The following is a 144,179-nucleotide window of genomic DNA, read 5'->3' on the forward strand; positions in this document are numbered from 1 at the left end:
TGAAAGTACAGGTGTTACAGATTGTGAAACCTTGCGAGCTTACATTAGATACATTTGGCACAGTGAACTTTTTGAGGATATGCCGAGCTGCTTGACATTATCGACCAACATGACTGGCGCACAGATCTTTGAAGCGTTGAATAGTTACATGGTTGGAAAGTGCGGGCTCGACTAGGTTAATTGCAGAGGAACCGCAAGCGATGGGGCAGACAATATGACTGGGAAAAACAGCAGAGTTCTCATAAGGTTTAAGAAGGAAGCTGGTCAGGATATTATCTGGAATCACTGCTTCATTCATCGCGAGACATTGGCATCGAAAATAATTCCATCTGATCCTGAAATGGTGTTGAAAGGATCTGTGAAAGTGGTGGATCTTATTAAATGTCGAGCACTCAACACTAGGCTTTTCAAGTCTCTGTGTTCCAAAATGGGAGTCATGATGTGGAGATGCCGGCGTTGGACTGGGGTAAACACAGTAAGAAGTTTAACAACACCAGGTTAAAGTCCAACATACCAAATAAACCTGTTGGACTTTAACCTGGTGTTGTTAAACTTCTTACTGTATTCCAAAATGGGGGCAGAGAACACACATTTATTGTTCCACACACAGATACATTGGCTGTCAAGGAGTCGGATACTTGGCAGAGTTTACGAACTGTGGTATAAAATCCACACTTCCCTCCTTGGGAGCTCGTCCCCTCTGGCTGATTTGTTTGCTGATGAAAGTAAATTAAAGTAAAGTTTATTTATTGGTCACAAGTGAGGCTTACATTAACACTACAATGGAGTTACTGTGAAATTCCTCTCGTCGCCACAGTCCGACACCTGTTTGGGTCAGTGTGCCTAACCAGCATGTCCTTCATGTTAGAATGTAACCAGTGACAAATTTGTATTGGATGTAATGTGACCAATGGGAACCAGATGTAAGGGTCAGCTGACCCAGTAAAACATGGAACCAATCGCAGAGTGATGTATCAGTCAGCTGACCAACTGATTCACTATAAATAAGGAACTATGTAGAATTATGGGTAGCTTGGAGTGGCCCAGGGCGAGGCCCCAAGTTTGAAGTCATGATGTCTCTTTATTAAACCCTTTCTTTCATTTATAAGTTGGAGTAAGTTTTGCTGTTGTTTCATTAGCTGCATTTTGAAGAGTTCCTACTGAACAAACACTTTCAGAATGTGGGAGGAAACTGGAGCACACGGACGAAACCCATGCAGACACGGGGAGAACATGCAGATCCGCACAGACAGTGACCCAAGCCAGGAATTGGACCTGGGATCCTAGCACTGTGAGGCTGCAGTGCTAACCTCTGTGCCACCGTGAAAATTGGATGCTAGCTCTGTCTTGCCTTGTAGACATCTTTTCAATTCTACATCTGTCAATTCCACTTAATAGAGAGATGACTTAATTTCATTTTCGGCCAACTTGCCTGCTCGCTTCTTTGCTCGTCACCTCAGCATCAAGTGTGCCACTCTCCAGAGTTATTAGTAACTTAATGTCTCTCGCCTAATTGCCGTTCACTTATTGATTATCATCGGGCCTACAGGCTGCAAATGCAGCTCTGCTGTCAGAGAGTCGAGGGAGAGAAGCTGCACATCACCTCCACAGAGCAGAGACCAGAGTCTCCCATGCCCAATACATTACTTTTGATGTGTGTTCACTGTTGTTCTACAGACAAGCACAGTAGACAACTTGCACACAGCAAGATCCCACAAGGAGCAAACGGGACTGATAACGGATCGTGCAACTTCAGTGGGATGTGAAATCGTGCGAGATGTGACAGAGATCCTCTCGGCTTGTCCACTCAGGGCTTGTGGTTATGGAAGGAGAAGTATGTGAGTTGCTTGCCAGCATTATAAATCTAGTTGTTGCTCATTTGACAATGGCTCATCAGAAACCCTGAGAACATAAAAAGTTCAGAGTGTAAGCATTGCGATGTTTGCTTTGCCACCCACAACTGAGATGCAATCAGCAACAAAGTCAATAGGATTTGACTTTCACACCCTTTAAAATGCTGTTGCAGAAGGAGTGACCCGGCCTCTGCTCCTCTTATCTCTGATTTTATACAACCAATGGTTAGTGACAGTTCTCTCCAAACTCTGCTCTCCATGTGAACCCATCGCAGAGTCAGACACTCTCTGTTCCCATTTGGTTTTAGGCTCAATGATTTCAGCCAAGCTCTCCAAGTCCTGTGGCCATTCTGAGCACATTCTGGGGATTAATTTAGAAAGAGTTAATACCTCGGGGGCAATGTTTCCCCGAAGCTGCGGGAGAGTGCTGCTGATTGTTTCCTGCACAGTGTATTCCTGACAGCTTCCCTGGAAAAAGGTGAAATTATTTCCACCAGTCAGATTGCTGTCAACATACAAGGTGGGACTGGTGTATGAGGAGAGATTGACTGGTTAGGGTTGTTTTCGCTGGAGTTCAGACAAATGAGCAGGGATCTCATTGAGACTTATAAAATTCTAACAGGACTAGACAGGGTAGATGCAGGGAGGATATTCCCGATGGCGAATCAGGGGTCACTGCCTGAGGATACAGGGTAGACCATTTAGGATGGAGGTGAGGAGCCATTTCTTCACCCAAAGAGTGGTGAGCCTGTGGAATTCATTACCACAGGAAGTAGTTGATGCCAAAACATTGAATGTATTCAAGAGGCGGCTGGATATAGCACTTGGGGTGAATGGGATCAAAGGTTATGGGGAAAAAGGAGGATTAGGCTATTGAGTTGGATGATCAACCATGATCGTAATGAATGGCGGAGCAGGTTCGAAGGGCCAAATGCCCACCTCCTGCTCCTACCTTCTATGTTTCTATGTTTCTATTAAGAACATAAGAACTAGGAGCAGGAGTAGGCCATCTGGCCCCTCGAGCCTGCTCTGCCATTTAATAAGATCATGGCTGACCTTTTCGTGGACTCAGTTCCACTTAACCCCCACGCTCACCATAACCCTTAATTCCTTTACTGTCCAAAAATTTATCTATCCCTGCCTTAAAAACATTCAATGAGGTAGCCTCAACTGCTTCACTGGGCAGGGAATTCCACAGATTGACAACCCTTTGTGTGAAGAAGTTCCTCCTCAACTCAGTCCTAAATCTGCTCCCCCTTATTTTGAGGCCATGCTCCCTAGTTCTAGTTTCACCTAGCAGTGGAAACAACTTCCCTGCTTCTATCTTATCCATTCCCTTCATAATCTTATATGTTTCTATAAGATCTCCCCTCATTCTTCTGAATTCCAATGAGTATAGCCCCAGTCTACTCAGTGTCTCCTCATAAGCCAACCCTCTCAACTCCAGAATCAACCTAGCAACATGGTTAATAGGCGGAGTTTCCCATCCCACTTGCCACGGAAATCGGAGCAGGCGGGACACGGACCATGCAAAGGTCCATTAACATCGGGCAGGATTTTCCAGTCTTGGGGCGAGTGCTGCCGGAAAATCCCGCCTAACATCTACAGCTTAAAGAATTAAAAGAAAGACTGGCAGTTATGTAGCGTTTTTCACAACCAGCAGATCTCTCACCAGCCAACAAAGTGCATTTTAAAGTGTAGCTACTGTTGTAATGTCAGCAACACAGCAGCCAATTTATGCACAGCATGCTCCTACAAATAAACAATACGGTTTTGACCTGATTATCTTTTTTTTTGTGATGTTGCTTGAGGAATAGATATTGGCCAGGCACCAGGGATAACTCCTCTGCTCTTCTTCGAACCCATGCCACCTGAGCAGGCAGCTGGGGTCCCGGTTTAGATTCTAATCCAAAAGACAGCACCACTGACAGTGCAGCACTCCCTCAGTGGATTCATAGAATCCCTACAGTGCAGAAAGGAGGCCATTCGGCCCATCGAACCTGCACCACAGCAATCCCACCCAGCCCCTATTCCCTTAACCCCACGTATTTACCCTGCTAGTCCCCCTGACACTGAGGGGCAATTTAGCATGACCAATCCACCTAACCTGCACACCTTTGGACTGTGGGAGGAAACCGGAGCACCCGGAGGAAACCCGCGCAGACACGGGGAAAACATGCAAACTCTGCACAGGCAGTCACCCGAGGCCGAAATTGAACCCCGGGTCCTTGACGCTGTGAGGCAGCAGTGCTAACCACTGTGCCACCGTGCCACCTTTGATTTTAGTGCTCAAACACTGGGGTCACTAGAAGAATTTAATTCACATTGAAAAGTGTCCTAAGGTGGTGGAAACAGAATCCATAATTAGATAGACATTTGACAAAGAAAAAAAAAGGAAGGAACAGGAAGTGGATTTTCAAGGAGTTAAATGGATAAGCCTTTGGAGCTCGCTCGCATGAGGGTGAGGAGCTGAGGTGGGGGGTTGGGGGGGCAGGGTGGGGGGAGTCCCTTGTTTTGCAAAAGATTCTAAGAAAAGGAGGGACAGAATTGAAGGGAAAATAATTAGACCAGCAAATATTGACATACATTTGTAATCAGGTTTCAGCATGCGATGCTGTGGATTTGGGACACCAGGAACTCCAGTGGGGGAAGCAGACAATTTGCTTTTTAAAACACCCAAGCCCTTCCTTGGTGGTGTTTCTGAGCTGTGGTAGCTGGTACAGATACTGAACACTTCCTGCTGCACGCTTAACTTTCATTAGCTGTCAGCTTGTGGCTGTCAAAATAAAATGTAACTTCAAACAGCTTTAGCACATTGCCTGTGGCAGTGGCTTAGAGATATTAAAAGGAAATGTGTTGAGGGCTGGGTGGCTCAGAAGGCTCAGTGGTTAGAAGATTCACTTCATGTCCTGTGGTTGCCTGGCCGGGTGCAATCGTCTGATATATCAATTGTCCCTAGCAACTCCCACGCTGATTTTCACAAGCCTACGGGGCTGGATTAGGAGGGGAAACACTTCATTCCCCGCAGATATATTCAGGGATGCAGTTAAGTAGGGCATTATTTACTGGGTTGGCAGAGTTGGAGTGCGAGAGTGCTGAGCTTTGAATGACTGAAGCGTTCTTGCGCGTTTCTCGGCTTCCCTTATCTCAACTTCAATCAATGACAATATGAAGGAGGCTAAAAAAAAATCATGCAACTTTGTTCTAGATTAGTGAAGACAGAGCTCAGCTTGCTTGATTCTGTGGCAATAGGTCTCCATTTGTAGAATTAATTGCACACAAGCTTGACATCCCAAAACTGCGGCTATGTTTTACCTCCTGCCCGCCGTCAGCAGCAGAACAATGGGCAGCCTTGTGCTGTCAAAACAACATTCACTAATGATTCGAGTGGCCTCCAGAATGTGAGCCCCACCCTCAGCCCTGCCTACAGGCCCTCGAGGGTTAGGTAGCAACAACAGAGGCCAAAATAGAACCAACAACAGCAACAACATTCACTACAACAACAACATTTACAACAACATTAACTATTACAACAACATTAAGAGCTACAGTATTTAAAACAACATTAACAGCAGCAACAACATTAACAACAACAATATTAACAACAGTTTTAATGGCAACAGCCTCAACAACAACAGAAGCAACAACAGCAGTGGCAACAGCAATAGCAGCAGGAACAACTGTAGAGGGAGCTTTATCCTAGATTTCATCTGTACTAACCCTGGGAGTGTTTCATGGATCAGTGCTCACAGAATTTTACCCTGTATCTAACTCATTCTGTACCTACCCTCGGAGTGTTTGAGGGGGCAGTGCAGAGGGAACTTTACCCTTTATTTAATTCATACTGTACCTACTCTCGGAGTGTTTGAGGGGGCAGTGTAGAGGGAACTTTACCTTGTATCTAACTCACACTGTACCTACCCTCGGAGTGTTTGAGGGGGAGTGTAGAGGGAACCTTACCCTGTTTCTAACGCATTCTGTACCTAATATAGAATCATAGAATCATTACAGCACAGAAGGCAGTCATTCAACGCATTGTTTTCATTTCTCCGAAGGATCAATCCATGTACTTTCACTATCCCGCTCTCTTCCCCCAACATGCCTTTATGGATAGAACCATAGAAAATTACAGCTCAGAAACAGGCCTTTTGGCCCTTCTTGTCTGTGCCGAACCATTTTTTGCCTAGTCCCACTGACCTGCACTTGGACCATATCCCTCCACACCCCTTTACTTAGGAAATTTAGAAAAATGGATGGCACATGAGGCCACTCTGCCCATCCTATCTCGGCTGACTGAAAAATGAGCCACCCAGCCTATTTCCAATTTTCCATCATATGGTCTGTAGCCCTGGAGGTTATGGGACTTCAGATACATATCCAGACTTCTTTTAAATGAGTTGAGGGTTTCTGCCTCTACGACCCTTTCAGGCAGTGAGTTCCAGACCCCGACCACCATCTGTGTGGAAAAACATTTCCTCATTTCCCCTCTAATCCGTCTATCAATCTATGCGCTCCCTCCCCCCGTCACTATAGGGTCAGAATCCCCTCCAACTGGATTTCATGAGATATGAAAAACCCAAAAACTGATGGACAAAAACACTGTAAAAATAAGATAAATCTCAGCAAGAAAACACACAGAGTCAGGCTATACTGTAAGGGGTTCATTTCAAACACTCCAACATCAAAGCAGAACTGATTCTATGAAAGTATATTGGGACATTATCACAACCCAGCCTATCAAACCTTTCCTCATAGCTGCAATTTTCCAGTCCTGGCAACATCCTCGTAAATCTCCTCTGAACCCTCCCTAATGTAACCACATCCTTTCTGTAATGAAGTGACCAGAACTGCGCACAGTACTCAAGTTGTGCCCTAATTATCCTGGAACTGTATCACTCCTGGAATTTATATTATAACATTTAGCTCTAACATTTAGCAAAAAACCCTACCCCCTCCGATACGATCTCAGTGAAAGTGATATTTTGACCCATCCTGTTTATTTATTAGTGTCACAAGTAGGCTTACATTAACACTGCAATGAAGTGTTCGTGGTGGGAGATATAGGAAGGATATCAGAGGTAGGTTCTTTACGCAGAGAGTGGTTGGGGTGTGGAATGGACTGCCTGCAGTGATAGTGGAGTCAGACACTTTAGGAACATTTAAGCGGTTATTGGATAGGCACATGGAGCACACCAGGATGATAGGGAGTGGGATAGCTTGATCTCGGTTTCAGATAAAGCTCGGCACAACATCGTGGGCCGAAGGGCCTGTTCTGTGCTGTACTGTTCTATCTTCTATGTTCTATGTTCTATGTTCTATGAAGCTACTGTGAAAATTCCCTCATGCCACGGGTGGGATTTTACGGCCTCACTCATCCCGAAACCGGAAAATCCCGCCCGAGGTCAACGGATCTTTCCATGGTCAGCCCCTTGCCCGCTCCAATCCCCGTGGCGGGCGGGATGGTAAAATTCAGGCCTATTTCGTGACTTAAAGTGATCAATAAAATGGTTTATCTACTTTGAATGCCCAAGCCTTTACTTCAATACTCAATGGGAATATTGAATATGAGATATATTTGCCAGGATTCGGGGCTGGAACCTGCAGACTCAGCAATTCAATCTATTTTTGGCTTAACCCATGACATGGCTTTGATGTCACCAGAATCAGTCAGTTCCTGTTATTGACAGACAGCGGAGGAAGAGAAACAGGGAATCAGCATTGTAAAACACAACAAGCAAATACTTAATGCACAGCTCTGCAACACAAAGCCACATTAGGCAGAGGTTCCTAGTGAATGGAGGTAGCCTTATACACAATTTAAAATGCAACTCGAACAAAGATACAGACAAACTGCACAGAGATTGAGATAGAGACAGGGGCTGGGATAGAGACAGGGACTGGGATAGAGACAGGAACAGGGAATGGGATAGGGACAGGGATCAGTGATAGAGGCCGGGATCAGGGTTAGAGACAGGAACCGGGATTGAGACAGGGACTGGGAATGAGCCTGGGAATGGGATTGAGACAGGGACTGGGACAGAGACAGAGATAGGGATAGCGATATAAACAGGTAAAGGGATAGAGAAGGGGACAAGGTTAAAGAGTGGGACTGGGATAGAGACAGGGACCTGGACTGGGGTAGAGACAAGGATAGAGAGAGGGTGAGAGGAACAGCGATAGGATCTGGATTAGAGATAGGAACAGTGATAGAACAGGGATTGTGTTAGAGACAGCGATAGTGTTAGAGACAGGGACTGAGTCTGAGATATGTGCAGGGATCGATACAGGGACTGTGATAGAGACAGGGACCGGGACTGGGGTAGAGACAGGGATAGGGATAGAAACAGGATCTGGATTAGAAACAGAGTCAGGGATAGAACACAGACTGTGTTAGAGATAGGGATAGTGATAGGGACAGGGACCGGGACTGGGGTAGAGACAGGGATAGGGCTAGAGACAGGATCTGGATTAAAATAGAGTCAGGGATAGAACAGGGACTGCGTCAGAGACGGGCACAGTAATAAAGACATGGACAGGGATAGAGACAGAGTTGGGGTTTGGGGAATTTTCTCAACTAAGTAGAGGCCGGTTTCTGAATGTGTGAGTCATTAATGTCCCTGAAATTGACATTACACTGGAATCCTGACAGATCCCTTCGAGATAAAATCCATGAATACACCAACAGTCAAAACTCGATATTACAAAGATAGCAAAAAGACAAAATTTAAGGCTTTGTATTTGAATGTACATAGCATTTGTAACAAAAATGAATAGATAGCACACATTGAAATAAATAAATATGATCCAATAGCCATTAAGGAGATATTTCTGCAGGATGACAAGGATTGGCTGCTGAATACTGAGGGATTTATTACATTCAAGGTGAAGGGACGACATTTTAAAAAATTCATTCATGGGACATGGGCATCACTGGCTGGCCAGTATTTATTGCCCACCCCTAGTTGCCCTTGAGAAGGTGGTAGAAATCATAGAAACCCTACAGTACAGAAAGAGGCCATTCGGCCCATCAAGTCTGCACCGACCACAAGCCCACCCAGGCCCTACCCCCATATCCCTACATATTTTACCCACTAATTCCTCTAACCTATGCATCTCAGGACACTTAAGGGGCAATTTTAGCATGGCCAATTAACCTAACCCGCACATCTTTGGACTGTGGGAGGAATCCGGAGCACCCGGAGGAAACCCATGCAAACACGAGGAGAATGTGCAAACTCCACACAGACAGTGACCCAAGCCGGGAATCGAACCCAGGTCCCTGGAGCTGTGAAGCAACAGTGCTGATTCAACTATCTTCTCAACAAACTGTGACCAAGTATCTTTTAATTTTTTTTAAAGTTTTAATTTCTCTTTCTGGGTTGTTTCTTTTGTGCTACCGTGCCACCCATGGTGGTGAGCTGCCTTCTTGAATCGCTGCAGTCCATGTTCTGTGGGTTGATCCACAATGCCGTTAGGGAGGGAATTCCAGGATTTTGACCCAGCGACTGCGAAGGAACGGTGATATATTTCCAAGTCAGGATGGTGAGTGGCTTGGAGGGGAACTTGCAGGTGATGGTGTTCCCATGTATCAGCTGCCCTTGTCCTTCTAGATGGAAGTGGTTGTGTGTTTAAAAGCTGCTATCTAGGGATCTTTGATGATTTACTGCAGTGCATCTTGTAGATAGTACACACTTCTGCTACTGAGTGTCGGTGGTGGAGGGATTGAATGTTTGTAGATGTGGTGCCAATCAAGCAGGCTGCTTTCCCCTGGATAGTGTCAAGCTTATTAGAATCATAGAATCATAGAAACCCTACAGTGCAGAAGGAGGCCATTCGGCCCATCGAGTCTGCACCGACCACAATCCCACCCCACATATTTACCCGCTAATCCCTCTAACCTACGCATCCCAGGACTCTAAGGGGCAATTTTTAACCTGGCCAATCAACCTAACCCGCACATCTTTGGACTGTGGGAGGAAACCGGAGCACCCGGAGGAAACCCACGCAGACACGAGAAGAATGTGCAAACTCCACACAGACAGTGACCCGAGCCGGGAATCGAACCCGGGACCCTGGAGCTGTGAAGCAGCAGTGCTAACCACTGTGCTACCGTGCCGCCCTGTGTTGTTGGAGCTGCACCCATCCAGGCAAGTGGGGAGTATTCCATCACACTTCTGACTTGCGCCTTGTAGATGATGGATAGGCTTTGGGGAATCAGGAGGTGAGTTACTCGCCGCAGTATTCCCAGCTCTGACCAGTTTTTGTAGCTACTGTGTTTATGTGGTGAGTCCAGTTCAGGTTCTGGTCAATGGTAACCCCAAGGATGTTGACAGTGGGGGATTCAGTGATGGCTACACCATTGAATGTCAAAGGATGATGGTTAGAGTGTTTCTTATTGGTGATGGTCATTGCCTAGTATTTGTGTGGCACGAATGTTATTTGCCACTTGTCAGTCCAAGCCTGGATATTGTCCAGATCTTGTTGCATTTGAACACGGACTGCTTCAGTATCTGACGAGTCGCGAATGGTGGTGAACATTGTGCAATCATCGGCGAACATCCCTACTTCTGACCTTATGACCGAGGTCAGTTAATCAAGAAAGGCAATTGTGCAATAGATAGAGATGACTTTGGTTTAGGAAATCAGGATTTATAGTTGGGTTTGGGTGGTGATGAGGAATAGTTTGGGAAGAAGTCACCATTGGAAATGGTCTACAAATCCCCTAACAGTAACCACGATATAAGACAAAATATACAAGAAGAAATATTGGATGCTTGTAATATAGAAATATGGCAATAATCATGAGTGATTTTAATCTACACAAAAACTGGAAAAATCAGATTGGCAGTGGAAGAGGAACTCATAATGTTTTTGAGATAGTTTCTTAGAGCAGCATATTGTACAGCCAACCAAAGTGCAGATTATATTAGAATTGGTATTGTGTATTGTGATAGGATTAATGCATGATCTCAAATTAAAGGCATTCCTAGGTAACAGCAGCAACAATATGATTGAATTTTACGCCCAGTTTGAAAGGGAAAAGAGTGGGTCTAAGACTAGTGTTTTAAACTTAAATAAGGGTAACCATGTGGGCATAAAGCTGGGATAGCTTAAGTGAACTGGGACACGAGGCTAGAAGAGTGATCTTTAGAGGAACAGTAGCAGATATTTAAGGGACTATTTACAGAATATACAAGATAAGTATATTCTAAGGGCTGGACCCACCATCTGTGGTTAACTAAGGAAGTTAAGGAAAGTGCCAAACTTAAGGAAAAGATATTTGACTGTGCAATGATGAGTGACAGGTCAGATATTTGGTCAGAATATGAAGAACATTAGAAAATGGCTAAAAGATTAATCAGTAGAAAGAAATTAGAGTATGAGAGGAAGAATGCTAAAAACGTAAAATTGAATAGCAAGAGTTTCTACAGGTATTTAAAAAGGAAGACAGTAAGTAAAGTGAGTGTTGGTCCTCTAGAGAGTGACAATGGAAAGTTAATAGGAGATAATAAGGAAATGGCAAATTAAATGAACAAATATTTTGTTTCTGTATTCATTAGAGAAAACACATTCCAGAGATTCAAGAGGTGGAGAGTGACTTGGTGAGATTACAATCAATAGGGAAGTGGTACTGAGTAAAGTGATGGAGCTGCAGGCTGACACATCTCCAGGTCCAGATGGACTTCATCCAAGGAACTAAAAAACTAATGGGGTAATAGATGCATTGGTGTTAATTTTCCAAAATTTGCTAGGTTCAGGAAAGATCTAAACAGACTGAAAATTAGCAAATGTGTCCCCGCTATTCAAGAAGGGAGGGAGGCCGGAAACAGGAAACAATGGGACCATTAGCTTGACATCTGTCGTGGGGGTGAGCGGCGGGGGGAGGGGAGGGGCGACAGGATTGATCTTTAAGGAGGCTAAAGCTGGACACATAAAATCTCCAAGTAATTGGGAAGAGTCAGCATGGTTTTGTGAAAGGAAAATCATGTTTATCCAATTTCTTTGAGTTCTTTGATGGAGTAACATGCACTGTAGATAAAGGGGAACCTGTAGATGGATTTCCAGAAGGCATTTGATAATGTGCCACGTCAAAGGTTACTGCGGAAAATAAAATCTCATGGTGTATGGGGTAACATGTTAGCCTGGATAGAAGATTGGCTACCTGGCAGAAAATGAAGAGTATGCATAAATGGTTTTTTTTCTGATTGGCAAGATGTGTTGAGTGGAGTCCCGCAGACGTCTGTGCTGGGCCTCAACCTTTTACAATTTATATCAATGACTTAGATGAAGGAAGTGAAGGCCTGGCAGCTAAATTCCCAGGTGACACAAAGATAGGTAAGAAAGTATGTTGCAACGAGAAAATAAGGAGGTTGCATATGGATACAGATAGATTGAGTGCATTGACAAAAATCTGGCAGATGGAGTATAATGTGGGAAAATCGAACATGAAGGTAAAGACGTTATGCTTCAGTTATATAGGGCATTGGTAAGACCAGAGCTGGAATTCTCCGGTTGTTCACACCGGCGAGGTTCTCCGATCTCGTCGGCAGCACAACCCCACCCGTGGGGTACCCGCTGGCCGGCGGTGAGATCAGTGGGAATCCCCATTGACAGCAATGAGACTAGAGAATCCTGCCACTAGCAAACAATGTGCCACCTCCCGCCAGCAGGAATCACGCGGCTGGGAGCAAAGAACAAGAACAAAGAACAAAGAACAATACAGCACAGTAACAGGCCCTTCGGCCCTCCAAGCCCGTGCCGCTCCCCGGTCCAGGATTGAATCCTGAATCCAGGATCCCCACCCAATTTTCCAGCCTATCTACATACCAATATCCTATCCACCGAGCTGTCCCTCACAGCTACGATGCTTTGTTCATTACAACCTATTAACTTACCCCCACCCCCCCATTCCAGACCATGTGATCTCCAGGAAGAGGCGAAAACCCAGAGTGAAAAACCCCAGGGCCAATATGGGGAAAAAAAATCTGGGAAATTCCTCTCCGACCCCCTGAGGCGATCGAAACGAGTCCAGGAGATCACAATGGCCCCGATCGGAAAATGCTTCCCAACCCTAGTCATTTCCACTTCCACGAACACCATATGAATTCCCTGCCCCCGAGACAGGTTCCCAACTATCCGCAGTCTCACTCTGTACTGGCACCAGCAAGATGATCATAGAATGAAGCCTTGAAATGAGAAACCAGGAACAATTAGCCCGCGCCGCTCCCTGGTCCAAACTAGACCACTCTTTTGTATCCCTCCATTCCCACTCCGTTCATATAGCTGTCTAGATAAGTCTTAAACGTTCCCAGTGTGTCCGCCTCCACCACCTTGCCCGGCAACACATTCCAGGTCCCCACGACCCTCTGTGTAAAATATGTCCTTCTGATATCTGTGTTAAACCTCCCCCCCCTTCACCTTGAACCTATGACCCCTCGTGAACGTCACCACCGACCCGGGGAAAAGCTTCCCACCGTTCACCCTATCTATGCCTTTCATCATTTTATACACCTCTATTAAGTCTCCCCTCATCCTCCGTCTTTCCAAGGAGAACAACCCCAGTTTCCCCAATCTCTCCTCATAACCAAGCCCCTCCATACCAGGCAACATCCTGGTAAACCTCCTCTGTACTCTCTCCAAAGCCTCCACGTCCTTCTGGTAGTGTGGCGACCAGAACTGGACGCAGTATTCCAAATGCGGCCGAACCAACGTTCTATACATCTGCAACATCAGACCCCAACTTTTATACTCTATGCCCCGTCCTATAAAGGCAAGCATGCCATATGCCTTCTTCACCACCTTCTCCACCTGTGACGTCACCTTCAAAGATCTGTGGACTTGCACACCCAGGTCCCTCTGCGTCTCTACACCCTTTATGGTTCTTCCATTTATCGTGTAGCTCCTCCCTACATTATTCCCACCAAAATGCATCACTTCGCATTTATCAGGATTGAACTCCATCTGCCATTTCCTTGCCCAAATTTCCAGCCTATCTATATCCTTCTGTAGCCTCTGACAATGTTCCTCACTATCTGCAAGTCCTGCCAGTTTTGTGTCGTCCGCAAACTTACTGATCACCCCAGTTACTCCTTCTTCCAGATCATTTATATAAATCACAAACAGCAGAGGTCCCAATACAGAGCCCTGCGGTACACCACTAGTCACAGGCCTCCAGCCGGAAAAAGACCCTTCCACTACCACCCTCTGTCTTCTATGACCAAGCCAGTTCTCCACCCATCTAGCCACCTCCCCCTTTATCCCGTGGGATCCAACCTTTTTCACTAGCCTACCATGAGGGACTTTGTCAAACGCTTTACTAAAGTCCATATAGACAACATCCACGGCCCTTCCTTCGTCAACCATTTTGGTCACTTCTTCAAAAAACACCACCAGGTTCGTGAGGCATGACCTCCCTCTCACAAAACCATGTTGACTATCGTTAATGAGTTTATTCCTTTCTAAATGCGCATACATCCTATCTTTAAGAATCTTCTCCAACAACTTCCCCACCACGGACGTCAAGCTCACCGGCCTATAATTACCCGGGTTATCCTTCCTACCCTTCTTAAATAACGGGACCACATTGGCTATCCTCCAATCCTCTGGGACCTCACCTGTGTCCAGTGACGAGACAAAGATTTGCGTCAGAGGCCCAACGATTTCACCTCTCGTCTCCCTGAGCAGCCTTGGATAGATTCCATCAGGCCCTGGGGATTTGTCAGTCTTTATATTCTCTAACAAACCTAACACTTCGTCCTTTGTAATGGAGATTTTCTCCAACGGTTCAACACTCCCCTCCGAGACACTCCCAGTCAACACATCCCTCTCCTTGGTGAATACCGACGCAAAGTATTCATTTAGGATCTCCCCTACCTCTTTGGGCTCCAAGCATAAGTCCCCACTTTTGTCCCTGAGAGGTCCGATTTTTTCCCTAACAACCCTTTTGTTCCTAACGTATGAATAAAATGCCTTGGGATTCTCCTTAATCCTGTCTGCCAAGAACATTTCGTGACCCCTTTTTGCTCTTCTAATTCCCCGTTTGAGTATTTTCCTACTTTCATTATACTCCTCCAGAGCTCCCTCCGTTTTTAGCTGCTTGGACCTAACATACGCCTCTCTTTTCCTTTTGACCAGTCCCTCAATTTCCCTGGTTATCCACGGTTCTCTAATCCTACCCTTCCTATCCTTCTTTTTTACAGGCACATGCTTGTCCTGTAGCCCTAACAACCGTTCCTTAAAAGACTGCCACATACCAATTTTGCCCCTCATCTCGAATATTGTGCACAGTTTTGGTCTCCTTACTTAGGAAGAATGTAAATGCATTGGTAGTGGCTGTCCATAGGAAGTTCACCAGATTTATACCTGGAATGAGCGGGTTGTCTTATGAAGAAAGGTTGAGGTTGTTTCCACTGGAATTTAGAAGAGTGAGGGGTGACTTGATAGAACAATACAATATCCTGAGCAGTCTTGACAAAATGGACATGGAAAAGATGTTTCCTCCTGTGGATGAGTCCAAAACTAGGGGGCGCTGCTTTAAAATTAGGGATTGCTCTTTTAGGACAGAGATGAGGAAAAAAATTATCTTAGAGGATTGTATGACTTTGAAACTCTCTGGGTGGGGTTTTCCGGCTGTGCTCACCCCAAGACCGGAAAATCCCGCCTGAGGTCAACGGACCTTTTCATGGTCCACCCCGCTGTCCACTACGGGCGGGATGGGAAAATTCCGCCCTCTGCCTCAGAAGGCAGGGGAGGCAGGGTCATTTAAACAGTTTAAGGAAGAGGTCGATAGAGTCTTGTTAGGCAAGGAAATTAAAGGTTATCGGGGGTAGATGGGAATGTGGAACTTGAAACGCAAACAGATCAGCCATGATCTCACTGAATGGTAGAGCAAGCTCGAGGGGCCGTATGGCCTACTTCTGCTCATATTCCATACGTTCCCGCTTTCCCAGAGTGGTTTCTGAGGCCAGCTGGAAACCCCCTGGGGTCTGATGGGAAGCCAACTAAGGCAATTAAACAGACAATTGAGCCCTTTTTAGGTCAGCCAGAGAAGGTGGGCAGAGATAATGTTTTCACCCCTGTTGATTGTCTGTAAATAAATCACAAAATCCAATGGAAGGATTGTAACAAAACCTGGTACACAGATTCTGTATGACCAAGGAAGAACTGATTAGTTTTTGGTGAAGGAAGGTATGGAACAGGATCCTGGAAATATTTCCAAAGTATCTGTTAACATTGAGAGATCAGATGAATTAACATGTTTAATGAATGTTATGGATTAGTTTAGAATATTGTGGATTAATTTAGAATGCTGTGGATTGCTTTAGAATGTTGTGTATTGCTTTAGAATGTTGTGGATTGCTTTAGAATGTTGTGGATTAGTTTAGAATGCTGTGGATTACTTTAGAATGTTGTGGATTTGTTTAGAATGCTGTGGATTACTTTAGAATGTTGCGGATTACTTTAGAATGTTGTGGGTTGCTTTAGAATGTTGTGTATTGCTTTAGAATGTTGTGGATTTGTTTAGAATGCTGTGGATTACTTTAGAATGTTGTGGATTTGTTTAGAATGCTGTGGATTACTTTAGAATGTTGTGGATTACTTTAGAATGCTGTGGATTTGTTTAGAATGCTGTGGATTACTTTAGAATGTTGTGGATTGCTTTAGAATGCTGTGGATTGCTTTAGAATGTTGTGGATTTGTTTAGAATGCTGTGGATTACTTTAGAATGTTGCGGATTACTTTAGAATGTTGTGGATTGCTTTAGAATGTTGTGTATTGCTTTAGAATGTTGTGGATTTGTTTAGAATGCTGTGGATTACTTTAGAATGTTGTGGATTGCTTTAGAATGCTTTGGATTACTTTAGAATGTTGTGGATTGCTTTAGAATGTTGTGGATTTGTTTAGAATGCTGTGGATGACTTTAGAATGTTGCGGATTACTTTAGAATGTTGTGGATTGCTTTAGAATGTTGTGTATTGCTTTAGAATGTTGTGTATTTGTTTAGAATGCTGTGGATTACTTTAGAATGTTGTGGATTACTTTAGAATGTTGTGGATTTGTTTAGAATGCTGTGGATTACTTTAGAATGTTGCGGATTACTTTAGAATGTTGTGGATTGCTTTAGAATGTTGTGTATTGCTTTAGAATGTTGTGGATTTGTTTAGAATGCTGTGGATTACTTTAGAATGTTGTGGATTACTTTAGAATGTTGTGGATTTGTTTAGAATGCTGTGGATTACTTTAGAATGTTGTGGATTTGTTTAGAATGCTGTGGATTACTTTAGAATGTTGTGGATTACTTTAGAATGCTGTGGATTTGTTTAGAATGCTGTGGATTACTTTAGAATGTTGTGGATTACTTTAGAATGTTGTGGATTGCTTTAGAATGTTGTGGATTGCTTTAGAATGTTGTGGATTTGTTTAGAATGCTGTGGATTACTTTAGAATGTTGTGGATTACTTTAGAATGTTGTGGATTTGTTTAGAATGCTGTGGATTACTTTAGAATGTTGTGGATTGCTTTAGAATGTTGTGGATTTGTTTAGAATGCTGTGGATTACTTTAGAATGTTGTGGATTACTTTAGAATGTTGTGGATTGCTTTAGAGTGTTGTGGATTGCTTTAGAATGTTGTGGAATGTCTCAGCTGATGTGGTGCAATTTGCACAGCTCTCAAAATGCAAGCAGAGTTTTCAGAGCAGGTTGTTTGATGTTGATTAACCTGAAACCTCCTGAGTAAAATGGGAACTCTGAATAATTTTTTTTTCAGCTTTGTACTTCTTGAGCACCGGCTTTGCAGGGAAAAGCCTCAAGGGAGGCTTTGTAATCTTAATAGCATTGAGCTAACACAGTGTGGCTGAGATATTGCTGTACTAAGTGCCTTCTTCACTTGGTAATCCTGAATTCATTATTTCCCAGCCTGAATACAGATTCCACACTATGTCTACATCTCACCAGGTTGGAGAAAGTAAATGCACAGCAGGCATTCATTGCAAAATGAAACTGACCCCTGACATCAACACAATAAAGGTTGGAATTAACAAGTCAATGGTCAGCCATGGTGAAAGCCTTGTCCTGACAGGAGTCCCACTTTCCACCTGACTTCACTGATTTCTTTGTAATCAGCAGCTTTGTCCAGTCACTATCAAGTGTCTTGGACTCCACTGAGGGTCATCCCACTGTGTTGTCTGTGAGACTTCCCTGTAACATGAGGTCTACTGATTCTGCAGTTGATTGGATCTCTAAGGCAATGGGGCAGATTCCTCCAACCCAGCAGCCTTCACCAGTGCCACCTGCAGCTATAAGACTCACAGGCGATGTAGACAAGGCTGCACCTCGAAAGAGGCAATATCCCCAGCACCAGGTCTGGGGTCATGGGGCAGCTTCCTCACCCTCTCTGAATTAAAGTGTCTCAGACAGCTAAGGCTCCCTCAGCAAGTAGTTGCAGACATCTGCAGCCTTTGAGAAGCATACCTCTGCCCAAGTGGAGCACGGTGGCACAGTGCGTAGCACTGCTGCCTCACAGCGCCAGGGATCGGGGTTCAATTCCAGCTTTGGGTCACTGTGTGTTTGTGGAGTTTTCATGATCCCCCCATGTCTGCATGGGTTTCCTCTGGATGCTCCGGTTTCCTCCCACACTCCAAAGATATGTGGGCTATGTTGATTGGTCATGATAAATTGTCCCTTAGTGTTAGAGTGTAGCAGGGTAAATACGTGGGGTTATGGGGGATAGGGCATGGGTGGGATTGTTGTCAGTGCAGGCTTGATGGGCTGAATGGCCTCCTTCTGCACTGTAGGGATTCTATCATTCTCGGAGCAGGTGGCCCATAGATGTTAAGGTCACAGCAGCCCTCAATTTATTCACATCCCATTCTTCCCAAGAATCTACTGGCAACATAAGTAGGATCGCGCAATCCCCGTCCAGAGATTTGAACCCACGATCCAAGTTAATGTTCCCACTTGCAGTATTGAGGATGTGCTGCATTGCTAATCGGGACCCTGTGTGAGCTCTCAGGTGGATATTACAGATCCCATGGCATTATTTGAAGAGCAGTGATACTTTCCCCAGTGTCATTGCCAACATTTATCCTTCTATCGATCAAAAAGTGAATTGGGTTGATGAAGGTGACAATGGAATCAGGACCCTGAGGGAAGAGGGAAGCATGGATAAAGGAAAAAAACTTCACTTCATAAACAAGTTTAATTTAAGTCACAGCTACATATGAGTTGTCAGAGAAATTGAACATAAATAAAGTGTAAACCACGTGTAAACATAATTTTGCAAAAAGTCTTTCTGTACAAAACACTTCAATTGATACACAAAATATAATGGAGATGCAAAAAAAAACTACCTAGTAACTTTGGTGCAAATGTATGTATGTCAATCTATCCCTGTAGCATTTTCCACCTGCTGCTTGGCTTAGTTTAAAGGATGCTGAACATCACAGCTGAGAACAGCCTGATTTCAATCAGTTGACCCCAAACACTTAGCCAACAGCATTCGGTTTTCACGAGAGGAAGAGATAGAGGCGCAGTGACTCAGTGCAAGCTTCCTCAGTATCATTGGGCAGGAGGTACTTTTTATTTTGATCAATGGGCTTCAGCTGTGACAATTGCTTCTTTCCACGGAGGAATTTCTGATCTCCTCCAGTCGAGAATGAACTCACCACTAGTATTGTTCATGCTGCTACAAGGTCGGTTGTTTCCCCGTAACTGCAAGGAATATTTGTTGGACACACAGATCACAGAGTAGAATTTACCACTGGCGTCACTGTCATCAAATACTAAACATACCCGATTAAGTTTGCATTATTCACCACAAATTTGAATTCAAAATCTGGAATTAAATGTCTAATGATGGCCACGAAGCCATTGTCGATTGTCGTAAAAAGCCATCTGGTATGTCGTTTAGGGAAGGAAATCTGCCGTCCTTACCTGGTCTGGCCTACATTTGACTCCAGGCCCACAGCAATGTGTGTGGTTGACTCTCAAATGCTCTGGAATGGAGGGCAGTTGGGGACGAGCAATAAATGCCGGTCCAACCAGCGGGGCCCACACCCCCTGAATGAATAAAAAAGGAATTCACTGCTAATCCAAATAGCACTGCAATATAAGTTCTATGTTTGACACAAGCCCAATCTTTTTAAGAAAGAAGGAACATCCTATTGGCTTGTTGCTTCCAGTCATGAGATCTTTTTAACTCATTTAGGACGTCAACGCTATGAAGATTAGATCTGTTTGTCGAGTAGTGGGATACACTATTGATTGCCCACCCTGGTTTAATTCTCTGCTTTCTGACCCTGCTTTCTGTAGATCCCCATGAGAATTTGCTGCCTTTCCACCTTTGTCATGATCCTGGCACTTGGTTCTCTGCTTCCCTGGCTAGTATGGAGGATATTATCTTCACTCACTTTAAGCCAATGATTCAACGCACAATCCAAAGAGAGTTTAAGACAGTTTTTGCTTGTAAAATTTGACTTGCAACTGAATCTATCAAAAATGCTTGAAAAAATAACTGTTACCCATAATATTAAACTGCAGGAGAGAACCCACTTGGTTAGAAAACAGTCACGGGAACTGTTCGACAAAGCAAAGAACAGTTTGAGAATTGTATAGTTATCAGATCAACCTGGTCTCTCCTAAGCTCCTGTCCTCATGGTACGTGTGACTGAACGGTGTCTACTCTTCCTGAACCACTCCCCAAGCTGTTGTATAGCATCTATCAGGAGACTCAGAGAGGAGCAGGCTTGGGCCTACATACACCACATGGGATCATCTCGTTCCTGTTGTTGGTGTCATTTTAAAGATAACATTAATGATGTAGATTGGCACTGAACTGTGTGAACTTCTAACCCTGAGCGGTTTCCAAGAGAAAAAAATGGAAGAAATGGAGATTTCTAGAGGTAGATTCTAAACAACCTGATTAATCAGGGTTTTTCCTGAAAATTAATGCTGAACCGTGCTAGCTGACTGTACGGAAAATGCTGGAGATCATTAATAGCTATTAATTGTATGCATTCGTGTGGGTATGCGTGTGTGTGTGGGGGGGTGGGGGGAGGGGAGCATGCATGTCTGTGTGTGAGAAAGTTCAAATCAAATGAGTAACGCTTCACAAACTGGCCTTTCTCAGTTTACGACACCCCTTATTTTAAATGAGAAGGTTGCTCATTGCTGTCAGTTTTGGAGCGATTAGTACCATTGAGATCCTTTAAGATTCCACCCTGATCTTAGCTCATTGAACCCACCGCCAACTGATTTGGAACCCCAAACTGCAAAGAGCCAGTGATGCATTGTGAAAACACATCAGGTCGAGCGGAAGCCCATGTGGTAGTACATTTCACAATGTGATGGTTACTGACCAAGAGTTGAGGAAGGTTGGGAAATATTTAAGTGAACCCACTGCACCTCTAGTAAACAAACACATCAAAAAGCAGGAATGTTTCAAGTGGACCCAGTTCAAGAAATGTACTGCTTTGGTTTGCATATCGCCAGGGTTCTCATTTTACCGTGGAAACCACCATCAGAGGCATGGATACCACCCATTGAATCCTCTGAAACCACAGGATTGATGGGAGTCATGGGCATTACCACGGCAGCCATGAATATCGCCTACTGACACCTCGTAAATTACAGGAGATCTCTTTTAATCAGAGTCGGCCACTAGTAACCATGGAAACTATGGATAACATGGAAAACCGTGCAAGGAAAGGCTGAAGATTTACATTAGTTCTCAACCTTCGAGAATCAAAGGTGAATTCAGACACAACTATTCAGTCATCAATAGCCATTGGATTTGATTGTTTCCTCTGGGCCAATAGGTGTCCATGTCGGTGAATTGGTGGTTTCCATGGCAATGTCACTCAAAAACATTTAAATCCAAATCCAGTGTAAAAGACAAAAGATAAATTTGTGTTCTCAAAGAAAACAATACAACAGAGGAACAGAATTGCTCCGTTAGGCTACCACAGTCAGGGTTAGGGCCCCAGTGTATGACTATTTTCTATCAAGAGGTCCAAAATGTTTCTAGGTTTTACATTTTTTTTTACAAAAACTAACTTCTTTCTATCAAAAGTAGCAATTTCTTATACTGTTTTTCATTATCAAAAAGAGTTTTTTTCACCTGAGCAATCTTTACACCTACTCGCTATAACATGTTCAAAAACATATTCTACTTAAACGCTCTAGGAATTGCTTAAATCACATCTTCACCAGGTCTAATCCTTGAGCAATTTTGTTTTTGGTATTCTTCTAACTCAGCCAACAGGTAATATATATTCTTTGTTCTGTTGCTTTTGAATCTATTTCAATTTCACCTCATTCAGTCAACTATAAAGTACTCCAGCAAGATAAATGAAATCTTTGTTGAAGTGCTTGTCATACCATTAAATGGCTTCAGCGGGTTATGGCTTCAGCACAGCCACCAATGCAAACCTCACTGCACCCTGAGTAAAAACGCAGGTTGTACCCCATTGTATGTCCTGCATTGTCAGCGGTTGTTATAAGTATGTGGAACGAGATCAATTTTACTGCTCCAGTTTTAGCAGTGACTGGCAGACATACGGGCATAATGAGAAGAAACTGTGTCACATTCTCAGCTCCGGGAAAGTGGGGAAGTGCAAAATACAATGGTGGAGACAGAACAGTGGAACCAGGCCATCTATCCCTGTAAACCCCATACATTTACCATGGCTAATCCTCCTAACCTGCACATCTTTGGACACTAAGGGGAAATTTTAGCATGACCAATCTACTTAACCTGCACATCTTTGGAATGTGGGAGGAAACTGGAACACACCCACACAGACACTAGGAGAATGTGCAAACTCCACACAGGCAGTGACCCAAGCCGGGAATCGAACCCGGGTCCCTGGTGCTGTGAGGCAGCAGTGCTAACCACTGTGCCACCGTGCCGGCCCTCACAAGTTTACTCTCACAACCAGACAGCAAGATTTCAACTTTTAAGGTTGCATGAAGGTGATTTATTGGTTGGATTCAGAAGGATCCTATCCTCCTCCTTTTAAAGAATGACTGGTAGTCTCAGCTCAGCTAAGCCTGGCCAATAACACTGCATTACACCCGATTGTCTCTAAGTGATCTCCCACAAACAGCATTCAGACTGAGAGTGAATGGGACCGTCAGTTAAACTCAAACATCACAGACACAGATATCAAGAACTGAAGGGCAATTTGTCCTGACGATGCCTGTTTGACAAGCTGGGCTTTTGAAATAATTCAATTATTTCCCATCGCCAGTACCACAGATATCAATCAATCCCACATTTTAGTCACTGTGAACTTTATTTAAAATAAAGGAATGTTTTGTCTCTTAATAAATAAGATATAGCCCTTAGAAGAATAAACTCATATCTGATTGTCTCTTAACTGATAAAAATATATACCATTTTCTGTTGCATAAATATATTGAACATACCCTGAGAAAGCTATGAAAGCACAACTGGTTATTACCGCAGAGGTCGGGTCTGCACGTGGTCTACACCCAGTAATGGCCATGTGTTTGGGAATTATTTTTTTGGTCTGAGTGAATTAATATGAACTCACAAGGATAACAAGAGTGGATTGACAACTTGTCAGATCCTATAACGTAAGCTACAAGAAGAGTAAACCAAAACACACACACACATACACATAGACAAATATAAAACACAGCAGATAACTACTCCAGTGATTGGAAGTACTTTGAATCCACATTTTTGTTATGGGATTCGTTCCCTCAATGCCATGAATTTTCCTTCTAGTTTGTCCATTAAAGTCAGCTGCCTGCTCTGAGCCCCAGTGATAAACCATGTTTGGTGAAGAGCTCATCAAATTAGTCCCAGCACACGAGGACCTATGTGCAATTACAATCTGGCTTCTTGCTTAACCCTGACAGGCAGAAGAGGCGGTGGACTCTGGTGGAATATCATTAGATTGGAATTCTTGGTCCTCTCATGAAAGCCAATGGTTGGAAGATGGTCTCCAGTGTTCTTGTGGCCCTCTGCACCGAACTGTTCCTCTTTGTAGCCCTTCCCAAGGGCAGTAGCTATAAGCTGGTCAGTTACTACCTCTATCTCAGCTGCCGTGGCACCCTCTTCCAGTCTTTCTGCATGCTCGCTCATGTCAAACTTATCAATGGTGTCATCAATCCTGAGGAGCTCCTCCTTGGACAGTCTGGTCATGGAGGCCATGGGGCAGTTGCTTTTCTGGTGGATTTTCAGGCTGCACTGGTGGATGTAGCTCCTGGGACAGAAGTGACACTTGTGCTGTCGCTCCTTGTTGTGCAGGCGCCTGTGCAGCTTGAGGTGGACAAACTGGGTGAACTTTGCTGAACACTGCTTGCACTGATAGGGCTTCTCTCCGGAGTGCAGGCGGAGGTGAGTCTTCAGGTTACTGGTGCTGCTGAAACGTTTGTGACACACCTGTGGCAAAGAAAGTTGGAGACGTCAATCAGGACAACTGGGTAAGAGCAGGAGAGACAGAGAAAACACAGAGGAGACTGATAACAGGTATATTAGGCTGGCGCATTTCATGATTATTCCTGGATCTATGGAAACAATAAAGTGGAGCTTTTTTTGTGTGATTCGGAGATGAGGCCCAGCACCGAACCCGGTCAGACAATAGAGATGTGTCCAAAAACAGGTTGGCCATTTGTCCCAAACTGATTCCACTCTGTGTTAAGTTAATATGGGGGCTAAGATTTTAATGGTGAGCATTTTGCATTCTGCTCCCTGTTTGGAAGTGAAGCAATGGGGGTGGCCTGCATTTTATGGCTATTTATTTTCTTTCCTTTCCTTTCAACCGCCCCCCCCCCCTCCCCCTTTCTCTTGCCACAGGTCTGTGTTTGAGTTACAGATTCACCAGGCACCTGCTGTGTTCTTACACCTCCCTCAAGTCCCTTCAACTGTCAGGGATAGCAACTGGTGCTTGCTCAGATGTAGAGGTGGCCCAAGACAGGCATAACACTGACAGTTTAGCGAAGCCTGTGCCCAGCATAGATGGGCGTTTGGGGCCACTGCCATCTTTGTCAAGCTCATTTTGTATAGGTCTTCCAGGCACCCATTTAACACACGCGCAGATTACACCTGACCTCCTGCCACCACCTCCAGAGTTAATGAATGATGTTTGGCCAGGCCATGTATCACCATGTAGCACCGTCACTTTGCATTGAACAGTCAGATTCACAGTCCCACTCATTCCAATGATTGAAAGCACTTTAATGACCTTGGGCAAGTTCTTTGTTTTCGTACCTGGCATTGGTGAGGTTTCTCGCCGGTGTGTACCAGATAATGCTTTTGGAGATGGGCCAGTTGCGTAAATGTCTTGCTGCAGGTGCTGCATGAGAAAGGCCTCTCTCCGCTGTGGACCCTCAGGTGAACCTGCAAGAAACGGAACGCAGTTATACTACAGGCTGCTGCTGGTGGCAGGGTTCCATGGTCCATCAAAAGTGCAGTGGGAGCTTCTTTCCCAGAACCGAGGCAGTCGCTGTCTTTATGGGACGGTGACTCATTATCATTATGGTTTCCGGAATTTCGCAGGTTAAAGTCTTTATGCTAAACGGCTCCTTATCAAAGGGTATGTGGTGTGTGTCATATAAAGGAAAGAAAGAACTTGCACTGATGGAAGACTTCCAAATCTCAGGACATTCTAAAGTGCTTTACAGCCAATGAAGTATTTTTGAAGTGTAATCATGTTGTAAATGTAGGGAATGCATCAGCCAATTTAGCACACTATAAGCACCTATTTTCAGTGATGTTGATTCAGAGATAAATATTGTCCAGAGTACTTGGGAAAACTCCCCACCCTTTTTCAGCGTAATGCCTCGGAATATTTTACACCCCCACGGGCAGCAGACAGGGCCACTCCTCCAACAGAGCAGCACTCCCTCAGTACTACCTAGCTTGCTCATTTTTTTCGCCGTTGTTTTAATCATTCCACGACTAAATGATTTAATCAATAAAACCTCTGCCCCAGCAGCAGAGTTAACGTGAGTCACTAAGTTACACTGAGATTTGCTTGTAATGAACTGATGGGTCAGCTTGTTTGGTGCAGCTTTTAATTGAGAGACAGCGAATGTGCCTCATGAACACGGCTTAGACACAAATTACTCAAAGACTTCCTGTGTCAAATCCTCCACCAAACAATTATTTCTCATCTTAAAGATACAGCAACATTTTTCAAACTCATTCTCAGGATGTGGGCATTGTTACCAAGGCCAGCAGTTACTGCCCATCTCTATTCACCATGAGATTGTGGGTGTGTCCGCCCCTCCTCGTGAGCCGCTATCCTTTGTAGTGGGTTCATACAACCAAATGCCTGACTAGGCCACTCCAAAGGGTGCTTAAGGATCATTCTCTGGATTATTGGTCCGGTGACGGAATCCCCGAACTACCTTACCCAAGTGAAGTGCTGTTGCAAGTGTTGTTCTACATTGAACCCAACTGCCTTGGGGGCATTTTAATGTTAAATTGTGGCATTTCAGAGAATCGTATAGCACAGAACTAGGCTGTTTGGCCTTAAAAGATCTATAAATTAGTCATATTCCCCTTGGCCCTGCAATTATTTTCCCCTCCGATTTTATTTGGGTCAATAAACCACATACGTATGAGTTTACATAGAAATTGAATTCTGTATTGCGACAAAGCACAGGCCCAGACAGACTGAGAGGCAGCCTCAGGTGGACAACAATGTCATTCACAGGTTAATGAACTACATTAGCTAAGAGTTAAGACACTGTGAACCTCCCCAATACCCCCAGCTCCGTATAACCCCTCTGTTCCCCATTACCCCCAGCTCCCCATTACCCCAGCTCCCCATTACCCCAGCTCCCCATTACCCCCAGCTCCCCATTACCCCCAGCTCCCCATTACCCCAGTTCCCCATTACCCCAATTCCCCATTACCCCAGTTCCCCATTACCCCAGTTCCCCATTACCCCCAGCTCCCCATTACCCCCAGCTCCCCATTACCCCATTACCCCAATTCCCCATTACCCCAGTTCCCCATTACCCCAGTTCCCCATTACCTCTGTTCCCCATTATCCCCCAGCTCCCCAATATCCCTGGTCCCCATTACCCTATTACCCCAGCTCCCCATTACCCCCGTTCCCCATTATCCCCCCAGCTCCCCATTACCCCCGTTCCCCATTATCCCCCCAGCTCCCTATTACCCCAGCTCCCCATTACCCCCGTTCCCCATTATCCCCCAGCTCCCCCATACCCCAGTTCCCCATTACACCAGCTCCCCAATAGTCCTGTTCGCCATTACCCCATTACCCCCAGCTCCCCATTTACCCCAGTTCTGCATTATGTGATTAAATGCTAAGTGAAAGAAGAGACACTAACATTCTGATCATAATTATTGGAATGATGAAACCTAATTTTCTTTACTCTTGAGACTATTTTGGAAAAACTTTTAAGGATCTTTCTGCATGGTGGATTCTTTTCTTGGGAGCGTGGAGGAATAAGTAATACACTTCGTGGAAAGAGTTACAGAGTCCGAGCTATCCCCCAACACTAGCACTGAAGAAACAAACTGTAATTTCAGCACAGTTGACTCCCAAGCAGAGTCAGATGAGTCTCTTTTACAAATAAATTATAAATAATACATACCTTTAAGTTGGATAGCTGGCCGAAGGTCTTTGAACACACGTTGCATTCATATTTGATCTTCCCATTCTGTTTCTTCAGTGGGTATGGAAGTGACTTATAACCAGGGGAATCTGCCAGAGAAATCTTTGGTTTGCTCAGATTCATCGCTTCCTCACTTCCTGGAACCCAGGAAGTAGCTTTCAGCTGCACCAACAACTCAGAGGTTATTGAGGTACCTGACGGTGGTGAGCGGTTGAGAGCAGTTTCCTTTAGGCCCATTGCTGGGCCGGTGGGTGAAAAAGCGCTGGTGGGGGCAGAGATAAGGACACCCCTTGGTTGCTCGGGAACATGAAGCCTTTGGCTTTCTTCATTGGACAGCGCGACGGGCAGAACAGTTCGGCTCATCATGGGATGAGAGGGGCAGTCGCCGCCCACAAACCCGCCGCAGACTGGGGCCACCCTGCCAAACAGATTGAGGTTGTTCACATTGTTCAAAGTCGCTGGGCTGTTCAGGGGGTGAATATTGTTAAAACTGGGTGAATAGGGAGGCAATATAAATCTGGGGTAGTGAGGAGAGAGGGAGCTGTAAGGATACATATACTGATGTTGGACATGGCTTGGAGGCGAGTACATTGGGTAGGAGACAAGGCCCTCGGTGTGGGTGTGACGTCCATTCAAATGCAGAGGGAGTTCTTTGTGAAGAGAGGTAGTTGAGTTGGGAGACAGAACCTGAGGGCTTTGTTGAACAATGGGACTTTTTGATCTTTGGTTTGGACTGGTTCTGTGTAGAGGTCTTGTTCGGTCCAATGGCCTTTCATTGTCATTAACACCATTTATCTTTGAGCTATTGTCTTCTGGTGGAGGTCTGGTCACTACACCTGGATAAAGCTTTTTGCTGCAGTCCATTATTTGGTCATCTGGAGTGATGGGTGGTGTATCTCTCTCAATTATTTCCACATCCACTTTTTCTTCCTCATTCTTTGTGTTGTTAGCATATTGTTTTTGGCCTTCTTGAGTATCTTCTCTGCTCTGAGGTAGCTGGCAAGTGTATTCAGACACTAGATCCTTATATCCCTTGCCATTATGTTCTGGAACGAAAAAAAAAATCAGATTGTTATCTTATGCAATAATCGGCAGAATTCTTACTAACTGGTGAAGGAGATGAAAAGAAAGACCAGGACTCACGATGCAAGATACTGTTAAAATTGAATCAGGACACTGAGGAGAGTATCTCCTTGAAAAGTCATAGTTGAGTAAAGCCACACTAAAAATCTAAAAGGCTACCATGGTTCAGTGGTAACACTCTCGCCTCTGTGTCAGAAGGTCACGGGTTCAAGACCCGCTCCAAAGACATGAGCAAATAATTCAGGCTATTCTAGCCTGAATATTCTAGCCTCAGGCTGTGGGCAGCACGCTTGCACAGTGCCAGGGACCCGAGTTCGATTCCCGGCTTGGGTCACTGTCTGTGTGGAGTTTGCACATTCTCCCCGTGTCTACATGGGTTTCCTCCAGGTGCTCCGGTATCCTCTCACAGTCCAAATATGTGTGGGTTGGATGGATTGGCCATGCTAAATTGCCCCTTAGTGTCAGGGGGACTAGCTAGGGTAAATGCACGGAGTTATGGGGATAGGGCCTGGGTGGGACCGTGGTCAGTGCAGACCCGATGGGCCGAATGGCCTCCTTCTTGCACTTATGATTCTATTGCTTCATCACAGTACTGTGGGAACCCTATGCTATCAAAGGTGTCAGCTGTCGGATGAGATGTTAAACCTCAGGCCCTCTCAGATGGGCTTCAAGGATTCTACAACACTATCCAAAGAAAAGCAGGGAAATTTTCCCTGGAGTCTTGGCCAAAATTTATCCTTCGACCAACATGAATAAAAACAACCTTATCTGGCCATTATCACGTGGCTACTTGTGGGATTCTGCTGTGTGCATGTTGACTATCACATCTCCTACCAGAAAGCAGCGACGACACTTCCAAAGTCATTTTTGGCTGCAAAGCACTTTTAAGATGTTTGCATAGCAAAGTTGAAAAATGTAACAACTTGTGGTTACTTTCAAACGTGATGTTATCCTGCACAGCGGGATTTACACTCCCAGAAAGCAATGAGAGCAAGATCAGTGGCTAACAATCAGAGGTGGTTTTAATGCAAAAAAACATAAGGGGAATTGGGTTGAAAAAATATTTATACTGAGTCACTAAAATCTTTACCCCACGAGTGAGCTTGATGGGTACAACATTTCCTCCGTTTGATATATTTTGTCACCCCAGTTCACTTGGTAGCACTCTTGCATCTGAGTCTTTAGGATCAAACCCCACTCTGCAACTACATTGTCACCTAGGCTGACATAGCAATGCCAGGGTGGGTTGAAATATCACTCCAAAACTTGATGCTTGGAGTCACAAATGAACGAGATAGCAGGAGGGGGCAGAACGAGTGGAGCTGTGCTGGAGTCGGTGTCTTCAGGGAGGCAGTGAAGTTGGGGAGGTGAAGGGGCCTAGGTATTTAAACATTTTCAGTCACTTCACCCAGGAGCTAGAACTCGATAAGACTCTGAGTAAAAGTGTTTCTGCTTGTTTGCGCTGCTTTGCATCAAAGAAAGATTAACCGCGCTTTGATCTGTGACCAAAGATGAGCCTCCAGATAGGAGGCAAGTTGAGGCAAGGCACTCTGAACCAGAGCTTCCTCTTTCGCTGGCCCAATCATTTCTGAAGAGCTTCAGGTGGGTGGGGTCTTGGTGCAAGGGGCTGACTAACTGTGGAGAGATCACAGTCATTCTGAATTGTGCTGAATCATTTAATGCAACTCTGTGGAATTCAGTGACTGAAGGCAGCAAGGGTAGCGGCTAAAAAAAACACTGACGCAGGTAGTTTTAAACCTGAAACAAGAGAGGAATGAGAAAGAAACCAATTGTACTGAGTCATTAAATCTCAATCCTCCGCGCTCTCAACTGACAGGGGTGCGATCGAGAGAATTTTTAATTCAGTCTCAAATATTTTGCTTAGGTGGGTTGAGCAAGATGATTTTGACATGTTCATCTACCTCAGATCATTGTCGGACGAGTTAGAGACAGCCTTTCCCACTCCCTGGATTAGTCTGTGCGGCCATGTACCAATACATTGTTTACAGACCCATGACACAGGATCAGGGACAAACATTTATTTCTTACACAAAGGACTGGTTCCTGATTCTAGATCCTTTTATATTGCTAATCTGGGCCAGGGTTCATGCCCACGGGAGTTAATCTGGGGATGGTGGGAACATAGTGTATTGGGTGCTTGTCACCCTTTAAATAGAGCGGCCTTATTGACAGGATCAGTCTGGCAAAGCATGGCTCACATTGAATGATAAAATCATACGTTGCAAAAGAGGCCATTCAGTCGTTTGGGCCTGTACCAGTCCTTTGGTAAAGGTATCCAATTAATCCCACACCCCCTGCCCTTTTTCTATAACCCTGATATTTTCTCCCCGTTCGGTATTAATCCAAATCTCTATGTTTAAAGTTCCTAGGTATGCTTTCACTACTCCATCAGCCAGTACATTGTAGATCGCTATAACTCACTACAGGAGCCAACACATCTCCCCTCATTCTTTTGCCAATTATCTGAAACCCGTGCCCTCTGGTTCCCGAGGCTTCTGTCCCTGGGAACTATTTCTCCCTTTTTACACAAACAAAAACCCTCACTAATTTCAAATTGTAATTATCAGAAAGTGTGGCAGGGTAGACTGCAGCTGAGTAATGGGGCAGGGCTTATATCTGTTTGAGCAGACTTTCCATTACTTCAATGTTTTTGTCATGTACGACTCAATATTTCCCGAAAGCTTCTTGATTAGGGGAAAACAACTCTCGGTACTGCTCCCACTGATCCTGGCATCAGCCCCATAACAAAGCCTCGGAATAACAATGGAACGGAATGTCTGCTGCATCAACTCCATGTGCTGTGCCCGGCACAGGATTCAATCTTTCCAAAGCTTGTCAAAGCAGGAGTGACGCAAGCAGATCAGTCATTGTGACTCAAAGAAACCTGGGCTGATATTCGGTTTTGAGATTGGAGTGGTGCAAGAGCACAGGTGCAGTCCTAGAAACATACCTTCAGCACTCGAGAGACTGAAGTGACTTTAGAGAGGCAATCACACCCTGTTATAGGCTACACCTTGATACAACTGCCTATCCTAACTGTAGAGGAGTCCCATTCATCCGTCACCCCTGCGCTTGCTAAACTTGCTAAACCATCCGGGATCGATTTTAAAATTCTCCTTCTAATCTGCAAATCGCTTTGTGACCTTACTCCCTCCCTAGCTCTGTAACCTTCCTGTAAAACTTCTGCACTTGTTCAATGCTGGACTCACGCGAATACCCAATTTCTCTCACTTCATCACGAGCAACCATGCCTTCAGCTGTCTTGGCCTCAGGCCCTGGAGTTCCCTTCCTAAACATTGCTGCCTCTCCCTCCTCATGTAAGATGTTCCTTAAAACCTACCTCCTTGAACAAGCTTTTGGTCATCTGTCCTAATGGCTCAATGTCACATTTCTGCCTCCCTAAGAAGTGGCTCCAGATGTTTTGCATTAGAAATGCAGTACAAATGGATTGTTGCTCTGTCAGTCAGTGTGTGGGTTTATTTTCGACTTGTCATGTTTAAATGTGATTCATTGTTTTCTCAAATTGAAAGTCAATATTGTACAAAAGAACAAAGTACAGCACTGGAACAGGCCCTCCGGCCCTCCGAACCTGTGCCGATCATTATGGCCTAACTAAACAAACACCTTCTGCTTTTACTCAGTCCGTATCCCTCTATTTCCTCCCTATTCATGTACCCATCCGGATGCCTCTTAAATGTTGCTAATGTGCCTGCTTCCATCACCCCCTCTGCCGCGTTCCAGGCACCCATCACTCTCTGTGTGAAACATTTCCCCCGTACATCTCCCTTAAACTTTCCCCCTCTCACTTTGAACCTGTGCCCCCTTGTAATTGACACTTCCATCCTTGGAAAAAGCCTCTGACTGTCCACCCTGTTTATGCCTCTGATAATTTTGTAGACCTCTATCAGGTCTCCCCTCAGCCTCTGTCTTTCCAGTGAAAATAATCTTAGTTTATCCAACCTCTCCTCATAGCCAATGCCCTCGAGACCAGGCAACATCCTGGTGAACCTTCGCACTGCTGCTTACGGACTCTCCATGAGCACTGGCCATTTATGAATCAACTCATTTAGATTTGGTTTTTCAAAAGATACATTCCTCTTCAGTTAGAATGTAAACTGCAGACGGGTAGCGAAATGCTTTATTCTAGCAAGTCCCCTCAAATCAAACTCAGATGGGCTGCATTCTTCCCTGGTTGTAAAGATTCTTAAAAATAAATTCTTGATGCTCTCCCAGATGGACGTGAAAGATTCCCTGGCACAGTTTTAAAGAGGAGTAGGCAACTTCTTCCTAGAGTACTAGCCAATATTCATCCCTCAACCAACATCATGAAAAACAGATCTCACTGCTGTTGGCAGCACCTTACTGTGCAATACTAGTTGCTGCATCTCCGAGAAGAGATGGCAGCATGGTGGCACAGTGGTTAGCACTGCTGCCTCACAGCACCAGGGACCCAGGTTCAATTGCAACCTCGGGTCACTGTCTGTGTGGAGTTTGCACATTCTCTCCACGTCACTGTGGGTTTCCTCCGGGTGCTCCAGTTTCCACCCACAGTCCAAAGATGTGCAGGTTAGGTTGTTTGGCCATGCTAAATTGACCCTAGTGTCGGGGGATTAGCAGGCTAAATATGTGGGTTACGGGAATAGGGTCTGGGTGGGATTGTGGGCGGTGCAGACTTGATGGGCCGAATGACCTCCCTCTGCACTGTAGGGATTCTATGAAGAGGTGCCTATGCTTCAGAAGGATTTCATTGGCCGTAAAGTGCTTTGAGATTACTCAAGGTGGGGAAAGGTGGTTTAGAAATGCAAGTCTTGGCACACACCATAAAACTGACCATTTAGTGGTAAACCATTCTAGAGTTTACTTAGATAGCTTGTGTGGGATCTGGAGAAAATTCACACTGATGTAGCTGGAGACATTACTCTATCATGCAGATTGTGGGAGGAATTTAAAATACGGCCTTTTTTTAAAAAAAGATTAGTTTACTTTGTCACGCCTCTGCCCTGCATTAATATCTGAACAACACTAGCCACGGAGAGCTTAACTAACTGACACCAACTCTAGAAACACAAGCTTGCATGCACAAAGTTCATCCGGGGTTCAGCCCTTTCGAGCCAACCTTAGCACTGATTTCCCTCGCCGAGATATTCTGCCGTTGAATAACTGAAGGCAATATTTGAGTCAAATAAAACCTCAGAATTGTTTTTGGATTTTGCAGTAATGTGGAACTGACTGACTGACATTCAACCCTACTTTCTGTTTCATTTTGAATGGCCTGAAACTGCCGGGAGGGACAGGGACCACGTTACTGGAAGGGGCTAACACAGCAAATATTGTATATTTTTTTCCTAGCTGAAAAGACAGCACTTTGAGATGCGTCTTCTCAGTCTCTGAACTGAGCATCCTTTTTATCACCCCCCCCCCGGCTAGTTTTTCATTTGTTGTTTATTTATCCAAGTTGCTCTCCCTCTTCCTCGCTGACAGGGATTCAATCTCGCTGAGACACATATATCAGTCCAGGTGTTCAGAGGTATTGGAATTTAGGTGCACTCAACATCTCACTCAATTGGCTATCATTTTCAAGAGAGTTTGGACACCAAATTCATGGAATCATAGAATCCCTACAATGCAGATGGAGGCCATTCGGCCCATCAAGTCAATACTGACAGCAATCCCACTCAGGCCCTATCCCCATAACCCTACGTATTTACCCTGCTGGTCCCCTGATGCTAAGGGGCAATTTAGCATGGCCAATCAACCTAACTCACACATTTTTGGATTGTGGGAGGAAACCGGAGCACCCGGAGGAAGCCCACGCAGACACTGGGAGAACGTGCAGACTCCGCACAGACAGTGACCCAAGGCCGGAACTGAATCCGGGTGCCCAGCAGTGTGAGGCAGCAGTGCTAACCATTGTGCCACCGTGACATATATAACATCTTTAGCATAATAAAACATCCCAAAGTGCTTCAATTATTCAACAACACTGAGCCACATAAAGAAACATTAGAATCGGGTGCCAATACTTGGTCAGAGGTACATTATAAGGTGTGTCTTAAGGGAGGAGGGAGAGGTAAAGATGCAGAAAGGGTTGGAGAGGAAACTTCAGAGCTAAAGGGTTCAGCAACTGAAGGCACAGCTGTTAATAGTGGAGCGAATGGATGCACACGAGACCAGAATTGGAGCAAAGTGGCTTTTTTAAGAGGGTTATCAGATAGGAGGAGGTCACAGACATAGGCAGGGGGCAAGGACCATGCGGGAATTTGAAAACAAGCATGGGAACATTTAAACTTGTGCAACAGGAATCAATGTAGTTCGTCAGACACATGGTAATGGTGAGAGCTAGGAGATGGGCTGCAGCGCAGAAATGGATATTGTCATGGTTTTGAGCTTTGGTTGGTAGGGTGTTGCAATTGAGTGCGATTCCCCCACCACCCTCAGCCATTTATGCATTGTTCAGTGGGGGCACTGTTCTGAAACAGGCACTTTACTGGATTTCCCCCTCTCTAATCAGCCACAAGCTGCAGTGATACAGCCAAACTGTCCATCATTAAAAGGAAGCGAGTTAGTTTGTGCTGAGCAATAACAGAGTAAGTTACTGAGAGAAAGCGAGCCGGGCCTTACTAACACCCCAGGGTAGGGAGAGGGGGGGAGTGTGAGGACAAATTAATTTTTCAATTTGTGGCTGTGACACGTAATAGAAACCTGTTTAGCAGGACAAACACTTGTCAAACCACATTTCAAGACAAAAGAGAATTGTTGCTTGTTACTCAACCAGCAACAGCAAGGCGCCAGCTCCTAAACTGATATCATACAAGAGAAAGCTGGGGTGGGATGAAGTCCGTGCTTTCAGAGGTGTGATCAATGACCACAGGGTAAGGTGGAACTAGGCAGATTAAATGACTATAGAAAGCCAAGCAATATATTAGTCATGAAGCATTTCAGATATAACTTGCGTATGTAAGATTGACACACACAAACAAACACACACACAGACATGCACACACACGCACATACACACAGACACACATGCACACAAACACGTACGCACAGGCACAGACACACAAACACACATGCACACAAACATCTACACACACACACAAATACGTACACATGCACACACATATGCACAAACACACAAACAGACATGCACACACACGCACATACATGCAGACACACATGCACATACACACATGCACACACACATACACACATGCACACAAACACGTACACATGCATACACACACAGGCACAGACGGACACACATTCTCCCTTACTCTTGCCCCTTTCCTCAATACTGTCTCATTCGCACTTTGCCTGTTTGAATTTGAATGCTTTGGAATCAAGATCTCTGCCCACAAGTTTTAGAAGCATTATTTTTGAAGCAAAACACAGAAGGGGTAGAGGGCGGCGTGAGGACAGGCACAGCATCTAACAGTTTCAAAAAGAGATTCTGTTGAAAGGTTATGTGAGCTGTTTGAGGGTGAATTCAGTTCAATATGCCCTCACCCCTCCGGCACACCAAATAGAGATGGAAATATTACAATCACAAGACAGAGCTCTGACTGCAGACTGATCTGTGGAATGAAAATAAAAGGGATTCTTTTTCAAAAGGTGCAACAAACAGGAGGGATCAAAGGGAAAAGGAGTCAGGGAGGGATACAAACTGCTCCTGTTAAGATGTGAAGGTGTGAGAAAGGATGCAATAAAGATTCACAAGAAAGGTTCCAGGGATGAGAGAGGTGGATAGATTGGAGAGGTTAGGATTGTTGTTCTTGGAGAAGAGAAGGTTGAAAGGAGATTTGACAGAAATGTTCAAAATCATGAGAGGTCTGGACAGAGTAAATAGAGAGAAACTGGTGGAAGGATTGAGAACCAGAGGGCACAGGTTTCGGGAGATTGGCAAAACACTGGCAAAATGAGGAGAAACTTTTTCACAAAGCGTGTGGTTAAGGCACGGGCAGCACACAGTGGCGCAGTGGTTAGCACTGCTGCCTCACAGCAGCAGGGACCCGGGTTCAATTCACAGCTTGGGCACATTTTCCCCGTGTCTGTGTGAGTTTCCTCCGGGTACTCCGGCTTCCTCCCACAGTCCAAAAGACTGGCCATGCTAAATTCCCCCTCAGTGTATCCGAACAGGCGCCAGAGTGTGGCGACTAGGGGATTGTCACAGTAATTTGCGATGGAGACAGTTTCAGTCGAGACATTCAAGAGGGAATGAGGCTATTCGCTGGAGAGGAACAATGTGCAGGGCCACAGGGGAAATGGCACTGGCTAAATTCCTCCTTTGGTGAGTCCGCACTGGCACGATGGGCTGAATGGCCTCTTTCTGCTTTGTGATTCTGTTTTGGAATTTTTGGGAACCTGCCCGCTTGGTGAAGAGTGGGTGCCTTCTGATCAGCAATGCAAGAGAAGCGCACATCCCTCCCAAAATATTTAAAGTGTTTCCTCCGGGGGAAAGTACAAAGGGGCTGGGGGCGGGGGGTGGGGGGCGGAGGTGGATTGTTTGAAATTGTAAGTAACTTTTTTATAAAGGAAGAGTTTATCTCACCTATCGCACCTCGAGTTAAAAGGGAAAAAAATTATCAGGTAATCAAATCTCCCGGCGTCCCGCACTGACTGAACGCCAACAATAAACTCCCTGCCAAATCTGCTTCTCACTTTCCCCTCGCTTGATCGGAGGCGGAACACAAAGCAAAGAGGTCCCTGACTGAGGCTACAATGAATGGAATTTCTCTTTACACCGAATTCAAACCAGGTTTGATGGTGGGGTGCTGCTTATTGATGCTTATCCCCTCCAGAACTTCTGTCCGGGTGCCGCTGTTGGACACACAGGGGTGACATTCCCTTCTCCCATCCCGCTTTCAAATGCCTAAATACCTGGTGCCAAGCGCGGCTCCAGTGCCCAGGACTGAGGCAGTGGTAGCCACCAGCATGCGTTAACTTTCTGAATGATATCAATAATGACAGCTCGTCACCCTGAACCCATTCCAATCGGAACCTCCCTACACTGCCAGGGTTCAGGAAAGTCCCTCAGGTACTGAGGTGTGAGGATCATCTCTGTCCTCGTCAGTAACCCGCTGCTTATTGTAAACAGCACATCCGATCAGCTCCCCCAACACTCTCACTCCCTCTCCCCCAGCACTCTCCCCCCCCCAGCACTCTCTCACTCCCTCTCCCCCAGCACTCTCTCACTCCCTCGCCCCCAGCACTCTCACTCCCTCTCCCCCAGCATTCTCTCCCCCAATACTCTCTCACTCCCTCTCCCCCAGCACTCTCTCCCCCAATACTCTCTCATTCCCTCTCCCCCAGCACTCTCTCACTCCCTCTCCCCAGCAATCTCTCACTCCCTCTCCCCCAGCACTCTCTCCCCCAGCACTCTCACTCCCTCTCCCCCAGCACTCTCACTCCCTCTCCCCCAGCACTCTCCCCCCCAGCACTCTCACTCCCTCTCCCCCAGCACTCTCACTCCCTCTCCCCCAGCACTCTCTCCCCCAACACTCTCATTCCCACTCCCCCAGCACTCTCTCACTCCCTCTCCCCCAGCACTCACTCCCCCAGCACTCTCACTCCCTCTCCCCCAACACTCTCACTCCATCTCCCTCAGCACTCTCTCCCCCAGCACTCTCTCACTCCCTCTCCCCACACATCTCCGGGCTGTTACACACTCAAACCCCCTCCCCCGCGGGGGTGGCGGGGGGCGGGGGGGGAGGGGGCGGCGGAGTTGGTTCTATTTCTCCAGTTGACGGATCATTGTAAATACAGCACTGAATAGAGGATTACTGTCAGTGTGGGGGGCAGGGTAAAAATATTTACAAAGTCCTGACCAGGTGGGTGAGAAAGGGACAGCAGCAAACTCTAGAATTGGAGAGAGTGTAGAAAGCATTCCCTCTGTGACTTACCTGGGGTTCCTGCCTGTTCCTGGGACTGAGAGGACTGCATTAACTGGGGAGGGCTGGGGGGGGGGGGGGGGGGGGGTCTCAGAAATTGGGAAGGTGGTTCCACTTAACAACCGTCATCGTAAACCATAATTATGTGTCTGTTGCACCTCCAGCAATCTAACGGTGTGTGGGCAAATTATTCAAATTATTCAACTATTCTAACTTTCAATGTGAAGGGACGGATCAGGACAGGGTCCGCCTGGCTGCAGTAAAGAGGCAAGGGAATCATTTTCAAATGACACACACACCCGAACCACTTAATACAAACAGGACCAAATTCTTTCAACAATATCCCCCTCACACCCCTCTCCCCTCACACCTTTTTCCCCACACAACCCCCTCTCCCCACACAGCCCCCTCTCCCCACACAGCCCCCTCTCCCCACACAACCCCTCTCCCCACACAACCCCCTCTCCCCACACAGCCCCCTCTCCCCACACAGCCCCCTCTCCCCACACAGCCCCCTCTCCCCACACAGCCCCCTCTCCCCACACAACCCCCTCTCCCCACTCACCCCCTCTCCCCACACAACCCCCTCTCCCCACACAACCCCCTCTCCCCACACAACCCCCTCTCCCCACTCACCCCCTCTCCCCACACATGCCCCCTCTCCCCACACAACCCCCTCTCCCCACTCACCCCCTCTCCCCACACAACCCCCTCTCCCCACACAACCCCCTCTCCCCACACAACCCCCTCTCCCCACTCACCCCCTCTCCCCACATATCTCTCCCCACTAACCCCCTTTCTCTCCACATCTCTCCCCACACCCCTCCCTCATACATCCCCTCTCCACCCACAGATCCCCCCTCTCCACCACACCACATCCCCCTCCCATACACCCCCTCTCCACCCATAGACCCAAACAAGACACGAGAAATCAGGTAGCGTTTGCTGAGACTCACTGAGATTTAACATCAGCAGGTCAGCGGTCGGAGGATAGTTCAGTCTCTGGGCGAACTCGCGGCTGTACCAGACCAGCAGCTCATTGTTGGGAGGGATGGGCTTCACTGTGTAGAAGTAAATATCGGTGCCGTTCTGACAGGCCACCAGATTCTGCTCCTCGGGCGAGTGTGCGGGGTTCACGTACCGCATCCAGTTACTCTGACACACGTTGTAGCCGTCCAGAAAGTGATGGAGTTTCCCGGAGGAATAGACCTGGTGGCGACATTAAACGGAATAGAGTTTAAGAGAAAAGGAATTTGTCGACGAAGAAAAATCAAAAAAAAAGAAAAAAAGGTGAACTCGAATGTCACCTGTAATTCGGATTGACTTTTAAATGTTTTAAGCTGGAGGAAAGTAATCAAAAACAAACGGGTTTAGCAACCTGCTCCATGTAAATCACAAGCCCTACTTTTGCAAGGCGCTTGTTATTGGGAGTGTGGCAGAGAATCGGGAGCACAATCCTTCACACCTTCCTGCTTGTCAGATTGTAATGAACTCTCGCAATGTCATGATAACTGAGCTATTTATCAGAGTTATCACATGGTAGCAGTGAGCTCATTTGGTGACATCATGTTTCTGAGGGTTGGATCTTCCTCTGTGTGTGTGTCTGTTTCGCTGTCTCTCTCTCTCTTCCACCCTTGAGTTTTTGCAACCTCAGTTACCCACCCTCTCCCCTCCCCCCCCCCCCCCCCCCCGCAGGCATTTCTATTCTGAACTCAACACAACACAATTCCTGTGTGTGTGTGTATTTTGCCAGAGAAAGTACAACAGGAAGGAAAGTCACATCACAAACGCTGCGGTGATTCAATTCTTCTGAATACGGGAATGGCGTTCAGCCAGGGGATTTTGATCAAGGCACAGGAATCGACATGCAAATATTGATTGTATCTGTGGCAGCTTTTTAACCTTTTTTGGCCAGATTTGTGCAGCCATCTCTAACGCGGCAGGAAGGAAAGTGATATCAGGTTATGCAACCCCACTATTTCTTGCTGTTTTGTTTTTAAGCATTCCAAGCTGGCGTGGACAGCTCAGAGTCGGGAGGTAGCTCCGATGTTGAACGGGGTCGATTCCATACCTGCCTTCGCAACTTCCGAATGCAGCAGAGATCTATGCAACAACCCGACACAGTTCAGACTAATGTTGCTGCGATTCTAAACTCCAAACAGGTGTCACTTTGTTTCAAAGATTCTCTTTCCCACTTTATCGCGCCCGCACACACTGACTCTCACTGGGATACAATACAGTTCCACACACACTGACTCTCACTGGGTACAGTTCCACACACACACTGACTCACACTGGGGTACAGCTCCACACACACTGACTGTCACTGGGATACAGTTCCACACACACTGACTCTCACTGGGTACAGTTCCACACACACACTGACTCACACAGGGGTACAGCTCCACACACACTGACTCTCACTCGGATACAGTTCCACACACACTGACTCTCACTGGGTACAGTTCCACACACACACTGACTCACTGGGGTACAGCTCCACACACACTGACTCTCACTGGGATACAGTTCCACACACACTGACTCTCACTGGGTACAGTTCCACACACACACTGACTCACACTGGGGTACAGCTCCACACACACTGACTGTCACTGGGATACAGTTCCACACACACTGACTCTTACTGGGCTACAGTTCCATACACACACAGATTGGTTCTCACTGGGGTTCACTGGCTCTCAATACAATAACTAGCAATAAAGCAAAACATCCCCAAGGCATTTATGAAAGCAAATAGCAAACACATTGAACAGGTGACCAGAGGCTGTGTTTTAGGGGTGTCTTATCGGTGAAAGATGTGAAGTGACAAAGGTGCTTAATGAGGGAACTCCAGGGCTAGGGGTCTAGACAGCTGAACTCACTGTCAGCAATAATGGAATGATGAGAATTGGTGATGTGGCAGATCCCAGTTTGGGAGAAGTGAGGGGTCACTGGGGTTCAGTTCCACTTTCTATTCCACAGGTCCTGCAAACCTAGATGCTCAATGCTGGCAAATTATTGAGCCGTGTGGCTGTCCATTCTAACCTCAGACATATGCAGGCACAAACACCTCTCATGTGGGGTTGGGGCTTGGTGGGTGATCAGAAGGAAGAAGCATGGCTGATTTCCCATCCACCTCTTCCTCTCAGCCCCAGACTGGGAATACTGAGGCCTATTGCAAGCTCGATGGGCCGAATGGCTTCCTTCTGCACTGTAGGGATTGCATGATTCTATTGGGACATTGACAGCACTGCAGGTAATGAACTAGAATCTTCATCCTCCAGCTGCCCAGGTGTTACCCAAGGCAGGGCCTTTATTCAGGAAATATTTGGCAGAATTGTGAAGGGGCGGCACGGCAGCACAGTGGTTAGCACTGCTGCCTCACAGTGCCAGGGACCCGGGTTCAATCCTCGGTTTGGGTCATTGTGTGCAGAGTCTGCACGTTCTCTCCGCGTCTGCGTGGGTTTCCTCCGGGTACTCCAGTTTCCTCCCAGTCTGAAAGATGTGCTGGTTAGGTGCACTGGCCATGCTAAATTCTCCCTCAGTGTACCCGAACAGGCACTGGAATGTGGCGACAAGGGGATTTTCACAATAACTTCATTGCAGTGTTAACGTCAGCCTACTTGTGACTAATAAATAATAAATAAAGATTTAACTATCAGTGTTTCGGGAAAGGCTGATGCTCTCTCTGGCCAATATTTGGGTTTACCAAGGGAATTTGCTTTACAGAGCCCTGTCATTGCAAGGTTGTACATCTGATACCGTGACCCACATTCTCAAGGGGCGTGATATTGAGAAATTACCCTGACCTTTTTAAAACGAGGAACGTTAACTGTTGCAAAGAACAGAGAGAGAGAATGGAAAGCACAGAGGGTAATGGGCTGCCACACTTTGACTTAACAATCTCAGTGCCCTGCTCCCCAATGGCAGAGTGAGTCAGCACTTACACAGCTCAGAGTATCCCAATGACAGCGTCCCAATTGCCCCCAGTCACCATCAGTAAAGCCCAACCTGACTTTTATTCCTGTGTTTCAAGTTTCGTATTGTCAAAGCAGAAACACAATTTGCTCTCAGGTAGCAATTTCACCCTTATTCCTCACCCAGACGTCACTAGAAATTCTGTGGCTTTAAAGTGCTCCCTGTCAACTTTCCCCTTAAGCCATGTGTGCACATTTGCACAGCCCACCTCATCCAGTCTCCTGGGTTATTTCGAAATCTGGGAAAGGGGCCGGAGAATCACGGCAGCAAAGCACGAGCGGATATTCCCTCAACTGGGATTATTTACAGTGTTTGCTTAATTCTTGCAGAATATTCCGGGACTTTGTTAGCCGTTTATTGTTCCTCCAACCCCGCCCCCAAAGGAGCCTGAAACTTGGTTTATAATAGAGTAGAGGAAGAATTGGGTGCTGGGGGGGGGGGGAATGCCACTTGCTAGAGCAAATTTTCGGATGTGATGCCCCACGCAGTCAAATTGCAGGGTTCGCCACTTGCCAGAGCAAACTTTGAGATGTGATGCCCCATGCAGTCAAATAGCGGGGAGCGGGGTGGGGGCACTTGGCAGAGCAAACTTTGCGATGTGATGCCCCACGCAGTCAAATAGCGGGGTGTTCCACTTGTCAGAGCAAACCTTGTGTTGTGATGCCCCACGCAGCCAAATAGCGGGGTGTGTCACTTGCCAGAGCAAATTTTGGGATGTGATGCCCCATGCAGTCAAATAGCGGGGTGTGTCACTTGCCAGAGCAAACTTTGGGATGTGATGCCCCACGCAGTCAAATAGCCGCTCACTATCCAGGCTCGCCCACTCGAAAGAACGGCCAGTTGGACATCACAAGATTTGCACTCAAACCGAAGGGCCCGGAGAGAGGGTGAACGGGGGGGTGGGGGGGGGGGGGGGAGGGTGGGGAGCTGGTGAGATAAAAGAAAGATGATGAGGAAGAGAAACTGCAAACAATAATAATTCTGAAATATATATTTATATCCACCAAAATTTCTGAGGGATTAAACTCGAGTACTCGAAACTGGAAGCGACTGTCTGTGACGTTGTTGCATAAATGCTTAACGGGTCATATCGAATTGCTTAGTGACGCTTTTATTAATAGAGAATAATTGCATTCACACCTCCCTTAAGGTTGAGAGCAATTCGATACGAGGGCTTTAAACCATAACCAAACCCAGTCCTGCTGCTGATCTACAGAGGGTGGGACAGACTAGTTCCAATATGAGGAATTTAGGGCTGATGCTTCTCTCTTCGTTGCCCCTACGCCCCCCTCCCCGCAGCTTCCCTGAATTAGATCCTGAAGTCCAGTGCGGTGAAAGGTAAAATTGATACAGCAAATTAAGAGTCAAACAGCCGGAGCGAGAATCCGGTTTAATCCCCAAACCAACTGCAAACATGGGAAAGACAAAGGAAGATAGTTAAATAGTTTAATAAGAGGTAAGGAATGCAATTTCTAAAAAAAAGTCGTTGAAAAGCAGACCCAAAAATGGGTCCAAAAGGGGTCGGTGTGACGACAGGGTGGATAGATGGGGATAAAGTCCCATCAGAATCACAGGGACTTGCGTTTTTTCTGAATGAAATAAGGCGAAATGAGACAGGCAGAACTTTCTTGGCGATAATCCCCAGGCGGCCAGCAGAGGGCAACCAGACCGAAATGTAAGTGAGTTGGATCATGGTCTCACAATCATAGAATCCCGACAGTGCACAAAGAGGCCATTCGGCCCATCGATTCTGCATCCACACTCCCACTGGGTATCTTACCCAGGCCCTTTCCCCCTACCCCCACATATTTACCCCGCTAATCACCCGAACCTACACATCTTGGGACACCAAGGAGCGATTTAGCATGGCCAATCCACATCTTTGAAGTGTAGGAGGAAACCGGAGGAAACCCATGCAGAGACGGGGAGAGTGTGCAGACTCCACACAGTCACCCAAGCCAGGAACTGAACCCAGGTCCCTGGCACTATGAGGCAGCAGTGCTAACCACTGTGCCACCCTGCCATCACTGAATCGCACAGCATAGGAAGAGGCCATAATAGTGCCTGAACTAGCTCTTTGAATGGGTTACCCAATGAATCATAGATATCCTACAGTGCAGAAGGAGGCCATTCGGCCAATCGAAAAGCACATATAATTTTGAATAAAATTTAACCTTCTCTACTCCAAAGAGAACAATTTCAGCTTTCCCACTCTGTTATATTTGTTCATGGAGTGTGAAAGTCACTGGCACAATCAGTAGTTATTGCCTGCCCCTAATTGCCCTCAGGAAGGGCAGCAGGCCTTGCAATAAAGAGGAACTGACACTGAAATTGAAAACAAAACTTCCATTGAGTCAGACTTGAAAAGCAGCCGCTGCGCGTCTGTGTCTGTTTATCTTCCTATCCTACAGGATGCCGGAGGTGTAAAAGGTGCGAGTTGTACAGTTCTTACTCTTTCAAGGTTAATGTGATGAAACTTGAGAAAGTCCCTCCCCCCGCCAATCTTGGTTTTAGTTTGTTGATCTCATCGAGCCACCACCTTGCAAACCAAACGGAGAGGGTGGGCTGGTCATTCTGTACTAATCACTGCTCTTTGGAAAACTGACAGCATTTTTCCCAAGTGACTGAGCCTGCCTTCTGTCGCTGCGTTGCACTCTTGGCCAATAATGTTGTCACACATTCGTTACGCGATGAATTTCTACGAGCTGCAGAAATGTCAGGAGGCTCAGATTAATCCCACCCTCCCCATCCCACCCCTGGGTCCCTCCTCCCCTCCCATCTTCGCCATAAAAGCTTTTAAGGGGACGGCTGGAAGTTACCACCAAAAAGACACATTTCAGAGAAGACAGTTGGCTGAATGTGGAGCGCGGTGGCACAGTGGTTAGCGCTGCTGCCTCACAGCGCCAGGGATCCGGGTTCAATTCCGGCCTTGGATCACTGTCTGTGCGGAGTCTGAACGTTCTCCCCGTATCTGCGTGAGTTTCTTTCTGGTCCTCCGGTTTCCTCCTGCACTCCAAAGATTTGCAGATTTGGTGGATTGACCATGCTAAATTGGCCATTAGTGTCAGGGGGATTAGCGGGGTACATACATGAGGTTGCAGGATAGGGTCTGGGTGGGATTGTTGTTGGTGCAGACTCAGTGGGCTGAATGGCTTCCTTCTGCACTGTAGAGAGTCTATGAGTGGGCCTCCTCTTGGCTCCACAGCAGTGGTGAAGACCATTGTTAGGTCCCTCCCGCCCAATCACTTTCCCCTTCTACTGGCTGACCCCACCTTCCAATTACTTGCCCCCATTTCCAGGGCTGACCTACAAGTGACACAATAACCTGGAACTAAAATCCTCTTCTAGGGAATTCATGTAAATGGGGCCTAATATTTGTTGTCCCTCATTTGTTTCCTGTTCGTACTGGCAAACCAGCTTTCTGGGCCTTATTTATCTATATGCTGCTGTTACTCCCAGAGAACTATTGAATGATGCAAGGTCGGAATGTTGTTGCCCATCCGTTTGGGTGCCTGTTGCAGTGGATAAAACAGTGGTCAGCTGGCTTTCTGAAGCCGAGTGTCACACAGCAGCACTGATGCTGCCAGACCTGCTGAGTTTTCCCCAACACGTTCTGTTTTTAATGTCACAGGGCAGAAATGGGTGCATGTCACCAGGTTCCTTGTCTCTTGGTCCGAGCAGCGATGCCTAGAGAGACGCCTCACACAGCCTGAAACACCTTCCAACCAAATGGGAAGCTTATCATCGCAGTCATGTCAGGGTGATACCTGCCAGATCCCAGTTATGTGGAGTGTTGGAGCTTCTGCTTCATAATCGTAGTTAGTGCCCAGCTGGAGTGTGCCAGCCTGAGCTTTGCCAACTGGTTGTTGAATTTAGCATCTCCGAGATGACAATCTCAGGCCCACTCCATCCATCTTCTTGCCAAATCCCCCAACCTCCTTCTCTCGTTAGGGACGGATCCAACTGTCTCTCCACCCCCGTTGGCACTTGATGTCCCTCTCCGATAGTTCACTCCACAACTCACAAAGTGAAAAATTTCCCCCGACTTTCCTTCTTACTCACTTCCTGATTTTTAATCTGTCAGACCAGGATTTGAACTTTCACCACACTGTGCACAGATCAGCCATTCAGAACCACAAAAACCTCAAGTAGCTCATCTCAAAATCACCTCTGTGCCAAAGAGAGTCACGCCAATTTCCTTGAACATTCTTCATGACTAAAAATTATTGAAAAATTCCAGGGATCATTTTCGCTGCTTCTCACTGGACCCCTTCAAAGCCCATAACCTTTGCCTAGTGATCAGGAAGTCAAAATTGATCACAGTCCTCCAGGTGATCTCTGAGCAGTAACAATATATCATGTGCTCTACCCCTCTGCCACTTTCTAATTTGCCCGGGGAGTGTGCAATCGATCTCATAGACCTTTCTATAATAGTGTCAGCCACGGCTCAGTCCATAGCTGCATCAGAAGATTTGGGGCGGCGCGGTGGCACAGTGATTAGCATTGCTGCCTCACAGCACCAGGGACCTGGGTTCAATTCCCGGTTTGGGTCACTGACTGTGTGGAGTTTGCACATTCTCCCTGTGTCTGTGTGGGTTCCCTCTGGGTGCTCTGGTTTCTTCCCATAGTCCAAAGATGTTTGGGTTAGGTGAATTGGCCATACTAAATTGCTCCTTAGTGTCAAGGGGACTGGCTAGGATAAATGCATGGGGTTATGGAGATAAGGCCTGGGTGGGATTGTGCAGTCTCGATCGGCTGAATGGCCTCCTTCTGCATTGTAGGAATTCTATGATTATGGGCTTCAAGTCTTGCTCCAGGAACTGGAGCACCTACTCAAGGCTGACGCCCCCAGTGCATTACCGAGGATATGTTGCACTGTCGGAGGTGCTGTGTTTTGGAGATGTCTGTTGGCCCTGTCTGTTCCCTCAAGTGAATGTAAAGATTTTTCAGCACTATTTAGAGGAGCAGGAGTGTTCTCCGTGGAATGCTGGCCAATATTTATACACTATCTAAGCCAACATCACCAAAATAGACCATAATATTTTAACAAAATACTGTGGATGCTGGAATCTGAAACAACAGAAAATGTTGCAAAATCTCAGCAGGTCTGACAGCATCTGTGGAGAGTGAATGGAGCCAACATTTCGATTCTGGATGATCCATTGTCAGAGCTGACTATTACCACCTTGCTGCTTGTGGGAGCTTGCTGTGTGCTAATTGGCTAGTGCACTTCCTGCTTTACAACAGCAGGTACATTTCAAAAGCAATTAATTGGCTGTACAGGACTGTCTGTCCTGAGGATGGGAAAGGTGTTATCTGAATGCAAATCCTTTCCAACCTTTCATAATGGGGAGGTGGAGATACAAGTATCTGATCAGCAACTGCCATTGGCCTTGACTAACTTACCCTCCAGAAATACTTCCGGTTTATGTTCTTTGGGACATTGTCTTTGGTGTAGATATCCCCAACCAGTGGCCCAAAACGTGTCCCTTGGGGGATGTATTCCTTGCTGATTACTCCAATCACCTGTGGGTAAAAAGAGAGAGGCATTGGTCAGAGGTTACGCACTTGTCCAAACCCCTTCAGCCCCCTGATTTGCTCACCGTGCCGATCACACAATCAAAGGAGCAAAGAAAGAAAACATCTGGAAGAAAACAGTAAAGAGAGTTAACAGCGATCAGTCAGTGCTAGCTTTGGCTTAGTGGCTAGCTTTCTCATATCTGAGTCCTATTTGAGCACACTGCAGGCTGATATCACTGCAGTACTGAGGGATTACTGCATTGTCAGAGGTGCTCTCTCTTCTGAAGGAGGTATGAAGCCAAGGTACCACATTTCCTATATTACTACAGTCCCTAAACTTCAATGTATTTCACCATCTGAAACGCACTTTGGGATGTATTGAGATCATGAAAGGTAATAACCATAAGATATAGGAGCAGAATTAGGCCATTCAGTCCATCAAATCCGCTCCGCCATTCAATCATGGCTCATAAGTTTCTCAACCCCATTCTTCCACCTTTTCACCTTAACCTTTGATCCCCTTACCAAGCAAGAACCTATCTTTCTCTGACTTAAATACACTCAATGACCTGGCCTCCGCAGCCTTCTGTGACAATGAATTCCAGATTCATCACCCTCTCGCTGAAGAACTTCCTCCTCATCTAAGTTCTAAAGGATTGTCCCTTTATTCTGAGGCTGTATCCTGGGATCCTAGTCTCGCCTAATAATGGAAACATCTTCCCCCCGTCCACTCTATCCGTCCACTCTATCCAGGCCTTTCAGTATTCTGTAAGTTTCAATGAGATTCCCCTCATCCTTCTAAACTTCATCGAGTACAGACCCAGAGTCTTCAAATGCACCTCATACGTCAATAGAAATGCAAGTATTTTCTGTAAATGAAAGCCACAAGTTTACATTAACTGCTTTTCAGATCCCGAGATGTGAGCTCAATGTGTAATTGAATGATAGAGGGCAGGGAGCTAGGGCTGAAATCTGATTTCAGGGGTGGGGGTGGGGTGGGGGAGGGGGGGGGGGGCGGAGTAGATCATAAGAAGACTTTGACCCAACTGTGCTAAAGCGGAAAGGGGTCAATGAATGGTGGACAAAGTCATCTTCTTACTGCATAGAATCATAGAGTGCAGCAGGAGGCCATTCAGCCCATCGAGTCTGCACCGACCACAATCCCACCCATGCCCTATCCCCATAACCCCATACATTTACCCTAGCTAGCCCCCCTGACACCAAGGGGCAATTTAGCATGGCCAGTGCGCCTAACCCGCACATCTTTGGACTGTGGGAGGAAACCGGAGCACCCAGTGGAAACCCGTGCAGACACGGGGAGAATGTGCAAACTCCACACAGGCAGTGACCCAAGCCAGGAATCGAATTCGGGTCCCTGGCCCAGTGGTTAGCACTGCTGCCTCACAGCGCTAGGGACCCAGGTTCAATTCCAGCTTCAGGTTACTGTCTGTGTGGAGTTTGCACATTCTCCCCATGTCTGCGTGGGTTTTCTCTGGCTGCTCCAGTTTCCTCCCACAGTCCAAAGATGTGCAGGTTAGGTGGATTGGCCGTGCTAAATTGTCCCTTAGTGTCCCAAAATATGTAGGGCCACTGTGCTGCCCCTTGGATCTTGTTGTGCACAATCTGGCCACAGAACGTTTCAAAAGTAACTGATTGGTTTTGAAGTGCTTTGAGCTGTTCGGAGGATGTGTGAAGTCGCAATAGAATGCAAGTTCATTCTGGTTTTAGATCCCTCCGAAAAGCACCATCAGGAAAGTTTCCCTTTGATATTGAAAAGCATAAGATGAATAAATCAATCCTCATTCTTCCCCCTGACTACAGGGATCAACCTGTCATTTGGACAATTGCCAAACAAAGAACAAAGAACAAAGAACAGTACAGCACAGGAAACAGGCCCTTCGGCCCTCCAAGCCTGTGCCGCTCCTTGGTCCAACTAGACCAATCGTTTGTATCCCTCCATTCCCAGGCTGCTCATGTGACTATCCAGGTAAGTCTTAAACGATGTCAGCGTGCCTGCCTCCACCACCCTACTTGGCAGCGCATTCCAGGCCCCCACCACCCTCTGTGTAAAAAACGTCCCTCTGATATCTGAGTTATACTTCGCCCGTCTCACCTTGAGCCCGTGACCTCTCGTGATCGTCACCTCTGACCTGGGAAAAAGCTTCCCACTGTTCACCCTATCTTCGGCTTATGTTCGGATGAGACGTGAGCACTCGGGTAGTGCACTAGAAAGCTTTAGATTGGCTAAGAGGGAGTTGAAGAGCGAGCTTAGAAGGGCTAAAAGGGGACATGAGAAGACTTTGGCGGATAGGGTTAAAGAGAATCCTAAGGCGTTCTATAGGTATGTCAAGAACAGAAGGTTGGTTAGGGCAAGTTTAGGGCCAGTTATAGATGGCAGAGGGAAGTTATGTGTGGAACCGGAGGAGATTGGTGAAGCATTGAACCAATATTTCTCTTCGGTGTTCACGCAAGGGGACATGAATATAGCTGAGGAGGACACTGGGTTGCAAGGGAGTAGAATAGACAGTATTACAGTTGATAAGGAGGATGTGCAGGATATTCTGGAGGGTCTGAAAATAGATAAATCCCCTGGTCCGGATGGGATTTATCCAAGGATTCTCTGGGAGGCAAGAGAAGTGATTGCAGAGCCTCTGGCTCTGATCTTCAGGTCGTCGTTGGCCTCTGGTATAGTACCAGAAGATTGGAGGTTAGCGAATGTTGTCCCATTGTTTAAGAAGGGGAACAGAGACTTCCCCGGGAATTATAGACCGGTGAGTCTCACTTCTGTTGTCGGCAAGATGTTGGAAAAAATTATAAGGGATAGGATTTATAGTTATTTGGAGAGTAATGAATTGATAGGTGATAGTCAGCATGGTTTTGTGGCAGGTAGGTCGTGCCTTACTAACCTTATTGAGTTTTTTGAGAAAGTGACCAAGGAGGTGGATGGGGGCTAGGCAGTGGACGTGGTATATATGGATTTTAGTAAGGCGTTTGATAAGGTTCACCATGGTAGGCTTCTGCAGAAAATGCAGATGTATGGGATTGGGGGTGATCTAGGAAATTGGATCAGGAATTGGCTAGCGGATAGGAAACAGAGGGTGGTGGTTGATAGTAAATATTCATCATGGAGTGCGGTTACAAGTGGTGTACCTCAGGGATCTGTTTTGGGGCCACTGCTGTTTGTAATATTTATTAATGATCTGGATGAGGGTATAGTTGGGTGGATTAGCAAATTTGCTGATGACACCAAAGTCGGTGGTGTGGTAGACAGTGAGGAAGGGTGTCGTAGTTTGCAGGAAGACTTAGACAGGTTGCAAAGTTGGGCCGAGAGGTGGCGGATGGAGTTTAATGCGGAGAAGTGTGAGGTAATTCACTTTGGTAGGAATAACAGATGTGTTGAGTATAGGGCTAACGGGAGGACTTTGAATAGTGTGGAGGAGCAGAGGGATCTAGGTGTATGTGTGCATAGATCCCTGAAAGTTGGGAATCAAGTAGATAAGGTTGTTAAGAAGGCATATGGTGTCTTGGCGTTTATTGGTAGGGGGATTGAATTTAGGAGTCGTAGCGTTATGTTGCAACTGTACTCAACTCTGGTGCGGCCGCACTTGGAGTACTGTGTGCAGTTCTGGTCCCCACATTACAGGAAGGATGTGGAGGCTTTGGAGAGGGTGCAGAGGAGGTTTACCAGGATGTTGCCTGGTATGGAGGGGAGATCCTATGAGGAGAGGCTGAGGGATTTGGGATTGTTTTCGCTGGAAAGGCGGCGGCTAAGAGGGGATCTTATTGAAACATATAAGATGATTAGAGGTTTAGATAGGGTGGATAGTGATAGCCTTTTTCCTCTGATGGAGAAATCCAGCACGAGGGGGCATGGCTTTAAATTGAGGGGGGGTAGTTATAGAACCGATGTCAGGGGTAGGTTCTTTACCCAGAGGGTGGTGAGGGATTGGAATGCCCTGCCAGCATCAGTAGTAAATGCGCCTAGTTTGGGGGCGTTTAAGAGATCCGTAGATAGGTTCATGGACGAAAAGAAATTGGTTTAGGTTGGAGGGTCACAGTTTTTTTTTAACTGGTCGGTGCAACATCGTGGGCCGAAGGGCCTGTTCTGCGCTGTAATGTTCTATGTTCTATGTTCTATGTTCTATCTCTCCCCTTCTGCACTGTAGGGATTCCATGAAAAATAAACTCCCTGTTTTATGAAATCGGAGAACAATTTTATTTGTCTCCTTTCATTTTCTGGAATTAAGCGGAACAACTGCTTTCTCACATTTCTGATTCTGATTTCTGTTCCCTCTTTGATAGCCAGCAGGTGTGTGCCTCTGCCGAGCTGTCATTGTGTCAGGACTTAGAGGCTAATACTCACACTGCCTCAGGGTTAAGAATGTTCAGAGCAGAAGGAGACCATTCAGCCCTTTGGGTCAGCTTGGGCATTCAATTAGATCATCCATGTCTTCAATCCATTCGCTCACCTTTGCTCACTTCCTCTTGATCCTCTCGCCTAACAGAATTCTACCAATCTCAGTCTCGAAATCTCCAAGTGATTCCCCAGCATCCACAGCATTTTGAAGAAGACATAGTTCTAGATTTCCCCTACCTTTTGCGTGAGGATGTAACACCTGAATGGTCCAACTCTCATGTTAAGATAATGCTCCTCTTGTTCTTAATTCTTCCACCAGAAGAAACAGTCTCCACATATATCCTACCAAATCCTGGTTCAGCTCAGTTGGCTGGACAGTTGGCTTGTGATGCAGACTGATGCCAACAGCATGGATTCAATTCCTGTACTGGCTGAGGTTATTCCTGAAGGCCTTGCCTTCCCAACCTTGCCTGATGTGTGGTGATCCTCAGGTTAAATCACCGCCACCAGCCTATGGTCATCCGCGACTACGGTGACTTCACCCTTCACCAAATCCTTTTAAGATGTTAAGCATCTCAATTAAGCATCCCTCAACCTTCTCAATTCAATGTAATAGAGGCCTAGTTTATGGATGCGAGTTTGGTCCAATATATTCAATAGCTTGTATCACATCCTGGACAAACTCACCAGCCCTGGGTTTCCTCGGCTGTGAGAAAAGCTGAGGAGATTTCTGGCCAGCTGCCCCTCCCTTCCCACAGTCCCTTCACCCATGAAGGCTGGCAGGAAAATCCAGAAGATTCAATCCCATACAGAAGCTTGGGGGTCACCTCGGAATGACCTGGGTGAAGTCGTGGCTGATACCGAGGTCCCTGAGGTCTGAGGGGAGTGGGAGGACCAGGACATGGATGAAGATGAACAGGGAAAAAAAACAGGCTGAATGCCAATCAGATACTCAAGCTAGCCTGCAAAGACTGCCCCCTCTGTCTGATCATCTGCGGCTGAGAGGCAGCACTCATTTGGGCTATCGGCATTCGAATGTGAGTAAGCCTCCCCAAACAATCACATTTATATCGCTGCCAAGGAACAATTCTAATTACAGAGACACTGCCAGCACAAGAGAATAAAGAAAGTACATTTCACCTTGACCAGAAGTGAAAGGATTATATCGCTTTTTTCATCTAACCACTATTAGGATGATGAGTACACTATTTGATTTGATTTATTATTGTCACATGTATTGTGATGCAGTGAAAAGTATTGTTTCTTGTTCACTATACAGACAAAGCATACTGTTCATAGAGTACATAGGGGAAAGAAAAGGAGGGGGTGCAGAATATAGTGTTACAGTCATAGCTAGGGTGTAGAGAAAGATCAACTTAATATAAGGTAGGTCCATTCAAAAGTCTGATAGCAGCAGGGAAGAAGCTGTTTTTGAGTCGGTTGGTACGTGACCTCAGATTTTTGTATCTTTTTCTCAACCTTAGAAGATGGAAGAGAGAATGTGCGGGGTGTGTGGGGTCCTTGATTATGCTGGCTGTTTTTCCGAGGCAGCGGGTACTGTAGACAGAGTCAATGGATGGGAGGCTGGTCTGCTGATGGACTGGGCTACATTCACAACCCTTTATAGTTTCTTGTGGTCTTGGTCAAAGCAGGAGCCATACTAAGCCATGATACATCCAGCTACATCCCCAGCTTTCAATGGTGCATCTGTAAAAATTGGTGAGAGTTGCAGAATTTGCAGACATGCAGAATTTCCTCAGCTTCCTGAGAAAGTAGAGGTGTTAGGGAGGTGTCCAGCGATTGTTTCTCCAATTGTTTTGGAATATAGATAGGCTGTTTAAGAAAGCCCACAGTTTCAGCTTTTTATGTCTAGAAATGTGGAGTACAGAAACATAGAAGCTAAACTTTAATAAATCATTGTTTATGCCTTACCTCGGATAGTGTATTCAATTCTGGGCAACACACTTTAGGAAAGGGGTCCATTGAAGATTTACCAAATAGTACCAGGAATATGGCAATTGGAGTATGTGGAGTAACAAGAGACGTTGGAATTGCCCACCGTGGAGGAGAGATTAAAGGAAGATTTAATAGGGGTGCTGACAATTAAGAGAGCTTTTGATAATCTAAATAGGGACAAATGGTTTTCACTGGCAGAAGGGCCAGTAACCAAAGGACACAAATTTAAAATAACTGTGGGGGGTGATGGAGGAGACATTTTCTAAACCGAATGAGTTGTGATCTGGAATACATTGCCCAAAAGAATACTGGAAGCAGATTCAATAATAACTTCCAAAGGGGAACTGGATAATTACTTGAAAAAAAAGGGCCACAGTGGAAAGAGTATGAGAGGCGAAATTGATTGTTAAAAGAGCTAGTACTATCATGATGGACCGAATGGCCTCCTCCAATACTGTATCATTCTACAATTTGGTTGGACTCAAAGGGCAACTTTTTGACTAATTTAAAACCCATGCATACTCACCCAAGGTGTCTGCAATTAGCAGTATTCAGAGAATAAATATGTTTCAACAAAGCAACAGAGAATACTGTTTGTATTTTTCTGTCTTTTTTTCAGCCTTTCTGTTCATTGTTTCTCTCACCCCATTTTCCCTATTCACCATCCATTCTTCTCCCCCAGAAGATCAGGACCTTGAAACTCATTGATTCTGTGCCCATTCGACAGGATCACAATGCCTGCTAAAGCATCCAATGTGGTGGCTGGCATTCATGTGTACATTCCCCACTGGCGGAGTGCCGCCCACTACATTGGTAAAGGCTGAAGTAAAGGTGGCCAGAGCCCATGCTTGAAACAAGCATCAAGTAAACAGGAGTTTGGGAGCTTTGATCAATATCTCCAATCCCTTAGTGCCCCGAGGTTACCATTACTTGTCCTTTAGGGAAGGAAATCTGCCATCCTTACCCGGTCTGGCCTATATGTGACTCCAAAGCCACAGTAATGTGGTTGACTCTCAACTGCCCTTCAAGGGCAAGTAGGCATGGGCAATAAATGCTGGCCAGCCAGCAACGCCCATGTCCCATGAATGGATAAAAAAAATTACTCCAACTGCAGCTGAGATCTTTCACAAAACTTTACATCAACTTGGGTGTAGAAACTGGGATTTTTATCTGCATCATTCTTTACCAAACCTTGTGTTGCCAATTACCCTCCAGAATAGCCCTGGAATCATAGAATCCCTACAGTGCAGAAGGAAACCATTCGGCCCATCGAGCCTGCACCAACAACAATCCCACCCAGGCCCAATCCCGTAACCCCACGTATTTACCCCTCTAATCCCCCTGACACCACGGGGCAATTTAGCATGGCTGATTCACCTAATCCGCACATCATTGGACTGCATGAGGAAACTGGAGCACCAGAGGAAACCCACGCAGACATGGGGAAACATGCAAACTCCACACAGACAGTGACCCGAGGCTGGAGTCGAACCCGGGGAGTCTCCAAGAATGGAAGATAAAGTTCCAGAATTCTGCTGGGAACAAACTGGGAGAAGAATTCATAACGACATGAAAAGAAAATGTTTCTCGCAACAAATGTTTTGACCGGCAGTCAAGAATCGTCCAAGCTGGTGTTTGCTACCCAATTAGCCAGGCATAGGTGAGGATGGACACCTTAGGCAACAAAGATGCACCATAGAAAGCATTCCTTCTGGTTGTATCACAGCTTGGTATGGCTCCTGCTCTGTACAAGGCCGCAAGAAACAACAAAAGGTTGTGAATGCAGTCCAATCCATCATGCAAACCAGCCTTCCATCCATTGACTCTGTCTACACTTCCCACTGCCTCGGCAAAGCAGCCAGCATAATTAAGGACCTCATGCACCCCGGACATTCTCTCTTCCGCCTTCTTCCATCGGGAAAAAAGATATAAAAGTCTGAGGTCACGTACCAACCGACTCAAGAACAGCTTCTTCCCTGCTGACATCAGACTTTTGAATGGACTGACCTTGCATTAAGTTGATCTTTGTCTACACCCTATCAATGACTGTAACACTACATTCTGCACTCTCTCGTTTCCTTCTCTATGAACAGTATGCTTTGTCTGTGTAGCGTGCAAGAAACAATTTTCACTGCATACTAATACACGTGACAATAATAAATCAAATCAAATCAAAATCAAATCAAATCAATGTGGGATCGGGACAGTTTGAGGGAGGGAGGTTATGTGATAAAGCCTCCAGGAAGGCATGCAACCAGAGTTGGCAACCCAAAGTGCACACCAGACAGCGAAATCATCATTTCCAAAACCCTCTCTCGGTGAACTGAAAAGTGGTGAACTATTCACAAAAAACAAGTGGACACTTAAGTAGTGGAGTAGACGCAAAAGAGCTGAGTCACAATCTCGGTGCGGTTGCATAACAAAGAGTCCGTGAATAAGTCAACCTTTTCCCTTTAATCGGTGACTCATTAATCAGGAACTCAGAATAGAATACCATTGGCACATTCCAGACTTCCGTTTCATTTTTAACCACAGCCGTCAGCATTGTGGTGTCAGGTTTTCAGTATGAAGTATTTATTTGATAGTTGGACCAAACCGAAAAAAAATGTTGGGGCTTTCTGATAAGGATCAAAGGAGGAGAGGGAGGAAAGAATGAGTGAATGAGAACTATTTACATTTCTATAGTACCTCAGACATTCTCTACACTGCTTTATAACCGATGAAACACCTTTAAACAGGAGGTCTTGTGGCACTTTGATATTATCTCTATTGCTGGGCCAGAAGCTCTGACTTCAAGTCCCACTCTGGGACTTGATGGCCACGGGAGGTGTGTTCATAAATAGATCGATTATCAGCCTGCAAATCCTCCCAATATACTTGATGATATTGACCTGAACAGGCGCCGGACTGTGAGGACTAGGTGAATTTCACAGTGACTTCATTGCAATGTTAATATAAGCCTTACTTGTGACTAATAAATAAACTTTACTTTACATTGGCCAATACCTCAGAAGACAGTGGCAAATCACTGCAGTACTTGGCCAGGCATAATCACGGACCAATCCAATGCAGGCCCAGGCTTCCAAGGCCCCATTTCATAGAATCCCTACAACAGGAGGCTATTCGGCCCATCAAGTCTGCACTGACCACAATCCCACCCAGGCCCTATTCCCGTAACCCCATGTATTTACCCTGCTAATCCCCCTGACACTAGGGTCAATTTAGCATGGCCAATCAACCTAACTCGCACATCTTTGGACTGTGGGAGGAAACTGGAGCACCCAGTGGAAACATATGCAGACACAGAGAGAATGTGCAAACTCCACACAGATTGTGACCCGAGGCCGGAATTAAAGCCAGATGACGCTGTGAGGCAGCAGTACTAACCACTGTGCCGCCCTCTTAGGGCTTGTTACCTGCAGGAGGAAGTACTTTTGAAGCAGCCATTCTGTAATGTAGAAAACGTGACTGCAAACTTGCACACAGCAAGGTCCAACAAGCAACAATGGTCGTCATATAGTCTGCTTTAATTATGTTAGTTGAGATAAATATTATCCAGGACACCAGGAGAACACCCAAGCCTTTCTTCCAATACTGCAGAATGTATTTTTCTTACATCTCCTCTTTTTCCATGACTCACTTCTCCTTTTATTCATTTCTCTCTTTCTCTACACAGCTAATCTCGCTGTGGGATTTGCAGGCATTCCCTCTTACACCCCACTTAGACACAGCTTTAGAAGTTATTTGCTACCACATTGGGGCAGCACGGTAGCACAGTGGTTAGCACTGCTGCTTCACAGCGCCAGGGACCCAGGTTCAATTCCTGGCTTGGGTCACTGTCTGTGTGGAGTTTGCACTTTCTCCCCATGTCTGCATGGGCTTCCTCCAGTGCTCTGGTTTCCTCCCACATTCTGAAAGATATGCTGGTTAGGTGTATTGACCTGAACAGGCGCCGGACTGTGAGGACTAGGGGAATTTCACAGTAACTTCATTGCAATGTTAATATAAGCCTTACTTGTGACTAATAAATAAACTTTACTTTACATTGGCCAACCCAGTATGTGTCCCAGCTGATGTTCAGATCAATTGGGTCAGTGAGATTCAGTATTCTGCAGAGAGCATCATGAGCTGTCAATACAGTATCACTAACTATACATTTCTGCCTAAGATTTACTTCTATTCCAACACTGGGGTAAGGACCATAATCATTGGGTTTTGCAACATTCGTAGTGTCTGCCGTGTGGTGTTGACAAAAGGAAGGTTTCACTGATCAAGGGTGTGCGGGGAGAATTAGATGACTGATGACAAGGGGTAGGAGACAGAAATCAAAAGGGGTATTCAAGATCTCTTCAATTGAAGGGTTGGCATGCTTTATAAACAGTGAGTTTGTTAAATCTCTCTGATTGCAAATTCTTGGCCTAGATATCTATGGCACTGCACACATTTTTGTTTCAAATGGGCTTTCAAGTATCCAATGTAATACACAAGATGTACTTGGATACCTGCTGGATGAGTATTGTCCATCATATGGCTAAAGGTAGAAAAAGAGGTGAGCAGAAATTCAAAGATCTGACACTCCTTGTTGGCTTTCTTCATTGGCTTCTCATCTTCCACTCCGTCAACTCCAAGTAACTCTACTGCCTGTGTCCTAACTCGCACCACGTTCCCACCCACATCAGCACAGTGCTCACTGGTATCCATTGGCCCCCATTCTGCCAATTCTTCATATTTAAAATTCTCACCCCTGTTTCGAAATCCCTCCATCTCCTCGACCCTTTCTCTCTCCAAAATCTCCTGCAGCCGCCTCCACCTCCAAAGTGGATCTCCAACTTTAATTGCACCACTTTTGGCGGCTATGCCTTTGGCTACAAGGTCCCTGAGCTCTGCAGGGGAGGCGATGGCCTAGTGGTATTATTGCTCGACTATTAATCCAGAAACACAGCCAATGTTCTGGCAACTAGGGTTTGAATCCCGCCACGGCAGACAGTGGAATTTGAATTCAATAAAAAAAATCTGGAATTAAGAATCTACTGAAACCAGTGTCGATTGTTGTAAAATCCATCTGGTTCACTAATGTCCTTTAGGGAAGGAAATCTGCCATCCTTGCCTGATCTGGCTTACATGTGACTCCAGAAGCCACAGCAATGTGGATGACTCTCAACTGCCCTCCAAGGGCTACTAGGGATGGGCAATAAATGCTGGCCAGCCAGCGACGCCCATGTCCCACGAGTGAGTTAAAAACAAACTTCCCCTCCAGAAACCTTTCCACATCTCCATCGCTCTTTCCTCCTTTAAGACGCTCCGAAAAACCAACCTCTTTGACCAACATGTCTGAATGCCTCCTTCTTTAGCTTGGTGCCAGTCCTCTGAAATGCCCTGTGATGTTTTACAATGTTAAAGACATTATATGCACAAGATAGTGTAAAGGAATTGAATAACAATCCAAACCCCACTGGCGAGAGAAGGGATTTAGACATGGGGTCAACTGACACTATATAGGGTAGTAAAGCATTCTGGAGTTTAGATGTTTGCCTCTGCATACTTCACACATTGTTTAGCAGAGTACCAGAAGCTGCAGGTGATCCCAGGCTACACAAAGCTACAGCTCAAAATGGAAAACGTGCAGTTTTGCAGGAAAACTTACTGGGAAACCATAAACGTATGGAAACTACTTTCATATTCCACCCAGTTCACAGCTGGCAATTTTTTCCTAGGAGCAATTGAAAGCTGAACATTGATGTGCCAATGTTATTTTTCCAACGTCATACCTATTTCCTAACCAGATAACCCTTTGTTCTAAGAAAAGCCAAGAAAGAGCGACGTTAAATTCCTGCCAAGAACTTCTCCAGAATTCCGTCAGTGAAAGCTTGTCTCATGCAATGATTTTTTATTCAGCTTCCCGTCTGCATTTTTAGTGGTTAGCATTGCTGCCTCACAGCACCAGGGACTCGGGTTTGATTCACAGCTTGGGTCACTGTCTGTGCGGAGTCTTCACGTGCTCCCCACAAGGTTAGACCACATGGGATTGGGGATAATGTATTAGCTTGGATAGATGACTGGCTGATGGACAGAAGATAAAAGAGCCGGGATAAAAAAAAAATCTGAATTGCAAGAAGTAACTAGCTGGGTGCCACAGGGTTCAGTCCTTGGGCCCCAGCTATTTACAATCTATATTAATGACTTGGGTACAGGGATAGAAGGCTCTAAAGCCAAATTTGCAGATGACACAAAAATAGGCAGGACAGTAAGTTTCAATGAAGAAATAAGAACCTTACAAATAGAAAGGTTAGGAGAGTGGGCCAAAATGTGGCAGATGGAATTTAACATGGATAAGCACGAGGTCATGCATTTTGGTCAGAAAAATGGGAAGGTGACTTATTATCTAAATGGGGAGAGACTTTGGGCTGCTCTGGTGCAGAGGGATCTGGGTGTTCTCAATCATGTGTAGCAGAAAACTAGCATGCAGGTACAGCAGATAATAAAGAAAGCAAATGGAATGTTGGCATTTATAGCTGAAGGAATAGAATATAAAGGTGGGAAGTATTGTTGCAACTATACAAGGCTGGTGAGGCTGCACCTGGAGTATTGCACAGTTTTGGTCCCCTTATTTGAGGAAAGATGTAGTGGCATTGGAGGCAGTTCAGAGGAGATACACTGGATTGATTCCAGAGATGAGGGGTTTGTCGTATGAAGACAGATTGAACCGTTTAGGCCTATCCTCGCTGGAATTTAAAAGAATGAGGGGAGATCAAATTGAGGCATGCAAGATGATAAAAGTATGGATAAAGTAGACGTGGAGCGGATGCTTCCTCTTGTGGCACATTTTCTAGGATGAGAGGTCACGCTCTTAGGATAAGGGGTCGCAAATTTAAAACAGAATTGAGGAGAAACTTCTCCCAAAGGGTTGTGAATCTGTGGAATTCGCTACCCCAAAGTGGGGTGGATACTGGGACAGTGAGTAAATTTAAGGAGAAGTTAGACAGATTTTTAATTGGTAATGGGTTGAGGGGTTCTGGGGAGAAGGCAGGGAAATGGGGATGAGGACATATCAGCCATGCTCGAACTTAATGGGCTGAATGGCCTGATTCTGCTCCTATATCTTATGAACTTATGAACATATCTGCGTGGGTTGCCTCTGGGTGCTCCGGTTTCCTCCCATAGTCCGAAAGGCGTGCTGGTTAGGTGCATTGGCCATGCTAAATTCTCCCTCAGTGTAACCAAACAGGCACCAAAGCGTGGCGATTCGGGGATTTTCACAGTAACTTCATTGCAGTGTTAATGTAAGCCTACATGTGACACTAATAAATAAACTTTAAACTTTAACTGGTGCCTTGCATGGGAAATATTGTCAAATTAAGCATCCGGAAAGTTACTGAGTGACATTCTCTCCCCCATTTTCCTTGTATGGGCTTAATTGTTGTTAGTACATTATTTTAATGCCTTTCTATTGCTAGATGTACAGACTATTTGAAATTGCTCATTTGAAGTTTAACAGTGAGGTAGAATGAAATTTGATTATATCAACTTCAATTGCCCCATAAAAAAGGTGTGGCTTTGCACCTACCCTTTCATCAACACACCGGGCTCTGCATACAGTTTGGACTTTTTTTTGAAATGATATTGAATATTTTTTATAAGGGAGGGTAACCTAGTGGTTGAGTCACATGACTAACATCACATAAGCTATCAATTCACAATCTCATAAGTGAAAATTATGAAAGGAAGTTCAAATAGATCTGTCATGTATCATCTAAAAATGGAACAAAAAAAAAACCTTGCAAGCCATCATTTGATTCACTAATATTATTCAGGGAAGGGAATTTGCCATCCTTAACTAGTCAGATTTACAGTCCCCCAACACACAGTTTACTCTGATTTAGGTCAACAATGGATGGCTAATAAAAATGCCCCTGCCAGTTTAGTCCACATCTCAACAACAAATAGAAACAAAGGTGAGGATCCTCAGTGAATGGAATCGTTTTCTATTTTAGAGCACTCACTATCTCTCAAACTCTCCCAGGGAAGGTGCTGCACAGATTAGATACAGGGTAAAGCTCCCTCTAAACTGCCCTCATCAAACTCTCCCAGGACAGATACAGCATGGGGTTAGATACAGAGTAAAGCTCCATCTACACTGTTCTCATCAAACTCTCCCAGGACAGATACAGCATGGGGTTAGAAACAGAGTAAAGCTCCCTCTACACTGTCCTCATCAAACTCTCCCAGGACAGATACAGCATGGGGTTAGAAACAGAGTAAAGCTCCCTCTACACTGTCCTCATCAAACTCTCCCACGACAGATACAGCATGGGGTTAGAAACAGAGTAAAGCTCCCTCTACACTGTCCTCATCAAACTCTCCCAGGACAGATACAGCATGGGGTTAGAAACAGAGTAAAGCTCCCTCTACACTGTCCTCATCAAACTCTCCCACGACAGATACAGCATGGGGTTAGAAACAGAGTAAAGCTCCCTCTACACTGTCCTCATCAAACTCTCCCAGGACAGATACAGCATGGGGTTAGAAACAGAGTAAAGCTCCCTCTACACTGTCCCCATCAAACACTCCCCGGACAAGTACAGCACAGGGTTGGATACAGAGTGAAACTCCCTCTACACTGTCCCCCATCAAACACTCCCCGGACAGGTACAGCACAGGGTTGGATACAGAGTAAAACTCCCTCTACACTGTCCCCCATCAAACACTCCCCAGACAGGTACAGCACAGTGTTGGAAACAGAGTAAAGCTCCCTCTACACTGTCCCCCATCAAACTCTCCCTGAACAGGTACAGCACAGGGTTGGATACAGAGTAAAGCTCCCTCTACACTGTCCCCATCAAACACTCCCCGGACAGGTACAGCACAGGGTTGGATACAGAGTAAAACTCCCTCTACACTGTCCCCATCAAACACTCCCCGGACAGGTACAGCACAGGGTTGGATACAGAGTAAAACTCCCTCGACACTGTCCCCCATCAACCACTCCCCGGACAGGTGCAGCACAGGGTTGGATACAGAGTAAAGCTCCCTCTACACTGTCCCCATCAAACACTCCCCGGACAGGTACAGCACAGGGTTGGATACAGAGTAAAACTCCCTCTACACTGTCCCCATCAAACACTCCCCGGACAGGTACAGCACAGGGTTGGATACAGAGTAAAGCTCCCTCTACACTGTCCCCCATCAAACTCTCCCTGGACAGGTACAGCACAGGGTTGGATACAGAGTAAAGCTCCCTCTACACTGTCCCCATCAAACACTCCCCGGACAGGTACAGCACAGGGTTGGATACAGAGTAAAACTCCCTCTACACTGTCCCCATCAAACACTTCCCGGACAGGTACAGCACAGGGTTGGATACAGAGTAAAGCTCCCTCTACACTGTCCCCCATCAAACTCTCCCTGGACAGGTACAGCACAGGGTTGGATACAGAGTAAAGCTCCCTCTACACTGTCCCCATCAAACACTCCCCGGACAGGTACAGCACAGGGTTGGATACAGAGTAAAACTCCCTCTACACTGTCCCCATCAAACACTCACAGACAGGTACAGCACAGGGTTGGATACAGAGTAAAACTCCCTCTACACTGTCCCCCATCAAACACTCCCCGGACAGGTACAGCACAGGGTTGGATACAGAGTAAAACTCCCTCTACACTGTCCCCCATCAAACACTCCCAGGACAGGTACAGCACAGGGTTAAGCAAAGCTCCCTCTGCACTGTCCCCATCAAACACTCACAGACAGGTACAGCACAGGGTTGGATACAGAGTAAAACTCCCTCGACACTGTCCCCCATCAAACACTCCCAGGACAGGTACAGCATAGGGTTAAGCAAAGCTCCCTCTGCACTGTCCCCATCAAACACTCGCAGGACAGGTACAGCACAGGGTTGGATACAGAGTAAAACTCCCTCTACACTGTCCCATCGCAGAGTAGGTTCATTAGGTACGTTTCTCTGTACACTTCATCTTTAATGTTGACAAATGCCCCGAGGTGCTTCACAGAGGCACACTTGGACAAAAACAGATAGCTTGACCAAAGAAGAAGAGTCAGAAAGATGCAGATGCATCTCAAAGAGAGTCTTAAAAGGAGAAGAGGCAAGTGGAGAGGGGATTGGAGAAGTTGTGTTGCTTACATAAAATTAAATACTTTTTACATAAAAAGTAATTTTCCAATGTATGGACTTCATCCAATGCAATAGATAAATGAATTATATAGTATGTGATAAGCACTCTTCTAGAAGATTGTGAAACAGATGATAATCACAAAAATATATAGGAATGCATTAGTTACAAGACAGAAACTGGTCATTCACCCAAAGCTGCCTGTGACAGTGTTTACCCTCCACACGAGCAAATAGATTCGAACTATTAAAACTAATAAAGATTAGAGCTATTTACCTAACCCTGAATGGTGGCATAGCTTCTGCCTCAATTACTAATCCTAGAAAAGAATTCCACGGACTCCCAATTCTCTGGATAAAGACATTTCGCCCACCCATGGGGGCGACACAGTGGCACGGTGGTTAGCACTGCTCCCTCACAGAGCCAGGGACCCGGGTTCAATTCCGGCCTCAGGTCACTGTCTGTGTGGAGTTTACACATTCTTCCCGTGAGTGCGTGGGTTTCCTCCGGGTGCTCCGGTTTCCTTCCACAGTCTGAAAGACGTGCTGGTTAGGTGCATTGGCCATGATAAATTCTGCCTCATGTACCCGAACAGGTGCCAGAGTATGGCGACTAGGGGATTTTCACAGTAACGTCATTGAAGTGTTAATGTAAGCCTACTTGTGACACTAATAAATTAACTTTTTAAAAAAAACTTTAAATCTCTTACATTTAATCTTCTCCTGACGGGTTCTTGCTCTGACCCCTGAACTGAAAACAATCTGCTTCTTTCTCTTCTGCCCCATCCTTCCAAAATTTTAAACACCTTTCATCATATTGTCTCAATCTGTGTTGACCCAACAGAAAAGGCTCAATTTTTCAAGTCTTTCTTTGTATTTTTCCCCTCTCACATCAGGCAGCATTCTGGTAAAACGGAACTGCAGCTTCTGAAAAGCCTCAATAGTTTCCTATAAGAGTCCAGAACTGCGCACAATAATCTAACAAAAGTATTGTTAGTTTACATAGATTTAAAAAATCAAAAACAGAACGGCTAGAATGTGAGACTGTCAATCACAAAATATTGTTTAGCCCATAAATTCTCTTAAACATGAATTCAATAATTGCTTGAAAAAGAAGGACATTAAAAAAGATCAGGGGAACAAGTAGGAGATGACATTCAACCAAATGTCTTGTGTGGGGCAAAGCTCTGGCACAGACTGGATAGGAAGCGAGCGATCAACAGGATTTCAGTTTTGGTGTGGTCATCACTGGCCAGCCCGGCATTTATTGCCCATTGTCCTTGAGAAGATGATGGTGAGTGCCTTCTTGAACCGCTGCAGTCCCTGTGGTGTAGGTACACTCACGGTGAGAGGGAGGAAGTTCTAGGATTTTGACCCAGTGATAGTGCAGGAACAGCGATATATTTCCAAGTCAGGGTGGTGTGTGGCCTGGAGGGGAACTTGCAGGTGGTGGTGTTCCCATGCATCTGCTGCCCTTGTCCTTCTAGATTGCAAAGGTCATGGGTTTAGAAGGTGAAGTAGTCTTGGTGAGTTGTTGCAGGATATCCTGTACATGGTACAGACTGTGCACCAGTGGTGGAGGGAGTGAATGTTTGTTGGTTGAAGAAGTGCCAATCAAGCAGGCTGCTTTATCCTAGATGGCATTGAGCTGCTTGACTGTTATTGCAGCTGCACTCATTCCAGGCAATTGGAAAGTATTCCATCACATTCCTGATTTAGGTGTTTAGCATCACTTCACCAAAGATCCTTAGACAGCACCTTCCAAACCCACGACCACTTACATCTAGGAGAACAAGGGCAACAGATCAATGGGAACACCACCACCTGCAAGTTCCCCTCCAAGCCTCCCTCTCTAACGGCATTGTGGGTCAACCCACAGAACATGGACTGCAGCGATTCAAGAAGGCAGCTCACCACCACCTTCTCAAAGGGATGGGCAATAAATGCTGGCCAGCCAGCGACGCCCATGGCCCACGAATGAATTAAAAAGAAGATGCTGAACAGGCTTTGGGGAGGCAGGATGTGAGTTTCTTGTCGTAGAATTCTCAGCCTCTGACCTGCTCTTGTAGCCGCCCTATTTATCTGGCTGGTCCAGTCAGAATCTGGTCAATGGTAACACCGAGGAAGTTGACAGTGGGGCATTCAGTGAAGGTAATGTCATTGAATGTCAAAGGGTGATTGTTAGGTTACCTCTGGTTGGAGATGGGCATTGCCTGGCACTTGTGTGGCATGAACGTTACTTGCCACGTATCAGCCCAAGCCTGGATATGGTCAAGGTGTTGCTACATATGGATGCAGACTGTTCATTATCTGTAGCACCATGAATGGTGCTAAACGTTGCGAATATTCCCCCTTCTGGGAAGGGATGGTCATTGAAGAAGCAGCTGAAGATGGTTGGGCCTAGGACACTACCCCAGGGAACTACTGCAGTGATGTTCCAGGATTGAGACATATGACCTCCAAGCACAACCATCTTCCTTTGTAACAGGTATGACTCCAACCAGTTGTCACTTCTGAAGTCACGAGTAATTTACTATGTTTGAGCTAAGGTTAGCAACTCTGTTTGTGTGTAATCCTCAAGCTTTCATTACATGATTTCCAGCCCTTAGCCCCAAAGTCCAAACTTTTTATAGCCAACAAATGAATGTTCAAAGAAAATGAATAAAACTCAACTTTTTAAAAAAATGCTTCTATGATCTTTCTCCAGGGTTGATTGCAGCAATGGCTTCGAGATTAGGTTTTAATTCCTGGGGACCACAGGAAGATCCTGGAAAGTTGGTAAGCTTAGCCTGAGGCTGCATGTTTATTAAACGTGATGGATTCATTGCACAGTGGACTGCACTGACACTTAAATGATAGACGAGAGCTCTGTCGTGTTGTCAGTTGTGTCTCAATAGGGCGCACTCTCATCTCTGTGTCAGAAGACCCATGTGTTCAAGAATCATTCCAGGAACTTCAGCAAATGATCCAGGCCGACACTTGCAGGGAAGGGCAGAGAGAGTGCCACTCAGTCTGGGATGCCACCTTTCAGTTGAAGCCTGAAGTTCAGGCTCTGTGCCCTCTCAAGTGGTTGCAAAAGATCCCACGGCACAATTTTGAGGCTAAGCAAGGGAGACTCCCCAGTTTCCTGGCCGATAACTATTGCTTAACCTAAATCATTATGAGCAGATTGCCGTATGCTGTTTGTGGGATCTTGCCTGGTTTCCCTAAGCTATAGCAGTGACTGCCCTTTGAGCAGAATTGATTGGGTGTGAAGTGTTTCGGAAGGTCCCGAGATTGTGATGCAAATACAAAGTTGTTTCTTCCTTTCTGTTTGTGTTTGGTTAACCAGCCCAATGTCAAGCACGCATTGGGCCTACATGGATTGGCAAATAGGAAACACAGCGAGATTATTAGTGCTTCAGTGCCAGTAACTGAAGAGCAGCAACTGCTGAAGTGAGTGGAGGAAATCCCCACGCTCGCACAGCACCAAACAGAAAAACTGACGGGCCATATTAGCGAGATTAGTCGAGTGAATTCAAAGTAAAGAACAGCTTCCTGTTTACACTCCAACTGACTGGGGCTCTCTTTTCATGATACAAATCAAACTTCTGAGAACTTCAAGCCCATCGCAATCTCTCAACATTGGTCACAACCTCTTCTGACTCTTCCTGGCACTCAAGAGCTTTCAATGTGGACTAGGGTTCAACCTCAAAAGGTTTTAGTGCATGTTTTGTATATGTTATATTTTCTACATCCAATATCAGGGGAGGCGATGGCCTAGTGGTATTATCGTTAGACTATTAATCCAAAAACTCAGTGAATGTTCTGGGGACCCGAGTTCGAATCCCACCACGGCATTTGAATTCAATAAAAAAATTTGGAATTAAGAATCGACTGATGACCATGAAACCATTGTCAATTGTTGGGAAAAACCCGTCTGGTTCACTAATGTCCTTTAGGGAAGGAAATCTGCTGCCCTTACCTGGTCTGGTCGACATGTGACTCCAGAGCCACGGCAACGTGGTTAACTCTCAACTGCCCTCTGAAATAGCCTCCACCATTGCCTTCAATTGGCGATGCCCTAGAATCTGGAATTGCTTTCCTAAATCTCTTTGCATTCCAGCTCTGCTCCTCATTTAAGACACTTCTTAAAACTAACCTCCCTGACCAAGCTTTCGCTCGCCTGCATTAGTATCTATTTAAGGGGTTTAGCCTCAAATTTTGTCTGGTAATGCTCCTGTAAAGCATCTTGGAACTTAATTATATTGAGGATGCTATACAAATGCAAGATGTTCACTCTGTATCTAACCTGTGCTGTACTTCATAGAATCCCTACAGTGCAGAAGGAGACTGTTCGGTCCTTCAAGCCTGCACCAACAACAATCTCACCCAAACCCTACCCTGCTACTCCCCCTGAAACTAAGGGGCAATTTAGCATGGTCAATCAACCTAACCTGCACATCTTTGGACTGTGGGAGCAAACCGGAGCACCCGGAGGAAACCCACGCAGTCACGGGGAGAATGTACAAACTCCACACAGACAGTGACCCAAGCCGGGAATCGAACCCGGGTCCCTGACGCTATGAGGCAGCAGTGCTAACCACTGTGCCCTGGGAGTGTTTGAAGGAACCTGAACTGTCTCTACATGCTTTGAGAATGTTTTAAACCTGTTGGACTTTAACCTGGTGTTGTGAAACTTCTTACTGTGTTTACCCCAGTCCAACACCGGCATCTCCACATCTTGAGAATGTTTGACAGGACAGTATAGAGAAATGGTTCACGTCCTTCTCACACAGCATGAGGAAAATCTTGTCTGAAATGTAGTAATAAATCTCTTATTCCTTTTTATAATGTCGGCTCCACCCAGGCTCTGAGAAAGCTCAGAGTGAAAGTTAACCAATAGGCTGCGCTAGGGTGGCTCATAACCATGGAGAGTCATTGTGAAATACACTGTTAAAAGGATGGCGTGACTTTGTCTTGTTTGGATGGTCCATCACTGCGATTGGTCCAGCCTGCCTGGAAGATTGGGCTCACTACTCACCACAGGCAGGTTGAGAGAGGTTGGTTGGTGCTGTACTTTCCACAAAGAATTTCTCCTTTGCTGATTGTTCATTTTTCTATGAATGGCCATCACATGATTCTCAGTGCACACCCATGATGCTTGAGCAAGTGTTGCTACGGTGCAATATTAGCTGCACTTTAAAGTATTTTCATTAGCTGGAAAGCACATTATGACATCCTGAGGCTGTGAACGGCACCATAGAAGTTCTTTATTTCTTTGTCCATTAAACGGTTTCCCACTTGGCTGACCTATTCACTGATGGACGGAATTTCTCCCTCAGGCTTTCAATGGAGATCAAGCAGGAACAGCCAATAGCGACCGGGCGAATCAATTAGCTAAACTGGGGTCCTGGATGCAATCAAATACCTTAAGGCACATCCTGCGGTGAACAATTGAATCAGATTCAACTGTTTCTGTTGTGTTTCACAGAGCTTTCTTTGCTGTACTGATGTGATAAATGACCAGACATTTACTTGGTTGAGGGATGAATATTGGCCAGGACACCAGGACGAGGTTTACTAAAAAGGGGTGGCACGATGGCACAGTGGTTAGCACCGCTGCCTCACAGCGCCAGGGAGCCAAGTTCAATTCCAGCCTCGGGTCACTGTCTGTGTGGAGTTTGCACATTCTCCTTGTGTCTGCGTGGGTTTCCTCCGGGTGCTCCGGTTTCCTCCCACAGTCCAAAGATGTGCGGGTTAGGTGTATTGGCTATGGTAAATTGACCCTAGTGTCAGGGGGATTAGCAGGGTAAACGTGTGGGATTACGGGAATAGGGCCTGGGTGGGATTGTGGTCGGTGCAAACTCAATGGGCTGAATGGCCTCCTTCTGCACTGTAGGGATTCAATGAAGACCTCTCCTGTTCTTTGAATAGGATCTATTACATTTACCAGAAAGAGAGCAGACAAGGCCTTGGTTTGATTATTCTTTTAACATAAAGCTCAAGGGCAGAATACACCATGCATTATTTTGACAAGGACGTCATCCTAGATGACTCACTAGGCATTTACCCATCCTGGCATGGAATTTCCACACCCAGACGAGTACCCGCTTCAGTGAGTATTATTTCCATTTCCCTTTCCTTCCTGACTAATTGGGAACTCAATGAATATTCATTTTCAGGCTGACACAGACAGACTTGTAAGGACAAAGTCCCTATATCAAGAATCACCACTCTCTCAAATTCACTTATTGCCATAGCCCAACACCCCTCCCCACGGAATTGATACTTGCATTTGAAACTGTTGCAAATACAGATCCAGGAATCTGTATTTACCCAAATACCCCAAGCTCGGGTATAGCATGGGTTTGACGCAGTATAAAGTTCCATTTATACTGTCCTATCATAAATTCCCAGGGTAGATACATCACAGCTTGGATACAGAATAAAACTCCCTCTACACTGCCTCACTAACATGCCTCAGGCCCAATCTCTCATTCTGCACCATTTTGAAACTATTCCATTTCCAACATCAATCCTGCGTGAGATTGTCGATTTAGAGCTAGTTTTGTATGAGAAACATTCAAAACTGGAGGAGGCCATTCAGCTCCTCCAGCATTCTCTACCATTCAGTAGGATCATAACTGATCTGTTTGTGCACTTCCTCAACTCTGGAACATAATGGGATAGTGGCATAATGGTATTGTTACTGGACTTAGCAATCCAGAGGCCCAGCCTAATCCTCTGGGCCACTGAGTTCAAGTTCCACCATGTTAGCTAGTGGAATTTGAATTCGCTTCATTTGTTAAATTAGTCAATATAAAATTCAATTAATTAAAACAAATGTCTAGAATTTCAAGCACACCGCCCGCAGACTTTTCCCACAAACTCTTTGGACTTTCTGCCAAAGTGCCAGCAGCAGGGTGGCACAGTGGTTAGCACCGCTGCCTCACGGCGCCAGACACCGGGTTCGATTCCCGGCTTGGGTCACTGTCTGTGCGGAGTCTGCACGTTCTACCCGCGACTGCACGTTCTCCCTGTGTCTGCGTGGGTTTCCTCCGGGTGCTCCGGTTTCCTCCCACAGTCCGAAAGACGTGTTGGTTAGGTGCATTGGCCATGCTAAATTCTCCCTCATTGTACCCAGAGTGTGGCAATTAGGGATTTTCACAGCAACTTCATTGCAGTGTTAATGTAAATCTACTTGTGACACTAATAAATAAACTTAAACTCAGTATGGAAACTCAGAGTGATTGTAGAATCATACAGCACAGGAGGAAGCCCTTTGGCCCATCATGCCTGTGCCAGCTCTTTGAAGGAGTTACCCAATCAATCCCACTCTCATCCTCTTTATCCATAAGCCTGATTTTGCTTCATTTTCAACTATTTATCTAATTCCCTTTGTAAAGATATTATTCAACCTACGTCCACCGCTTTTACAGACAATGGATTACTGATCGCAACAACTCGCTGCAGAAAAATTGTTCCCATCTTGCCTCTGGTTGGGTCATCTCTCTCGACAATACTTGTTGCTCATATTTTGGATATCATACCATAGCCAATGAAAATGTTCATAGAATCATAGAATTCTACAGTGCAGAAGGAGGCCATTTGGCCCATCGTGTCTGCACTGACCACAATCCCACTCATAACCCCGTAACCCCATACATTTACCCTAGCTAGTCCCCCTGACACTAAGGGGCAATTTAGCATAGCCAATCCACCTAACCCACACATCTTTGGGCTGTGGGAGGAAACCAGAGCACCCGGAGGAAACCCATGCAGACATGGGGAGAACGTGCAAACTCCACACAGACAGTGACTCAAGCTGGGAATGGAACCCAGGTCCCTGGCGCTGTGAGGCAGCGGTGGTAACCACTGTGCCACCGTGTTGCCATCACATCAAGGGTGAATTTCCACCTGGGATCTCTTGCTGTTTGACTGCAGCTTTTAACCTCAGGGCATCAGAGGAGGGGCAATGGATATTGATTTGCCATTGGCCGATCCCAAGGATAAAAGAGGAATGAGTTTTATCAAGTGGAAATAAACATCTTGCGGAATGTTTTACCTGGAATTTGAGTTTATTTTTGTGTGAGGTTACCGTGTGACACTCTGAGAAATTCGGCCTGTAAGGCTCAGCCAAACTCACCTCGTCGGTGACTGTGTGTTTGAAGGTAAGGTTTCGGGGTATGGAGGCCCTGGCCAGAGGGATCTCAGCACATTTCACTGGGTCCGCTGGTTGGTCGTTTACAATGTAGGTGCACTTCTCTTCCAAATCCACCTCTCTCCACTGGCTCATGTCCGACACCTCAGCCTTCATCTTCCTACTTTCTCAGTGCCTCACTCGCTCCAAGGTGACAGGGCCAAGAACGTCGGAGAACCTGCAGAGTCAAAAAGATTAATGGGGGCGGAAGGAAAAATGAAAGAAGAGAAAGAACTTGCGGTTCTTACAACCCCTCTTGTTGTGACACCCCAAAATTCTTCACAGCCAAGGAAGTATTTTCTGAAGTATAGACGCAGCTGTGCTACAGGGAACATGGCAACCAAATGGCACCAAATGCAATGAGGTAAATTACCAGATAATTGGCCTGAATGACGGTGGCTGAGGGATAAATATTGGCCCAAGCACCAGGGATAACTCCCTTGCTCTTCTTGGTGTCAAGCAACCTTTCATGTCCACTTATAGAATCATAGAATCCTACAGTGCGGAAGGAGGCCATTCGGCCTATCAAGTCTGCACCAACCACAATCCCACCCAGGCCTTATCCCCACAACCCCATGCATCTACCCTAGCCAGTCCCCCTGACATTCAGGGGCAATTTAGCATGGCCAATCCACTTAACACACACATCTTTGGACATGCAAGACTCAGTTTAATGACTCATCCCAAAAGACAATATTGTTGACTGTGCGGCATCCCTTCAATTTTGTGCTCAAATATCTGGACCTTCTGACACAGAGGCAAGGGAATGATGCCCAGGGCTAACACCTAATTATTATTATTGTTTGAGGTGTGGCACAACTTAGTCAGCCCTGACGGTTGTGTAAAATTGAAAATTTTGTGTCAAAGAGAAATGAACAATGGTCTGAGGTGTTGCGAAAGGGAATGTTGACCGAGAGCCAGCAACCTCGCCAACACTGCACACGCCCCTCCCGACCTGCCCTAAAGACAGTAGCTTTTTGGGGATCTCTGATTCAATCCTACCTCCAAATCCTGATGCAACTCCATAACTATAAAACTGAACAATAGAGTTGGAAGGATGGGTGTGAGTGAGATCAGGGGACGGGGCAAGGGTGGAGGCTCAGAACTAAAGATTTGATATCTAAAGAAACTTAACTGAAAACCTGAATCACCAGCAATGGCCCACATTACAGTACAAAGGAGTGAAGTAAATATCCATTTTACATAACACTACACCCCATTTTTGAGGAGAGCTTCTTGCCCATACGTAGGTGGGTGTCTGCCCTTGAGGTAGAGACAAAATGGTTTGGGGGGATCTATTTATTAAAATAATGGGCAGCACAGTGGTTAGCACTGCTGCCTCACAGTGCCAGGGACCCGGGTACGATTCCCGGCTTGGGTAACTGGACGGCATGGTGGCACTGCTGCCTCACAGGGACCTGGGTTCGATTCCCAGCTTGGGTCACTGTCCGTATGGAGTCTTCACGTTCTCCCCGTGTCTGTGTGGTTTTCCTCTGGGTGCTCCGGCTTCCTCCCACAGTCCAAAGACATGCTGGTTAGGTGCATTGGCCATGCTAAATTCTCCCTCAGTGTACCTGAACAGACGCCGGAGTGTGGCGACTAGGGGATTTTCACAGTAACTTCATTGCAGTGTTAATGTAAGCCTACTTATGACACTAATAAATAAACTTTAAATAAAATTAACTTAATGAGCTTCAACTCCCACACTAAATTGTTTTCTAATTTTGAAACAATGACAGGCCAATGTTAGCCAATAGAATATAATATTGGCTTCTATTTGTTTTCACTGGTGAATGAATATCACAGATCACCATCACAATTTAGAATTGCTGCCAGGATGATTTCCAATAAACTAATTATTTATCACAGATAAATATGGGAGAGGCACAGATACAGGTGGTGTAACCCATTGTCCTAGCCCAGGTTCCCTTCTGAAATCTCTCACCTATCTCGATTCTACCAATATGCCCATTAATTAGGAACTGGAGGGGGATATTCAGTCCTTTGAGTCTCTTCCACCATTCAGTTAGATTATAGCTGATCTATGTTTAAACTCCATCTGCCCATATTTGCTCCATGTCTCTTGATTTCCGTTGAGTAAGGATGGCAAGCAATCCCAGTCTTGGAAATTGCTATTTACCCCCAGCCTTCACAGCCTTTTGAGGAGGAGTACTCCACATTGCCACCACCCTCTGTGGGACAATGCTTCTCGAATTCACTTCTCAACAGACTAGTTCTAATGTTAGGATCAAGTCCCATTGGTTGATAGCTTCCACTTCACTCTGGATATACCCTATTGAATCTTGAGTACAGGAGCAGGGATGTCTTGTTGTAATTATACAGGGCCTTGGTGAGACCACGCCTGGAATATTGTGTACCATTTTGGCCTCTTTTTCTGAGGAAAGATGTTCTTGCTGTAGGGGACGTGCAGAGAAGGTTTACCAGACAATTCCTGGGATGGCGGGACTGATGTATGAAGAGAGATTGAGTTGGTGAGGATTATATTCGCTGGAGTTCAAAAGAATGAGGGTATCTCATAGAAACCTATAAAATTCTAACAGGACTAGGCAAGGTAGATGCAAGGAGAATGTTCTCAATGGTGGGGGAATCCAGAACCAAGGACCACAATGTAAGGATATGGGGTAAACCATTTAGGACTGAGATGAGGAGAAATTTCTTCACCCAGAGAGTGGTGAGCCTGTAGAATTTGCTACCACAGAGAGCAACTGCGGCCAAAACATTGTATGTTTTCAAGGAGGAGTTAGATATAGCTCTTGAGGCTAGAGGAATCAAAGAATATGGGGAAAACAGGAACTGGTTACTGAGTTGGATGATCAGCCTACTCCTGCTCCTATTTTTTCTACATTTATCATTTTAAACACCTCGATCGTATTACCATTACACATGCTGCTTACCTCCACATAACAACAACCTGTCTTTATGTAACACCCTTAATGTATTAAACCTTCCCAGAGTGCTTCACAGGTGCATTATCAAAAAAAATTTGATACCAAGTCACAAAAGAAGACATGACCTCAAGTGACCTAAAAGCTGACCAGACAGGTTTTATAGATTGTCTTAAAGGAGGAGAGGGAGACTTAGGAAGGGAATTCTATAACTAAATGCTTAGGCAGCTAAAGTCCCCATCAATGATGGGGGTCATTAAAATCCACAACGTGCAAGAGGCCAGGATTAGAGGACAAAGATTTTGGAGGACTTTAGGACTGGAGGTGTTTAGCAATGGAGGGATTTGAAGAGAAAAGTTAAAGTGAAAGTTTATTTATTAGTCACAAGTAAGGCTTACATTAACACTGCAATGAAGTTACTGTGAAATTCCCCTCGTCGCCACAGGTCAATGCACCTAATGCACCTGTTCAGGTCAATGCACCTAAAGAGCACATCTTTCAGAATGTGGGAGGAAACCGGAGGAAACCCACGCAGACAATGTGCAAACCCCACACAGACAGTGACCCAAGCCAGGAATCAAACCCAAGTCCCTGGCACTGTGAAGCAGCAGTGCTAACCACTGTGCTATCGTGCTACCCCAAGAAGGATGAGAATTTTAAATTTGAGGTGTTCCTTAACCACAAGCCAAAGGTGAACACCAGAGCAATGGGTCAACAGAGGTGGTGTGAATTAGGATGTCTGCAAGAGAATTTTGAATGATTTCAAGCCACACGAACCAGAAATCCTTGGAGGCCCCTCCATTGTCTTGTGCTCCAGCCAGAGCTGTATCAACAAGGAATGTTCTGATATAGGGGGCCCCAGCCAAAGTATACCCATCTCAGTTCTCTCCACAGAAGCAGCCTGGTCTGCTCAGTGTCTACACTCGAGGGCAATGGATGCTGGGCGACGATTGGGCGAGATTTTCTGTAAGATGCTTTAATGTTCTATCTAAGAGTTAAGTGCAATGACTGAGCTGGAATTAATGAGGATTGGATACTTGATCCGACTTCAGCTTTCCACTCCAAGCCTTTATGGGATTTCTCAACGGGGATCAATATTTTTTTTAAACAGTGCACACCTCCAATAACTTTCTAAACAAATCAAATCCCGGTTACTGAAACCGAGGAGGGGGTCTCGTTTTAACCTGCCCTGCCCAGTGGGTTACTGATCAGATCAGAAAATGCTGGAAAGTCTCAGCAAACCTGACAGTATCTGTGGAGAGAGAATAGAGCTGAGGTTTCGAGTCTGGATGACCCCAGAGCTCTGACGAAGGGTCATCCAGACTCAGAACGTTGGCTCTATTCTCTCTGCATAGATGCTGTCAGGCCTGCTGAGATTCTCCAGCATTTTCTGTTTTTTGGTTCAGATTCCAGCACCCGCAGTATTTTGCTTTTAGCTAACTAGACCAGATTGCCCTCCCGCTTTACACCCATCTAAAATTACTTTCCATTAAGAACAGCTTGCAATTACCATGTACATTTAACAACATCCCCCAATGGTCCACAGCAGCTCCCAACTCTGGGTGCACATATTCCTGGAGGTTTCATCACTTGACTTCCAGCCGCCAACCACCCCGGCCTCACACCGCAACCATTGGTTGTCAATCTTCATGGTGCCCCACCTCCCCCTCGTCAATTAGAAGCCAGACACACTCTGATTGGTTGAGTCGTTGAGCATTAATTCCCCCCCCCCCCTCCGCCCCCATCGCCAATAGTATGAATTTTTTTTTTAAAAGCATTCAGGTCCCGATGCAGAGAATTCTTCATTCTATTTTGAAACTCATTTTAATAAATTCCTTCCCCACCAACTTAATGAATGAATTGCTCCCAACATAACATGCATAGTGATCAGGTCAGAAGGCAGGCTGCTGGGGTCATGTTCCCTACCCCTCACTCTGTCCTGCTCTGTGCAAAGAGAAGATGCAGGAAATACAGGTCAGATCGCCAATACCTCAAACAGCAGGATAACAATAAATCTTTCAGCTCGGGACAAGTTTCAGTTTTGATACAAGGTGCCGCCTAATATGTTAGTCTGTCCTTTCTCTTTCAGCCTTTGACTCACCAGATGCTTATTTTCAGCATTTGTAATTTTCCTTTCTACCGGAAGATAGTCAGACAGGGACTTTGTAGACAGACAGTGAAACACACAGGTACCTAACTCATCAAAGTCAATAAAAGGTAGGCAAGAAACGGGCAACCAATTTGCTGAAGCCCATTTTGTGTTGGCACCTTTGAGTGAGAAAGTCTCTTCACCCAAACATGCGTGAAAGAGTGTCTTGATATTCTAACATTTACTGGAGGAAGTCTTAATATGTGGACCAAATTTAAAAGGGGGGAGGTTCAATACCCTGACCTTCTTAAAGAAGGTGCTTCGATATCAGAACCCTTTTTACAGAGGGTGTCTTGATAGCAGAAACCCACCTCACCAGAACTTTCTCTTGGAAACAACAGGTATCTCCATTCAGGCCACATTATGTAATGGATTGGATGCAATCCAATTGGATCCAGGCTATTTAATGTTCACAAAAGAACAGTGAATTTAATTGACATTGTCCCACTTACTGGCGCTATCCCCTACATTTAATGCAGTATTGTCGTCACGTTGGTGCATTCAGCTGCACTCTGAGCAAGTGCGACACCGTTGTGGTTATGTTAATGCACTAATAATCCAGAGGCCAGTTATTAAATCCCACCGTGGCTTTTTTGTGAATGTGAATTCAGTTAATTCAGTAAATCTGGAATAAAAAGATGGCATTAGTAATTGTGACCATGAGGCAACTGGATTGTTATAAAGACCCATTTGGTTCACTAATGCCACTCAGGGAAAAATATCTGCCATCCTTATCCAGTCTGGCCTATGTGTAACACCAAACCCACAGCAACATAGCTGACTCTTAACTGCTCTCTGAAGTAGCCACTCAGTTGTATCAGAACAAAACAAACAAAATCACTGTGCGTGTACCTTCACTACACAGATGGCAGTGGTTTAAAACAGTAACTCACCACCAACTTTTCAATAGCTATTAGGGATTGCCAATAAATACTGGCCTTATCAGTAATACCAAACATTCCAGGAATGAGGATAAACAAAGGTGGTACTGGCAGATCAGATAGAATCACAAAGGATAACGGGATGCAGTTATTGAACTACACAGTTCACAGATCTAACCACGGCAAGAGCAACATTATCCAATAAACAGCTTCCAAAGTAATGGTCAATAGAGTGAAGTGCCGTTAAAATCAAGGACAGCGATTCGGGGAGTTCCACAGAAAAATGTACAGGATCACAAAATGGCAAAATGGCAAAATCCCTAATCCCCAGACAACAACAGAATTTGACATTCAGGCTCCTTAATCAGGAAGCGTTATTTACAATCTACCCCAATCGCAAGCTGGCAATGGTTAAAAAGCAACTCAACCATAGGTTGTTGACTATTATTATCACACTCGATTCTGCCATGTGTGTGCCTTAGTAAGTAATGCTGATTGCTTATTTCATTGGTTAACAATGAATTTGGAGGGGGAGTGTGGTCTCCAATGATTGGACTTACAAATTAGCCCCAAGAATACCAATCTCAAATGCACTTCAATGCAACCCATGTCACAATGTTCCTGAATAGAAAATCAAAGTTGTCCACAGTATGGAGCGACCAACGTTATGGAGGCAGACAGCAACACTCCAGGAAACAGAAGCATTTAATCCATCTGTGAAGAGTAAATGTAACAGGCTTGGTTGCACTGACAACCGACTCAGAAATCTAACACAATCCCGGGCCTTTCCAAGTGGAAATGATCTCATTGCCGCAGTCAATAACAATGGGGTGATCATTTTAAACAAAGTATCTTGATCCTCCGTCAGAACAATGGACGCACCTCGCCCCTATATCCTGCAATCTGCCTGTGAAACCCACCAAATCCATTGGATGTTCCGTTCAATGAGTGTCATCCTTGATTCAGTGGGTAACAGTTTCTTCTGAGTCAGAAAACTGTGCATTCAAGTTCAGCACCAGGGACTTGAGCACATCACCCAGTGCAGCATCAAGTCAGTCCAGATGTTAAATCTGTTTAACTTCTCATGTGGATGTCACACTGCTCTGACCAAGACCACAAGAAACTACAAACGGTTGCAACGTAGCCCAGTGCACCACGCAAACCAGCTTCCCATCCATTGACTCTGTCTACATTTCCCGCTGCCTTAGAAAAGCAGCCAGCATAATCAAGGACATACTCTCTTCCACCTTCTTCCATCAGGAAAAAGATACAAAAGTCTGAGATCAAGTACCAATTGACTCAAGAACAACTTCTTCCCTGCTGCTATCAGACTTTCGAATGGTCCTATCACACATTAAGTTGATCTTTCTCTACACCCTATCTGTAACTGCAACACTATATCCTGTACCCCCTCCTTTCCTTCCCCCCTATGTGCTCTCTGAACGGTATGCTTTGTCTGTATAGCACATAAGAAACAATACTTTTCACTGTAGCCCAATACACATGACAATAGTAAATCAAATCAAGCTACCAGTTTGAAGAAGAGTGGGGAGTTCTCCTTGGCAACCCGGCCAATATTTATCCTTCGACCGACTTCATTCAAACAGTTCATCTGCTCATTGTCACATTGTTGTTTTTGGGAGCTTGCTCTGTACAAATTGGCTCTTCTGTTCCCCTCCACTTTAACTTTAACTATGCTGCAAAAAGTACTTAATTGGTTGTGCAGAACTTTGGGGGATCCTCACGTCAAGAAACAGCTCCACAAACCTGAGCCCAAGGCTTCAAATTCCTCAGCTTATCAGCACGGGCAAGGATTAAAAAGACCACTGTGCACTGAGTGAACTTCAGGCACACAGGAATTGACTGGTCAATGGAGACTCTACATAGCGACCAAGACATCGCAGTAGTGCATTGCATGCTGCCTCTGGATTTTGTCAAAAGCACTGTTGGAGTGATACACGAACCAAGGCAATCCTTCAATACAATGTAGGAAACCATTCCTCTCCTTTATCTCAAGTCTTCCAATTTTATTTGTCAGAGCTACAAATGATCGCGAATTGGAGAGACATTTCAGAACTAAAATCAAAAACCAAAATTGCTTAACGGGATGGTGTCTGCGCAAGGGAACTTAGGGGAAATATCTAGCAACAATTTTACTGTTTGAGGAGGAAGAATAGCAGTGAAAGGTAAGCGGCACTTTGTTCATACACAGTAAGATTCAACCCCTCCGTTTTACAACATTGCCTTTAGTGGCTGGAAAAAATGATGGGAAAAGAAACATAATGAACTTGCTTTTACAAAGGTTTCCAAAAGTTTCATTCATTTCTCGATATTGAATGTTCAGTCACCAAGGTTGAAATTCGACAGCAAATTAATTTCAGCTCATCAAGTCACCAGGACCTAAAACAACCGTCATTGGCTTGAGCAAAGGGTGAGAGTGGTTGTGAATGTGAACAGACCTGCTCATTTCAACCTCTCCAATTCTCTATTCATTGATTAGCACAGAATACAAGCTTGAACTTCGAAACTTGCCATCACCTAATCGCTATTCTTCCATCCTCTGATGTCCCGTCCTCTGGGACTCACCGCTGACCTAGATTTCCCATTAAAACATTCTCATTTTCCCACACAAATGTGCATCAATGCCACTTATGCCAGCCTTAAGCCACAGTGACTGTATAATCAGCTGTACAAATTCTGTGGCACCATCCTTGTTTCAGGAGAAATATACTTACATGTCAAGTCTTGGCTCTACAATGCTGTGATCAACCTCCCTTCCATACCCCGCTCCCTGCTCAAACAACTTAAATCCGCATCCTTCCTGGGCGTTTTGAGCCCTCTCAGAATCAGTCTCTCAATCCAGGGCTTCCAAAACTTTAGGCAGCGCAGAGTCAATCTCCTCACTCACCCATTGGGCCAGAGTCGCCCAATCGAATGGGACCCGATGCGACTGCATCCACATTGACTCTTGCTATAGGCTGCCAAAGTGCCCAACTGTCAACAGATTATTTCAGATTAACCAATCAGGAGGGCATTGATGATTTAGTCTGAGGAAGCTGTCCCTTTCTCCACCCCTCCCCCCCCCCCCCCACCAAAAAGAAACGGGAACAAAGAGCAGACGCAAACATAGCACATGGACAATGTTAAATCTGATTGATGCTGTCAGCGACCTGTGTCTTACTCAATCAGACAATGATCTTAACCCATTAAGTACCAGGCGCCCAGGGCAAGCCAGCAAGCGGGAGCTGACCTACATTCAGAAACAATCAAAACACAATCAATTAATAAGTCCTGGATTATTATCCCTCAGTCAGGGATGTGTGCACACAAAAGCACAGCATGGTGCGGCCTAGCTCTGGATCCACACGGCCATCTGGGAGGCTAATGAGGGACCCGTTTGTTTTTCATGTTCCTTTCTCCGTTGTTTCGGTCACTGGTTGTATCTCGTTTCACTGCCTCACCATGATCTCCCCCTTTTCTCCTGTAAGCATCACTCTCACTTGGGTGCAATACCACAGGTGTCATCCGCTACCTTAACCCAGGCGGCTAGATTCAGCTAGCTGTTTGACCATAAAGGGAAGTGGGGGGGTGAAAAATCACACCACACCCAGATCCTGCCGCCCCCCCCCCCCCCACCGCCCCCCCCCCCCCCCCCCGACCCCGCCCCGCCATTCCCGGTATCCAGGCAAGTACGTTTCAGCCGTGGATCCTTATCCAATGATCAGTGACAAGTTTCCTGCTGATTCCTCCCTTCTGGAGCCCAGGAGGACCACAATTGCTGCTCAAGCTGCAACCAGCAAACTCACAACTCGGTTCTTTCTTGGTTTCAGTTCTGTAGCAGCCCACGCACTTACTCATGAGGGGTGGGGGGGAGGGTGGCAGACTCTGGTTATTGTGGGATATGCCTTTGATTTGAGCAAACGTAGTCACACTCACCTCCAAACATTAAGGTCAAAACAGAATCACAGAATTGTTACGGCGCAGGAGAAGGCCGTTCGGCCCAGTGTTTCTGCACCAGCTCTCCGAATGAGATTAGTGCCACTCTTCCTGCCTTTTCCCTCAATCCCTGCACATTATTTCTATTCAAAGAATCATCTACTGCCCTCTTGAATGCCTCGATTGAACCTGCTTCCACCACACTTCCAGGAAGTGTGGCGGCACGGTAGCACAGTGGTTAGCACTGCTGCTTCACAGCTCCGGGGACCTGTGTTCGATTCCCGGCTTGGGTCACTGTCTGTGTGGAGTTTGCACATTCTCCTCGTGTCTGCGTGGGTTTCCTCCGGGTGCTCCGGTTTCCTCCCACAGTCCAAAGATGTGCGGGTTAGGTTGATTGGCCATGCTAAGATTGCCCTTAGTGTCCTGGGAAGCGTAGGTTAGGGGGATTAGTGGATAAATATGTAGGGATATGGGGGTAGGGCCTGGGTGGGATTGTGGTCGGTGCAGACTCGATGAGCTGAATGGCCTCTTTCTGTACTGTAGGGTTTCTATGATCTATGAAGTGCATTCCAGACCCCAACCACTCGCCGTGTGAAAAAGATTTTTCTCACATCACAGTTGCCTCAGTTGCAAATCACTTTCAATCTGTGCCCTCTCCTTCTCGATTTCTCCTTTTACGAGTGGGAACAGTTTCTCTGTGGTATGATAACTCTGTATATAACGCACTTCCACTCCCCCCCACCACAATTCCCTCGATTAGATCCCAGCCTATACATATCTGTTACTCTGTGCATAAACCACTCAATCCCACGATTAAATTCTGTCCTGTAACTCTGTTATTCAATATAGGCACATTGACATTTAAAAGGCATTTGGACAGATACATGAATAGGGAAGCTTTAGAGGGATATGGGCCATATGCAGGCAAATGGGGTTAGCTTAGATGGGCATTTAGGTCGGCATGGACCAGTTTGGGCCAAATGGCCTGTCTCTGTGCCCCCGTGCCATAGAATCTATGGTTATATGATTTGCTGTACTCAGATTTTGGCAGCTGTGTAGTATTTGGAATAATTTAGACAGAGTCCCCATTCGTTGTTAGCCGTGTGCATGTCCTGTCAGAAGCGGCAGATGATTAATGCGTTTGCTTCATGTGCTAACAGCAATTGATCACGAGGTTTTTCTTGCTATTTACTGTTCAGGCACTCCCTCATAACCACACACTATTTCCTCTCTGTTGAATTATCCTTTCTTTCCTGGCCCTGCACAGATTTTCAAATTACAAAGTCTATAAATTGGAATTTCGCTGGATCACTGTCACATTAACCAGTGACGCATTGTTAGCTGTAATATCCGGCCTCTGCTAAATCTTTTAACTGTTATATCATAGAATCCCTACAGTGCAGAAGGAGGGCATTTGGCCCATTGGGTCTGCACCAACAACAATCCCACCCAGGCCCTATCTCCGTAATCCCACGTATTTACCCAGCTAACCTCCCTGACACTGACGGGCAATTTAACATGGCCAATCCACCTAACCTGCACATCCTCGGAGTGTGGGAGGAAACCTGAGCACCTGGAGGAAACCCATGCAGACACGGGGAGAATGCACAAACTGCACACAGACAGTGACCTGAGGCCGGAATCGAACCCGGGACCCTGGTGCTGTGAGGCAGCGGTGCTAACTACTGTGCCACCTTGCCGCCCTCACTGAGATAAGAAACTAAGTTTTAAAAACCAGCACTTCTAATGGGGAGTCAATGTTGCAACTATGAAAGCTGTCAGCCTCACCACCTTATACAGTCTCAGGTAGCTTCCCTAAATTACATTGAATTACAGTTTGTTTATTAATGTCACAAGTAGGCTTACATTAACACTGCAATGAAGTTACTGTGAAAATCCCCTAGTCGCCACACTCCGGCACCTGCTTGGTACACTGAGGGAGAATTTAGCATGGCCAATGCACCTAACCAGCATATCTTTGGAATTACATTAGCACAGAAACAGAATATCTGGTAAGAAGTCTCACAACACCAAGTTAAAGTCCAACAGGTTTATTTGGAATCACCAGCTTTCGGAGCGCTGCTCCTTCATCAAGTCCTTCATCACTCACCTGATGAAGGAGCAGCGCTCTGAAAGCTCATGATTCCAAATAAACCTGTTGGGACTTTAACCTGGTGAAGTGAGACTTTTTACTGTGCCCACCCCAGTCTAACGCCGGCATCTCAACATCACAGAATATCTGGTTCAACAGATCTATGCTGCTATTCATACTCTAAATGAGCCTCCTCCCAATTTAATAAGCTCTTCCCACCCTCCACAGAACCCTCTATTTGCTTCTCCCCTATAAATACTCAAGCTTCCAGTTTAATGTTTCAATCGCTTGAAATGGTGATAGGTTCCACACTCCTGCCATTTTCTGTGCCAAGAAATTCCCCCTCAATTTCTTATTTGATCTATTAGTGTCAATCTTACATTTAGGTCCCCTTGTTCCGCTCTCATTCAAAGGTGAAAACAGTATCTCTACACCCTTCTGATCAAGCCCCTTCATAATTAGGAACATCTCTATCAGTTTTCCTGTTAGTCACCTCCTTTCCGGAGATAAGAAAAAGTGGTTAAGCAGCTCAGGCACTCACTGCCCCGCAGAGCGATCAAGGGCCACAGGTTACATATAGAACAAGAGCTATTTCAGTCTATCCTGTCACTGACTGCTGAAGCTCTTTAATATCCTCCCATGTGCAACATTGTGACACTAGGTCTAACTCCAGGAAGAAATATAGCTCCAAGATGACAGCTTTCACCCCACGGGCAAAAAGCTTAAAAAGTCACCGAATTCTTAAAAAAAACAGCCCATTCACTTCAATATGATCAATGTAACATCACGGTAAAATGACATTGAAATTACATGACTGTAACAAGTCAATTGGTCCAACAGTCCTTGGTGCTGTTTATCCTCCATATGATCAGTATCCATCTTGTTCCTAGATCCTTTTATCCCCTGCACTCACTTCTATCCCCTGCACTCACTTCTATCAAACCATCAACCACTTGATGGTTTAAGTTATAAGGAGAGGCTATAGAATAGAACAGTACAGCACAGAACAGGCCCTTCGGCCCACGATGTTGTGCCGAGCTTTATCTGAAACCAAGATCAAGCTATCCCACTCCCTATCATCCTGGTGTGCTCCATGTGCCTATCCAATAACCGCTTAAATGTTTCTAAAGTGTCTGACTCCACTATCACTGCAGGCAGTCCATTCCACACCCCAACCACTCTCTGCGTAAAGAACCTACCTCTGATATCCGTCCTGTATCTCCCACCACGAACCCTATAGTTATGCCCCCTTGTAATAGCTCCATCCACCCGAGGAAATAGTCTTTGAACGTTCACTCTATCTATCCCCTTCATCATTTTATACACCTCTATTAAGTCTCCCCTCAGCCTCCTCTGCTCCAGAGAGAACAGCCCTAGCTCCCTCAACCTTTCCTCATATGACCTACCCTCCAAACCAGGCAGCATCCTGGTAAATTGATCCACTGGAGCAAGCTGAGAGGGGTGATTGAAGGCAGCAGTGCTGGTGAGAGATTAATTGGATTAATTGAATTGTTTATTTATTTAATTAGTCAGCTAGTGTGTGTATTTTTTTGGCCTTTACTTTAACAGCAGTTTTTCAAGTTTAAAGTGAAAACTAGAAGTGGGCAGCAAAGGAGTCTGGGAAGGGTTTTTTTAAGCGCGTGAAGTATAAAAGGTAGGCTGCAGTATACAGCGGGCAGCGTCGGGAGCGGGCAGTGGAGTGTGTGGGAAGCAGAGTGTGAGCTATAAGACTTTGGCTCACAGGGCTTAGGCTGAAAGGGCGAGCAGGGGTGAGTTGAATTCATTTTTGCACTTTCTACCTGGTACTGGCAAGGTATCTAGAGGGGATGGGTGTGCAGGCAGTGCTATGTTCCTCTTGCACTATGTTTGAGGTGAGGGACGACGACAGTGTCCCTACTGATTACACCTGTGGGAAGTGCACCCATCTGCAGCTCCTCCAAAACCGTGTTAGGGAACTGGAGCTGGAGTTGGATGAACTTAGGATCATCAGGGACGCAGAGATGGCCATAGACACAAGCTTTAGGAATACAGTTACTCCGAGGATTGAAAACAGATGGGTGACGGTGAGAGGGGCTGGGAGGAAGCAGTCCGTGCAGGGATCCCCGGTGGTCGTTCCCCTTAGCAACAAGTATTCCGCTTTGGATACGGTTGAGGGGGATGACATACCAGTGGGGAGCCGCAGTGAGAGGATCTCCAGCACTGTGTCCGTCTCTGTGGCTCGGGAGGGAAAGGGGGAGAGCGGGAGGGCGATAGTTATTGGGGACTCATTAGTTAGAGGGATAGATAGGAGGTTCTGTGGCAGCAAAAGAGACTCACGGATGGTATGTTGCCTACCGGATGCCAAGGTCCGTGATGTCTCAGACCGTGTTTTCCAGATTCTGAAGGGGGAGGGGAAACAGTCACAAGTCGTGGTGCACATTGGTACCAATGACATAGGTAAGAGAAGGGACGGGGATTTAAAGCAGGAATTTCTGGAGCTGGGCTGGAAGCTGAGAGCCAAGACGAAACATGTGGTCATCTCTGGTACGTTGCCGGTACCACGTGATAGCGAGTTGAGGAACAGGGAGAGAGTGCAGTTAAATATGTGGTTGCAGGGATGATGTAGGAGGGAGGGTTTCAGATACGTGGATAATTCGAACACGTTCTGGGGAAGGTGGGACCTGTACAAACAGGACGGGGTGCACCTGAACCAGAGGGGCACCAATATCCTCGGAGGGAAATTTGTTACGGCTCTTCAGGGGGGTTTAAACTAATTTGTCAGGGGAGTGGGAAAGGGAGTTGTAGTCCAGAAGTCAGTGAGGGTGGTGAGGTATTGGGGAAGGTATCAGGGTCAAGGGTGGGTACTGGTAGACAGGAAGGTGGGTTGAAGTGTGTCTACTTCAATGCAAGGAGCATCCGGAACAAGGTAGATGAACTTGGGGCGTGGATTGGTACTTGGGACTACGATGTTGTGGCCATTACGGAGACGTGGGTAGAACAAGGACAGGAATGGTTGTTGGACGTTCCGGGGTATAGATGTTTCACTAAGTGTAGGGAAGCTGGTAAAAGAGGTGGAGGAGTGGCATTGTTAATCAAGGATAGTTTAACGGCTGCGGAAAGGCACTTCGTGAGGGTTCTGCACACTGAGGTAATATGGGCTGAAGTTAGAAATAGGAAAGGAGCGGTCACGTTGCTAGGAGTTTACTATAGGCCCCCAAATAGTAATAGAGATGTGGAGGAAGAAATTGCTAAGCAGATTATGGATATGTGTGGGGGTCACAGGGTAGTTGTCATGGGGGACTTTAACTTTCCAAATATTGATTGGAACCTTTGTAGGTCAAATAGTTTGGATGGGGCAGTTTTTGTGCAGTGTGTGCGGGAGGGTTTCCTGACACAATATGTGGATGGGCCGACTAGAGGTGAGGCCACATTGGATTTGGTACTGGGAAATGAACCGGGCCAAGTGTTAGATTTGGTTGTGGGAGAGCAATTTGGAGATAGTGACCATAATTCGGTGTCTTTTGTTATTGCAATGGAGAGGGATAGGGCCGTACGGCAGGGCAAGGTTTACAATTGGGGGAGGGGTAATTATGATGCGATTAGGCAAGAATTAGGGGGCATAAGTTGGGAACAGAAACTGTCAGAGAAAGGAACTAATGAAAAGTGGAACTTTTTCAAGGAACAAATACTGGATGTCCTTGATAGGTATGTTCCTGTCAGGCAGGGAGGAAATGGCCGAGTGAGGGAACCATGGTTCACAAAAGAGGTGGAATGTCTTGTGAAAAGGAAGAGGGAAGCTTATGTAGGGATGAGGAAACAAGGTTCAGATGGCTCGATTGAGGGTTACAAGTTAGCAAGGAATGAGCTGAAAAAGGGGCTTAGGAGAGCTAGGAGGGGACATGAGAAGTCCTTGGCGGGTCGGATCAAGGAAAACCCCAAGGTTTTTTACTCTTATGTGAGGAATAAAAGAATGACCAGGGTGAGGTTAGGGCCGGTCAAGGACAGTAGTGGGAACTTGTGTATGGAGTCAGTAGAGATAGGCGAGGTGATGAATGAATACTTTTCTTCAGTGTTCACCAAGGAGAGGGGCCATGTTTTTGAGGAAGAGAAGGTGTTACAGGCTAATAGGCTGGAGGAAATAGATGTTCGGAGGGAGGATGTCTTGGCAGTTTTGAATAAACTGAAGGTCGATAAGTCCCCTGGGCCTGATGAAATGTATCCTAGGATTCTGTGGGAGGCAAGGGATGAGATTGCAGAGCCTTTGGCTTTGATCTTTGGGTCCTCGCTGTCCACGGGGATGGTGCCAGAGGACTGGAGAATGGCGAATGTTGTTCCTCTGTTTAAGAAAGGGAATAGAAATGACCCTGGTAATTATAGACCGGTTAGTCTTACTTCGGTGGTTGGTAAATTGATGGAAAGGGTCCTTAGGGATGGGATTTACGACCATTTAGAAAGATGCGGATTAATCCGAGATAGTCAGCACGGATTCGTGAAGGGCAAGTCGTGCCTCACAAATTTGATAGAATTTTTTGAGGAGGTAACTAAGTGTGTTGATGAAGGTAGGGCAGTTGATGTCATATACATGGATTTTAGTAAGGCGTTTGATAAGGTCCCCCATGGTCGGCTTATGATGAAAGTGAGGAGGTGTGGGATAGAGGGAAAGTTGGCCGATTGGATAGGTAACTGGCTGTCTGACCGAAGACAGAGGGTGGTGGTCGATGGAAAATTTTCGGATTGGAGGCAGGTTGCTAGCGGTGTGCCGCAGGGATCAGTGCTTGGTCCTCTGCTCTTTGTGATTTTTATTAATGACTTAGAGGAGGGGGCTGAAGGGTGGATCAGTAAATTTGCTGATGACACCAAGATTGGTGGAGTAGTGGATGAGGTGGAGGGCTGTTGTAGGCTGCAAAGAGACATAGATAGGATGCAAAGCTGGGCTGAAAAATGGCAAATGGAGTTTAACCCTGATAAATGTGAGGTGATTCATTTTGGTAGGACAAATTTAAATGTGGATTACAGGGTCAAAGGTAGGGTTCTGAAGACTGTGGAGGAACAGAGAGATCTTGGGGTCCATATCCACAGATCTCTAAAGGTTGCCAGTCAAGTGGATAGAGCTGTGAAGAAGGCCTATAGTGTGTTAGCTTTTATTAACAGGGGGTTGGAGTTTAAGAGCCGTGGGGTTATGCTGCAACTGTACAGGACCTTGGTGAGACCACATTTGGAATATTGTGTGCAGTTCTGGTCACCTCACTATAAGAAGGATGTGGAAGCGCTGGAAAGAGTGCAGAGGCTAGATAGACTAGAACTTTTTTTCTCTGGAGCGTAGGAGGCTTAGGGGTGATCTTATAGAGGTCTGTAAAATAATGAGGGGCATAGATCAGCTCGATAGTCAATATCTTTTCCCAAAGGTAGGGAAATCTAAAACTAGGGGGGGGGGGCATTGGTTTAAGGTGAGAGGGGAGAGATACGAAAGGATCCAGAGGGGCAATTTTTTCACACAGAAGGTGGTAAGTGTCTGGAATGAGAGGTAGTAGTGGAGGCGGGTACAATTTTGTCTTTTAAAAAGCGTTTAGACAGTTACATGGGTAAGATGGCTATAGAGGGATATGGCCAAACACCGGCAATTGGGACTAGCTCAGTGGTTAAGAAAAAGGGCGGCATGGACAAGTTGGGCCGAATGGCCTGTTTTACATGCTGTAAACCTCTATAACTCTGTGACTCTCTGCCAACTAGTTTCCCTGCTATGGGAAGGACATTATTAAACTGGAAAGGGTGCAAAAACGATTTACAAGGATGTTACCGAGACTGGAAGGTTTGAATTATAAGGAAAGGCTGGACTTTTTTCCCTGGAACATAGGAGGATGAGGGGTGACCTTCTCGAGGCTTATAAAATGACGAGGGGCATAGATAAGGTGAATAGCCAAGGCTTTTTTCCCCAGGATAGGGAAGTCCAAAACTAGCGGGCATAGGTTTAAGTTAAGAGGGGAAAGATTTAAAAGGGGCCTGAGCGGTAACTTTTTCACATAGAAGGTGGTGCATATATGGAATGAGCTGTCAGAGGAGGTGGTAGAGGTGGGTACAATTACAACATTTAAAAGACATTTGGACAGGTACATGGATGGGAAAGGTTTAGAGGAATATGGGCCAAACGCAGGCAAATGGCACGAGTTCAGTTTAGGAAACCTGGTCGACATGGACAAGTTGGGCCAAAGGGCCTGTTTCCGTGCTGTATATCTCTATGATTTTATGACTAGTCTTCGATAGTGGTGAGTACCAGAACTTCCAACTTTAGAGTAGGACACAGGGTGATATTGCAACAACTGCCCAAACATCCCCATCTTCTTCTCAGGTTATTTAGTAAGTTATCTCAATGCTATCTGTGGGCACTTGCTCTGTGCAAAGCGACCACAATGGACCCGATTTTACCATCGAGTTGCGCCCGTTTTCGGGCACGAAAACTTGGTAAAGTCAGGCGTGAGGCAAGTAGCGCGATCCGCGCCCGCCTTCGCGCCGGTTCCCCCTTTACCAAGGCCCGAAAATGGCCGCGATAGGGACCGCGCCCAAAATGAGCGCGACGACCATTTAAATTCATTTGCATGTATTTAGATTGACTTAATGGGCTGCACGCCCAACCTTACCGGCATTTCCCCCTTTACCACCATGTTCGTCCATCTAGAATCAGCACAAAACAGACATGCTCCACAAAAGTCCGATTCGGGCACTCCAATTGGAGTGGAGGTAAGTGCTGAGCATCCGATGGCTCTCTGCTTGAGATCGTGGGGGTGGGGGTGGCGAGGTGGGTCAGATGGCTCTCTGCTTGAGATCATTGGGAGGTGGGGGGGGGGAGGGGGGTCCGCTGCCACTCTGCCTGAGATTTGTGGGGGGGAAGGGAGGGGAAGAGCCCGCAATCGGTCTGGGTGGCGGGAGGGGGGGGTGGGGGGCGGTGGGGGCATAAGGGGGGCCAGTAATGTTGTGCTGGTGGGGCAATGTCTGTGGGAGCTGGGGGGAGGCATATCCGGCCCGGGAGGGATGTGCCAGTGTTGAGTGCCATATTGCTTTGTGTGTTCGTATGTCTCAACGAGAAGATCTTAAGACTGTATATTTAAACATGAACCGTTTATTGTTAATCATCAACTATTTACAATTATTAATGGCAAACATGGTGCTGCTACTGTCATGCAGGCTGCTTCCAGACTGTTCTCTGAGTTTAATGCCTTGCGACTCTATGCATCATACCGTGAACAGTGCTGTTCTCCAATCCCACGATAACTCGTGCCCTGCTAACATCTTTCCACTACAATGGAACACAGGCATGCAACACAATATCCCCCTTTTTTCTCAGTGGAAAACTTTACATGAGTCACTGTCCAGGGATTTCTGATCTTGTTGACTGATCTGATCTGTAAATCTGCCATGTGTTTAGGACTATGTTATCAGGTAAAGTGACTCCTTCCTTCCCTTAGTTGAAGCTGTCAGCACAAATTCATTCTATCATTTCCCTACTATTCCTGAAAGAGTGACAGACAGTGGGACAAGAACATGAATTTAAATCAGACCTTTCACTATCAGAACATCCAAAAGTGATTCAGAGCCTATGAAATGCTTTTGTAATGGAGAAAACTGCTATGAATGAATTACTTTTGAAGTGTCGTCACTGTTACAACAGGGGAAACCTTTTTTAAAATTTGTTCACGGGATGTGGGTGTCGCTGGCTAGGGCAGCATATATTGGCCATGCCTAATTGCCCTTGAGATGGTGGGGGTGAACTGCCTTCTTGAGCTGCTACAGCCCATGTGTAGGTACACCCACAGTGCTGTTAAGGAGGGAGTTCCAGGGTTTTGTCCCAGCGTCAGTGAAGGAATGGTGATATATTTCCAAGTCAGGATAGTGAGTGACTTGAAGGAATGTGCAGGTGGTGGGGTTCCTTTACATCCGCTGCCCTAGTCCTTCTAAATGGTAAAGATCGCGGGTTTGGGAGGTGCTGTTGAATGAGCCTTGGTGAGTCGCTGTAGTGCATCTTATAGATGGTACACACTGCTGCCACGTTGCATCGGTGGTGGAGGGAGTGACGGTTGAAACTGGTAGATGGGATGTCAATCAACTTGACAGCCATTTTGAGTGTACAAACAGCAATGTGACACCGACCAGGTAATCTGTTTTTTTTTAAAATGAGGTTCATTGAGGGTAAATATTGGCCAGGATACTAGGGAAAAATCCCCCACTCTCCTTTGAAAATCCTGCGAGACCTTTTATATCCACCTAAGTGAGCTGGCATCTCATTCCAATTAGGGCATCTCTGACAGTGCAGTACTCCCTCAGTGCAGCGCTCGGAGTGTCAGCCAGGGTTTCGAATTCGAGTATCTGAAAGGGGGCTTGACACCACGACCTGCTGACTCCAGGCTCAGCATGTGACCTGAATAGAATAGGTGACTCTCTGCGTACTAACACAGCTAATTCCAAGATGTGCTAGGCTCCTTTGTACATATACCTGAGCCAATCAGAATACAAAGCACCAGAGATATATTTACGATATAAGAGAATTGCCCTTGCTTTGAACTCATTAAATTCATGGCTAGCAACTTAAGAAAAGACTCAATAGTATTATGACAGCTGTCTTCTTAAAGAAAGAGTTTTTTAAAGTTTATTTATTAAGTTTTAAGCCTAAGTTTATTTATTAGCGTCATAAGTAGGCTTACATTAACACTGCAATGAAGTTACTGTGAAAATTCCCTAGTCGTCACACTCCGGCGTCTGTTCAGGTACACTGAGGGAGAATTTAGCATGGCCGATGCACCCAACCAGCACGTCTTTTGGACTGTGGGAGGAAACCGGAGCACCTGGAGGAAGCCCATGCAGACCTGGGGAAAACATGAAAGCGCCACACAGACAGTGACCCAAGCCGTGAATTGAACCAAGGTCCCTGGAATGGTGAGGCAGCAGTGCTAACCACCCTGCCACTGTGCCACCCAGAGACAGTGCACAGACAGTACAGCAAGGACATAATTGCTCTGGAGATAGTGCAGAGGAGATTTACAAGAATTTTGCCAGGGCTTGAAAATTGCAGCTGTGAGGAGACATTGGATAGGCTGGGGTTGATTTCCTTAGAGCAGAGAGGGCTAAGGGGTGACCTGATTGAGGAGTACAAAATTATGAGATGCCTAGACATTGTAGACAGGGAAGACTTGTTTCCCCTGGGTGGAGGGATCAATCACCAGAGGGTATCGATTTAAGGTGATTGGTAGAAGGATTGGAGGAGACATGAGAAACTTCTTCACTCGAGGGTGGTGAGCATCTGAAATTTGCTGCCTAAGTTGGTGGTTGAGACTAAAACACTTCACTCATTTAAAAGGTACCTGGATCTGCATCTAAAGTGATATAAACTGCAAGACTATGGACCAGGTGCTGGAAAATGGGATTAGAATGAGTGGTTAGTTTATTTCTTCTCTTTTTCTGGCTGGTGTAGACATGATGGGCCGAGTGGCCTCTTTCTGCACCATAACCTTTCTATGGTCCTATGTGTATGGACCCACTGGTGTAACAATTAGTTCTCCTTTCCATTCTGAGTCATTCCATTTCCAGTGACAGCGATGTGGAACCAGACATTCCTTTGTCAGTCTTGGCTGGTATTTGTGATCTCAGATAAAGGTCATTCTAAGGCTCTACCCCTATTTCTCTGCACTTAGATGGGGGCAGAACTCCAGTCACTGCCACATCACTGTCCGATAGTAATGCAAGCTGAGGGTGTCAAGCGTGGCTCCGTGGATAACACTCTTGCCTGAGTTAGATGTTTGTGCGTTTCAAGTTCCAACCCAGAAACATCAACACATGAACCCGGCTGACACTCGCAAAATAAAACATTTGCATTTATGTAGCACCTTTCACAACCTCAGGAAATTGCAAAATGCTTCATAATCAATTAGTTACTTTTCAAGTATAGTTGTTCTAATGGGGAGAATGGTCCCAGGAATGATAGGCTTGATGTATGAGGAGTGTTTGAGAACTCCGGGTCTGTCCTCGATGGAGTTTAGAAGGACAAGGGGGGATCTCATTGAAACTTACAGAATGCTGAAAGACCTGGATAGAGTGGATGTGGGGGAAATGTTTCCATTAGTGGGAGAGACTAGGATCCGAGGGCACAAATTCAGAGTAAAGGAATGACCCTTTGGAACCGAGATGAGGAGGAATTTCTTCAGCCAAAGGATAGTGAATCCATGGAAGTCATTTCCACAGAACATAGAACATAAAACATTACAGCACAGTACAGGCCCTTTGGCCCTCGATGTTGCGCCGACCTGTGAAACCAAACTAAAGTCCATCTAACCTACACTATTCCAATATCATCCATATGTTTATCCAATGACCATTTAAATGCCCTTAACGTTGGCGAGTCCACTACTGTTGCAGGCAGGGCATTCCACTGTGAAGGCCAGATCATTGAGTGTATTTATGGATGCCCTGTCCAACTCTCCACTCACCTGATGATGGAGCAGTGCTCCGAAAGCTCATGATACCAAATAAACCTGTTGGACTTTAACCTGGTGTTGTGAGACTTCTTACTGTGCCCATCCCAGTCCAATGCCGGCATCTCCCCATCAGAGTGTGTTTAAGACAGAGATAGATAGGTTCTTGATTGGTAAGGGGATCAAAGGTTACGGGGAAAAGGCGGAAGAATGGGGTTGAGAAACATATCAACCATGACCAAATGGCGGAGCAGGCCTATGGGCCGGATGGTCTAATTCTGCTCCTATATCTTTTGGTCTTATAGTCTAATCTAGGAAAGGCGACCAACGTGTACAAAGAAAAATCACACACACAGCAATGCGATAATGATCTGTTTAGCAATGTTGGCTGAGGGGTAAATATTGGCCCAGGACACCAAGGAGAGCCCTACTGCCCTTCTTCAAATAATTCCATCAGATCTTTCACATCTACCTGAGGGGGTAGATGGCGGGGTCGGGAGGGGGCTGCAGTTTAAAGTCTCAACTAAAAGACGGCACCTCTTGCACTGAAGTGTTCCCTCACTGCGACACAGGAGTGTCAGCCTAGACTATGTGTTGAGGTCCTGAGCTGGGACTTGAACCCATAACCTTCTGGCTCAGAGACATGAGTGTTACCACTGAGCGGGTGATGAGCTTCCCATTCTAAATCAGCACAGGATTTGGCTCCAGATGCTGCGCAACAGTTACAAAGTAGGTTGTCTGTTCGTCCAGGGAGTAAACGTTCCCATCAGGCTGTTCAGGGAAGTTTACCAAGTGGCATTAGTCCTCGAAATGAGAAATGGATATCATTCCTCATGGGGAGGGGAATTCAGGGATTAGACCATTAATCCTCTGTATCATGCCCAGTAAATATTTACCAGAACCCCTTGTTTGCATCCCCAACAAAATAAAAATACATTCAGCATACTCACTGCTTATGCTTTCTAACACAAGGTTGGCAGCCACAGCATCAGGGGCGGCATGGTGGCACAGTGGTTCGCACTGCTGCCTCACAGTGCCAGGGATCCGGGTTTGACTCCGGCCTCAGCTAACTGCGTGGAGTTTGCACATTCTCCCCATGTCTGCGTGGGTTTCCTCCGGGTGCTCCGCTTTCCTCCCACACTCCAAAGTTGGTGCAGGTTGGGTGAATTGGCCATGCTAAAGTGCTCCTTAGTGTCCCAAGATGTGTAGGTTAGGGGGATTAGCTGGGTAAACACGTGAGGTTACGGGGACGGGCCTGGGTGGGATGTTCTGTTGGAGATTTGGTGCAGACGCGATGGGCCAAACGGCCTCCTTCTGCTCTGATTCTTTGTACTAATCTATATTTCTTTGTGGCTCTGTGTTAAATTCTGTCTGATAACATTTCTATGAAATGGGAGACTTTACCATGTCAAAGGTGCTAGATCGATGTAAGGTTTATTTGGGCACTGAATGAATCAAGAAATCGGGATAGGATAGAAAAATGAACTGGAGAAAAAAACATCAGCCATTAACTTATTCAATGGCAAAACAGGCCCGAGGGGCTGAATGGCCTGAGTTTTTTAATTTTTTCGTGGGATATGGGCATCGCTGGATGGACCAGTATTTATTGCCCATCCCAGAGGGCATTTAAGAGTCAACCAATGTGAATCTGGAGTCACATGTTGACCAGAACAGGTAAAGATGGCAGATTTTCTTCCCTAAAGGACATTCGTGAGCCAGATGGGATTTGAACCCAAGTCCCCAGAGCACTACCTTGGGTCTCTGGGTTCCTAGTTCAGTGACAATACCAATACACCACTGCCTCCCCTACATCCTGCTCTTACATTGCTATTGGCCTTGTGGTGTTAAAAGAGCCAATGGGTCATAATGACGGGTGACATTTTATCATCAGGTTGCATTTCAGCCACAGTGCCACTGTGTTAATTATCTCCAGAGAAACATTGCTTAAGCCCCATAATAAATCAGTGGTAAATGCAACACCGCTTTGTAATGCCTTTACAGACAAGGTGTCCCTGTGCAAACACTGGGTGAGTGATATGTAGGACTGCTTTTGGTGTATGTGACCCACAGCCAAATAATTGCATTCCTGTCCATCTATATTACCCCTTCATACCTACATTCCTCACAGCCAGAGAGTTTTCAACTGAAAACATTTGCTCTGCTAGTTACTAGCAGTGAGTGACAGTGCAAACTCCACTCTTAAAGAAAAGACTGCAGTTCTTCTGAAAGAAAATCTGGTGCACTGACAACCTCTGCCTCCCAACTTCAGATTTCAACAACACAACCTGGGCTTAGAATATTGGCCGAGTGTGAATGCGCTGTGGTTATGACAGCTGTCACATTAGGAATCATCTCCCCATCTCCGACTCGAGCTCATTCCCAGCACCTCAAATATATGGCGCTCCTCATCTCACTCAACCGTGCTTTGGACGATATCGGCCGGAATTCTCCGGCCGTTCATGCCGATAGGATTCTCCGGCCGCGCTGGCAGCGCACCCCCACCTGCGGGTTTCCCGTCGGTATGTGGTGACGTCAATGGGAATTCCCATTGACAGCAGCGGGACCGGAGAATCCCACCACGAGCAAACAACGCGCCACCTCCTGCCGGCAGGAAACGCACGACTGGGAGGCCAGAGAATCTCACCCGTCCTTTGTGATAATGCTTGATTCATGAGATCTCCTGGACTGATCACCTGAGCATCAGGAGTTACTGCCCTCTCCTGGCTTACGCGCAGAGGCACGCGCACACACGACTCATTGAGCTTAATTTCATATTGGGATTTGAAATCTTGGCCTCTGTGTTATTAGTTCACTATTATCACCACCGTACCCAGTCCTGGATTGATACTCTTTGTCAATGAACTATTGGATCACTGATGATCAACATTTAACAGTGAGGCAAACACCAACACTTACTACTGGGCAATATGTCGATTAAATAAATACTCCTTCTTCGCTCAGTCCTTGTGAATTAAAAATTCCCATTGACAACGGATAAATTGTCCCTGGATGTGTCGGTTAGAGGGATTAGCGGGGTAAATAAGTGGGATTACAGGGATAGGGCCTGGGTGGGATTGTTGTCGGTGCAGACTCAATGGGCCGAATGGCCTCCTTCTGCACTGTAGGCTTTCTATGATTCTATAAAACTGAATATTTACTGCCGATTTTCTTATCAACGACATTCAAGATAGCAGAGATTAGTGCCTCGGCAGTTACTCAGCTGGTTGGTTCTTTCAGTAAAAAAATCTCTTGGATAATCAATTCCCTGATTTGTTTTAGTTTCTAAATTCCCAGAACTTTAGATAACATTGAGAGGAAGTCAGCCTAATGAAATGCAGGAAGTATGATTCAAAATGCTGGAAACGACAAGTCAATACCTGCTCCGAGTATGCAGCCTGCACCTTACCTGTTGCATCAGAGAGATTGTATGTAGTGTCTGTTATACCACCGCAGAACAATCATTGTTACTGTATCTGGGCATGTTTACTATTGCACAACACTTCAATGATGTTTGCGTGGCATTATTCAGGTACCCACGTTAACCCTCTCGGCTGCCTTCGCTACAAAGAGAACCATGGCACTGCCCAGCCTTCACCCTCGCAGAGCTTTCGCAGAGCTGGCGCAGGGTCATCCTGACTCGAAACGTTGGCTCTATTCTCTCGCCACAGATGCTGAGATTTTCCAGCATTTTCTGTTTTTGTTTCAGATTTCCAGCATCTGCAGAATTTTTGCTTTGCTTTCCATTTTAACCGCAGGCCACAGGTGAGCACCCGTGCTCCCCGGGTACTCATCCAGCCAGAATTTCCAGCTGGTTAGGACATAACTTGCCTTCCCCCCCATCCTCACCCGACCAGTACTGTGCTAAGATTGGAGCTCAGACAGGGAGGCTCAAACCAAAACTGTTCAAGAAAAGATGGCGGAAGCAGATTCGATCACAACCTTCAATGAGGGAATTGGATAGATCTCGGAGCAAACGTACAGGGGGAGTGGGACAAACTGGATAACCCTTTTAATGAGTTGACACAGCCATGATTGGCCAAATGGCTGCCTTTGGTACAGTATGTTCACAGTATAGAAAGACACCCCAATACCTCAACCAGTTTCTGAACAGCAAGTAATCTATTTTTTCCCTGTGTAATGTTCACTACAGTTGAATTGATTTTAATGCCAGGTTACCTCGTTCCACTTTCCCCCATCCTAGTTCTCTCTCATCTACAGGTTAATAGCATCTGACGACCTTAATCCATAGAAAACTCCGTGGCCTACTTCTTATATTTAAGCCGCTTCTTGATAATCAAAGCTTAATCTAATTCCTTCTATCTCCATCTGGAAATCTCCACAGTGTGAGCAGAAGCTCCCTGCTCACAGATCCTGCACATACTGGCTCACCAACGCAGACAAAACCTTCTTGCTAAAAGCTAATCAGCCCATGCTCTCGCAAAGCGAGATTTCATTCTGCAGCACAGTGACTTCACTTAATCATTAGAGCTACACCTCGTTAATCCCAATTAAGAGCTCTCCAGCCAGATTGCTTCTGAAGCCAATCACGAGAGCTGGGTGATTTGATAAGTGGAACACTACACAACCAGGCAGGACAATTACAGTTTGCACACTTATCCACTTACAAGCAGTAGGGGAGGGGAATGGGCACACTGTTAGACAAATTTCAGTCTCAACATGCCCTCAAGGTGTCAGCCATGGCTGAGTGGGCAGCGTTCTCACCTCTGAGTCAGAAGACTCCAGAGGCTTGAATACAAAGAGCGAGGCAGACACTGAGCCAGTGTTACGCTGTCAGAGGTGCCACTTTCCAGATGAGATATCAAACTGAGATCCTCTTGGGTGGGTGTAGTATATCCTGCATTGCCCTCGAGATGACGTGGTGAGGAAAAGACTGTTGCTCACTTCCTTGTGGAGTGTGCCTTTGCAAAGAAGGTCCGGAGAGAGATGAGGTGGTTTTTGTTGAGGTTCATCCGGAGTAGGTCCGTGAGGCAGGGCTCTGCACTCTACGGGCTATTCCCAGGATGCATTCTGAGACAAACGTCAGCTGGAGGACCATCAACTCTGTGAAAGATGCTCTTTGGTCTGCCCAAAGCCTGCTGATCTTCCAGTGCAGAGAGCTGTCCCAACCGAGTGTTATAGACTGGAACATTCCAAAGCCCAGGACTACGTGCTGAGGGAGTCACGAAAGCTTTGGGCAGCTACTGCAGAGGTGCAATGGGGAAGATCACTGTCTAAGATCTTTCAAACTACAGTGAACCAAAACCCCCTCGGGCTGAATGACTGAATGTATACAGCGAATATTACATGTATCTCAGTTATACCAAAGCACCTCAGAGTGCAACCCGTCCTATATAGTCAACCTTTAAAATACCTTTGCAACATTTGTAAGGACTATTGTAAAATGTTTGCATCGTTTCCTTTACTGTATTGAAGCATCTCACAATGTTACTTGATGTATGTAAAGAAGCTGAACATTATTGAACTGTGTGTGATGGTCATTTTGAAATGTTTGTAATGTTCTTGCAGATTTCTTCAGAATAAAGTATATTTTTGGGAAAAAAAGGTAGTTGGCCCCGAATATGAAATGTATCACAACTGTATGGAAGCACCTCAGAGTGCAACTTATTCCAGGTAGACAACTTAAACACCTTTGTACCATTTGTAATGACCATTCTGAAATGTCTGTAATGTTTCTCCGACTGTACTGAACCACCATCATGGACAACATGGTGTATGTCAAGATCCTGAATATAACTGCACTGTGATGGTCATTCAGAATTGTTTGTAAAGTTGTTTCAGATATTTTACGAATGAAGTATATTTTTGCACAAAAATAAATAAATCCTGTGACACTATTTTGAGCAGGTGAGTTCTCTCCAGCGTCCTGGCAAATATTTCTCCTTCAGCCAACATCATTGAGATAGGTTATCTGGTTATTATGTCACTGTGAGTGCTTGCTGTGTGCTACTAATATTGGTTCATTCAATTGCAAAATTAGGTATATTCATTTCAGAGAGTGATATTATGGATTGCAACGTACAAGTAATTTGAGACATGGTGTGGTAAGTATGGCATGCGAGCGAGGAAGCGGTAGCTTTGAACTCAGTTCCCAATGCTCTCTCCCAGTAGCAGTTTCATCCATCATGTCTGGGTCGGGGGTAGGCTAACTGATTGAGCCATGATTAAACAATAGCTCCATTAACGCTGTGTCGTAAACCAACAGAGTAGAAGGGTCTTTGCCCCTTTCTCATCTAGTAATCCCTATGTTCCTGAGGATTACCACTGCTATTGCACTGCTGCCTGCAACAATGTTCACATTCAGTGCAACAGAAGTATAATTACTAGGAAAGCACATGGAACATAAATCTGTCTCCTCTTTGATTCTCACTATAACTGAAAGAGGACGCGTCACACCACCCCTGCTCAAATGAGAAACTCCTCATCTCCCTCAATCTTCCCCTGTCCCAGATCATGGAGAGGTTTCTCTATGAGAGTGAGAGGGCTCTCAGGCTGTGTGTAAAACTGATGCCACCTTACTGAAGTTGATTCAGTGCAAACCTACAAAGATTTGGCGGTGGGGGTTGGAAGAGATCTTCATTGTCTTATTGAAAGAGATGAGAGCTTTTTGGTGATCAAGTTGTCACTGCAGTGATGGTGGCCAAGGCACTGCTTAGCGAGAGGAGTGTAGGCTCCAGGCACTGACCAATTGGCACATGGTTTAGAGCCTGAATTGTTCAATATGTTAAATCAGAAGGCAAGGAAATAAATATAAGATAAAGGAATCATCAAAGTCAAGCCAGCCACTAATTCTGAAGCCAGACATGTCTGGATTGTAAGAGGGAATGTTATGCCAGCTGTTGGCACTGTCTGTCACACCAGACAATCTCCCGCTTTAGGCTGGGACTGGCGAAATGGCACCTTCATTCACAAGCAAACTTTCACCCCTAGCACTCGCTGCGATATATTCTAATCCGGAATTGGCTCCAACCCAGGTCGGGCCCAGATGGGTCACGAGAGATAAATCTCAGGGCTCCGAGCCAACCTGATTACAGGAAGTTTGACATTTTCAGGAGACGCAAGGCAAGCCTGTTACTGTTCGCAAACACCACTGATTCAACTTGTGCTTTTGCAACAAAACAAATCCCAGCAGAGCGGTAATCTTTCTGAGACAGATGATTCTGGAAACTTTCAATCACCTAGGACGTGGTCGTGGCAGGGTGAAAAGTGGGCGACAGCCAATCAGCAGGCCCATAAGGAAATGGGCAAGGTGGAAGATCAGCAGCCAATTCGCCATGGCCCATGTTGCAATGATACCCGAGAATACCACCCTGGTTGCAGTGCAAGGCTCTCCTTTCCCCAGCCCCACATTCAACCACACTTCCTTTCAGAAGCTGCTGGTTCCCGGGTTGTGGGGCTTTACCTGAACTTGGCTTAGGGGAGGCGGTGGCGTAGTGGTATTGTTACTGGACTGGTAATCCAGAGACCCAGGGTGCTGCTCTGGTGACCCGGGTTCGAATCCCACCACAGTGGATGGTGAAATTTGAATAAACATCTCGAATTAAAAGTCTAACAATGACCATGAAACCATTGTCAATTGTTGTAAAGACCCATCTGGTTCACTAATGTCCTTTAGGGAAGGAAACCTGCCATCCTTATCTAATCTGGCCTACATTTGACTCCAGATCCACAGCAATATGGTTGACTCTTAAAGACCCCCTCAAGGGTAATTGGGGGATGAGCCAGTAACGCCCACATGTCATGAAAGAATATAAAAAGATAATTCTTGATGCCTGAATTGTGCACAATGGTGAAGCATCATGATCGGCCAATCACGATCCTTTCCTGACCCAACCTTCATTCACACAAAACTCTCCTAACCCCATTATTTAAAATATTATTTTAGTATCAAACTGAATGTGTCACTTCTGGGTCAACAAGAGGATCACATCACAAACTCTTGACATAATTCATCACTAAATGGTAATCGCAATTGAAATATACCCAAAAGACTCGCCAGTCACTCTGGCATCAGCAGCTGAAGATTCTTCTGAGGTGGGCTTTGAGACTCACAGGGCGGTTCAGTTTATCTTAGCCTAGCTATTCCTTATCATCCATTATTATGAAGTGCTTCAAAAGGTTAGTCATGGCGTGAATCAACTCTGGCCCCCAGATTGCCCGGATCCACTACAATTTGCCTAAGGCCGCAACAGGTCCACAGCAGACACCATCTCCCTGGCCCTATACTCAACCCTGAAACACTTGGATAACTGTGACATCTATGTCAGACTCCTATTTATTGGCTACAGCTCAGCTTCAACACCATTATTCCCACGAAACCCATCTCCAAACTCCATGGCCTGGGGCTCGGCTCCTCCCACTGCGACTGGATCCTAGACTTCCTAACCCACAGACTGCAATCAGTTAGGATAGACAACAACACCTCCTCCACGATCATCCTCAGCACTGGAGCCCACAAGGCTGTGTCCTCAGCCCCTTACCATACTCCTCACACATCTATGACTGTGTGGCCAAATTCCCTCCAACTCGATTTTCAAGTTTGCTGACGACACCAGCGTAGTGGGCTGGATCTCAAACAATGACAAGAAGGAGTACAGGAAAGAGATAGAGAATCTGGTGAACTGGTGTGACAACAATAATCTCTCCCTCAATGTCAACAAAACGAAGGAGTTACTCATCGACTTCAGGAAACGTAGTAGAGGACATGCCCCTGTCTACATCATGATGTGGAGATGCCGGCGTTGGACTGGGGTAAACACAGTAACAGTTTTAACAACACCAGGTTAAAGTCCAACAGGTTTATTTGGTAGCAAATACCATTAGCTTTCGGAGCGCTGCTCCTTCGTCAGATCCACTCCATCTGACGAAGGAGCAGCGCTCCAAAAGCTAATGGTATTTGCTACCAAATAAACCTGTTGGACTTTAACCTGATGTTGTTAAAACTCTTACCCTGTCTACATCAACAGGGATGAAGTGGAAATGGTCGAGAGCTTCACGTTTCCAGATGTCCAGATCATGAACAACCTGTCCTGGTCCCCCCCATGCCAAGCCCACCAATGCCTCTACTTTCTCAGCAGGCTAAGGAAATTTGGCATATCAGCTACAACTCTAACCAACTTTTACAGATGCACCCATAGAAAGAATTCTTTCTGGTTGTATCACAGCTTGGTATGGCTCCTGCTCTGCCCAAGACCGCAAGAAACCACAAAGGGTCATGAATAAAGCCCAGTCCATCACTCAAACCAGCCTCCCATCCATTGACACTGTCTACACTTCCTCCTGCCTCGGAAAATCAGCCAGCATAATCAAGGACCCCACACACCCCAGACATTCTCTCTTCCACCTTCTTCCTTCGGGAAAAAGATACAAAAATCTGAGGTCACGTACCAACCGACTCAAGAACAGCTTCTTCCCTGCTGCCATCAGATTTTTGAATGGGCCTACCTTGCATTAAGTTGATCTTTCTCTACACCCAAGCTATGACTGTAACACTACATTCTGCACTCTCTTGTTTCCTTCTCTATGAACGGTATGCTTTGTCTGCATAGTGCGCAAGAAACAATACTTTTCACTGTATGCTAATACATGTGACAATAATAAATCAAATGAAATCAGGGATACACAGCATGGGGACAATGAGGGAAAAAGTAGAAACTCATCCCATCGTACCATAATAAACATGAAATTTCAAAGGGAAACATGATGAGCTGTGCAATAGATTGTTATATGTTTGATTATTGCCAGTTACGCTAGGCAGTATTACAAGTTGTAGTTCTATCGTACCTGTGACTTGGCCAAACATTCCAAGAAACTAAAGAGAAGTGTAATAAAACCACAATTATCACCGATATAAGGAGATATTAGAACAAGTGATCAAAAGCTTGTTCAAAGAGGTACGTTTAAAGTCCTAAAGGAAATGGGTGAGGCAGGGTGGTTTTGGGAGGGAATTCCAGTGTATAGGCTTCTGACACAATAAGCTCAAATCTGCTAAATAGCCACCAAGTACGACTGAGTATTCAGCGTTTAGTATCGAGTAAGATGCGACATTCAGGGCAGCCCATTTGCACAGCTACTACTGCCAGAGAGCAGCGAGCTGAGAGGTTACAGCTGGCTGCAATAGCAACACCACACCACATACCGTCAAAACAAGCAGCCACTTCCAGTCTCTGCATGGACTCCAGCCAAGAAACAACAGTTTACACTGGAGAACGCGCCCAATCCTTCCAAGATTAAGGCCCATCGTTAGTCCGATGCTACGCCGCATATTGACATCCCGAGCCCCGTTGTCTTTGATCCTGATGTGGAGATGCCAGCGTTGGACTGGGGTAAACACAGTAAGAAGTCTCACAACACCAGGTTAAAGTCCAACAGGTTTATTTGGTAGCACAAGCCACTAGCTTTCGGAACGCTGCCCCTTCTCAGAACTCACCTACGTTGAATTGTGCCAGGAAACCTTCACATTTACCTGAAAGGGAGGATGAATCCTCAGTTTAACCCCTCACCCTAAAGGCAACATCCTCAAGGCAGTGCTGCACACCCTCATTACAGTACTGGGAGTGCGCGGCTAAATGTTACACTCATGTCACTTGACTTGGACTTGAACCCATGGCTGGCTGACTTAGAGGTGAGAGGGCACAGTTCATTTGGAAAAAGGACACGCCCCTCTCCTTCCTACTCTCTTTATGTTTATCATTTTTAGCACTAATGTTGGGCTTTGGGCTAACAGTCAGAGTGAAATATTCCCATCCCCCGCTCCCCCCCCCCCCCTCCCGCCACGGGAATCGTAGCGAGCGGGACACGGACCATGCAAAGGCCCGTTGACCTCGGGCAGGATTTTCCAGCCTTGGGGAGAGTGCGGCCGGAAAATCCCACCCATAGAGTCGCACAGCACAGAAATGGCCCTTCGGCCCATCGAGTCTGCACCGCCAACAATAACTACCGCTAAATTTGCACTGCTCCCATTTTCCTGCATTTGTCCCATATCCTTGAATATTATGGTATTTCAAGTGCTCATCCAAATATTTTTTAAAATATTGGGTAAGGTTTCCGGCCTCCACTACCTTCCCAGGCAGTGCATTCCAGATTCCCACCACTCTGAGTGAAAAAATGTTTTCTCAAATCTCCTCTGAATCTTCTGCCCCTCACCTTAAAACCATGCCCCCTCGTGATTGACCCCTCAACCAAGGGGAATAGTGGTTTACAGATTTTCTTGGAGAGAATTGTGTTTATTTTGGAGAGCGAGGTAAGATGTGGGGAAATAGAGTTGGGGCTATAATTTAATTTGATGCACTGAGTTGTGAATGGTGGGTGAGGAGGATGAGTCAGGGTCCATGCTCCTGGTCAAAGTCCTGTGTAGAACGACTAAGGAATGTGATATCTAAGGGCTCCAAGCGCCACCCCATCTTAGAATGGATCAGCACCTTGAGGAAAGGAAAAAGTGGGGGGGGGGGAACTAAATCAAAATTTGTGTACAAAGTGTGTAGTGTCTACGTATGCACATGCATGTGTGTGTGGACAAGCATGTGTGCCTGTTATATGTGTGTATGTGTGAGTGAGTGAGTGTGTATGTGTGTGTGGACAAACCTGTGTGTCTGTGTGTATATATGTGTGTTTGTATATATATGTGTGAATGTATATGTGTGTGTGTGAGTATATGTGTGTGTGTGTATATAAGTGTGTGTGTATATATATATATGTACGTGTGTGTGTGTGTGGTGCAGAAAGTTTGAGATCACTGCCTCGGCTGACAGCTCATTCAGTCCCACGCGTGTGTAATTAATTTGCTCCTTGTCTGTGTTCTGCGGACCAGAAGCTGGGGGCACACAGCTGCCACCAGTTGCTGCCTGTTTAATTAGTCTGGCTTGGCCACCCTGCTGATATGGTGAATTGCGGCAGACAGGAATTACATCGAGCGACACAGATTACCGCCTCTGACCGGTGATGAATTGAAGCGTTGACAGTTATGACAAGTGATTAAGTCTTTCTGCAGACTTACACACGAGTCAAGGATAATATAAAGCCCCTGGGTCCCCCCCTCTGGATTAGAGAATTAAATGTCAAAATGAGTATTTAATACAATGCACTCTCCTTAAATATCACAACATATTTTTCACAAATTTATATAGGGCAGACACTGAAATTAGAGCATTAACAGTCAGCGTAAATTCTCTATTGTTAAAGCTGTCTCTAAGATACTCAACCTTCTCTTTTATTCAACTCTCTTCTCTTCCACTCTCTCTCTCTCTAGCAGCACATGGCAAATCCTGTTCCCATATCTGAGGAGATTCTTCTCACCTGTTTCCTGGACCAGGTATCAGGAAAGCCTGTTTGTCTGTTTGACCATCATTCTCTTTTTCCTCATTCTCTGCTTTATTAATACCAGGGCAACTGGAACTGCTTCTTTGAATTTTCTACACTTACCCCGCAAAGCCTTCATGGTGATGATGTGGCTCTTATCACTAGATTGCCCTTTTGTCTATGCCCCTGCTCATAGGAACATGAGGAGCAGGTATAGCCCATTCAGCCCTTCCAGCCTGCTCCGCCATTCCATAACACCATAGCTAATCTGGTTTTGGTCTCAATTCCATCTTCCTGAGTGCCCCTCACAACCCTTGATTCCCTTATCTGTCAAAAATCTAATTCAGCCTTGAATAAATTCAATGACCCCCTTCTCCATTGGACGGCACGGTGGCACAGTGGTTAGTTCTGCTGCCTCACAGCACCAGGACCCGGATTCGATTCCCAGCTTGGGTCACTGTCTGTGTGGAGTCTGCACGTTCTCCCCGTGTCTGCGTGGGTTTCCTCCGGGTGCTCCGGTTTCCTTCCACAGTCCGAAAGACGTGCTGGTTAGCTGCATTGGCCATGCTAAATTCTCCCTCAGTGTACCCGAACAGGCGCCGGAATGTGGCAACCCGGGGATTTTCACAGTAACTTCATTGCAGTGTTAATGTAAGCCTATTTGTGACACTAATAAATAAATAGGGCGGGAGGAATGCTCTTTCAGAGAATCGATGCAGACCCAATGGGCCGCATGGCCTCATTCTGCACTGTAGAGATTCTATGGTTATCACTGGGGAAGAGAATTCCACAAACTAACAACCCTCAGAAAAAAGATTCTCCTCAGCTTACTCTTAAAAGGGAGACCTTTTACTCTTAAACTGTGTCCCCTGGTTCTAGCCTCCTCCACAGGGTACCTACCCTATCAAGCCTCCTCAGGATTTTGTTTTAGTAAGATCACCTCACATTCATCAAAACTCCAATGGATATAGACCCAGCCTGCTCAATCTTTCTTCATAGGATATGCCCTTCCTCCCAGGGATGAGTTCTGTGAGCATTCTCTGTCCTGATTCTAATAGAAATCATATCCTTTTTCAAATAAAGAGACCAAAACTGTACATGGATTTCAGAGCACTCTCAACAATACCCTATACAGCTGCAGTAAAATCTCCCTGTTGGGAACATCGGAATTCGGAGCAGAAGTTGGCAAATTCAGCTTTTCAAGTCTGCTCCGCTATTCAATTAGATAATTGCCGATCTCTCCCTGGTCTCAAATCCACCTCCCCACTTCTTCCCCATATCCCCCTTTTTTAATGAGAAATGTATCTATCTCCTTCTTGAAACCATTTAATGATTTAGACTCCACCGCACTATGGGGCAGCGAGTTCCACAAATTCACCACCCTCTGTGAGAAGTAGTTCCTCCTCATCTCAGTTTTAAATCTACCACCTCTCAATCTAAACTTGTGACCTCTTGTTCTAGATTCTCCCAGGCCCTATTTTATATATTTCATTCCCTTTACCAACATTCCCTTGCTTTCCGAATCACTGATCGCTAAGATTGTGACCATCTGCCGCAGCCACTTCCCTTCCTCCCTGAGCCCATTGGGCTAAACTTCCTCTAACATTTCACCCTGCCCTAACACTGTATTGTTATCTTTCTCTCGTTTCTCTTCTGCCTTGTCTCATACCCTCTCCGAGCTCAGCTTGTCCATGAGACCCACTTCCTGCACCACTGACCCTATTCCCACTAAAGTGATGACCACCAACTTCCCTTCCGGACCCTCATGTTCGCTGATATTGTTAACTGTTCTCTCTTGTCAAGTCCTGTCCCCACCCCCCACAACCTCATCCCCGCAACCTCTCCTCAAACAAAAAATACCCTTCACACTTCTGCCAACTACCATCACCCCATCTCCAAATTCCCTTTCCTATCCAGAGCCCTTGAATATTCTGTTGCCTCCCAAATCCATCTCCAGCTTTCCTGGAACTCCATGTTTGATTCTCTCCAATCAAGTTTCTGCTCTGCCACAGGATCAAACAGCTCTTACCAAAGTAACCAATGACATCCTCCGTTACTGTGAAAAAGTCACTCTATTCTTCCTCATTGTTCTCGAGCTGTCTGCATCCTTTGGCATATTTGACAAGTCACCCTCTTCCAATGCCTCTCCACTATCATCTGTTCTCAGTCACCTGGTTCTACTCTTTATCTGTGAAGCCCGAGCAGAGAATGATGCAATAACTTCTCTTCCTAATCCTGCGCCATGAGCTCCAGTCTTCCCCAAGGATCTATCCTGGCCGCCTCCTGTTCCTCGTTGACATACTACCCCTCAGTGACATCATCTGAAAACACACGGCGTACGCTAACAATGCCCAGCTCCACATCACTGCCACCTTTCTCAATCCCTCCACTATTTCTAATTGTCCGACTGCTCGCCTGATGTTTGGTACTGGCTCGGCAGAAATTTCCCCCAACTAAACATCGGAAAGACCAAAGCCATTATCTTCAGTCACTGTTCCCTAGTCACTGACTCCATTGCTCCTTCCTGGTAACTGTCAGAAGCTGAACCAGACTGTTTGCAACCTTGGCGCTATATTTAACAGTGAAATTAGATTCCAATTACATATCTGCCCCTTTGAGGCTGCCCCTTTCTGCCTCTGGAGCATTGTCTCACTTGCATCACTGTCGCTGAACCCCTCAACTATGCCTTGGTTATCATTGCCAAAACTAAACTATTCATGTCCGAACTCACACCAATTCCCATTCACCCATCAACCATCTGCTTTGATTTTAAAATTCTCATCCGACATTTCAAGTCCCTCCTTCGCCTTGCCTCTACCTATCTCCCTAATCTCCTCCAGCCCTACAACTCTCTGAGTATTTAGCACTCCTACAATTCTGGCCTCTTGCACGCCCCTGGTTCTAATTGCTCCACTATTGGCAGTCCTACAGCATTCCCTCTCTTCACCTCGTTATCCACCCCTCCCCCTCCCACCCCACATCCCCGATAGGCTGATGAACTGAGATGAAGAGGGGCGGGAGGACACTCATGTGGAATTTAAATAATACAGGTAAGGCCTACTTTGTCCAAAAGGTTTGTTTCTGTGTCATACACCTGTTGTATTTTAATAAATTAAATCTAATGTCCTCCCTTTGCAGGGTAGAAAGTGACGCGTCATCCTTCAAGTGAATACATTCTCAATGGAAAGACATCAGACAAAGAATTTATCAAGAATTGCAATTAGCTAAGAAGCAGCCACTGGGTTACCTAACATGGAAAAGGGCTGGTCAGGTTTCCAACTAGTTATGCAATCGAGCGCTACTAAGCAAACAAATGCCGCAGATTAATTTGGCTGGGCCTTTGTGTTTCTTTTAATTTGGAATGTTGATAAATCCTTTAGGGTTTAATGAGGCTTTGAGAGAATGAGCTACTGAGCACATGATATCTGTGTAAGACAAACCTGCGGCAATTACCAAGCTGAGACAATAATCAGCAGTCAACACTGTCATTGTCACGTACACACTTACACACACACTGATAGGCACACACACGCTTACACATACACTGATAGACACACACACGCTTATACACACACCCACTGGCATACATGCACACACTTAAACATGCACACCCATTGAAGGACATGCACATGCTTGCACATCGACAGACATGCATACATTTACACACACACTGGCATACATACACATGCTTACACACTCACCCACTGATAGACACACACATGCTTACACACACACCCACTGACATGCACACACTTACTAACATACATGCACATGCTTACACACTCATGCCCACCTGACAGACACGCACATACAGCCACTTACAGACATGCACCCTTATACACACACTCACACATGCTTACATGCTCACACCCGCTGACAGACACACACACACACACACAAATAGGCACAAGCTTACACACACCCATACTCACTCCACACACACACATGGATACAACTATATATCCCCTCCTCCCCACTCTCCCATTCAAACACGATGCAAGCTGGGCATTTTGTCCATTAATTACAATCCTTGCCAACGCCAGTAGGTGGAGTTCCAACTGAGATCAGCCATGATCCAATCTCAATCAGCCATGATCCAACCAAAGTGCGGAACAGGTTCTAGGGCTGAATGGCCTCCTCCTGCTCATATGTAACAATCTAACTTCAACAAAATTTGCTTCTTGGTTGCCTGTGTATTAGTGAACACTACTGAGCTCAGTAATTCATTAGTTGATGTTTGTGAGTTAAGATTAAGCTCCACATAAATAATGTGTGTTAAAAGTTAATCAATGATTGGATTGACACACGTCATCACTGTACAGGCGAGGGTTACCAGCACTACCAACATACATGGGCCTGTAGCCCAGAAAGAAACTACTAACTAACTTGCCGGATTTCTCCTGGAAGGAAATGCACTCTCGAAAGTTCAGGAACCAGAGGACACTGGGTTAAAGTGACTGACAAAAGAACCAAATGGCATGAGGAAATCTTCATAGAATCCCTACAGTGCAAAAGGAGGCCATTCAGCCCATCAAGTCTGCATCAACCACAATCCCACCCAGGCCCTCTTCCCATAATCCCATACATTTACCTAGCTAATCCCCTGACACTAAGGTTAATTTAGCATGGCCAATGCACCTAACCCGCACATCTTTGGACTGTGGGAGGAAAACGGGGCAGCCAGTGGAAACCCACGCAGACACGGCGAGAATGTGCAGACTCCACACATACAGCGACCCAAGGCCGGAATTGAACCCGGGTCCTTGACGCTGTGAGGCAGCAGTGCTAACCACTGTGCCACCATGCCACCTTGATTTGAAATGCAGTGATTGGTTAGGATCTAGAATGCACATCCTGTGAGGTTGAACCCAAGAATCGAGAGGAATGTCACACATTTCTCTGGGTTTAATTCTCGGTGTTCAGTTTAGTCAAGGAGTCAGAGTGGTGCCATGAGTTAGCATATTGTCCCTTTACTCAGAGAGCCACAGCCTGAGTCCATCTCTGATTAATGGCTGGGAGTCAAAGACGGAGTGATAACAGGACAAACCTTGACCCAGTTTCTAACAGGGAGGGATCCACAGCATAACGCTGATCGAGTCTGGTGGCATATCATTCCCCTCCCTGAACCACAAGATCTTACAACGCCAGGTTAAAGTCCAACAGGTTTATTTGGAATCACGAGCTTTCAGAACGATGCTCCTTCCTCACCTGATGAAGGAGCGACGCTCCAAAAGCTCGTGATTCCAAATAAACCCGTTGGATTTTAACCTGGTGTTGTGAGACTTCTTACTGTGCCCAACCCAGTCCAACGCCGGCATCTTCACATCACAAGATCTTGGGTTCAAACACCGACCGCAGACCCAGTCCCACCAAGTGGAGATCGGATCTCTGACTCAGAATTCTGGAATGACATCCAGTGGAATTTTTGCATCCACTCTACCTCATTTTAGCAACTGGGGAAGCCTATATAACGCTCCCTCTAATAAAGGGACTAATGCCCCAACTAACTGGGATGAGGATGGACTTAACCATGGATATTTCACACTACTCTGCAGGAGAAGAGTGTGAAGATTTAAGCAGAGGGCGGTGATCCACGATGCTGTGAATCCATTTACAGATAAACATCAATGTTTAAAATGTGTTTCCCCTCCCAGTCTCAGTCAGGGCCTCACAGATTCTGGAAACACAACCCCTCCTATAACATATAGAAAGGTGCGAAAGTAATAGGCACGCTATCCAAATCCTCTACTTACTCACATAAAGGCCAAACAAACCATGCAGGCCACGGGTTCTCGTGTTGCTGACAAACTGAAAGGACAGCAGCTATTTTTATCCGTTTTGTCACCAGCAATCTAAGAAGCTGCCATTAACAGTCAATACCTGATACCAACAGTTCTTGTGTTCGGCACCATGTCTGAGCTGTTCAATGTGTGACAAATTATTGATCAGGCTGCTTCGAGGCCAAGCGATCAGGTTGCCGTCAAAGTGAGTCATCTTGGACTCAGCAATCTTGAGCTGTCACCAGCTCTGACACACGAGAGCGACTAATATCTTCCCAAACAATGAGTCTCGAACTCACTGACAATAGTGCTGAGCGTCTGGTGTCGGAAGCTGAGGTTACCTGTCACTCTGGGCCTTTTATTTGAGTATTAGAGCTAATCAGACAGCACATGGAAAGTTGGATCAGCCGGATTGATAGGAGCCTCCCTGTTTTTATAGCAGTCCAACTTTAGAACGGAAAGAAAGAGCAAACATCTCTCACACCTTTCACAACCTTGGGATGCCCCTTTTGAATGTCTCTGACTGCCGTGATGTGGGAAACACGACAGCCAATTTGCACACAGCAAGGTCTCGTCAGCAACAATGAGCTGTTTTATGATGGTGGTTGAGGTGAGAACTCTTCGCCATCTTCGAAATGTCATGCGATCTGTTACAGCCACCTTGAGAGGGAAGGGGAGGCTTCGGGTTAACATCTCATTCGAAAGATTGCACCTCCGACAGTGCGGGGCTCCCTCTGTACTACACTGGTGTGTCAGCCGGGATTTCACGCTGAACTGAGCCCCCGATTCCCCCTCCAGAGGAGGTGAGGGTTTGAGTCTGATGCATGTCCACCATCATCAGCCTGGCTCTTTGCCCTTAGTCAAAGCCTGCCCTAGGAGAACATGCTCTGAAAATCAAAATGGACAAAGGTAACTGGAAGCCAGCCCCAGCCCAGGGGTGCAGGAACCTCACTTGTGACTTGAGTTCAGAACTGGCAGGGGGGAGAAAAACAACTTGCATTTATATGCAAGCAGCTTTAATAGAATCAAACATCCCAAAAAGTTGTATCACAGGAGTGTGATCAGCCACATCTTGTCACTGAGCCACAGAACAAGATATTGGGAGAGTTGACCAAAGACTTGGTCAAAGCGCAGTAAGAAGTCTTACAACACCAGTTTAAAGTCCAACAGGTTTATTCGGAATCACGAGCTTTAGGAGCGCTGCTCCTTCGTCAGGTTTGACTCGCCCGATGAAGGGGCAGCGCTCCAAAAGATCATGATACCGAATAAACCTGTTGGACTGGTGTTGTGAGACTTCTTACTGTGCCCACCCCAGTCTAACGCCAGCATCTCCACATCTTGGTCAAAGCAGTAGGTTTTAACGAACATCATAAAGGAGAGACAGCGAGAGATAGGGAAACAGGGAGGTTCAGGCAGGGAACGCCAGATCATTTTAAATATTTATTCACAGGATTCACTGCCAAGACCAACATTTATTGTCATCCCGAATTTCTCCTAGAGGAAATGGTGATGGGACAGCTTCTGGGAGCGCCGCAGACTGCGTGCTGATGAAGCTCCGACAGTGGTGTTCGACAGGGTTCCTGGCCCTGCAATGATGGGAAGAACAGCAATATACTTTCAAGACAGGATGGTGTGTGACATTAGAGGGCAGCTTGCACATGATGTTGTTCCCATGCGCATGCTGCTTTTGTCTTTCTATGTGACCTGGACAGCTGAAGGTACAGCCGCTAAGCAATAAAAAATCAAGTATGCATAAGAGTTCAGAACGGAAAGAAGGCTGAGTTATAGTTTACATTACTCTCAGACATGTTTCAGACATGTTTTTTGCCTTTGCAATAATGCAAGATTTCCAAGTCATTAAACATATAAGAGTTGCCATCTTTGCCCATTCCAAGTAATGCAGCTTTCCCCGAGTAGGCGAGAATTACACAGAAATTCCCAACTCATGCATGAGAAAAGCTACATCCCCATTCCCTCCTGGAAATGAGAAATGTCTTTTTAAAAAACTCCATTAACAACTTTGAATGTTCAGAGTTTGTTTGAGGAACTTGAAGCAGGGTTCACAGAAATGGGCGAGGGCACAGCAGAGTGGGACTTGGGCCGAGTGGCCGGGGCTTACAGAGTGGTGAAGAGACCCCAGGGATAAAGGGTGACCACGAGTTGTGGGAAAAGGTGGCGGCAGTCACCGGGTAATCAGAAGGCTATGTGGAGACTGAAAGCAGAGCAGCACCTCCTCCCGTGGACAGAGAAGGTCTCAGAGGTAGCAGCATCTAGCAGCATCTAGCAGGCGCGACACGGTGGCACAGTGGTTAGCACTGCTGCCTCACAGCATCGGGGGCCTGGGTTCAATTCCCGGCTTGGGTCACTGCCTGTGTGGAGTTTGCACGTTCTCCCCGTGGGTTCCGGGTGCTCCAGTTTCCGCCCACAGTCCAAAGATGTGTGGGTTAGGTGGATTGGCCATGCTAAATTGCCCCTTGGTGTCAGGAGGGTCAGCTAGGGTAAATGCATGGGGTTATGGGGATAGGGCCTGGTGGGACTGTGGTCGGTGCAGACGTGATGGTCCGAATGGTCTCCTTCTGCACTGTACGGATTCTATGATTCTATAATCTAGCTTGAGAGACTGCGAAGTGAGTGAGTACATGCATTTACATAGCGCCTTTCACAACTGCAGGAGATCCCAAAGCATTTCATAGTCAATGGAGTACTTTTGAAGTGTAGTCACTTGTTATAATATAGAAAACACAGCACACAATTTGTGCATAGCAAGATCCCATAAGCAGCAATGAGACAACGATGAATAGGCTGTTTTAGCAACGGCGATAAGTACTCGCCAGGAGAATAGTCATAGTGTCTTTTACATCTACGTGAAAAGACAGGCAGACACAATTTCATCTGAAGGGCTGCACCTTGGTACTGCAGCCCTCACTTTGTATTGCACTGGGGAGTGTCAGCCTGGGCGATATGCTCAGGTCTCTGGCCAAGCACTCAAACACACAGCCTTCTGACTCAGAAGGGTGTATTCTTTTTCTGAAGAATTGACGGGTTCTGTTTTGACAGTTTGCGGTAGAGGATTTCACATTCTACCGGCCTAATACTGTGTAAAAGATATCTTTCTAACCATCCTCTCCCTTGAATATTTTTAATTGTTTCATGGATGTGGGTGTCGCTGGCTAGACCAGCATTTATTACCACTTTCTAATTGCCCTGAAGAAGGTGGTGGTGAGTTAACCTTCTTGAACCGCTGCACTGTGACACCCACAGTGCTATTAGACAGGGTGTTAAATTCATTTTCTCATCTTATTTCTCACAAACGAGTTTTTTTTTCATTCGTTGGCTGGCCAGCATTTATTGCCCATCCCTAGTTGCCCTTGAGAAGGTGGTGGTGAGCTGCCTTCTTGAATCGCTGCAGTCCATGTTCTGTGGGTTGACCCACAATGCCATTAGGAAGGGATTTTGACCCAGCGACTGCGAAGGAACGGCAATATATTTCCAGGTCAGGATGGTGAGTGACTTGGAAGGGAACTTGCAGATGATGGTGTTCCCATGTATCTGCTGTCCTAGTTCTTCTAATTCAAAGCGGTCGTGGGTTTGGAAGGTGCAGGATCTTTGGTGAATTGCTGCAGTGAACTTTGTAAACAGTACACACTGCTGCTACTGAGTGTTGGTGGTGGAGGGAGTGGATGTTTGTAGATGTGGTGCCAATCAAGCGGGCTGCTTTGTCCTGGATGGTGTCAAGCTTCTTGAGTGTTGTTGAAGCTTCACCCATCATGGCAAGTGGGAAATATTCCATCACACTCCTGACTTGAGTGGAATCGATCTGTCATTAATTTACCCTGCCGTAACACTTAACAATCTTAAAGACCTCTATCAGATCAATTCTGAACTTCCACAGCTCTTCCTAGAATCCCTACCATGCAGAAGGAGGCCATTCAGCCCATCAAGTCTGCACCGACCACAATCCCACCCAGGCCCTATTCCCGTAACCCCACTTATTTACCCTGCTAATCCCCCTGACACTAGGGTCAATTTAGCATGGCCCATCAACCTAATCCGCACATCTTTGGACTGTGGGAGGAAACCGGAGCACCCGGCGGAAACCCACACAGACCTGGGGAGAATGTGCAAACTCCACACAGACAGTGACCCAAGCCCAAAATTGAACCCGGGTCCCTATGAGGCAGCGGTGCTAATCACCGCACCACTGTGCCACCCAGTTCTGTTAAAATAAAACCTGGGCCGGAATTTTACGTTGATCAATTGGATGTGCGTCTGATCCGAAAGCAGGTGAATTGTGAGGGCAGACATGAGGCGTGCATCTTGACCATCATTGCGCCTGCGCACAACAATACAGTTGATGGGCGCACGCAGAAGTCTGAAGGGCACCCGCCGACAATTAAGTGGGCAATTAAGCCCATCATGGGGGATACTGGTGGTATTTTAACATGGCCTGTCCACTTCTCTGGTGGGCGGATGGGCAATAGACCAGCAGCCTACACATTTTCGGAACAAACACATTCCGGGGGTGCGGGGGTGGGGGGGGGGAACGTCCGGGGTGATATAAAATAAAAGGAAAGGTTTGAAGCCTGAGGCGCTGTGTGAACATCCACATTCCTCAGGTAGTCCTCTGACAATCTTTACCTTTGTTCTGCCATTCACACATTCCAATCTCTTAATGGACACACTTAGCACCATTCCTAGCCTTTATCATCACTACTCACATTCCCTTTGTCCAATTGCAGCTCCTTCCCCAAATCCTCATAGTACAAATCTAGTCCAATTTTCCTTCACTTCAGGTCTGATGCAGGGTCATCCTGACTCGAAACGTTGGCTCTATTCTCTCTCCGCAGATGCTGTCAGACCCGCTGAGATTTTCCAGCATTTCCTGTTTTTGTTTCAGATTCCAGCATCAGCTGTATTTTGCTTTTCTATTGCACTGTGTGATCTGCCGCCAGGTGTTTGAATTTGCGGCAGAAATACAATTTGCAGCTTCTACGCAAGCTCATTTCAATTAAACAGTGCTATAGCTCCCGGGGGCAGTTCCACAGCCGCTGCCAGCCCTCAGGGAGCTCACAGGAAACCCCCACCTTCCCTCTCACTCCTCTCGGCATCCGCCCTCTCCCTCTTCACACCGCCAACCCCCGCTCGCCAACCCCCGCTCACCACCCCCCTCTCCAGTGACCCCCCCACCCCCACCCCCCACCCCCCCAACCTCCCACCCCCCCACCCCCCCACACCCCCCCCACCCCCACCCCCCCCACGCCCCCACCCCCCAACCCCCCACACACCCCACCCCCGCCCCCCCACCCCCCCACCCCATCCACCCCACCCCCCCCACCCCCCCACCCCCCCACACCCCCCCCACCCCCACCCCCACCCCCACCCCCCCCACGCCCCCACCCCCCACCCCCCCACACACCCCACCCCCGCCCCCCCACCCCCCCCACCCCATCCACCCCACCCCCCCCACCCCCCCACCCCCATCCACCCCCCCCACACCCCCACACCCCCCCCCCACACCCCCCCCCCCCACCCCCACCCCCCCAGGAGTTGAATTCCCAACTCCTTCTTCATGAGTGTAACTGAAATGGAGTTCGACAAGATCGTATAAGAACTGCTCAGAAAGATATGTTTGCAATAAAACAGGGAGAGTGAGTTTTGATAAAAGGCCTCCACCTCAGGCGTCAGCTTGTCTTGTTACTTTATGCTCAGGTGGGGCCTGTGACACAATTGCAGCATTTTCTGTTTGTTACACAAGCAATGTCTTCAACAAGAGAATCGATCATACAACATAACAATTCATATGGTGTTCGGTGCATTGTCAAATCACTTGTGCAAGCTAACTAGGCCTTTATGTTGGACATCGTCCTGGGTCACCTGACATGAGCTTTCCATGCCTCACGCTCTGCCATTGGTTGTCCCGATAAACCCACCTCATGACCCCTCACCTACCCACAGCCAATTGGGAAACCAATATACTCCCCATTAACCAACTGGTTCAATCTTGACTGAGTCAAGTAGCCTTTTCTTTTCCACCTCCAATATTTTTATAAAGTGTTCAAAAACCATGTTCGAAAAAAAATATTTTTAACGATATGGCACGGTGGCACAGTGGTTAGCACAGTTGCCTCACAGTTGCAGGGACCCAGGTTCAATTCCAGCCTCAGGTAACTGTCTGTGTGGAGTTTGCACATTCTCCCCATGTCTGCATGGGTTTCCTCCGGGTGCTCCGTTTTCCTCCCACAGTCCAAGGATATGCGCGGTAGGCGGATTGGGCATGCTAAATTGCCCCTTAGTGTCAGGGGGACTAGCTAGGATAAATGCATGGGGTTAGGGGATAGGGTCTGGTTGGGATTGTGATCGATGCAGACTCGATGGGCCAAATGGCCTCCTTCTACACTGTAGGATTCGAAGAACACGATGATTTTTCTCCCCTGTCCAGGAGTTTGCTCTTTAGTTTCTGGAGTCTCCAGTCCAACCCTGGAGAGTTGGCAAACTGGTGCATTGTGGTTGAAACAAAACGAGACACATCTTCTGTCTCCTTACCCAACTCCAAACAAAGAGAAAACTGTTTATCACAAATGTAATCCCCCGCCCCCCACCACCCCCCACTCCCCGGTTGAAATCTGGAAGAGTAACAGTGAGCGCACCCTGTACAAGAGCAAGACAGATTCGGGAAGCTGTGTCACTTACATGTCACTAAGAAGGACAAAGTTGACAAGTCGCACTGCGGCTGCAGATTGTCTCCGTTTGAGCGGACAACGGAGTCAGGTGATCCCGGGCCTCTTCAACCTCCCTCAGGATCACAGTCACAAATTAACCTCTGCAGCCAGATACTAAACGATTACGTTTGCCTCACTATTGAACACTGTGACTGGGGTCCAGTGCTCCTTAGCTACTCAACCACTGCCCGCCCCCCCTCAGTGACAGAGCAAGTGATGGGTCTGAAATAAAAACAAGAAAGTGCTGGAGAAACTCAGCAGGTCTGGCAGCATCCGTGGAGAGAGAAACAGAGTTATAGGGCGCACTCTTACCGTCTGCTCACACCATGCTGCAGCAAAGACGGAGAATCTGGCAACAAGCCAAATCTCCGTTCATTGCAGCGGGATGGGAAAATCCCGCTGGCATGAAAAGTCGGCAATTTCACCCCATTGTTTTGAGTCCAATATGACCCTTCTTCAGTTTGTTTTGATTTGATTTATCATTGTCACATGTATTAGTGTGCAGTGCAAAGTATTGTTTCTTGCGCACTATACAGACAAAGCATACCATTCATAGAGTACATAACGGAAAAAGGGAAGGCGAGGTTGCAGAATGTCGTGTTGCAGTTACAGATAGGTTGAAGAGAAAGATCAGCAAAATATATAATATATTTTATATATATTTCAGATGATGGTTGTCAGGGCAATAGCACTTTTGATCCCAGACACCTGCTACTGGCATGAGGAGGAAAGGTGCTGCTCAGGTTATACGTAGAGTAAAGCTCCCTCTGCATTTTCCCCAAATATTCCAGGTGCAGCTACGTCACAGGTTAGAAACAAGTAAACCGACTGTACCTCTGTATTGTCCCATCAAACACCAATATCCCTGCCCTGAAAAGCCTTTCTTCACTCAGAGAGGTCTGTCCTGGGTCGGATGCAATTATCACTAACTTCCTAAAGCTGCTGTGTGCCTGACAGTGTTAACTTCCAGAAAGAGTGACTCAGCTCCACATGGCACAAGCCCAAAAGAGAACTGGCTGCATTCAACAGATTACTCATAGGTACAAGCCCCATTGTTGTCTAAGGAACACGCACTACCTCAGGCCGTGGGTTACACTGAAGTGTGAATCCATCACACAGCGTGACGAAGTTTGACTGACAGCCAGCAGGGCTCCAATTATGCTACAGGCTGCGCGTCACATGATGCCTAAGAGCAGCCTGCCGTGACACCTGCAGCGAGACATCTCACCCACAATCAGTCTTAACAAAGCTCTCATCCTGAATTGAATGTGGAAGCAATTTCAGTCCACCAGACATTGCTGACAACAGTTGGCTTATATATAACCGTAAAAGGGGGTGACTCATTTTCCCCATATTGGCAAAAACAAAACAATTCTGATGCAACAAGTTAGATTTCTGATTTACGTAATTTTCTCATTTTTGCAGGGAAGTATACGATGCCCTGTTCACTTACTCTCATTGCTTGTGACCTCTTCTACTAACCCTACCTGACAGAATGGGTTCCTGATGACTTACTGCCCCATCATAGAGGTGACTTTATAAGCAATTCAGAGGAACATAGAGCCATAGACCCTTCGGCCCAACGGGTCCATGCTGCCCTCCCAGCTCAGAATATACGAACAAGAGAAGGCCACTCAGCCCTTTGAATCGGTTTCACCATTCATTCAATCAGATTACGGTTGATCTGTGCCACAACTCGATTTACCCACCTAAGTTCTATATCCTTTAATACTCCTACTCAACAGAAATCTCTTCCGTTCAGTCCCAGAAGCTCCGGTTTTCTCCCAGAATCCACATTCTTTTGGAAGAGAGAGTTCCACCTTTCCACGATTCTTTGTGTGAAATGACTGCCAAGTTTCTCCACTCGTCCGGTGATGAGCAGTAACCGCTAGAGGGGCGGCCTCGTTGACAGAGATGGCAGACCCACAGCCATGCTTCCAGGCAACAAGTACCTCAGAGGCTACTTGACTGCAGAGGGCGTCACACGGAGCTCAAACAAGGTTCGTTGGGTGTTCACACAGGTGAACCTCCCGGCAGGGCCATTTGGCAGTGAAGGGTGTGGTATCGTGGAGTATGTTAGACTGAGTCTCATAAAGGGTTAACTGTAATAGTCTGTGATGTCACAGAAGGGAGTGACACATAACTCACATGATGTGAGACTCCGGGACAGTGTAAAGTGAAAATAAAAGGAAAGCGAGCAAGATCAGAGGCTTGTAGGAATGTTCTCCATAATCTGTAAATATCTTAAACTAAATGTTCAGAGGGTTTATAATTTTCAGTCGTCAGAAATCATTGAAACCACTCCAACACATTAATATATGATGGCAAGTGGTTAAAAAAAACCTTTACTTCTAGCGGAGAGTTTAGAGGAATTGCGGGCCTAAATCAGGTTGAAGTGATGTAAGAGATTAGCTCGGTTTTGCAAAATCTTGGGTCCCGCAGCAAAGCCAAACAATGAGGTCAACACGCTGTTGTATGCAGTGGGCCACTGTGCAGATAATTGAACTCAAATTGGATTGCTACTTTCCCAGCCCCGTGTTAATGGCAAGAATGGCCTTACATCCACAAAGGGCGCAAAGCTCATTAGCATCAGAGTGTCTGGATCCGCATGTAATTATCCAGTCCGGCACAGCTGCTTCCCCCTCCTGGATGCTTCCCACCTCGCCAGTCACGCCGGCAAGAATCACTGCTGGTTTCCACAAGCAGAGATCAGGCACCATGGCCATGTCAGGGGGGATCGGAGGCCAGTGAAGCCCCCGGGTAGTTGGGGGCATGGCTGGACAATGCCCATCAGGCAGTGACTGCCCGGCACCATCAAAGAGGTGCGGTCTGAGTGGTGGTGAGGTTGTGACAGGGGGGCTATGCACAGGGTGCCTAGGCAGCGGAGGTTGTGCGGTGGTGGTCATGCAAGGGTGGATCGCAAAGGGGTCATGACAGTGGGGGGGTATGTCAGGGGTCCATCAGGGAACTCATCGGGTGGGCCCCAATGCCAGCACCCCATGTCGGTGTGGGGGGATGACAATGTTGTCGATGAAAGGAGGTGGGGGGATGGGTTCCGATGTCCATGGGCGGTGGGTGGGAGGAGGACTCCGAGTTCACCGGGAGATCAGGGCACCATACGGAATGGTGCCCATGCAGTCTGAAGCCAGCTTCACCGGCATGTGTCGGCTCCTCCACCAACCACCCCGCCCCCCCTCGCGCCCCCCCCCCCCACCCCCTCCAACCCCCCAACCACAGTAAGCTTCCAACTGGAAGAGTGAGGAGCTCACCGAAAAGACCGGTGTGGAGGACTCCTGTCTCCCTGCCATTATGACACTTGGAATTTTGGGGGGAAAATTTCACCCAAAATTTTAGTTACCCTGGGAGTCAGTGAGAGTAAAACTACATATGTCAAAGTTATTAACAAATTGGAAACACAGGGGAGGCAATGGCCAAGTGGTATTATCGTTAGACTAATTAATCCAGAACCTCAGCTAATGTACTGGGGACTGGGGTTCGAATCCCGCCATGGCTTATACTGGGATTTGAATTCAATAAAAAATATCTGGAATTAAGAACCTACTGATAACCATGAAACCATTGTTGATTGTCAGAAAAACCCATCTGGTTCCCGAATGTCCTTTAGGGAAGGAAATCTGCTGTCCTTATCTGGTCTGGCCTACATGTGACTCCAATGCCACAGCAATATGGCTGACTCTCAACTGCTCTCGTGCAACTAGGGATGGGCAATAAATGCTGGCCAACGAGTGACGCCCATGTCCCATGAATGAATAATAAAAAAAACACCCTCATGGAACACGCAAAATTCCATAAACATGCACGGAGAAAGCATTTATTTATTACTGATTTGTACCAACAAGCAGAAGGCTGCTGGCACAATAACCTGAAGGTGGAGCTAATCCATGGCAGAATAGTTGTTGGAGAATGGATGATGCATTATCAGGTTAGTTGCAGTCGGCTGGCAATTATGTAGCCGAGCCAAGATCAGGAGAAAAGCCTGATCGGAAGTCAGAGGAAGAGAGCGAGAGATAGCTAAACTTGTCAAACATTATAAAGGGAAAATAGAGAGATGGAGACACATGCAGCATGAAAAGCAATTCATGGTGGCAGCTGTGACTAACCGTCACTAGTGCAAAAGGGAAAGGCAGGAATTGTCCCATTCAAAAGGTGCAATGTCATCGGTGCAAAATGAATGGAGCAGTTTCAGGCACTGTGCTGCAGTAGAAAAGACAATCCAGAACGAGAAAGTTTGAAAAGGAAACAAGAGTCCATGAACTTAAAGATTCACAGGACATTTAGATACCCTTCTTTGGAGAAATTAAAGAGGTGGAAATTATCGGAGTGCAGAGATCCTGGTAGAAGGTCACAGGAATTGGAAACTGGAGCAGTAATTCTTTCAGAGGCTGAACCATGGTTAAGCAAGAGAGTTCTTCAACCATCCTACAAAAAGTGACATGGACCAGGAGGAAGAGAGATGAAGCTTCAGTGAGAATTAACAACACACAGAGAAAGTAACTACTGAAATACTGTGCGTAATTCAAGATCAGAGTTGTTCATTTTTAAACAGTAATGTATGGGATGGAATCCAATTCACAGAATAGGGAACATCATTCCGGAGCAGAATTCTCAAAGTTACTTATAGGACTGGGACAGTTAAAAACAGCGTATTATATAAAACAAAGCCCAGAAGCAAAAGCAATGTGCTTATTTACACCCCAAAAGGTTCAACAGCTTCTACTTCAAAAGGTAAAGAAAGAGATCGACTCAATGGTAAGACAAGGAGTAATTCGAAAAAAACCAATGACTTGGTTGGCTCAGGACGGTACGGGTTCTGAAGCCAAACACTTCCAGAAAAATATATGTTGATTTCTCACAACGCTATAAAACTGTGCAAAGAGAAATCCACCCAATAGCATCAGTACATGAGAGTTTAGCATAATTAGGGATGAGCTCAAAATTCTCCGAATTAGACTCTAACAGCAGATTCTGGCTGATTACCACTAGGATAGGGGGTCCAAGCTTCTTAGAACTTTCATAATACCATTTGGAAGGTTGTTTTAACAGGTTATCCTGCGGAATAACATTAGCAGAATTCCCACTCACCTGAAGAAGGGGCTTAAGGCTCCGAAAGCTTGTGTGGCTTTTGCTACCAAATCAACCTGTTGGACTTTAACCTGGTGTTGTTAAACTTCTTACTGTGTTTACCCCAGTCCAACGCCGGCATCTCCACATCATGAATAACATTAGCACCAGTGATCTTCTGACGAACTATGTTAAATCTTTTAGAGGGCTCGCACAATTATTTGCCACATGGAAGACGTATTAATATGCGGGTCCACTCAGTTTATGTATCACATGAGTGAGAGCAGCACTGAGAAGACTACAAGGGGTGGGATGATACTCAATAGGAAGTGTGAGTTTTCACAGCCAACAGTCAGGTTTTTTGGTCACATTGTGAGTGAATCAGGAATTCTGAAGACCAGAATCGTAAAAGAAATTTCAACTCCGAGGAACATCATGGAGTTACAATGGTTCATGGGAATGGTGAATCAAGTGTCAAAATTTCTAAACCTCTTACCAGAGCTCAAAGAGCTACAACACCAGTTCGTTAGCCAAGACAATGAATAATGAAGGACAAAAGCACATCAAAAAACATTCCGCAATATCAAGAAGAGGTTTGTGTCATCAGAGATATTAGCACATTGCGACCCAGAATTACCGACAGTTCTTACACAAATGGAAATTCTACAGGGTTGGGGGCAGTACTGTTTCTAGGGTAAATGCATGGGGTTGTGGGGATAGGACCTGGGTGGGATTGTGGTCGGTGCAGACTCGATGGGCCAAATGGCCACCTTCTGCACTGTATGATTCTATGATTCTAAATGGAAAATGCAGACCAGTCTATTATGCATCATGTCCATTAACAGACACAGAGAAGAAATATTCAGTAATCAAAAAGGAAGCATTAACATCCGTGTGGGCATGCGAGAAATTTGCTAACTACATCTTAGGATAGAAACACACCATGAAACTCTAGTTGCGCTACTGAATTTAAAAAAACTTCAGGGACACCATTACCTGTTCAAAGGTTTAATTTAAGATTGATGAGGATGCGAATACGGGGTATGTTCAAGGGAAACAACAAAGCACTGTATGCGGGTGGGTTTTTATGGTCTCACTCGGGCGAGATCATAAAATCCTGCCCGAGGCCGACAGAGATTTCCGTTCTGGGAACTTCGCCCACACCGGAATCGTGCAGGGGAGGTCATATGGTCACACATTGAAACAGAGAGTCCAGAAAAACATGATATTGAATTTTTGGAAGAAGTTGAGGAGTTTGCTACATTATCGGCAACTACACAAAGATTGGGCAAGATCAAAGCGGTTCAGAAATCAGAGGAGGAATATAATCAAGTCAGAGGATTTTGTACTAGTGGGCGGCCAACAAATATACTACATAGACAAAAAGAGAAAATGCTGGAAAATCTCAGCAGGCAGCATTAGCAGAGAGGAAACAAGGCTAACATTTCAAGTCTGGACGACCCTTTGTCAGAGCTGAAGACAATAGAAAATAGGATGATCCGAATAATTCGATCAAGTCACCCCTTCCTCTTCAAAACACCAGCAGATACAAATCTAGCTTGTCCAACCTTTCCTCATAAGTCAACCCATTCATTCCACATATTAGTCTGGTAAACCTTCTCTGGATTGCTTCTAATGCATTAACATATTTCCCTAAATAAGGAGACCAATACTACACACAGTACTCCAAGTGTATTCTCACCAGTGCCCTGTACAACTGTAGCAGAACCTCTCTGCTTTGTATTCAGTTCCCCTCACAATAAGCAATAACATGGTACTAGCTTTCCTAATTACTTGCTGAATTTGCATACTGACCTTTTGTGATGTATGCACTAGGACACCCAGATCCCTCTGCACCTCAGAGCACTCAGAGGGTAGGGCAAATTCTATAGCCTTGGAATGACTCTGCTAAATCTGCGATGTACCCACTCCAAGACCTGAGCTATGGTGCCCAGAATATGAAAGGGCAGTGTCCCATCCCACTCCACCAATGTCCCATTGGATTTCTTCAAACAACATAATGAAGGTTTAAAAATAGACTACCCTGTACTGAATCTCATCTGGTCGGATCAAAAGAGAGACATTATAAAATCTCTTTACGTGACACTCAGTCCTATTCCTTCACCTCAAGGGAAACCTAATTGGTTTTCCCCAAACACTCAAGATTTCCCTATGTTGAAATGCCTTCCGTGTACTGTAACATTGAGTCACAAACTGCACTAACCATGGACACTGCTCAAATACTCATTTAGACCAGTAGGTTCTCCATTGGGATAAGAAGGGTATAAATAGATTGAGATCCCACAATGAGTGACCTCTTCACTGAACATTCCTGTTCTGTGCTATGTTGTACATTCTGATTAAACTAGCTATTTAATCGGAATTAAGTATATTTTTGCCATATGCAATCATGCGACAAATGGTTTATTTATCGCCAGCATTGTTGACCTTACAATCAACGCACAGATAAAGCATTGGCGTTTAAAACATGCAAAACAAAGTGAAAAGACGATGAATGAAAGATGTGATAACCAACACTATCTCTACGCACCCTTCAGCCTGAGAAAACACTGGCATCTGGCCGTCTTGTAACCCTAACTGAATTCTGCCCTGCATTTCTCTCAGTTTGTTTGTGTGTAAATTACACTAAAAAGTTCACACGAGAACGGAGGTGTGAATATTCACGTTTAAGTATTTACGGGAGTTTGTCTCACATCACAAAATCAACTGCACATGAAAACTTCACTTTTATAAATATGGGTTTGCACCTTTCACCACCTCAGAGCTTCTCAAAGTGCTTCACAGCCAATGAAATACTTTTTGTCACAGTTGTAATATAGAGAAATGCAGCAATTTGCGCACAGCAAGGTCCCATAAACAGGAATGAGATAAATAACCTTTCACCCCAATCCTGATGGAGCCAAGTTGTTTAGATGAGGCAAATGGAACCTTTGCCGGGAGACTCAGAAGTCCGGACTTCTTGGCACGCTGTTGAGTTTTGACTCCAAGAGCATGTGCAATTTTTCTTCCATGGTATCAACGTCTGGAATTCAGTCCAATTGATGGGCTTGACTTCCAATTGGACAGAAAGCCCTTTGGAGCAAGCTGCAGCCACTGGTAAGGCACCCGCAGCTGCTAATGGGAATGTTGGAGGTCTTGGGAGGGGGCTTGGTCTCCAACTCCTGTGGAGAGGGATGAATGGAGGGAGAGGGAGTCTGATGTAGGAGTGAGCCTGGGGGAGACCAGGGGAGGAGTTTACCTTTGAACTAAAGCTTCCATAGAGTCATAGAGGTTTACAGCATGGAAACAGGCCCTTTCGCCCAACTTGTCCATGCCGCCCATGGTGCCAGTTTTCCCAAGATCTGGGAAAGACAACCAGCCACAGTTAAACCTGCAAAGCTGGTGAAATCAGCGGCTGCTAGCATCATTGAAGTATTTAAATTGCCAATCACTTTGCTGTGGAGTCACATGTCGGCCAGATTAGGTAAGGATGACAGATTTCCTTCCCTAAAGGACATTAGTGAAGCAGATAGGTTTTTACGGCAATCGGCAATGGCTTCATGATCAAAGAACAAAGAACAGTGCAGCATAGGAACAGGCCCTTCGGCCCACCAAGTCTGTGCTGACACAGATGCCTCTCTAATCTAATATTTTCTTGCCTCTAAGTGGTCCAAATCCCTCTATTCTCTGCCTATACATGTATCTATCCAGATGCCCCTTGAACGTTGATATAGAATCTGCTTCCACCCACCTCCTCCGGCAGCATGTTCCAGGCATTCACTACCCGCTGTGTGAAAAACTTGCTCCTTACATCTCTTTTAAACCTCCCCCCTCATTTTCAACCTATACTTCCAAGTAACTGGCCCTTCAACCCTGGGAAGAAGACTCTTAATTATCCACTCCATCTAAGCCTGTCATAATATTGTAAACCTCTTTCCGCTACCCCCTCATCCTCCGACGCTCCAATGAAAACAATCAAAGTTTGCTCAACCTTTCTTCATAGTCCATCTCCTCCAAACCAGGCGACACCCTGGCTAATCTCTTCTGCACCCTTTCTAATGCATCAAAATCCTTCCGGTAGTGTGGCGACCAAAACCAAAACCGGACACAATACTCCAAATGTGGTCTAACCAAAATCTTATACAGTTGCAACATGATTTTCCAATTCCTATACTCAACGCCCTGACTGATGAAGGCCAGCATGCCATACGCCTTCTTGACCACCTTGTCCACTTGAGTTGCCACCTTCAGGGAACTGTGGATCTGCATGCCTAGATCCCTCTGTATGCTAACATTTCTTAGGGCTCTACCATTTACTGTATGCTTTCCTTCTGCAGTAGACCTTCCAAATCGCTTCTTGGCCTTTTGGCTAGGATCAAGTGTAGTATGGTCGGCAGCCCATGGTCGGCCACACTTGGTTGAGGTCATTAGGTTACACTGAAGCTTCATATGTTTCATATGAAGCAATTTTTTAAAGCGGCATCTCGGCCTTTTGGCTAAGATGCAAATGAGCTCAAGTCTTGGAGGAGGAACCTCCCCCTTCTCCAATCAGCTTGGCTCATGGAGATCAGGCCCAGGACAGGGTGGTTTGGTCGCTCGCCCTGTCTTGTCAGCCTGGATCTGGAATGTCTCAACTTGTTGAGACGCTGAATTGGATTTGATTTGATTGAATTGGAAAAGTATTTTAAAAAAGTAGACCTTCCAAATCACATCACCTCACATTTGTCGGGTTAAATTCCATCTGCCATCTTTTGGCCCAGGTCTCCAGCCAATTTATATCCTGCTGTATCCTCTGACAATCTTCCTCACTATCCGCTACTCCCCAATTTTTGAATCATCTGCAAACTTACTAATCAGACCCTCTACATTTTCCTCCAAATCATTTATATATATTACAAACAACAGAGGCCCCAGCACTGATCCTTGTGGAACACCACTTGTCACAGACCTCCAGTTCGAAAAGTACCCTTCCACTGCTACTCTCTGCTTTTTATGCCCAAACCAGTTTTGTATCCATCTTACCAACTCACCTCGGGTCCCATAAGACTTCATCTTCTGTATCATGATGAACCTGATCAAAGGCTTTACTAAAGTCCATGTATACAACATCCACTGCCCTGCCCTGGTCATTTTTTCTTGTCACTTCCTCAAAGAACTCAATCAAGTTTGTGAGACACGACCTCCCCTTCACAAAACTATGCTGCCTATCGCTAATAAGCCTATTCTCTTCCAGATGTGAGTACATTCTGTCCCTAAGAATCTTCTCCAATAATTTCCCCACCACTGATGTAAGGCTCACAGGCCTGTAATTTCCCGGATTGTCTCTTCTGCCTTTTTTAAAGACAGGAACAATGGTAGCTACTTTCCAATCCTCTGGTACCTCGCCAGTGTCTAAAGGGCATACAAAGATTTTGGCCAAGGCCTCAGCAATTTCTACCCTCGCTTCTCAGTATTCTGGGATAGACCCTATTTGGCCCTGGGGACTTGTCCACCTTAATGTTTTTCAAAACCTCCAATAGCTCCTCCCTTTTTATCTCAACATCCTTCTTTCTACACTCACCATCCACCACATCCTTCTCCTTTGTGAATACTGATGCAAAGTACTCATTCAGGACCTCACCCACCTCATCTGGCTCCACACACAAATTCCCCCCACTGTCCTTGAGTGGACCTATCCTTTCCTTAACTACCTTCTTCTTCCTTATATGCGCATAAAAAGCCTTGGGATTCTCCTCAATCCTGCCTGCCAAGGACATTTCATGGCCCATTTTTACCCTCCTAAGTCTCTGTTTAAGCTCTTTCCTGCCACCTTTGTATTCCTCGTGAGTCTTATCGATTTTCAATTTCCTGAAATTTATGTATGCCTCCTTCTTTTTCAGGGCTCACAATCTCTCTTGTCATTCAGGGTTCCCGAATCTTGCCATCTTTATCCTTCATTTTTACAGGGATAGATCATTATTAGACTTTTAACTCCACTTTTTTTATTGAATTAAATTTCACCATCTACCGTGGTGGGATTTGAACCCTGGTCCCCAGATCTTGCCCTGGCTCTCTGGATTTCTAGTCCGCTGAAAATGCCACTATGCCACTGCCTCCCCACATGTCTGATTCAGAAACGAGAGGGCTCCTCGGCGATCTTAAGTGCCAAGTGCGGCATTAAGCTCACTCATTATTGAGTTGATGTTAAAATTAAATAGTATGATTGGAATTCTGGAAGGATAGATCAAATGAGTAGCTTGGTCATCTTCACCTTCACCTACTGACAAAAATCTTTGCTTAACAAACCTTTCATTGTGTTTTGGGCCTCTGCAGTTTGCGGGCTCTCTCTCCCTGAACAGGATTAGGACAGGTCAATCCTACTGCCCTTCAAATTCTCAGTGCTGTTGTACAGCATAGGTCTTGGACTTTGACTTGATGACAAAACAGGAAGGACCGTGAGAAAAGGAAAGCTGCTGGTGTGAACTGTCCACCACCCGGAGAAGTACAGGGAATACAGAGGTAGGGGTTGGGGAAAGAACAATGCATGTTATTCTGTCTTCAATGTGGTTAAGAAGGCATATGGCATGCTTGCTTTCATCAGCTGGGGTATTGAGTATAAGAGTTGGGAAATCATGTTGCACCTATATAAAACTTTGGTTAGGCCACATTTGAAGTATTGTGTGCAGTTCTTGTCGCCACACTACCAGAAGGACGTGGACGCTTTGGAAAGAGTGCAAAGAAGGTTCACCAGGATGTTGCCTGGTCTCGAGGGTGTTGGCTATGAGGAGAGGTTGAACAAACTAAGATTGGTTTCACTGGAAAGACAGAGGCTGAGGGGAGACCTGATAGAGGTCTACAAAATTATGAGAGGCAGGGTGGATAGTCAGAGGCTTTTCCTGGGGTGGAAGTGTCAATTACAAGGGGCACAGGTTCAAGGCGAGAGGGAGAAAGCTTAAGGGAGATGTGCAGGAGAGGTTTCTCATGCAGGCAGTGGTGGGGGCCTGGAACGTACTGCCGAAGGAGGTGGTGGAAACAGGCACATTAGCAACATTTAGGAGACATCTGGATGGGTACATGAATAGGGAGGGAATAGAGGGATACAGACTGAGTAAGGGCAGAAGGTTTTTTTTTGTAGTTTGGTTAGGGCATCAGCACAGATTTGGAGGGCCGAAGGGCCTGTTCCTGTGCTGTACTTTTCTTTGTTCATCCTGAAATACAATCTACATCATGGGATCCAACCTCAGCTCAGCTTGGGTAATCGGAGATACCAGATCCCACAGTTTCACTAGGTTCCTGGCAATGTACAATACACTAGAGCTAGATAATAGAATGGTTGGTGCTCTCAGATGCTCAAGTCTCTGACAAAATGTCTTTTTGATCTACACAGGTATGTGCATTGTCCCCATTTCTATGCAAGTACCCTTTTATATTTTTAAGTAATTCATTCTGAGTGAAACACTTTGAGGTGTTTGAGAGATGTGATATCATACTATATAGAAAAGCAAGCTGTTCTTTCTCGAATCATTTCCCATCATGTTTGAAATGTGTCATACTTCATTCCGACATATTGTTTCCCTGGAAGCCTCGTCAGCAAGGAGGTGCTTTGATCAAATGAAGATGTTGGGGATTCCTGTCTAACAGCAGCTAGCCTGCACATCCCTCTCTCCAAATGAGTTGCAAAATACCCACAAAGTCCCAGCCCAGTCATTTGTGAAGTGATTGTCACTTCAACTCACTGGCTCCCAAACCACCATTAGCCCTTCATTTCACTTTGGAAACCATTTGCTTAACACCACACACAGGCCTCTGAGACCACCATCGTCCTTGGGAAGTCAACTCACTCACCCAAAAAAACAAACCAGGAATTAGCGCAGTTTTCCACGGACTTCCCCTAAACATGATTCAGCTCCAGCTGGGCATCTATCATATTTACAGCCTCATTCACACTCTTGATCCTTTCAGAGTGTTGTTGGTGAGAGGGCTCCAAGATAAAGGCAGTTCCCCTGGGGATTTTGCTTTACTTAAAATATTAGTAATCTACTTTCGATATTTATATTTTTTTTCCTGTGAGAGTCGGGGCAGCCAGGGCAAGAAACACCTAACCATTTTCAACAAACATTGTGGCAATTGTTTCTCTGGAGACAAAATGCTCGTGAAATGAGGAAACCGATTCTCAGAGGTTTGCAATTCTGGAAACATAGAAACACAGACAATGGAAGCAGGAGGAGGCCATTCGACCCTTTGAGCCTTCATTTTGATCATGGCTGATCGTTAAATTCAATATCCTGATCCCACCTCCCCCCCACCCCCCATATTTCTTGATCTCTTTAGCCCCAAGAGCCCTAATTCCTTCTTGAAATCACACTATCTTTCAGCCTCAACTACTTTCTGTGATAGTGAACTCCCACAGATTCACCACCCTCTGGGTGAAGAAATTTCTCCTCATCTCAGTTCTAAAAGGTTTCCCCCTTATCCTCAAACTATGACCCCTAGTTCTAGACTCCCGCCACCATCGGGAACATTCTTTCTGAATCTACCCTACCTAATCCTGTTACAACTTTACAAGTTTCCATGAGTTGCCTTCTCACTCTTCTAAACTCTACTGAATATAATCCGAACCAACTTAGTTGCTCCTCATATGACAGACCTGCCATCCCAGGAATCAGTCTGGTAAACCTTTGCTGTACTCCCTCTTTGCAAGGACACCCTTCCTCAGATAAAGACATTAAAACTGCACACAATACTTCAGGTGTGGCCTCACCAATGCCCTATACTCTATAGGCTGGTGGCCGCCAAAATCCAACATCTGTGATCATTCTTCATAAAAACATAGAAGTTACAGTGAGTCCATTTGATCCATTGGATCAGTGCCAAGGCTAGTCCAATATCTGATACTGTCCTTAGAAAAAGTAGATCATTCAGCCCCTTGAATCTGTTCTTCCATTCCATTACTTTGTGACTGATCTCTGAACTCCATTGCTTGCCTTAGTTCTATCACAATGTCAATCTCAATGTTGACATTTTCAATTGGCAGCTGCCCACCCCCAGCCTCCGTGTCCTGGGGGAGAGAGTTCCAGGTTTCTATTATGAACTGTATGAAGGAGTGTTTCCTGACATCAAGCTGCATTGCCAAGGTCTGATTTTTAAGGCCATGCTGTCCCCATTTTGGATTCCCCACCAGAGAAATTAGGACAAATAGAGAGAAATTGTCAACTTATTTAATCATCTTAAACACCTCAATTTTACTCTGTGTATAACCTGTGCTGTAACCCGGTTTGGGAGTGTTTGAAGGGACAGCACAGAGGGAGTTTTACTCTGCATATAACCTGTGCTATAACCTGGCCTGGGAGTGTTTGAAGGACAGTAAGAAGTCTCACAACACCAGGTTAAAGTCCAACAGGTTTATTTGGTAGCAAATACCATAAGCTGTTTGAAGGGACAGCACAGAGGGAGTTTTACTCTGCATCTAACCTGTGCTGTAACCTGGCCTGGAAGTGTTTGAAGGAACAGTGCAGAGGGAGTTTTACTCTGCATCTAACCTGTGCTGTAACCTGGCCTGGAAGTGTTTGAAGGAACAATGCAGAGGGAGTTTTACTCTGCATATAACCTGTGCTGTAACCTGGCTTGGGAGTGTTTGATGGGACAGTGCAGAGGGAGCTTTACTCTGTACCTGCTCTGAGGGTTGTTGATGGAGAGTTGGAACTACAAGTATTGCGGTACTTCACATCACGAAACATAAAAAGTCCCCGAAATTACGGAAAAATGAGCTGTATCATTGATGTCACCTTGGGCGTTTTAAAATATTGGATGAAATATATCCTTTGAGGGTAATTTTAGGCACTCACACTCCACCCACTGAGGGTGATACTGATAACTCTGGCTCACAATCCACTTCCCGACAAACTGCTCCCACTGGGTGGAGCTCCATCCAGAGTGCAGAGTAAATTACCCAGGAAGTCTTTGTCACCAATAAGGATATTGTTACTGAGTTCAATCAATGTTGCTCTGTAGAAGTAGAAACTACCTGCTGCACCATCAGCATGCTGGAACACTGAGCGAATAGCCTCAATCAAAGCTGTCAATCAAACTCTCTTCGCTCTGGTTTAGTAATTTCATGATGTGGAGATGCCGGCATTGGGCCCGGGTAAACACAGTTAGGGTTTTAACAACACCAGGTTAAAGTCCAACAGGTTTATTTGGTAGCAATGGCATTTGGTAGGCTAATGGCATTTGCTACCAAATAAACCTGTTGGACTTTAACCTGGTGTTGTTAAAACTCTTACTTAGTAATTTCACTCAGCAAATCAACTTCCCTGCCCTGCTGCTCCTCTCTCTAATTCTTGTACTTTCAATCTCCTGCCTTCGGAATATAGAAACATACAAACATACAAACATACAAAACAGGCCCTTCGGCCCCACAAGTTGTGCCGAACATATCCCTACCTTTTAGGCCTACCTATAACCCTCCATCCTATTAAGTCCCATGTACTCATCCAGGAGTCTCTTAAAAGACCCTATTGAGTTTACCTCCACCACCACTGACAGCAGCCGATTCCACTCGCCCACCACCCTCTGTGTGAAAAACTTCCCCCTAACATTTCCCCTGTACCTACCTCCCAGCACCTTAAACCTGTGTCCTCTCGTAGCAGCCATTTCCACCCTGGGAAAAAGCCTCTGAGAGTCCACCCGATCTATGCCTCTCAACATCTTATATACCTCTCTTAGGTCTCCTCTCATCCTTCGTCTCTCGAAGGAGAAAAGACCGAGCTCCCTCAGCCTATCCTCATAAGGCATGCCACTCAATCCAGGCAACATCCTTGTAAATCTCCTCTGCACCCTTTCAATCTTTTCCACATTCTTCCTGTAATGAGGCGACCAGAACTGAGCACAGTACTCCAAGTGAGGTCTGACGAGGGTCTTATAGAGCTGCATCATTATCCCCGGACTCCTAAACGCAATCCCTCGATTGATAAAGGCCAGCACACCATACGCCTTCTTAACCACCTCCTCCACCTGCGGGGCCGATTTCAGAGTCCTATGGACCCGGACCCCAAGGTCCTTCTGATCCTCTACAGTACTAAGAGTCTTTCCCTTAATATTGTACTCCTTCATCCCATTTGACCTGCCAAAATGGACCACTACGCATTTATCTGGGTTGAAGTCCATCTGCCACTTCTCCGCCCAGTCTTGCATCCTATGTCCCTCTGTAACTTCCGACATCCCTCCAGACTATCCACAACCCCACCAACCTTTGAGTCGTTGGCAAACTTACCAACCCATCCCTCCACTTCCTCATCCAGGTCATTTATGAAAATGACAAATTTTCATAAATGTTATTTCTTCATAATGTTATTATGAAGAAATAACATTAATTGCCACCCAAAAAGCACTGACTCTGTTCTTGAACCTTCTGAACTTCTCTTGGTAACTGCATGATTAGGCCAGAGATAGAATATTGTGATAAATTGTGGAAGCCTTAGTTTGGGATGGATGCCAAGACCGTGAAGCGAGTGTAGTAGATATTCACTGAGATTACGGTTTTTTAAAAGTTTATTTATTAGTGTCACAAGTAGGCTTACATTAACACTGCAATGAAGTTACTCTGGTGCCTGTTCAGGTACACTGAGGAAGAATTTAGCACAGCCAATGCACCTAATTAGCACGTCTTTCAAACTGTGGGAGGAAACCGGAGCACCCGGAGGAAACCCACGCAGACACATGGAGAATGTGCAGACTCCACACAGACGGTGACCCAAGCCGGGAATCAAACTCGGGTCTCTGGCACTGTGAGGCAGCAGTGCTAACCCACTGTGCCATTGATAACCAGAGAGGAGAGGCTTCAGTCATGAGGAGAGGCAAAAGAAACAAGCAGGGGATAATAGTAGAGCCGATGGCCTAGTAGTTTTATCGCTCGGCTATTAATCTAGAAACTCAGCTCATGTTCTGAGGACTCAGGTTCAAATCCCACCATGGTAAATTTGAATTCATTAAAGAAAATCGGGAATTAAGAATCTAGTGATGACCATGAAACCATTGTTGATTGTTGGAAAACCCATCTGGTTCAGTAATGTCCTTTAGGGAAGGAAATCATAGAAACCAGAAGCAGGAGTAGGCCATTCAGCCCTTTGAGCCTGCTCTGCTATGTATTTTGATCTTAGCTGATCATCGGATTCAATACCCTGATCCCCCCCTTCCTTCCATATCCCTTGATCCCTTGAGCCCCAAGAGCTATATCCAATTTCTTCTTGTAATCAGATAATGTTTTGGCCTCAAAGACAACATTTTGGCCTCTGCCGTCCTTACCCGGTCTGGCCTACATGTGACTCTAGAGCACGGCAATGTGGTTGACTCTCAAATGTCCTGGAAGGGCAACTTGGGATGGGCAATAAATGCTGGCCAGGCAGCGACACCCATGTCCCACAAATGAATTTTTTAAAAATTGGCTGTCTGCTTTACCCTGTTGCCTTTCCCATTGTAGATCGTCTAGTTTTGTCCCGCAATTCAAGTTAATATTACTCCCTAGGACTCCTTTCATGACTACAATAAAGCTTTAAGAGAAAATTGGGTTGAGGTTTAGGTCAACTCAAAAGGAAAAGGGTTAGTATCACTTGTTGGTGAGTGGGTAATGGAGGTCATAATTGAAAGATCACTCAGAGAATACTGGAAACAGCTGGGGAATTTTTTGTTACTCAGTTTTAATATGTGGGAAGTTCTACTGGACGCGATGCTGGGAGCAACATTCATGAGAACTTTTAAAAGGGAAGTCATATCTGTGAAAGAGATTGATTTTATGAGGTATGGGCAAAAGGCAGAGGAATGGAACTAAGTGTCTGCACAGGGGTGGTGAGTCAAAGAGTAAAGGCCAAGAGAATGGATTGTTCTTTCAAAGAAGTTGTGATTATCCAAATGGCATCCATCTGTGCTGTAAAACTATTCAAACCTATGGTGGTAAAATTCATCTTAGCCTCTCGGACAAAGCAGGCAATTGAGAATCATTGCCTGTTTCACATTCCATCCAATATTTCCTCCTGCCTCTTATTCCTTGGCTGTTTGATACATGAGGCACTGGTTTGTTGAATCTTAGCCTCCAAGTGATGCATTTGCTCAATGTGGTTTTATGTGCTGATGCTGTACGGTGATGTGAGACAGGACAAAACAAACTTCAGTGCCAATCACATTAATCTCAATGAAATCTGCATAAGGAGGTGAAAACTGATAGAAATTTGATGCACGGGGTATATCATTATTATTGGGACCCAACTCCCACAGGCCAAGTTTTGCTGACAATCAAGTCAATTCCAAAATCCACTATAGATTGTAATTAAATTAACCTTAGGAAATGAGTATTTATAATAGTCATCAATTAATATATTAGTATTATTATAAATGTCAGCTGTCGTTCATTTTTGAGGAGGAAATAGAACAATTTAGTGGCTCTTTCCGAGTCTGCACAAGATCAATGGACCGAATGGCCTCCCTTCTATAATTTGTTTATTGCAATGTTTCTGTTAAAACAGTATTTGGAGGAATTCAGTATAAATATGCCTTATATCACACAGCGTAATTTCTCAACTACAGAATTTGCATTTAAATCTTTTTTTAGCTTTCAATTTCAATAGTTAAAGAACGGTAGCACAGTGGTTAGCACTGCTGCTTCACAGCTCCAGGGACCTGGGTTCGATTCCAGGCTTGGGTCACTGTCTGTGTGGAGTTTGCACATTCTCCTCGTGTCTGCGTGGGTTTCCTCCGGGTGCTCCGGTTTCCTCCCACAATCCAAAGATGTGCGGGTTAGGTTGATTGGCCATACTAAATTGCCCCTTAGTGTCCCACGATGCGTAGGTTAGAGGGATTAGCAGGTAAAATATGTAGGGATATGGGGATGGGGCCTGGGTGGGGTTGTGGTCGGTGCAGACTCGATGGGCCGAATGGCCTCTTTCTGCACTGTAGGGTTTCTATGATTTCTATGATTGGATCAAAGAAAGCAGAAATGTTAATCTCAGATACTAGGTGAGGCATACACGCAGAGCACCAAAGTATCCCAGATTACATCTCCCATTCTACATTACAGTGACTAACTGGAGTGAGATTTTAACACATTCAAAACCCTTTCACATACCCAGCGCTAAAATCAGGCCCAGTATATATCGCCTTCTACTCAAATATTAAACCAAAGTTCTGTCTGCTCTCTCTGGTGGATGTAAAGGTCCCTTGGTACTTTTTGAAAAGTTTTAAAGTTTATTTATTAGTCACAAGTAAGACTTACATTAACACTGCAATGAAGTTACTGTGAGATTCCCCGAGACGCAACAGTCAGACGCCTGTTCAGGTCAATGCACCTAACCAGCACGTCTTTTGGACAGTGGGAGGAAACCGGAGCACCCGAAGGAAACCCACGCAGACACAGGGAGAACGTGCAGACTCCACACAGACAGTGACCCAAACCGGGAATCGAACCCGGGTCCCTGGCACTGTGAGGCAGCAGTGCTAACCACTGCGCTACCGTGCCGCCCCTTTTCAAAGAAGACAAGGGGATTTCTCCCCAAGTGACCAGGACAATATTTATCCTCCATCAACATTACTAAAACAGATTATCTGGCCATTTGTCTCATTTCTGTTTGTTGGACCTGACTGCGTGCAAATTGGTTGACCCATTTCACTATTTTACTATGCTTCAAAAGGACTTAATTAGCTGAAAAGCACTTTGGTACATGGTGATATCCTGAAAAGATATTAGGAAATTATAATCTCCTGCTCAAACTCATTCTTTCCCAGGATCATGACACAATGTCCTGGTTTTTAAGTGAGGTGACACTTTTGCTCCATTTGTGGCTTTATTGAATCTTGCCTATGACCCTTTTCACTCTTAATGTCCTGCACCATCACTTGTATTTCTCAAATTAAAGCACTGTAGATGCTGCAGTCTGACGCAGCATGAATTAAGTGGTACTGCCTATAAATGACAGACTTGCATTAGTCAATCACCTGATCATGTATCTCAAAAACATCTTAAAATGTTTCACACTCTGTGACACAAAGAATCACTTTGATGTGTAGTGGATGGTATATGAGGAAATCAGGAGTTAGGTTACACGCAACAAGATACTGCAAGCAGTAATATAATGAATGACAAATTAATCTACATTTGGCAAAGTTAGCCGAGAGAGGGATACATGCCAAAACAATAAGAAAGCTTGTTGATCTGTTTCAAGTACAGATGGGAGATCCCAAGTCATTGGACAGGCAAATGGGAACTCAGTTTAACATTTTATCAAAGGACAACATTTCTAACATCGTATATATTTTATACCAGTTGACCTTCCACACTTTAATCAGTACACTGAGTGGGAGGGAAGGGCTTTGTCATACTCCTGATTGCCCATTTATTTGGAACAGATTCAAATCTCACCACGGCAGATGGTGAAATTGAATTCAATAAAAATATCTGGAATTAAAGGTCTACTGATGACCCTGAAACCATTGTCAATTGTCGTAAAAACCCAACTGGTTCGCTAACGTCTTTTAGGGAAGGAAATCTGCCATCCTTACCTGGGGTCTGGCTTACATGTAAAAATTAAATGCCCTCAGGGATGGGCAACAAATGCAGGCCCAGCCAGTGATGCCCACATCCCATCAACGGATTTAAAAAATGATATAACTACTATATTTACTGACAAGACAAAACACTGGTTACATCAGAGTGAAACATAACAAGTATATCTCTCTGGATTCCACTCTCCCACAGTGTCAGTAAGTGTCTTTTCACATGCGTTTACATTGCCATCCAAACAATGTCTTCCATCTGTATGTGCTTAGGCTCGACTGATACTATTATTGGTCAGAAAGTGGATAATTTCAGTTGAATGGTGTTCTTTTATAACAAGATTGCTGTAACCAATGTTTTGTCTTGTCAGTAAATATGGCACTTTTTTTTATTCGTTCATGGGATGTGGGCATCACTGACTGGGCGAGTATTTGTTACCCATCGCTGAGGGCATTCAACCACATTGCTGTGGATCTGGAGTCACACCTAAGCAAGGCCAAGTAAGAGCAACAGATTTCCTTCCCTAAAGGACGTTAGTGAACGAGATGGGTTTTTATGACAATTGACAATGGTTTCAGGGTCATCATTAGACCTTTAATTCCAGATTTTTATTGGATTCAATTTTACCATCTGCTGTGGTGGGATTCGAACCGCTGCGCCACCACCTCCCGTTGTTGGGCTTCATTTTGATGCAATTACAAGACATGTTCCTTGCATTAACAATGGTTGATTGATCTCAGGATGTGTCCATTCACTCTGTGGCTTTAAAGGGACATGTTAGCAGCAGAATAGTGTGTGACACGCCTGTACTGATAACAGAGCAGCGCATCCAAGTTAACATGAACCCACTATCAATTCGCAGAAGAAAACAATCGGGAAAGGGGACCTCCACGATTACTGTTGACCTTAACGGAAAGCAGAAACCAAAATGATCACGGTGCAACAGTATCGCAATATCTTTAAACGGGAGAATGACTAAGGGTGAAGAGGATGGTGCACTCATCACCCAGGGTTGGGATAATTTACTGAAAAGTCAGATTGCGAGGAGGAAATGAGGAGGGGGGGCGGGGGGGTGGACGCAAATGGCGAAATCACATGTCAGTATGTGAGGTTAGAGAAGCCACCAGCACACTGTTCACACTGTTCAGCCCTGCAGCATTTTCCGTTTCCAATCTGAGAGTTGAAGTATTTTCCTTTTCGTTTTGAACAGCTCTCGTTCCTTTCCAAACAACTGACTTTTTAAATGCAAGGTCAAAATCCTTCTCATTCACTCGGTTCCGTTAGGCAGTGGGTGATGTTAGCTGATGTCTCCCGCGGGACAGGGAAAGATGATCCTGTCTTACTGTTGAATTGGAGCAAATCAGCTGACAGGGAACGCTCATGTCTCAATAATGACACAATCTTTTAAAAATGCACCCAATTCAGAAAGAATTACCACACACTAAGTGAAAGATATAAAGCGTCAATAAAAATAGCAATCGTTCATTGATGCAAATTAAACTTTGAGAGACATGTGTCCATATTTTGTTTGGAAGTTTGGGATTTAAATAATAATCCACTTATTTACTTAATACACCCAATTCAGAAAGAATTACCACACACTAAATAAAATATATAAAACAGATCAATAAAAATAGCAATCGTTCATTGATGCAGATCACACTTTTAGAGACACGTGTACATATTTTGTTTCGGATAGTTTGGGATTTAAATAATAATCCATTCATTTACATTTTTTTCTAAATTGCACAATATATTTTACATAGAGAATTTGAAGGGTTAGAAAAGGTCGTTTTTAACATACCTCCAATATCGAACTGGCTGTTGGTATTCCTGGGCAGGAGTTGAGAGTTGGGGGGTGAGTTGACTGCTTTCATTCCAAGGGGGAACGGTGTCTAAATACAAACAGGCCGGGCTGCTGTGGGGGTGTCAATGACAACAGCGCAGTTACAAACCTGTTTTCGTTTCGTCAGACCTCTCCACCACAACAGAGAGCCTCTGGAGTGTTTAGCTTGGCCAGAGATCCCTCGCTATTCCTGACAGCTAAGGGTGACTCAGGTGCATCGTCCAGCCCACTTTCAGCTTAACTCTTGGTCAACACTCTGCGTGATCAGGTGGCGCGCCGCTCTCAACCCCCAACTGAGCAAACCCTGGGGGTCAAATCCCCTTCCCCATTCATCTCATTGCAGTTACTGGCAACCAGTCAGGCTGAGGGAGGGTCTTTCCTGCGTGTTCAGACTCCCAGGTCACAATAGAGGAAATGGTTGAGTGGAGCCACTGGCAGAAGGGTCGGTAACTACACTTCAAAAAGATAATTAATTAAGCATTATGGACATCCCTAAGTTCCTAAATGTACTCAATAAATACAAGCCCATCTGGGTTTTTTTTTCCTGAACAAACTGTAGATGATTGAATTCATAGAATTCTAGAAGGATCCTAGAATCCCTACAGTGCAAAAGGTGACCATTCAGCCTATCGCATCTACACCAACTGCAATCCCATCCAGGCCCTATCCCCGCAACCCCACATATTTACCCTGCTAATCCCCTGACCCTAAGGGGCAATTTAGCATGGCCAATCCATCTAACCCACACATCTTTAGAATGCAGGAGGAAACCGGAGCACCCAGAGGAAACCCGCACAGACACAGGGAGAACGTACAAACTCCACACTGACAAGGCCAGAATTGAACCTGGATCCCTGGCAATATGAAGCAGCAGTGCTAAACCACTGTGCCAACGTGCTGCCTAGTAGCTTGACAAATCACCACGCATTTTATGCCTGCGAGGGTACCCAGGCAGTCACAATGGGTGAAATGTTTCAGTGGGGCAAATAAGGAGGCTGTTGCCACGAGCAGAAGGGTCGGTAACTACACTTCAGAAGATAATTAATTTGTCTGAAAAGCATTATGGACATTCTTTGGTTCCTAAATGTGCAAGATAAACACAAGCCCATCTGTACTTGTAGTGAGTGATAAAAAGAACCATAAGTGGACCTGAGTAATTGGGGGTTTTTTTGACTCAGCCAGATGTTGCAATCTGAAAAACTACTGTTTGAAAAGGTGGCATTTTCAATAGTAACTTTCAAAAGGGAATTGGATCAATACTTGAATTTAAAGAGAGACAGGGCTAAGGGAGAAGGGCAGGGGAGTGAGATGACTTGGTAGCTCTACCATGCTCGCACAGGCACAATGGACCCAACTTGTCTCATTTTAGACAGTATGGAAAGGGAAGGTTGAGAGGAGAACTGATAAGAGATGTTTCAAATTATGAAGTGGATAGACGTACAGAAGATGTTCAGGAGATGAAGATGTACAGAAGAAGAAGGAGTGACACGGTGGCACAGTGGTTAGCACGGCTGCCTTACAGCACCAGGGACTCAGGTTCAATTCCAGCCTCGGGTCACTGTCTGTGTGGAGTTTGCACATTCTCCCTGTGTCTGTGTGGGTTTCCTCCAGGCACTCCAGTTTCCTCCCACACTCCAAAGTTGTGTGGGTTAGGTGGATTGGCCATGGTAAATTGTCCCTTAGTATCAGGGGGATTAACAGCGTAAATACGTAGGGTTAGGGGAATGGGGTGTGAGTGGGATTGTTGTCGGTGCAGGCCTCATTCTGCACTATAGGGATTCTATGGTTAGTCTATGGTCCCACATGTTGGACAGTCCAAAACCAGAGGTCATAAATATAAAATAGTCACAAATAAATCCGGTAAGAAGTCTCACAACACCAGGTTAAAGTCCAACAGGTTTATTTGGAATCACGAGCTTTTGGAGCACT

General features: G+C 45.8%; 1 protein-coding gene across 3 annotated transcripts; it reads right to left on the reverse strand.

Moving 5' to 3' along the window:
* Nucleotides 1–19,040: 19,040 nt before the first annotated feature.
* Nucleotides 19,041–72,705, reverse strand: LOC144509338 (PR domain zinc finger protein 1-like). 3 transcript variants are annotated; one of them, XM_078238016.1, is made up of 6 exons: nucleotides 72,535–72,705; nucleotides 47,853–47,972; nucleotides 39,422–39,674; nucleotides 27,454–28,520; nucleotides 25,094–25,222; nucleotides 19,041–24,265 (listed from the first exon to the last, which is right to left on the reverse strand). In XM_078238016.1, exons 1-6 carry the CDS (start codon nucleotides 72,703–72,705, stop codon nucleotides 23,708–23,710), a joined length of 2,298 nt encoding a protein of 765 aa, XP_078094142.1. In that variant the 3' UTR covers nucleotides 19,041–23,707. The 3 variants fall into 3 exon arrangements, with proteins under 3 accessions (XP_078094142.1, XP_078094144.1, XP_078094145.1); XM_078238018.1 differs by lacking the exons at nucleotides 47,853–47,972; nucleotides 72,535–72,705 and adding an exon at nucleotides 39,844–39,953; XM_078238019.1 differs by lacking the exons at nucleotides 47,853–47,972; nucleotides 72,535–72,705 and adding an exon at nucleotides 39,871–39,952.
* Between the last annotated feature and the right edge of the window lie 71,474 nt (nucleotides 72,706–144,179).

Source organism: Mustelus asterias, chromosome 21 (assembly GCF_964213995.1).
Source record: "Mustelus asterias chromosome 21, sMusAst1.hap1.1, whole genome shotgun sequence".
In the NCBI taxonomy this organism is placed as follows: Eukaryota; Metazoa; Chordata; class Chondrichthyes; order Carcharhiniformes; family Triakidae; genus Mustelus; species Mustelus asterias.

Coding starts and splice junctions, on each gene's coding strand:
- LOC144509338 (XM_078238016.1), bottom strand. CDS start 72,705: ATGAAGGCTGAGGTGTCGGACATGAGCCAGTGGAGAGAGGTGGATTTG. Junction 28,521..39,421: donor CCTGCTGATGTTAAATCTCA/GTGAGTCTCAGC, acceptor TTTTCGTTCCAG/AACATAATGGCAAGGGATAT. Junction 25,223..27,453: donor GCCAGCTATCCAACTTAAAG/GTATGTATTATT, acceptor CGTTTCTTGCAG/GTTCACCTGAGGGTCCACAG.